The 114,964-nt window shown below is 38.3% G+C and overlaps 3 protein-coding genes across 4 annotated transcripts; 2 read left to right on the forward strand and 1 right to left on the reverse strand.

The window, feature by feature from the left end:
* Nucleotides 1–3,579: 3,579 nt before the first annotated feature.
* On the reverse strand, nucleotides 3,580–87,968 carry UBAC2 (UBA domain containing 2). The gene is made up of 9 exons (XM_005516463.2): nucleotides 87,854–87,968; nucleotides 79,093–79,220; nucleotides 76,470–76,589; nucleotides 75,933–76,039; nucleotides 31,987–32,110; nucleotides 30,044–30,091; nucleotides 19,739–19,984; nucleotides 7,414–7,536; nucleotides 3,580–4,209 (listed from the first exon to the last, which is right to left on the reverse strand). Exons 1-9 carry the CDS (start codon nucleotides 87,882–87,884, stop codon nucleotides 4,102–4,104), a joined length of 1,035 nt encoding a protein of 344 aa, XP_005516520.1. The 5' UTR covers nucleotides 87,885–87,968; the 3' UTR covers nucleotides 3,580–4,101.
* LOC102106348 (G protein-coupled receptor 183) lies at nucleotides 39,137–50,093 on the forward strand. Of its 2 annotated transcripts, XM_088051505.1 has the most exons (3): nucleotides 39,137–39,232; nucleotides 47,003–48,065; nucleotides 48,326–50,093. In XM_088051505.1, coding segments are annotated over exons 1-3 (1,299 nt in total). In that variant the 5' UTR covers nucleotides 39,137–39,230; the 3' UTR covers nucleotides 48,560–50,093. The 2 variants fall into 2 exon arrangements, with proteins under 2 accessions (XP_087907631.1, XP_087907632.1); XM_088051506.1 differs by lacking the exon at nucleotides 39,137–39,232 and having other exon boundaries at nucleotides 47,003–48,458.
* Nucleotides 70,215–74,655, forward strand: GPR18 (G protein-coupled receptor 18). Its single transcript, XM_005516462.3, has 2 exons — nucleotides 70,215–70,307; nucleotides 73,337–74,655. The coding sequence occupies exon 2, from the start codon at nucleotides 73,381–73,383 to the stop codon at nucleotides 74,344–74,346; it is 966 nt and encodes a 321-aa protein (XP_005516519.2). The 5' UTR covers nucleotides 70,215–70,307; nucleotides 73,337–73,380; the 3' UTR covers nucleotides 74,347–74,655.
* Nucleotides 87,969–114,964: the final 26,996 nt, after the last annotated feature.

Genomic DNA, 114,964 nt, shown 5'->3' on the forward strand with positions numbered 1-114,964 from the left:
CTCTTTCCTCTTAAAACTCTCCTTTGGAAAACAAATGATGACAGCTGCACTACCAATGTGTTCAGATTCTCAACAGTCACACCCATTTGTCTGGTTGTAACATTCCTTTGCTCCCACCACTGGTGTCTCACCTCATATTTGCACCAAACACTGTTGGAAGCACGCACCCTCTTCGAGTTTCAGAGTGGACTTTCTGTGGTGAAAGAATCCCTTTATATATGCAAACAGAAGGAATGTAGTCCTACTAAAAATTAAACTAGTATTTTTTAAGTAAATGCACACACATTTTAAATATATATATATATATAAATATAAATAAATATGCCTGCATGTGTGTATATATATATAAACACGTATAGTGTGTGTGCGTTCATGTGACTCTAGTCTCTAGTAAAACATTTGTTCAAAACATGCTCATTTATATAAAATACTGATTATTGTGGCCACACAGTAAAAGAAAGCTAATCTCATGTAGGTTTTTCTTGTGGAGGAATACACAGGAATTTAATTGCACTTTTGTATCAAATCCCTCTATTAGTTCAAATGAATGCTGTACATTTATTTATCCTCAAACAGATGTGGTTCCCTCATAGCATGGGAGTTGTAGTTCAGAGTGTTTCTAAAGCTTGGTGCCTTTGTAACTGCACAGATACTCCAAATACACACGTTTGACAGAGGGAGGAGGTCTTTCAATACAGATTTTTAATTTTTTTTTAGCAAACTCTTAGCTCCACTTAAATTCATTGAACTAATACATAAATATTCTCACTCACTCTCTGTATATATACACATGCATATACATATATATGCATATATATAATCATATATATATACATACAAACAGGAGAGCCAGAAATGTTGCCCTTTGCCCAGTACCTTGCAATAAGTTTTTCTGGCTCGTTCTTCTGTTCCAGACAGAAATAACAAGACCTTTTCTCCACCACATTATTCCAAAAGGCACTGCTAAGTGCTAGACAGCACAGGCTGGTGCATAAACCAGCTGCGACAGTCCCTGCGCTCACTCAGTAACAGGCAGCCTTTAATGCTTGTTTTGAGGGAGGAAAATGGTTTTGGTAGGTCTTGAGAGCAATCAGTCTCCATCTTGGCAAAATGTTAAGGCTTGAGAACCTGAGCCTTGTGGCTTATCAGGTTGATTTACACAAATATCAACCTCACCGTGGGTGTATTTCAAAGTGTCACATAACTGTCTAGGAAAGTCCCCCAAAAAGTTACTCGAGTGCTGTCTCATGAGATGACATTCCCAGTCTAGCAGGGAAATTTTAACAGCAGCAACTACTTTTATTTCAATATATCAAATCTTGGCTTTACTAGAACTAGAGTGAATTTTCTAGGGACTTGAAATCCAATACGTAGAAATGTATTCTGCTTGCTTCCTGCTGCCCAAAAAATGTCTTGTGTCACACACAGATTAGAAACTGTGCGATGAGACATTCAAAACTCTATCAGACAAACCCAGCGTAGGCTGTGAAGAACACGCTCCTCACATTCCCAGAAATAGTTCATGAAAATTTCACCATCAAGTGGAAACTGAGTTGTTTTCCAGCTCTAACATGTGAATCTTCTACGGTTCTTGCATGAAACAGGAATTGTTTTCAATGGCCTCTCAGACCTCTTCTTTTACCATTGTTTTTTGTTTGTTGGTTTGTTTTGTTGGGTTTTTTTTAATTGGAAATCACAACCCTGGCAGCATTTTGAACACAGACTTTTCTCACAATCAAGTGGAGTTTTCAACTGACATCACCAAGACCTGCATTTTACCCCTTAGGTTTAACCATGTTTTGCAGAATGCCCAGCAAAATGGGATTTTCCACGCACCCAAGACATTTGAATACCCCCTGTACAGGCAACAGTAAGAAAGGATTTAGACTCGGAGACACTTACATATCCCATATGGAACTTAACATGTTTTAAAATTCCAAGGAATAAAATAGTCTTTGTTCTTGTCGCTACAGCAGGGTAATGTCTGAAAAGGGCACATTTATTTACTCTGGGCTAGGCAGACTTTTATTTCCTACAGACAAAATTTGATTTCTGAAGTATTTTACCAGTCTTTATTGCTACTTTTGGATAAAATATTTGTGAAGGAAGAATCAGTATGTTTCAAAATTAAAACCTGTACCTGTTTCAAAAGAAATAAGTATGCATGTACAAATTAAGGTTGGACTTCTTTTTCTTACACGTATCCTTTGCTTTCCAAGACAGCAGGTTCCCAGAGTTCCCTAGGTAAATAAGTGTCTGTGGTCTACACACACACACACACACATAGCTTTAGCTTCACACAAACAAAACCTTTCCATTAAAAAGCAGACCCTCCCTAAATAATATGATCATAAAACAAGCCAAACCCAGAAGGTCAAAGCCTAAGAAAACGCATTGTCATTCCAAAACCCCCTTACTTTACCCACTGCAAAATACAAAAGAAATACATACAGAACATTGACTTAATTAAACATTGTCATTTGCTGAATTTGATGCAATTTGGAGATAAGGACTTGTATGCCCAAAAGACTTTTCAGTTTTATCAGTCAATTAAAAAAGTAAAAGAGAAGTATCTCTCTCCCCTAAATCTTGTCCTGTAATTTCCTGGTACATTTTCCAGGCTAAGTGAGACTGCAAAGATCTGTGCTGTGGTACACAGTGTTCATCTGGATTTCTAAAACATCCCCTACGCACCTGTTATTGCCTCTGCTACAGTTCTTGTGACCTATACCTTATTCTAAATGTATGTATGTGAAATATGCCAGTGTATATATAAACAGACACACATGCACACGCTGTACACACACAAGTACATACAGAAACATACATGAAATGTGTAAGATATGTGTGTAGATTGGTTTCATGGAGCTGCCCTATGGAATCTTGTATTCCTTCAGAGATGTTACCCTTTCTGTACCCAGCCTCCTGCAACTCCTAAGGTGATAATACTGAACACTTCTGAGAGGCAAGCCAAGCAAACTGATTCAGGAATCAGTCCAAACTTCAAACCCAACATGGCACAAACTTGGCACTTCTGTCCTTTTGCCTCCTGTGCCAGCCTGGATCATCCCTAATGTTCACGTTTCAGCCTGTGGTCAACACTAAGTTGCTTCAGACAGTGAGAATCCAGGGCCATTCTCATCTCTGACACTAGAAACCTAGAATTAAATGTAGAAAAGCTATCTTTTTGTCATTTCCTTTTAAGACAGTAGGTAGCCAGCTGAAAAAAAAAAATGAAAGCAGCACATAGGACACTGCATACATCCATTGTTACAGAAGTCATCTCTGAGTTAGCCATGGAAGTCATTCACATCATTCCAGTTCTGATCTTATTGCATCATTCAATTCACCTTTATTGCTTCCAGTGAGTATCTTCATGACCCGTATTTGAACAGCAATTCGCTCGGTTTGTAAAAATTCAACTTTACAGCGGTCACTTGCTGTAGCTCACTATACATACATACATTAATTTTCTCTCATCCTATCTGTCTAGTATGTGCTGAATGACAACTTTTATTCAAAAAGAAATTTGAGAAATAAAATATTACAGGCATTAATAAAACTTTGCAAAGAATGACATAATAGTCCCATAACCTTTTATTGAGTTGTAAATTAAGCGATCTTCAAACCTCTTATTACTGTAATAAAAAATCAAGTACTGTAAAATAACATTTAAGCTAGAGAAATTAGACTTATAAATGAAGAAAATATAATTTTTCTTGACAGGTAAATCTAGCTGTTGTAGTTGTTGGAGATTTTTTTTTCCTAGTCATTAAAGTCTGATAACGTCTAACAAGGATTTACAAGAAAAAGCCCACCTATTTTATTTAAAAATAAACTTAGGTGATATCCAGTAACAAGTAGAAACTAAAGTTACTTTGAGAAGGATAACCAGACTAGAAACCACCAAGTGATCCGAAGGCTTGGGAACAGTTCACATAATTTCTTAGCATCACTCTGAGTCATCCGTCACGTGGAGCTTTTTCTCTCTTCTGATGCTCTTGTGGGGCTGACCTTGGTGAGTCTGGCCAGCAGGTGGCTTGGATCCTCTCCCAGGCATGTACAAACCCGTGGGGTGAAGTTCCTTCACGCAGAAAACCATCAGTGCTGCAGTAGAAAATTAGTGGCTACATTTAAGTCATTATTTGAAGCCCTCAGAGCTTCTAAAGCATCTCCTCTGGAAAACCCCATTTCCATTAGTCGTGCAACCTGGAAAAGAAATGAAGAAATCGCTTTTCCACTGATCAAAGATCTATCTAGGACAGCGTGCTTCAAAATGTTGCCACAGAGATGACCGCCACTTAATTCAAAGCCAATTGCAGAAAATGCCACACCTGTATTTTCCTGGCTGGTCCAGTTTTGAAAGAAGAGTAAAATCCAAAGTCTGGTACCACACATGACAACTACAGTCTGACCTGGGGCTTGCTGCTCTCAACAAGAGCATCTCAAGAAACCAACACTGACCAAAACACAGAATTATAGAGCAGATGAGAAAACCTATCCAGAATGAATCTTCAGCTCTTTTTCTTGAAAATATCTACATTATTCCAGAGGGCATAAAAAACCCTCAAAACTATTCATTCCAGGTATTGGAGGTTTTTTAAATAAACCTTAAAGTTAGTCCTAAAGTAGAGGCAGTACAATACTTAAATTGGTTTAGTAAAATTTTTGGGGGGCTTCTACATATACTCAAAAAAGCAGCTTTTTTGCCAAAAACTTCTGCAAAGCAAAAATCAATGACATCTGATGGAAAAATTACATGAAAAAGGACACATTAAGATAGTGATTTTGTTAAATCAATAACCATTTGACCAGCCCTCTCTATAATATCATGTACTTAACACCTAACCTTTGTGCTCTGTGTTAACAGATATTCAAAGCACCATCTGTAAAAAGGCAATGCATGCATAACCAAATTTAATTTATGGGTAAATACCAATTTAAAGTACATTTAAAATCTACAATCTCACTTTGTTATGACCACAAGTCACAATATAACTCATTCACTTTTATAATTAATCTTCCAGAAGTGGAAAAACAAGATGTGGGAGGGCAGAGAATGGGATGTAAAAGTAACTGCAGCCACTGGCAGCATAAAGAATTTCTCATCCTGCTTCAAAGGGCCTTATGACCAGACACCACAACTCCTGATCCAGGATGTCCTGGGCTACAGAAGCTGCCAGAGAGCTACTGCAGGGAGCCTGCAGCAGCAGAGTGAAGCAGGAATGCAGAAGAGGCTGTACACATCTCAAGAAGAATCTTCCCAGAGTGCAAAACCAATGTGCAGCACTAGCACTGAAAGTATTTTTAAAAGAAAGTTGCCACCAAAAGCAGCTTTTCTTTCCTCTAAGACACCTCCAGAACTTTCAATATTTTTAGTCATCTCTGCTTTGGTGACTTACTGAGAAGTGTATAACTGCCAAGTTTTCCCAGAGGCTCAGATCCTCCTTTTCTTAATATAAATACACCCCCACAACACATTTGAGAACAGCTACCTTGGTTGTCAGAATATCAACCTTACAACCCAGTGCCACATTTTTTCACCTTCTTGTACGGAGAGAAATGAATTGTTACTTTCGACACTTCTGCAACAATAGTTTAAGTCCAAACTCAATTTCATAACCTGAAACTCTTATTTTTCATCTAAGATTGCGTTTTTTTATGAGAAAAAGGGCAGGGAGTGGTATAAAAGCTAACCACAGAAACACTACAGAAGTAAAGTTTTTACTGCAGCTCCCATGAATTCTAACTTTAAGAAATGGTGGCTGGAATTGCAACGTTCCTATTTACAGAAAAATTCATTGAGCATCACAGGGAATAGTAACAAGAAAAACCTCTTTTCATCTGAGAGTATTTTTACCACAGGAAATGAATCCAGCTCCAGGAAACAGAGTGTATAACTGGCAACAGTAACTAAAGGTGCTAAAACCTCACAAGAAATGCAGAGATTTTTGTACCAAAAGGATTGAAAATGCTCACAAATTTTAATGTGATGAACAGATGAAACCCTTGCATTTCTGCCATTTTGAGACAACTTGTGTCATTATTAGTAGTCTTGAAAAACCAGCCAAAGGTGCTTTATTGACTTCTTTGCAGGGTTACCAGAGAGTCAAGCCCTACATCCTCAATGCATCAGGAAATGTAAGTGCATTTGCTTTTATAAATCTGGGCTTAAAGGCCTTGGGTAAGAATCCAGCATAAGTCAGACTAGAACTATTTCATTAGTTTTGGCCCAAAAATAGAAGTCCCCACAAGCAGAATTTGTCAATAAGTAAGCCAACCCAGCAGGGAAATCTTGTGGTCCATGCCATACTGGCGCTGAGTAGGCTTTCAGGACAGCCAAAACTAAGTTTCTGGTCTTTGTCTCAGAAGGTGCATTTTAGTGTGGGGTTTTTATTTTTATTTTCTTTTTGTTCGTTAGTTGGGGTTTTGTTGTTTTGGGGTTTTTTTGTTTGCTTGCTTTTGGTTTGTTTTTTTGTTCAGTTTGGATTTTTTTCCTTTCTAGATGTAGCACAGGAGGTTTGTAGTCAAAAGAGCAGTTAAAAGTTTTGAACATTTTGAACATAATCTAACATCCAGTCAAAGCTATAAATCAGTCAAAGCATAAATGAGCTCAGTTTAAACTGAAAATGACAGTGCTGCTACCAAGTCTTGACTTATCTCCTTATAAAAAAGGAAAAAAGGAAAGAAACCTACTCTTGTTCAAGGGTAGCAGAGACCTTAAACTATAAAATGGCTAATACAGCTAACTGCAGGTAGGCTACAACCTGGAGAAATTGACTGCATGCAATAAATCCTGAATGCAGGAATAAGACTATTCTTAAATTTCTGAGTAAATAATCATCTCTTCTGAGAATAAAACTATCAACAAAAGTCCAGAAGTCTAAATCTATACTTGATAGAAAGGACATAAACTTCTCTGTAGCATCAATATAAGGAATCAGGTGACCACATTACTTAGGGAAATATCCAAGTGTTAGCCCAAATGTGTTTTGCAGTCCACAGTTGGCATAACTTTCTTATTTAAAAGAAACCCAAATGATGGAATTGGAAACTTAAGCTGTGGACTTCAGCAAACATGATTTCTACAAGACAAATAATGACATTTATTTATCATTCTTGTTTCTTTGAAACATTTATTTTATCAGATTTGAATAGTTTCCACTACTGAAACCATCAGCACCTGTAAGTACAAAATACAAGCAGTAACACATGAAAGTAGAAACTCACAAGTAGCTCTGTAACTCTGGTTTGGATGGTAATGACAGTAGTGTCTCTGTATTACAACCATTAGCTTATATTCTAATTTTTGCTGTTATAGAAACCATTAAACTGTGTAAACAGATGATAAAAAATTAGTAGAGATTAATTCCTAACAATTTTTAATGCAATTTTAAAATAGAAAGTGTTTACCTGCTCTTCAGAAACCTCAGTAGGTGGAGGTATGCCTTGTTCAGACGGGTGATGATCTTGATAATTCGCATTATGTCTATGACGTAAAGGAGGAAACAGTCTATTCCAGTTAATCATCCCACCCTGAAAGCAGACACCGCTGTCAGTCTTTGCAAAAAGAACTACAAATATTTTAAACAAAAAGATCATCCATATCACATAATATGAAAGCAGATGTTTAAATACTTTATTTGAAGCAACAAAAACTGCTGTAGTCTCCTATGAAGCAAAAATTGGTAATTGCTTACTGCTTCACTAGTTAATTGAAGTAATCACTGCAAACTATGGAAAACTGCTAACAGAAGGAGGAAAGGATGTTTCAGATCCATTGGGATATATCTGTTTTAGTACAGTGCTAGGTTTCTGAGACTGAAAGATAGCTATCTTTACTAAGAGGGGTTTGCCTGGCAAGAGATGCAACAGCAGGTCCTGCAAGTACTTTACAAAATTGCTGCTGAAGCTAACGGGGGAAAAAAGAGTACAAGAAATAAGTGAGGGGAAAAAGCAAAAGGGACTTTTCAGCACATCAGTAAAATCACATCAGGAAAACCAGAATAAACCTTCAGGACACCTGGGACTTGCAGACCCACCACATTTACCTAACTTTAGTGTATTAAATATTGTTGCAAAACATGGACATGTTCCAGTGCCAAAACATCTTGTATCTGCAATAATAATGCAAATGCACAGCAGTAACATAGATAAGGTGCAAATCACAGAACTGAAACTTCCTCTTAGCAACCAAGCTTCAATTCTTGTAATAATAAAACATTTGAAAGAAATAAAGAAATAAGAAATTTGGAACATAAAGAAGAAATACTAAAATACAAACTTTATAATTATCCAGAAATAATGAATTCTTATTTCAGTAGCTTAAACAGACATTTTGGAAAGGGTTTTGTATCACACAAAGCCCATCGATCCTGTGAGCAGGTACGAGCAAACCTCAATCTCTCTTTTCTATAGTTTGTTGAAACTTCTTTTGCCATCTATGCTGTCCTTTCCCTCCTCCCCTGCTCTTCCTGTTACTACGGAGAAGATCCCCCTCCCTTTCTGTATATATAGGACATGGCCTTCCTTCCTCTAGTTGCTCTATTTTAGTTCTATAACGTTGTTTCTCAGAAGGCCTTCCTCTTACAAGTTTTTTCTTTTCTTCTCTCAGAGTGCTCTTCCTGCCTTTATGTACCCTTAGAGCATTAAATCCCCTCTGCTCAATCAGATCAGCAACAGCTACATGTGCTCCTAGACCACAAAAAAAATATTTAGCATTCCTGCCCTTTCCTTTGTTTCAGAGGAGACCCAACCAGCCCAGACACCATAGGGGGCAGTAAAATGGCACACTTAAAAAAGCATTTGAAGAGTCATGAGACTTGAAACATCAGCTTGAGAAATATTCTAGTCCCTTCTATACTACAGTACATTTTTCCCTGTAAGGATGTGAAATAGCCAGAAGCCACGACCTGTTTTCAAGACATAGATTCCACTGTTAGTGAATTTGAATTAAAAAAAAAAGTGTCTACATTTCCATACATACTGTATGAAATATTTGCTTAACATTCATGAGGTTTTGACCAAAGGATTCTGCGTAAGTCTCATGTTAGTCAAACAGCACAGCGTAGTAAAAAAAACCGAACTGGTTTGGAGCATAAGCCTAAGGAGAAAGAGGGATCTCAGATCTTCTACTGACACCACTGCACTTACTTTGTGGTCTTGGGAAATCACGTCCTGTACTTCCCCACCTATAATTTCCCATAACTCAGAATTACGTTGAGTTTTAAATTGTGAACTTCGAATTTCTCACGGTCTACTAAGCTCTACAGTTCAGTGAGAGCACTGCACTAATGCTGCTTTACATGTTTTTATTATTTAGAGACAACTTGAGGAGGAGAAAGTAACTCTGCACAAGTCATTCACACTGAACTGGTAAAAATACTAACAGGACTATGACACATTCCTTTGAAACACTGTCATACATAATAATGTATATAAAATATAAAATCTACAATATACATTAATTTACCTTTATTTCAGTGTATCTGGGGAGCAAAATAAATTCCAGAAATACCCTGAGCTTCAATACTGAGCTGCCTATTCCAGTTTGGTTTTGCATCCTCCCTGTCCTGTGCTCTCTCACCTAACACTACAGACAGACTTGTCTACTGCCTAAGCGAACAATACAGTTTGCATTAAGATACACAGAATTCATTATTTTCAATAAGAACTGCAGTTTTCTTGCAAATACAACTATTTAGTTTTGAAGGTTTACAGCAGATAACAACTACAGATGTGGACTGAAGCATTCAGAAGAGTTTCACGTGAAGACCCCTTCCCAGAGAAAACAGACTACACAAATTAGATCAAAATAGAATATTTCAATTACCTTTGGAAACTGTAATAAACATAATTTATCAGTTCTTAACTATATTAATGAGAGGAAAATATCCAGCATTTGATGGTAGGTGAACACTGATGGTTAGGACTAGGTAAGGAGGATGCCTTAAACCTCTTACATCCAGAGCTAGGTTCCACAACTGACAGACTTGAGATATCTTGCACTGAGATTACCTCAGGCAATATTTTTCTTGGTCCTGATCTTTGGTGTTGGTAAGCAGCCAGTGCAGGTGTACTGCTGGAGAATGAGAAGCACTGAAAAATTCTAGACTATGATTCATAAAAATGCTGTGCACAATTTGGTGCCTGAGCCCTTTTCTCTGTTTACAGCTTGGTCTTTGACATCAGGAAAAAGATTTGACAAAAACACTGCTTCATTAATTATTTGACTAGAAGGGTGACAAGATAAACCTAAGAAAGGCCTATAATCCTCACTTTAATCCTATGCTGTGATTTTTTAGAAAGAGTTAGAAATTTCCTTTGGTTTAGCAGCACTGACTGGGTGAATCAGTTGATGTTAAGTTCTTTGTTACAGCCTGACAGGAGACAAACATACCAAGGAAGTAATTTTACTGGTCTCTAATAAATCACTGTTGCAAATGGATTAGGAGAACACTGGTAATGTTGGAACTCCTGTTACAGGAAGACAACAAACTCGTCACAAGTTTAGATGACCAAAGAATGAGATTTAAGAATGGATCTAAAGAAATGGAAAAATAGCAGCTCTTCATTACAGAAAAGGTTTTAAGGAAATGCCATATTGATGATTTACTCCTGGATAGCTGCCAAGGCTTTACGTACAGAACCTGCGCCTTCTGAGGTCACATCCTTGACTTTTTATTTGAGTTGCTGTTTTTTTCTTATAGTGGGGCCTGGGACAAGGCCTGTTCTGTTTACAAGAAAGAAGTATCCTCCTTTCCTACAGAATAAGGAAGAAATATCTAGAGCTAGAAAAGAGGCTGTCTCTGTACAGACTACTAAAACCCTAGTTATGTGATTCCTTTTCAGATAATCTCCTTCTTCTCTGTTTTGAAAAACAGCTCAACCTGTTTCCCACATACACAGCTGCCATGGCATATTTTGTAAAAGCACTTCTTATCCAAAGCTTGACAAATGAAAGTGGTGTATTATGGACAACTAAAGAATATCCAGTTATTTAGCTTTCAGATATGCACGTATTTTAATTAGATTAATTTCAAAAGAAGCGAAAGAAAGGCTTTATTAAAATCCTCTTTGTGATGCATGTGGTTAAGATATTTTGATAATGTTATCTCCTGTAGATGGTTAATGCCAACTTGTCATCTGCTTGCACAAACAGGAAGCACCTCCTGATGTGTCCACCATTTCTAACATAATAACCACAGCAAAAAAAAAAAAAAAAAGGAAAGAAAAAGGAAATTGCTTTGCATTTCACCTTTTAAAGTTACGTTTGTAAAATATTCCACTCTGTATAGAAGCCTTTACTTGATAAAGACATAAATATTGTCTTACTTTTTTTCATATAAAGCTTCATAAAAGAAATTACTGACAACAAGAAACACTGACTTGCTTTTCTGGCATAAATTTTTCAACAATGTGTTGACTCCAAAGTCCACATACTGATGAAATAAAAAAAACAAAAAAAAAAAGCACAGCCTTGGATGACATGACATCTGCTGCCCTAAACATTGCATGAGAGAAAAATGTGGAATTTCCAGTACACTTACTCAAAATCTAGCCTGCCTCTTTTTGTGAAGATAAAATTCTTTCAGTTTATTTGGTTGTTTGGGGAAACTTTTTTTTGTGTTTTGTTTTCCTCTTATTTTAGTAACTTCCCTCTTTTAAAAGGGGGTAGAAACATAATAGTATTAATTTTGTAAGCATTGTTCTTAATGACAGAAAGAATTTTTCACCAAGTGAAGCACTCCAGCAATTTTTAACGATATTCTAATTTCCTGGAAATTTATCCTACAGACAAGTCTATTCAGCCAAAAGGCTCTGTCTCCAGCTCTTAGTTTCTGCATCCTGAACTTTGATGCCCGCATTGTCCCTGAGGAGCCCATGTGTCACATAAGTTCAGAAATCCACATGTGGTCTTTTCTGAAGCCTGATCAGCTATTTCCTTTGAAATCTAGAAGGAACACCTTAATCTGGCTTCTGAAGCCTGAGAGACAATGGAAGGGATTTCGGCACTGGCATGACACTGGGGGTGTCCAGTGTTCCAAATGAAGGCAGGTCCACCAGCATGAGCATGGAGTCTGTACTTGAGGAAATAACTTCAGCTCTTTTTTAGACATTTTGCACAAAACAGTGTCAGTTTTAATCCTTACCCCATGGCTCTTTGGATGTGGACTGGTGATGTTGAACTGGCATTAAAACATGATGATTAGACAGATAATTCTTCACTCACCTCATATGCAAAAACCTTTTCAAAGAGTAATAAGGAATAAGTAAAGACTGGAACCAAAGTGAGAAATCAGAGTTTTAAAATTGTTTTGATTTGACTAGCTGAGATAATAAACTCTTGGCACAAAGAAAACTCAAACCAAAATCCTCTAAAATACAACAAAAGCACATTCCCTAGTATATAAAAGGCTAGTGTGTGATGACATAGGGAAAAAAATAGATCAGCATCCCATTCTGGGATGTGAAGATTCAAGTTCTTTCTTAGGCTGTAAATAGGATTAGTTTCCATGTATTAACATCTCAAAGTCAATATACAAGGTGTCATATGCAACACCTTGCACCTGTAACACCTCTTAAGATATCAGTCCTGATTTCAGCTGGGATAGAGTTCATTTCTTCTCAGTAGCTGGTAGTGCTGTGTTTTGGATTCAGTATAATGTTGGTAACACACTGATATTTTGGGGTTTGCTAAGCTGTATTTATTTTAAGTCAAGTACTATTTTTAGTGTGTCTCATGCTCTGCCAGTGAGGAGGTACACAAAAAAAGGCTGGAAGGTTGCACAGCTGGGACAGGTGAAGTGAACTGGACAAAAGGACATTCCACACCGAAGAACACCATGCCCAGTATATAAACAGTGTGAGTTAACCAAAAGGAGGGCTGATCCAGGTTGGGAATGGGGTCTGGCCTTTGTCAGCCAGTGGTAAGCAATTGTATTGTGCATCCCATGTTTGTGGGTTTTAAAAATTCATTATTATTATTATTATTACTACTACTACTACTACTACTACCACCACCTTTTACTTTGTTTCAATTGTTACACTGTTCTTCTTTCAACCTAGTTTTGATTCTCCTCACCACTCCACCAGGGTGGAAGGGGGAGGTGAAAGTGGCTGTGTGGTTCTTAGTTGCTGGCTGGGCTTAAAGCCACCACAGCAGCACATTAAGGAACAAGGGGTGGAACCAGCTCGCAGTTGTTATGTGCAAGTATCAGCGTTCAAACCAGAAAACCTGAATATTAAGGAGGACCATGTACCACCTGAACCACTTTTTTACTACATACTATGAAAAATGGCGCTCTAAAAGAAGAAATGGCCTGTCAAGAGTCTCTCAGTGCAAATTGTAAGGGCGACAGAAGCAGACCTGGAATCGAATAACTGACTGCCCCCAAAACAGATGCCTTATTTGCCCCATATTCATTAGAAATGAAGGGACAGGTACACCTAAAAAATCCCTGCCTTCTGTAAACAGGACTTGATCCAACAATAGTGAATTAAATACTCTGGGGTAATTTGTTATCGTTCTTCATAAGCTTTTTTATAAGAAATTACCTCTAGTTAAATTGCCAGAGGGAGGGAATATAGACCAATCACATAGGAGAAGAAAAATATTCTATTTCCCAAAAAATTTATTTGTTTTGAAATAAAACATTGTTTTGCTTTAGAAAGTTGTCCAACCACTTCTTCTCTAGGGAAAATAATTACAACTATTAAACCAAATTCAAAGGCTATAGCTCAAAAGCTGAGTCAAAACAAAAGAGAGTTTCATAATTCCAGTCCAAGTGAACAAAGGATTGTTCAATATATGAGGAGGGTGCTACCACTGAGTAGGAGATAGAGAAAGTCAATCTTGTGATTGTGACAGCTGGCTGCTAATGAACAAACACACTCAAGCTTATTCCAGTTGTACTACTGTCTGTTGGCTCTAGTTTCTGTCAGCTTGTGGAATTGCCAACTTCCATAAAAAAGACAGAAATCTGAAGTTTCTGTGGTAGTTTGTAGAGGAAATAGTCATAAATTGTTCATATAATGATTCATATATTGTTCATATAATGCTCATAATTGTACCTGGATCAGTACTCTGGAAATTTAACATTTTTAATTTCACACCTAGAATCCATGAAAGAAGTTATATGGCAAAATAATCCATAATGTCTGAATAGCGGTGGGTTATCAGTTGCTGCAAATACATTATTGAAATGAAACAGTTAAAAACCAGAGTTCAAGCATGCCAACATCAGTAACATATGCAGTTTTTACACCCAATAAACTCTTGAAATAAATCCAAGTTTATTTTCAACACAGAGAAAATAGTATTAAACAATTACAGAGAACAATAAAGGCTTGAAAATGCCAGAAGAGTGGAAAAAATCTAAGGATGAGTTCAAGACACACAGGTCTGAAGGAAAAAACAGTTTTCTCTACAATAATGGAAGCTGTTATTTCAAAATGTGTCCACACATGTACATTGGCATGAAGAGGAAGGGAAGAGTGATGGAATACTGAGTCTAAATTTAGCCACAGTGATTACTGCTGCAGCATATCATGGGCTGAAATGAATCTGTAAATCACTCACTAGCTAACACAACTCTTTAAAAATATGAAGTCAAATCCTGTGCACACATATCCCATGAGTCTAGGCACAAAATCTTTTTTATCCTATTGGTAACCTACATATCACTGTCTTTGGAGTTTATGGAAGTATTGCTAAAGGCAACACTATTCAAATATGTCACAAAACCCCAAAGAAGCCCTAGTAACACAGACTGATTGGAATAGAAACCTAATTACAGAAAAGACTTGGTGTGACACTTGGTTGAAAGTCTCATCCATTTATTCAGGTAAAGCAGTCTGGTAGTTTCCTTTCTGACAATGATACATACATTCGTGGAACAAAACAGACAAGCTGCTTCCATCCGAAGTCCTGGCTGTGAGAGCAAGGGGTTTTTGTGGACTTAGCAATGTATAAAGGTTGCAGAAGGTCTTCATGGTTCAAAATATCTGTTTGAAGGACTTCTTGTTGGTACTCAAACTTGTGAAGTTATTCAAGAAGCCTTCATTGAAGTGACACCTCAGTACTAGTAGGAGAGCTAAAAAATATGCCTGGATCTAGTTCTTCACTTTGAAAAAGCAGAATTGGACTGTCTAGGAGTCTATTCACTGGGCGATTTCTTTTCTACCATCACAAATGAAGATAACATTCCTGAGGAAGAATTCCTGAGCCAGGAAAATCTTTGTTCCATTAATCTATTTTTTTCAAGGTCAGGAGTTTATTGCTTAGATATAACCAGAAGGTAAATTACCAATCTAGTCTCACAGTCCTTAGCTGACAAAATATGAAACTTGCAAATTGCTCAGGATATGAGGCTCCCCATAATAATAAAGACACTCAGTGTGCCTACCCACAGAACATCTCTCCTGTGTCTCAGGAGAAAGACTTCTAATGAATGAACAATTAGAGGAAGTCCCTTTGTTACAGAAGTCTGGTCTTTGCAAGCAGCAGAATCTCATATATGATGAAGATGAGATATACATATGGAGATACCATGTGGTATGAATGTAAGGAGAGTCTGGCCTCAGTGAAAATTAATGGCAGCTGGAAGAGAAGAACAAAAAGACAGGAGGGGAAAAGACAACATAAACTTGAAGTGGCCAACAGAGTAGAAAGAGAGGCAGTGAAATGAAGACTTTCATATATGGCTGTAGGCGTGTTACAGTCTGGAGCAACCTGGTGAAGCTCTTCCCTGATTCAAGACACTTATGAGAAGCCAAGAAGAAAGCAATATGATGTCTTTAACATGCTCAGCAAAAATGCTCTGCAGAAATAAAATCCATTTTTTTAAGATGAAGGGACTGAGGCTGATACAGCATCCGTCATGAATGGGCACAGGGAGGAGTGCAACAACAAGTTGTATTTAGTGCCAACACAAGGTGCTTCCCACCTTCATGCAACATTCCACTACCTTCTACATAATAGTCTGTAGTGAGATCAGAGTAGCCAATACCACCTACGCACAGAATCTTCCCTATCTATTCACAGTTTGGTTCTCTGCCAGCCTCCTTCCACAATTCTCAATGGGAAGTGAAAGTCAAGTGGACTCCCTGATACCCACACTGGTGCACAGATGCAGCAGTTGCTTCCTTTTTCCCACTAGGGTTTTATTTGGGTTACAGAAAGATAAACTTTAGAAAAATGCTGAAAAATAAGAGATCTAGAAATAGAAACATCAGGAGAGGAGAACCAAAATTTTTATCAATATTACATTATCAAAAGGATAAAATAGCAAATGATTACTGGGGGTCAGACATGATGGGAGAGAACTTCCCCCGAAGTGAAGGGTATTCCCACAAAGTATTTGCTCCATTTTATTTAGGAGCAAATACAAAGTACGGGGAAACAAGAGAGATGAAGGCAAAGAGGTGACGAAAATGTGGGAAGAAAATGGCACAGTGGGGAATGAAAACGTGACAGTGATATGAAGGGGAACAGAAGATCAGATAATGGGAAAAAAAGAAAACCAGGACAAACTATTTACAAAATAGGATAGACAAAAGAATATGAAAGGAAAGAACTAAGAAAGTCAAGTTTTAAAAGCAGTAACAAATGGCAAGCTGCTATTTTTAGGGAATTAATACACATATCACACATTTTATTCTACTGCCTTTAAAGGTGAATGTAGGCGATGCCAAGCAATTCATTTGGGACAAGATCATAATTTCTCAGCAATATCCACAGGAAGAAATAAAGAACACAGTTAAGATCTAGAAAGTTTTCTAGATGAACACTACCATGTGTTTAAGGGCTGTATCCACAGCAACTAGAAACCAACACAAAACCAGTCACCATTTAACCACATTCCCCTGAGAAACTATCAACATTAACAGTTTCTAGCAACATACTCGTACACAGTGCTCACTGAATATTTAAGAGCTAAAATGAGGTACATCAAGTAATGAACTTGGTGGGTTTATTTTCAAATTCTACCACACATTCCATCTGCTCATTGAAGTAATGGGTATTTGACAACCCAGCACTCACACACGCAGTTCTGTGCTTCAGGTTCCTCCAGACCAGAAGATTTCAGCTAGAAAAAGACTTGGAAAGGTAAAGCTCAAAGAATTGCCAGCAGAGGAATTCTAGGGTGATCATTTATTGCTTTTTATTTTTTGTAGAAAGCATCCAAAGTGAATTCTGCTTTGGATAAAAGGGCTTAGGGAACAGCAGAGGAAAAAAAAATATTTTCATCTCAGTATCATAGACATACACTATAAACAACTTTTGAGAAAGGCTTTTCCCCCAGTTTCTTTCCCCTCTCTTTTTTTTTAATTTTAAATTTTAACTTTTTTATGTTGGTTTGCATAACCTGTCAGGCTCACATTCTTCAGAATTTCTTGTGCAGACTCAAAGAATAAACTTACTACAAAAAGTATCTATTTTAGAGAGGAGCCTCACTTATGTGAGTCTGCCAACATTGCCCATACAATTGAGCCCCATTAAGAGCACTGATCTTCTATAATGCTACCAACATGCAAGGAAATGGCATTGTCTCATTTCTCAAACAGACGAACTGAAGAGTAAAGGAGTGGGAGGAATAAGCTGAACAAAATTATTTCACTATGGCATAGAGAAGAAAGTTAAAGTTCACTTCCCTCACCAAGCAAAGCGGAAAGTGTTGAAAGCAAAAATAGAGAAAATGTTAATTTATCTCACCTATGGCACACTACCTACAGACAGCATATTGGGACTTCAGAAATCCACACAACATTTACCCAGAATATAATTTAAATCCCTATCTGATGACTGACATGCACTTCACAGCTTTTATTATTTTCAATTTCACAAAAAACTGTCTAAGAAATTGATCTGCATTCTTTATAGCTTCACTCCCATAGGTAAAATTATAATCTAAATTCCTTTCATCTGTAGCATGATCTGTTCCACTCCACTGTCTGCAAATTACACCTTGCCAAATTTCAAAAGGCAAAAGAAATGCCCAAGTACAGCAATCTAGAAAAATGTTTTCAACTTTTTAAATATTATTTTGATATTGAAAATAGTCTGTTTATCATTTTTACCATTACAAAGCAACATTTGTGAGTGATGCTTTTTCTGATTTAGCTGATGACCAGTAAATTCTGTGAGTGAATCATTAAAAAACACCAGGTGGGTCAAAAGCTTTCATGACACACCTTTTCTGAAGAGTCTCTATGAAACATTCATACATTGATCCTATTGCCTTCTGATCACTGGTTTCACAGATTAGCACTAACAGTTAAATAAATGCTGCACTCAAATTAAAGGCTAAACATGAAGGTAACTTGAAAGTGTTTCAGCAACTTGTAAAGGGAAGCATCTTACTGATGTTCAAACAGTGCTCCTGCATTTTAGTCAAGCCCCTCCACCTTTTTAAAGAATTCTATTTGAAGTCAAACATGAAAAAGACATTTTTCCACTTTCATTGTTCATAGCCTAGGGAAAGGACAAGATGAGAAGAAAATGTTATCAACAGTTCTTTTATCATTTACCATTCTGAACTTATTTACCACTTTTTGTAATTAAAGATATATTAGAAAGACTGTCCTTCATAACTGGAAATGGCTTCTTCCTCATATCTGAAGAAACCTGGCTGCACTCTTCCCAGCTGCTTGTAGCCCAATTCATTTTGTATTACAATTACAATATTCAAGAACTGAGTAATTTCTAGTTCAGTTCTTATGTTAAAACTGATCAGTGTTTTAGATAGGAATAGAGATAAGTAGATTAGAAGTTTCTGCTTGAGGAATAATTTCATCATATTGAAATGTTAAGGAAACAAGAAAAACAGAATGATGTTATCAGGGACTAGAAACAAAGAGTCATATTCCAGTTGCAGGCCAAAGCTTTATGCCATCACACCTCTAATTCTGGGAATGCTTTAAGGGTAACACAGCTATACCTATTTGCACTACACTACCCCAAACACAAGAAGAACTTGTGTGTCAGCACAGAGCTGTGTTTCAGGCAAAGAAAACTCAATGAAGACAATGAACACATCTAAGATAGAGGAATTGAGACATCACCTGCCTTGTTTTGCTGCCCTACAACACCAAGTCTGAGAATATCTGGATTTGCTGGTTTGTATAAAACAGAGAAAGTAAAAAGACTCTGCTACTCTGCTCATTAAGGAAATAAACCAAGAGGATTAAACATGGCAAACAGAAAGTTACTTGTGGTTTACCTCTGTAAGTTAGAGAACTTAATTTCTCACCTTAAGAAACAACCTATACATCTACAAGTGTGTAAAAATTCATAAATATATATAAATACAAATTCCTTTCTATGGAAAGTAATTCCATAGAAAATTTTCAACCTCCCTGAAAAGGCTGCTAACCAGACAGATACTCAGAAGAGTGAGGAACATTTTGACTTCCTAACTTCACACAATGGCTTTCATTAAAGACCACCAAGAAGCAATCACTTTACCTTTCAGCCTCATTTTTTGTGACAGAATGCCAGGAGTACTGATATCCCCACAAGACTGACATTCTGTTCCCATCCTGTGAAGCAGTTTTAACATATAAAGCTATATATATCATTTAAATGGCTATCAGTAGTACAACAGTGTATGAAAGATTGATGGAGAAAAATTAAAAAAATACATTACTTTTAAGAAATGGGAAGAACGCAAGATCTAGGAACAGAAATAATATATTTCTTATAACAATATAATCCTTAAAGAATGTATAGCAATACCTGCTGCTGCCTTTGCCGCCTCATTTGGGCAACCTGAGACATCATGATTTGACGATCCAGTAACTCCATTCTCTGCTGCCTCTGGATGTCAACTGTTGCTCCCATTCCCACTCGAACTTCATTCGTTGGTTCCGCAGATGAGAAGACTGGTTCAAGAGTCCAAGAAAATATCTTTGCTACCCATCTGGGTACACAAAGAATTCGATGAACTTTCAAGATACTGCTACTGTAGCAAATCCCAGAAATCTAAAATCAAAACCAAAATGTTAAAAAACCCCTGAAAATCAAAAAACTTAAATGCACCACATTTACTTTAAGCGGTAGGTAACAGTTGGCCCTTCTGATTTTTAAAGCACTTTTACTGTATTTACTCACAGTTCTCAGTCAAGAATCAGAGAACGAACAGGGGATTTCTTTACTTCCCTACAACTACAAATTATTGTTTTTTTAAATCTGTGTGGTGTATTGCCTGTGACTCATAAAGTTGCTTGAGGTTTTTTGTTTGTTTCAGAATTTGAGCCCAAGTGAAGTGACCCTTTCTAAAACTAGTCAAAATTAAAATAAAATTTTAATTTCTAGTAAAAGAACTGGTCAGGGTATGCTGCATGCTGACCTGAGAAGATTAAGACTGCTCTTGGGGATGCTGAGGCACTCTAAACACTCCTTCAAAAAAACCCAAACTCCCTTAAGGCTTCTGTCACCACCACCTCTAGTGTCTAGTGTCCCCACCATCTCTTCTGTCCCCACTCTCTAGTAAAATTAAAAGCAAACCAGCAGAACTGAAGTTAAATCTAAGACTATGCACACACTCATTCCAAAAGAAGTCCATCTACCCTACAGAACGGAAAAAAACATTTAAAAACCAATTCATTAAAAACTGTGATACTGAAAAAGCCAGTTTTTGTGAAGCCCTTCTCCTGTGTATAAGAAGAATCCACATTCCCTGTGTTTGTGCTTGCCTTGGGGCTTGATTTCATTTCAGATTCCGCAGGAGAAAGAGAAATCCGTCTGCCACATAAATTGATTTACAGTCACCACTCAGCCTTTTATTTGTATGCCATTGTGAAGCTGCAGCACTTGAGCCCAAAGTGGTCCCATCTGCATTCTGCTTTATGCCACATTTCAGCATTTATGATTTTACCGTCTGTTTGCCACAAGAATTATGCTGTCACAGCACAGTGAAATGAACAGGAAAAGATCTGAACCTCAAAAAATCTGTAAACATACCCCAGAAATGAAATTATGCTAAAAGCAATGTAGAAACCATGCATATGAAGTATTTATTTATTTGGGGCTATTTGCTGTGTCTCACTGACATTTGTGTAAAGATACTAAACGCATTGCTGAGTATACCAAGGGAGACAGTATAGGAAAAAGGAACATTCTTTAGGAGGGGGCATATTTTTCAGATAATCAACAAGGTTATTGTTAAATATCCAATGAGGTAGTGAGACTTAGCAAAAACACATTCTACTTTTGGAAACAATGATTTTTGTTTTATTCTACTTTCATTTTATGACTCAGGGTTGGATGTAACACCAAGCACGGGCTGTCATTCTAAAATGAGAAAGAACAGTTTTAAACCACTCTTAACCTCTTCAGTCTTTCAGTCATGCTATGAGAAAGGAGGTAAATGCTATAAAGGCCATAATCACATCAGAGTGAAGGCTGCCTTTAATAAAAATTTTCTTCTTCAAAGGAAGGTCTTAACTAACTGGACAGGGCATTGTAACACAAGCTTTCTCATGACCTCAGATATTCTTTCCTTAGCTCTAGTGAAACTGTTCCAGATGATTGTAAACTCATGACTAAAACCTGTGCACATCAACTGGAAACTAAGATACAGCTATAATCGCCAAAGAGTAAGAGGAAGAAAATTCACATCACTTCTGCAATTCACCTGGTTTTGGTATGTATTACTTGAGGTGTCTGCCTAGCCAGAAGGTCCCTCAGAAGCTAACACCCTGGTCCTGAGGGATAGGCCCCAGATAGGCCCTTCACTCAAGAAAACCTAGACTGCATAGTAACTGAGAAAGCAATTTTTGGGGAGTGTGAATTACTGAACTAGACTGCAAATATTACGTACACATTTAATCTGATGTTTTCTTCAATGTAAAATGCACAAGCAGCACCAGAACCCACAAATTATCTTCCTTCCTCCCAACTTGTTAGGTGTAGGTGTAGGTAGTACCACTAGGCTACAGAGCCAAGACCCCTCTTTTGTTCCAGGGATTCTGCACACCTGATTGTGTTAACTAAGCAGGGAAAGAAGTCCCACTCAAAACACTTTGTCCAATGTCACACCAGCATTCCCTCACTTCTTTCAAATGTCCCTCCTAGATACTGATAGATCTCTGCTCTTTCTTACAACCTTTGAAAAGGTCTAATGTTTTCAAAAATCTTGAACGGGTACAGAAAGTCACAAGAACAAAGCACAGCAAGTGGCGATAGGAAAATCTACATCTCCCTGAATGTATGAGAAATCTTGACACATGTCTAAACATATTAACCACAAACAGAATCATTATTTATCAAGTCAAGATAGAAAATAGAGTAATGAGATAATAGCAGCCTATCTTTGATGTCAGTACTTTGGAACTTGTTTGTCTCAGAAGGGAAGGCGTACTGCAAGCACCAATTAGCAGCTGCATCAGTAAAAGTATTCTTGTATTTTTCTTAGCAGAGATGGGTGGGCATAGAATCATTTAGGTTGGAAAAGACCTTTAAGATCATCAAGTCTAATTGTTAACCCAGTACTGCCAAGTCCACCACATCCTTAAGTGCCACATCTACATGTCTTTTAAACACCTATAGAGATGGTGACTCAACCTCTTTCTGCCCTCAGCAGCTTGTTCCAATACTTGGTGAACCTTTTGGTGAGTAATTTTTCCTGATATTCAATCTAAACCTTCCCTGGCACAACTCAAAGGATATTTCCATTTATCTTACTTGGAAAAAGAGATTGACCCTCACCTCATCACAATCTCCTTTTAGGTAGTGGAGAGAGCAAGTCATTCCAGAGCATTCAATCAGAAGAAAAGGCTTTTATAATGCTAAAATGAAGAGCTATTATACACAAGTATAAGAAACTTCAAAACACTGTGGTCAGTTATAAAAAAATTTCAGCAAATTTCAACTAGTGAGGCTGAGATAACTATTTCCATATTTTCAATAAAGCCAGAATGAAGACACTCGTAGTTAAAAAAGGTCATGTGATTCAGCCTGGCTCAGTGTCATACTCTCATCTTAATGTCAAGTATTTCCAAAGAACTTCCTCTATAGCTGGTTCATATGCAGAACTTGATAGATATAATTTTAAAAAACATAAGCTTTGACAAAGTATAAAGCAACTTTTTACACTGTTTTTGTTACTGACATTGAGTGAATCTCTAGTGTTTAAGAACGCAAAGCAACATTGTTTATTCAATGAAGATAAGATGATCTCATTATATTCCAACTTCAGCACTGTACATCAGATTAAAGGGCTACTTCCCCCAAACAGAGAAGCCACTGCATTTCAGCCTCCAAAAGTCACCACAAAAAGATGTTGTGGTTATGTTCACACTGTTAAAATGGAGAATTTGTGGCTGGAAACATAAGGTGCATATTAATTTCTGTAAGTCACAGCATCATCCACCATATTGTATTTGGCACAACACTAAGAAGAGGAAATGGAGGATGCTGGAAACTCTCTGGCACACTGCAAAATAAAAGTGTGCTTATATATTTTCAGTTTCTTAACACTGTGGCTTACTACTGGTTCTACACATGAAGTTTCCCGACCTCCTCCTGCCCCATATAAAGCTTAACTCCCCCTCCCCTTCCCTCATGTCCTTCCAAAACTGTACATTTTTAAGAAAGACGAAGTAGCTGTAGTTTCTCTGCACATTAGGTAATCCAAAGATGGAAACTCTCCAGTATCTTACATTGCAAAGACACATATGCTCATCAAGTAGCTGGAGTAGTATTTAAGTTATATATTTAAATTCACTGTACTTGATTAACACCAAAAAAGGAAATCAAACAGAAAAAAAGCAGACAGACTGGTGTAGAAAATGAAGTTGCAAATTATTTTAACTAACAGAACTTGACATCAAATACTCAATTATTTTGTTCTGAAAAAATGTAAATATATTCACCACATGTACTCAAGATGTGGCTATTTTCAGATAGCAACAAATGAAAAGCAAGTAATTTTCTTAAGGTGAAATGATGTTTTTATACCTATTTTATCTGCTTGATCTTTAGTATGTTCTGAATTCTATACAACTAGAATCAAAACATTGGTTGAAGTTTGTGTCAGGATTCTGTATTTATCTTCATTAGAGAAAGCATTTATCAAACCAAGAGGGATTGTGTGAAAACCACATAAGAAAAAAAACTACTCAACAAATAAACCCACTACACATATATTTTCAACTTCTGTTACAATTCTAACAGATTATTCTGTTTGGGTTTCCTTTTTGGAAATTGTTGCAAATACTATAAACAGCCTTTTGCAAAACTTGAGAGAAAAATAAGATTACAGTGATACTAAAATATTTCTTTTCAATTTTGTTTCCACTTGATTGGGCTCATAAATTTTTCAGATACCCTGAAACTTTTTTCTTCAGAGTTCATCAGTGCTTCATTGGTCAGACAGAATCATTAGCAGCTAAAAAACATTGTATATGTGCTGTACTGTATGTATTGTATGACTGTACTGCCATTTCAGCACAGTACAGCTATTCTTAACTTGAACTTGTGTCCTAAGCATAGGCTTCCTTGGTCTCTGCCAGTGTTCTGATGATAATGATGATGACCAACATGATTATCATGTTGTTAATCCAATCTCTTTAATTCAAAGATCAGGATTTGATTAATCTGATCCGACATAAATATCTGCAATTTAAACGCCTACTTATGAGCTGGTTGTTTAAAGTTAATGTCAAAGTCACTGGAGAGAAATGGGCACTCTTAGGATGTAACTCATCCTTTGGCTCCATTAGTCTCATGGATTCTCCCTCTGAAAAAGGGTAACATTGCTGCCAAAAAAGGAATGTTGATAGAACAATGAACTATTTGGCATAGTTGACCAGACAGACCATATTCTGGACACAGAAACTCTTCCTCAGATCTAAGAGAGAAATTTAGAAATTAAATACAAACTGAAAACCATTTTTCTACAGAAGCCACAGATATATAAAGTACCTTACCTTCTTTTTAATACAGACCTTATCATTAAGACCTTTTCCTGTCCTCTCTCACTACTTTCTCCGTCTTCTAGAGTTGGAAACATCTGCATTTCCCTCCTTCCCAGACAATTATACTTCCAAACCAACATCCCCTGTATTCCAGATGAACTAAATCCTTTTTTTCTTAGCTGTATTAACTGATGCAGGAGTAAGTGCTAGTAGCTTAGGCAGTTGTCATGCATTCATATCTTGACATGGGCAAGGTGTCAAAGCTCCCACCACAGGGGACATTAGGTCAATAAATTCAGTAGAATGTAGTGACACTCAGATCAAGTAATTTACAGTCACTTAGCTGAGCTCTGAGCACTGTCCACACAGAAATACTGCGTGTTAGTTTTGGGCAGGATTCAGCACATGGGTTAATGTACATGGACCTGCTGAAGCAAGTCCAGTGCAGGACCACAGAGATGATCAAAGGACTGGGAACATCTTTCCCATGAGGAGAGGCTGAGAGAAGTTTGGCCTGTAGAAGAGAAGGCCCAGGGGGATTTTGTCGAAGTAAATGTCTGAAGGGAAATGAAGAGGACAAAACCAGGCTTTTCCCATTGGTTCCCAGCAACAGGAACAGAGGCAATGGGCACAAACTGGAACATGGGAGGCTCCCTCTGAGGATCAGGAAACACTTTTTCACTGTGACGTTGATTGAACACTAGCACAGGTTGCCCAGGGTGGAGGAAGAGTCTCCATTCTCAGAGATACTCAAAAGAATATGGTCCTGGGGCAAGCTGCTCTGGGTTGCCCTGCCTGAGTGGGGAGGCTGGACCAGATGTTACCTTCAGCGATCCTGTGAACTGAGTATTTGCTCTTTGGTAGGTAGTTCTATCAGGAAAGGGGAATCACATCAGTTACCCACAAAACACACAGTTTAACTTAGGTAAGTACTTAAGCATAGGCAGAATGTTTAATAAGTGAGTAGTCTTACTGATATTAGCAATACTATTGATATTTATACTGTAACATCAATGTCAAATATTCAGAAATTAACTAGATCCAACATTTAACTAACATTTACCTGATCCACTAACAATCACAGTTACAAAGAGTTAAAAAAATCTCACACTTTGACTAAAGCCCTACATGAGACTGAACATGGATGACTGAAAGATATCCAGACTAACTGGAACATGAAGGACAATGCACATCAGGACATGAATGTACATTAATGACTCTGACCAAAGATTCCCTTTGAGAAAGCACATATTTAATAACAATTTTAATTATATAGAAGGGATGATATTTTCAATGTGAACACTATATTGTGGAGCAATACAAATGCTTCTGCACTCCCTCCAAAACATTTTTTAAAACAACAAAGAATTCAGCATGAATTGTTCAAAATCACTTAAGAAAAATGTGAAAGAGGAAGAAAAACAACAAGAAAATCAATTATTCCTAGGTCTGATCAGATATTAACTACATAATGCTATTTTTAAGACAAGAATTAAAACAATTAAAGTCTGGTTTAATTATTTTTCTCCCCAGATGAATCACATTTTATCCTATAAATGTCAATTCCAAAGGACATTAATTCACTATACAATAACACCTGAACTGAATGAGTAACTAACAGAAAGAATGGATAAAGTTCTTAACAAATAGAACTCAAAGGTACAATCCAAGTACACTTGGGAGCATTTAACAACAGATACCAGTAGTCTACGTAACACTAAGTTAGCCACTTCAAAATTATGAGTAATAAGTAATGTACTCAAAAAAAACCAGAACTGAAATTAAACATGCACTCAACACTGTCTGACCTTTCTTTCTTAACCTTAAGCTGTTAAAGTACAAGCTCTAAATGATTGATTCTCTACATTTTCCAATATCTAGATATAAAATGCACAACTTTTCATACATTCTGAGAAAAGTAAATTTAAGTGTAGCACAGTAACAATGTAGAAAACTTGCATATGGCTTAGTGAAATCTCCAAGCCAAGCAAGGTTTTAGAAACTTCTCAGTTTCAGTTTCCTAAAGTTTGAACTGAACTCTACACAAATTCAAGGCAGCTCCCAGGAGACTTGGTGGGTTCCAAATTTTGAACTTTATGCTGTGCAGGTCATCTTGCAAACAAAAAAACAACACAAGGTAAGAAGCAGGGTTACAACACTAAAATCACAGAAAGGGCCTGAAAGATAGCTTCTCCCTATGAAATATAGCCCTAAGCTACTCAGAAAACCCCATGGCATGTGATCTGTCTGATGGCAACATTATCCTAGAAAGTGGAGGGAACTGCATGTCTTTGTGGGACATGTCTTCTGCTGGTCAACAAATGAGCTTACTTCTTTAAGCAGGCGGCCTCTAGCTATGACTGAGCCTTGACACACCTCTCAAATTTCAATCCTTCAAGAGTATAGCGAGGAAAATTATTAACTGGGAATCCAAGAGATTTTATAGGGGTGGCAAAGAAAAAAAGGGAGAGAAGATGTATACATCCAATGAAACATGAATACCACTTCCTAAGGCATTTTGACTACTTGAAAGAAAAAAACAGTGAAGAAACAGTTCACTAAACTGAGTGATACGCACTACATGGAAGCACTTCATATTCCAGTAAAAAACATGAGCTGTAATTTCTGCCCTGAGAAAAATTCACCATCAAAACTACAAACTGTCAAAAATTCCCTATCACCAGGCACATTACATCAATGCCTACCTGCACACATAGAGTCATACACACATTTCTGTAATGATGGCATCACTCAAAGCCACTGAAAACAAGAACTTAAGTTCCTAGTACCTGTTTCCCCTGCCTAGAATTCACAAGAAAGTCTAATGATACTTGCAAGGATGTAACTGAAAAGTCAGATCCTATTTAGTCATGTTCAAATATAGGCTGTGAGAATTTAACTAAATCTGAACCAGGAACAGAGCAAAGACAAAGTACAAACTGACAACAACTCAGAAATTGTGCCAGCACCATCCATTTCAATATTCTACCATCCAATTTAGTATTAATATAAGCAGATGTGCAATAAAAGCTAAATTACAGAACAGCTTCATATGAGTGCCCAAGTGATCTTCAGTGCTAAAAACACAGTGAAATGTCTAACAGGCATGTCTAACTAGTGACTAAATATCACATCTATCTGACTTGGTGTTCCTGCATTTACTCATCCTTTTTGTACAATTTTGAAAATTTGAGTCCACAAAGACTAAGCTAATAAGCTAGAAAAATGTCAAGAGTAATAAGAATTACATAACATAGGTTGTTACAATGATTTAACATTAATTTGACTTTCTATTAATTCTGTCATTGTACATAGACATATGTTATCAACCAACTACACTTGAAGTGCGAAAAGGCAGCTTTATAGTGTTGCATATCCTTCTTCATATTATTTAATTTACTGTGAAATTTTATTCCTTTATCAAAAAGATACCAAATTATAATTTCTAACTGAGGAGAAAAAGAGACTTCTTAATCACAGAAGTGTGGGAGACATGCTATGCAAAAAAAAATGGCTGAAAATCCTAACATAAATTTCTTTTCAAATTGTAGCACCACTCCAAAGTGGTGGAGTGCAGATCTCTGCTTACTGCAAAAAAAAATTGAGACTGAAAACACATCATAATTGATGATGACTTAATTTATGCTGACTGAAGCAATATGAAAACTTGAAATTATTTTTTAGCCATCCTTTGACACAAAGGTAACTCAATTTAATCCTATGGATTTACACCCAAGTGAAACATACTGTTAACCTGAAATTTTAAAAAAGCTAATTTATAAAAAATATTACTAAGACAGTTGAGCACGTTTTACTATATAGAAGAATAAAACTTTATATTAAGAGGGAATTAAAAGAAGAACTGCAAAATGTATTATGAAAAAAAAATTGAGCTACCCTTTATATATCTGTATAATCAAGTATACATAGAGCTTCTGTCATCAGGAAAGAGTGAGTTAAAATGCCTTTCCATTTCTTTCCTTTCCTTCCCTCTCTAACGAACACCTGTTCGAAAGGAAGGGCTATTAAAAGAGCCAGTGGAGTAACAGGAAGGGTAGTGCATTTGGAGGAAGTCACAGATCCTTCAGTGGGCACAGAGGCTTGGGCTGATTTCCAGGGAAGATAGATTCTGGTTTGTTAGTTGCACTGCTTTCATCGATATTTATAGCAAGATCAAATCATGAACAGACGTCACTATTTGCTGCTCCATCACTCCTGTTATTAGTTATCCTAGAAACTCAAAGAATATTTTGCAACAGTCAATGCAAATGGTAAGAGACCAAACAACTGAGTTGCAGCAGCATTTCCCTCTGAGCTCAACCCAAATTTGAATTAGTAGGTTCTACACAGCAAGGGCATAATTTGAGTTCTCGAGATTCCATCAACTTAATAATGAGCTCCCTTGGAAGTCGTGGCACTCACACTGTTGAAAAATTTACAGCCTTTTGGGCCAAGAAATCAGTCTGACCTCCTAATTTCTAAGTTTGTAAAGTTTTAAAAGAAGCTTATCAGTATGTAACAATCTGAAAGATTTAGCACAATCTGTTTCAGCACTAAGTGCCTGAGTACCAAGAACAGAGTCAGAAAGGAAGACGACAGATCACACCTCCTTTATCTGACTGATGTAACTAACGTGATTTTGTTCCCTTATTGCCGTTGTGATTGTGAGAAACAGCTGTACTACAGATCTCCTAGGAGAGTGGCCAAGCATGAAAAACCCTTACAGCAAAGTTATTAAAGCCTGAGTTTTGGAATCAAAGTTTGAGGCTTGCTAAAAACTGAAAAAACAAACCCCAACCCAGGGTACACATTTCTACCATTTCCTCAGTAATCTCATTTATAGTTGTGAGTGTGTACAGCTATATCCATGGCAACAAAATCAATTTTATGCAGGGAGCAGTGGCACCCTGGAAATATTAACCACCAATTTTGTCATCTTGTCAGTTTATCACCAGCTAGTCATTGCTTTACATATTTTGAAGTTGAAGAGGAAAATTTTCTACTTACCAACACAAAATGTTATGTAGTAATTTCTGTTCTTTTTGAGTCCAAATATACTGTGCTGATCACATACATAACAGTGTTTTAATCAACACATGATTTTTATAATAGTAAGACTTACCAATCCACTTAAGGCTAAAATCCAGATGTAGGAACCAGAGGTTAAGAGCTAGAAGACAAGAGTAAGGATTTAATTTTTTTTTTTTTACGAAGTTGTTGCTATATGAACCCCTAAGTTGCAATACAATATAGGTTATGCACTCGTCATGACAATGGGAGACATCAGACTTTTACCTCTGTTAAAATTCAGTTTAGCATTAAAAAAAAAAAGTATTCCAGAAGCAGCAAGTGGAAAAAACACAGGGATCCAACAATTGTTCTCCTTCTACAGAACAATACATTTTATTTTCATATAGCTTACTAAGTATAACAGGATGTCAGTTATAGGCTGCACAGAAAAACAGGTCTGAAAGACAGACTGAAGCAAAGGAAATGACTCAGCAGCAACAGAAGAGTTCCAAGCAGGCGGGGACTCCAAGTGAAGCTGTCAGACAAAGTCACAGACAGACTAAGCACCAGCATCAAAATTAAAGAAATAAAGTTCTTATGCAGTGACATATTTGCTGACATGAATTCACAGAAATCAGCCAGAGCAAATTGTTTAAAAAATCCTGATAAGCCAACGTGGCAGCCCATTGTTTCTAGCAAAGTATGTGAGTAATCACCTGAAGGAGGTTATTACCAACTGGAAAAATGGACTGAAAATGGTTACTAAAATGTCTCTATATGATGCTGACTGAATCATGAGTACACCTTCCCTCTAGAGTTCCTACTATGGAGTGACTGGAGATAAGGACAGGGTTTACAAATGAGGAGAAGGCAAATGAGTCTTCCCTCAGCCTTTGTGTGACGGCAGCAACTGTTCTGTGCACAGCAGGGAGAGATCCCACAGAGATACGGGGGTCAGTGACAGCACCAATCCGCACTGGAGCTGCTGTGTGTACGAAAGCAAAAGGTGAAAGCCATAATGGAAAACAGGCCACACAGTATCATGGTTTTCCCAAAGACTGTAATAATAGTGGAATTGATGGGTTCACAAGAGAGGAAACAAGATTTCTGAAAGATAAAGAAAATAAGGTGCTGGAGCAGAAAGTGAAGGAAACCAAAGGCTGAGCAGGAAAGAGGATGAATGAAATGCTGTACTGAGCACAAGTCAATATACTGAAACTGACTGCTTATTCTAAAATACTCTCTACCACATTTCATGTAACTATATTTTTTTCCCCATTGCTAGTGCCAGAGCTACTATTGAATCCCTAGAATATATAGAAGAGAGCCTACTTTCTCATAAATTTGCACATCTCCTATTTCATCATTCAGGTTGTGACACAAGTGTCCGTTCATTTCTAGGCTGATGGGTTTTTGGGGTTTTTTTTTTAGTTGTTTTTTGAATAATTACTGGCTTTCTATACCTAGTAACCGTATTTTTCCAGACATATTTCACAGACTACTACATGACGTTGCTGTGCTCTATGTTACACTACTCTAAATTACCGATCACATGGTAATGCATGATATACAAATAAGTTATATAAAAGTGAAATTCAGCCAAAACCTTGATTATTTACTAATAGTCTTACCATAAAAAATACTGTATTCTACAGCTTTGTTTGAACTCTAAATGACAAGGGAAAAATAAGCAAATTCAAGAATATTAGCAAACTAGACAGGTGAAAGATAAAATTGCTTTAGGATCAGGTTCCATTTTAATATCTTTTTGTCCAATTCATTTTAACAACCCAAAGAAAAAAACAACAACTGAACTGTCTATTATATTTTCCCATGTAGGACAAGGTAAGAACCAATCACTTGCTTACCACTACAGCACACTAGAAACACATGTTTCTCCATGTTTTAGCTGATGGGACAGTTACTAGCTAAATTTATGCTGAATCATGCATAAATTTATTCATCAAAATTAAGCATCAAAATTCAGACAAACAGAAACACTAACTACTATATTATTAGTTTATTAAAAGATGAACAAGCAAGTACATACCATACCTGTAAACCCAGTATGTAGACCAGAGATTTGTTTGTGATAGAAAAGTGACCCAATACTTGTGTCACCTGCACTCTTGGAATGGAGGAATAAAATGGAACAAACAGCGCAAACGTAGGACCCAAGCTGCAAAAAGAAAGATACATATGGTTATAAGAATGATACTAGCAACACTAGTGTCAAACAATCAAAAGGAGTTAATTTTAATATTACACCACCTTGCAAATAAAGGTGTTCCTTGGCAACCAACATGAGATAACTTGTGGTATTCTAGGTAATAGATTCATTAGCAGATAAGAACAACTGACAAGAAGTATTTTATTTCCAAATGTTTAGGACTGGAGGCAGAAGAGAGGGCAACATATTTTATCGAATAGCAGATTCCTTCCATAAAGCACAACACACAACAAGAACAGCAGTAATCTCCTGCAGTGGAACAAAATATGATTCAAAGGAAAAATTATAAGGATTTTACCTTTCCCAAAAGGTTAAGGAAATCACTTCACTTATGAAGCTAAGCTCCTGGTATTTACCCAGACTTAATGTGTTAGAGGATTGCCAAAGGAGTACAGTACCTAAGACTGGAATACTGACAGTTTGATTTAACTTCCCTTTGCCAATGACTTACATGGCCCTACAAATAAAACTTCCTTTAAGGTCCTCATCTTAATCACAACACAAGATATTTTTTAAGTTTTTAAACCATCACTGGAAGGAGTTTCATAGAATCTAAGACTAAGACTTCAAGCACTTTTTACAATGACCAGATGCCTAGACTGATCTTGTGAACATGAACTAGTGCTTTTCATTCAGACACTAAATTTTGCATATACTCCTTTTTACACAAACAAAATACACCTGTATAAACACACACAACACATTCTTGAAATAAACTGAAATTATTTAAGTTGTAAGAGTCAAAATGCTATAAGAAAGCAACATACAGAACTTATTATTCATCTGAAGTTACTCCATTGTAGACAATATTCACTGAATAAATCAGGTTTTATAAGTGAAGACAGAAAAAAAAAACAAAGAAAAAATATATTTTCTCTTCTTAGAGAAGTAATTTTAAACTATTTCTTTCTACTTTGACAAAATTGACTGATAGAATACTACAATTGTGGCATGCTTTTCAGGTTTTATTGATCCTGTGATAAACAGTGACTCAGACACAGAGACTTCACATGCAAGAATGCACTCAATCATAAGATGGGAAAGTACAAAAAGGAATTTCCCAAGACTGCAAGTGCATTTCATAAACAGATTAGAGAATGCTAAAAAGTTCCCTAAATGTTAGTATTCACCATTTATGTCAACAGAAACCACAGAAAGCACCATCCCAGTCCAGATTAGTGATCAGCTTAATTCAAAGTCCAGTGTCTGAAACTGCTCAGTACCCAACAACCTGGAGGAAACTTAGTGTTTTCTCCTAAAACACTAAGTTCATAGGCACCACAGAGATATGCTCCTAAAGGCATCAGTATTTGTTTTTTAGACAGAGCTCACATCTAAATATAAATAGGTATTACCCAAATACCCATTCAGGTATCTTTTTCTCAATGTCAAAACTGGTACCCTTCAAAATGCTGTGTGAAAATCATTTGTACAGGCAACTCCACAATGTGAAAATTCATTCCAATTATTTTAAACTTTCACTGTCAACTTTCTTTTTATAATGCTGTTCTTTGAAAATTTCCCTTAATATTTTCTGTTGCCTTCAGTATTTTCAATAGTTTACTTATACCTTTTTTTACAATATCTATATGGGAATGATGCTTATCTACAGCTGGTCTGTCAGAAAAGTTATCCACATAATAGTACTAGAATATGGCTTACACAGTAAAGTACAACAAGAGCATGGTTAAGGAAAATGTGGACGCAGTGGTGAAAAAAGGAACCCAAGTGACAAAAGACAAGAAAAAAGCCAGGGCACTCAGTATCTTTTTTTGGGTAAATTTTCACTGGTTAGTTTTGCCCCAGGCCTTGTAAGTCCTGCACCTCCTGTGGGACTGGAACTATAAAGAAAGACATTTTGGAGGCTCTTGAGCCGAGCTGATCATACAGGAGGCAAGAGGACCAGATAGGCTGTACCCCAGGGTTCTGTGTGGGAGGTGGTCAGTGCTATGAACTAACCATCCTGGTGATTAGGGCAGGTTCCTGATGACTGGGTATTGCAAATGTCACACCCATCTTCAAGGAGGGCAAGAAGAGGATCCAGGGAGCTACAAGCCTCACCTCTATCCTTGGGAAAGTTATAGAGCAAAGCTCCTAGAAGCCATTGCCCACTACGGGATGGACAAGGCAGCTGCCAATATCCCATACGGATTTACCAAGAGGGATTCTGGTGCTGTGGATATGGAAGGGGAAGATGGCAAATATTGTACACTCTGATTTTAGGATGGCCTTAGACTTGGTTTCCTCTTCAGCACTTAAAGAAAAACAGGGAAGATAGGCACTGTATATGCAGATTGGAGGGAATCTGGCTGCACTGCTAGACTCAAAGGATTCTGATCTGCAGCACCAACTTTAATGGCAATCACTTACTAGCAGCTTCCCCCACGGATCGATCCATACTGGGATGAACACTATTTATTGTCTTTATAAAATACCCTGGATGACAGGACAGAGTGCATCCCCAACAAGCTAGTGAGTGAAATCAAATTGGAGGGAGCAGTTAATACTTTGGAGAGCAGGTCCACATTCAGCTCTTCCTTATGGACTTGAGAAATGGGCTGACATTAGGAATGCTAGGGAGTTCAACAGAAGTAACTGTGGAGTCTTTCATCTGGCTTGGAACAACCTTGTGCAGTGGCACAGACTAGCTAGAAAACAGATTTGCAGACAAGGAGCTGGAGAATCCTTGGAGTGTTAGTTAGCCTTTGAGTGTCCCTTTATCCTCGCAGGAAAGGTCAATCACATACAGGGCAGCATTATCAATGTGCTATCATCAGGACAAGAGAAGTAATTGCTCAGCACTTCTGAGCTTGAACCTAAATCATTGTGTCCACTCTTGGGCTGCATTCTTCAAGGAAGGTATTAATCTAACGGAGCAGAATTTTACCAGGCTGCCCAGAGCTACAATCTCCATTCTCAGAGATACAGCCTGGACACCCTACCCAAAATAACCCCTTCTTGTTGGAAATGTTTTGAATCCAGGGTTGAACAAGATGACTGCCAGAGATCCTGTCAACCCTAAGCTACCCTATTGTTCCATGAATAATCAAAGCCTTATTCCTGAAGCTCATGAGCACTGGAGGAATTTCTGTTCCTGTATTTCACTGCACAGGTACAAACACCCATCCACATACAGTAAACAAAAAGACTGGCTCTTAACTCTTTTAGTTATGTTAATTAGTTGTTTGGTAGCATATATCAGATTCAATATCTACAAGTGAAAAACAAATTCATATTGAGGGACTACTTCAGTCTTTTCTTTCACTTCTTTCTTATCCTCTTGTTTTTGCTTTCCCTCTCATCTCTTTCTGTCTCCTTTCATGTGCTTTCTCTCCTTTTGCAGAGACCTTTGCCCCAGCCCTTTGTTTATTATACTATAAGAATATCAGGAACATCCTTTCATGCGCCATGATTAACTTCTACTAGAAATCTGTGATGTCTGTGTGCAAAGGGCTATAGACACAAGCATATTCTGACTCTGAACAGAGTTTTTGCCCACTTCGTATTTAGGAAGTTAATTTTAGTGTCATGTGGGTTAGAAAATGAAATTTTCAAACAAACCAGAAAACTCTAAAACCTGAAAACTGGATTCTAGAGTTTGAAAATTCCACATGAATACCATGTCCATCCCAAAGATGCATTGTAGTAGCTGTCTCTACAATAATTATATCCTCATTTTGAAGAGCATGTTAAATTTCAACATTTGCAGTGAAACAAACACAGACCAGATGGGAACATTCTACATCATATGAATTTATGAGATTAATTTTGTACACAAAAAAAAAAAAACCTTGAAAAAAATAGATCAGAGATGTAAACATTACTGTCAGAGAAGAAAAAATCAGGGGCAGGTAAGAGTATCTTATAAGAGAAATGCACTGTTTAAAGTCTAAAATGGTGACTATTAAATGCAGATTAAAATAAAACATTAGCACTAGCAAATATATGCACAAAACAGGAAAATTGTTCTAAAGTGCATGAACAAAGGGTTAGAAAGCTAAATAAATATAGCTTCTGCAAAAATACATGCTGTTGTCAATAGAAGTTCTGTGGTATTAAGTTTGCAGAAACAACCTATTTTATTCAGAATGACTCACTACACTTACTAACTGTGGTGCTGTGTTTTTCTTCATTCAAGTTCTTCAAAAAGCCATTAAACTGACAAATTCACAACCACGTATATTTTGGGTGACTAAAAATATCACTTCTAAAAAACAGCTGCAGATAATACAGGCACGCAAACAGTGCACTTGTAATTCAAGTTAGTAAGTCATTTCAGTGACCTGTGTTCCTACAGTCAGTCCAAACACTGCCATATTACATGTAAGGTGCCAGCCTTTATTCTGAGTGTGCTAAATATTCACAATAACATTCCTTAAAATTAAACTCTGTGGAATGTGACCACCCTTGATGGTAGCATTCCTCCACCTGCTGGAGCCCTGGACTCAAAGGACCAAGCTACTGCACCCAACCCTTTCACTACATATGAGCAGGACACCCCATTGCCTGAGGTCTCTCAACAGCAGCAAAAGCATTAGGCTTTGTTACCCAATGCTCACTAGCTGCTGTCAATAGTTCACAGGAAAGCAGTAAGAATGCAGAGAAAAATTAAAAATCTGCATCTGGAGCTGAAAATAAAGGTTCCTCCTGTAGTTGGATATCTGCACAGAATCCCTGCAACTTGGATTTCATTAAAATTTGAGACCAAACATTTAAGAAACAATTTACAATCGCCTCGTGAAGGCAGAAGTCAGACACCTGTCCTAAAGTAAGCTTTAGTTTTTAGTGCTAAGACTATCCAACAATATATTTTGTAACCTGGGTTCCATGTTACTCACCTTGCCTGCCAAAAGCAAAGCAGTAAGTGTCTGCACATATATGGTAAACACAACACCTCCTGATATGCAACGATTTTGTAATTTACATGTTCAAATCTTGGAATAGTCAAACAGATATTGGACCAACAGCAGCTGCATCAGAACAGAAAACAAACAACTAGAAGGATAAACAGTCAGTGAAAGAATGCAACCTATACTTTTTAGCTCAAGCAATTAGCATCATGCCATGCTAGGCTGGATTGGTAGCTAATACACCAGTGTGACTCAAAGGGTACAATCTAGTACTGTATCTTAATCAAAGGAAGGCAATGTTTTATCAGATCAAAGCAGGGAACATATATTGGCTTTGTTTTATAATGGTAACACAATTCTGAAACAAGCATTTCCTTTAATAAAGAAGCTGGGGTGCTAATGTCAGCCCTTGAGCAAAGACATGTCTACATATCTCAAAATTTCCCATTTCTATAGCATATTTTAGGTGTTGGACAGGGAACCACACTGTGGTATTACTTTGTGTACATATGAAGCAAGTTCCCTATGCAATTTCCCTTTAAACAGTCCTGAATTCTCATTACTTCATATAAAGCAATTTTACTCTCTGATGAAGCTGAATAATTAAAAAAATATTCAAAAACAAGTAAGGAAAAAATCTAGAATAAGACTGGTAAATTCTCCTAAACACTTTCTGAATGTGATATTAGAAGACGAGTGCTCCATTAAGACTGATGAGCTAAAAGCCCTTGACAGAACCCTTCAGCTCTTAGGCATCTAAGGGGAATCAAGCCATGTGTGTACATTGGGAGTTCAATACCAGAAAAATCAGTGTACAGTGTCAACCAAGTGTTCCAAGTAGGTACAAAAGGAGCTCATAAAGCTGTCTGTTCTGCTATAGGAAAAACATTTCCTATAATACAAAGTAACTTTGCCATTAGATCTGTATTTACTTTGGGTCTTCTGATGAGACAGATGTGCAAGAGATCCTATCTCGACATACCTTCACCGCTACAATGTCAGCCAACTCCTGTGCTGTGAACACAGCCCTAACATAAGAGGCATCCTCCACTCTGCATGTGTTGGATCTGCCAAAAATAGCCTTATTGTGCTTTGTTGGTTGTTTAAAATCAGGCCACTAAATGAGGTCATGAAATAGTCCTCCACAGTCATGAATGATCAGTATCAGTTTTTGGGGAAAATCCCAGGTAACTCTCAACCACAGCCTCTAGCAAACAAAAGGATTTTCCATCTATCTCTGATCTCCAAAGCCCTCTTAACAAACATACAATTTAACTCTTACATTAAAAGTTCTTCATCCACAAACAAGGTTATTTCAGGTACAAATGAGTTAACCCACAATTTGATATCCCATTCCTTTCCTACTCCTTAGCCACTCATTATTGTCAATATTATTTTAGGGGAATCAGATTTGTGCTTTAGAAGCTTTTTATCTTTCATAAGATACATTTACATTTTTCATTATTTTTCATAATAGTTATTATTATTTTTATTAGTATCACTAATAATTATTATTATTGTTATTATTATTATCACTGCTTAAAATGTAATAAAAAGCTTACAAAGGCAGATATTCTTACTAATCTCTCAAAGCCCCAGAGTTCTTTAACTGCCTCATATATTTTTGAAAGGCATTTCTGTAAATCCCCATCATTACAATACTAAAACCATGCTGGGAATGTCCACAGGCGTTTGAGTCGTCTGCTTTAACACCACATCTGGGTATATCTCAGTTTTGAGGTTTCCTCCTTCATCAGTAAGAAGTTTTAAAGCATGTACTAATCACATGGCTTTTTGCTGTAAATTAGGGTATTTTTGAATGCAGATGGCATATAAACAAAGTTTTTCACATATGAGAGGGATTTTAGTTGGTCAACAATTAGTCAAGTAAACCTCAGGGTAAAAGTCCCTCCTGCGAAAGTCAGTAATGCGTAACTTCAGGGGGGAGGTGGAAGCGTTGTTTCTAATTACTCTCTTTGAGCAGACTAATTGTAAAAGGATCAAAAATAGATGCTTTCACATCCCATAAAACAGTAGGCAGCAAATCAAGACCAGCACACAAACAGGGTTGGTTTTTTTTAAGCGCTTGAAAAAACCCTACCCCTCCCACAAAAGACTAACGTAATCACTCTTGAGAACAATGTGCAAGAGTAAACCTTTGCACTTAAGCCATTCTGGTAATGCCCTGAACTGCTTAGAGGATCCAAGAAGCTACAGAGATGTAAGTACAGAAAAGAACTAACTTTTTACTTTCTACCTTTGCCACTCAGCAACAGCAAACAATTCCAGAAATATTTCCTTTTTTGCATTATACTGGATATTTTCATGTGGTAGTAAGGATAAATGATCTTTGTATGGGAAAAGTTCATGGAAGAAATTCTCTGATATTTTATAATGCCATATTAATATGCTGCTAGTTAGTTTCCACTTAAAGGATCTGTTTATCTACAGCATCAACAAGTTATTCCAACCCCTTTCTTATAATACAGCTTTCTGACAATCACAGGGAAACATTTCATACTGCCTTAACTTAGACAATTTTTTAGCAACACTAATTTAAATTATACTAATGCAGAAATAACTACTGTAGAGGGAAGCACTGAAGCTCTAAAGACACTGAACCTCACAGAATAATAGTAAGGGAGAGCCTTAAAACAAATCCATACTGCAGTTGTGAATGCATAGCTTGTTCTTATCTCCTTGTCTATTAAAACAGTCTTTACTATCAGCTTAAAAACTGCTCGCTCTTCTCATGTCTAAACATTGCAACAGAGCATCTCAAGAATTCAAAGCTTTATGAGCTAATTCCTCTTTTTCCTCTTTTAACTTCTAGAACTTAATTTCTTTCATGGTTTTTAGAAGGCATTCTTCTTCTGAATAGCAATGACCAAACATCTTTCTCTTTATTACTGAACTTTGTGTCACAAACCTGAAGAAATATTACTAGTGGTATGATTTTTATACACCCTCCCAGTTTAAAAGGATACATTTTTCCTATTATACTGGCAAAACAAGACAGACTGTTTAACAACTATCATTTATATTAGAAAAATAAGAGTACATGCCTTTGAGCACAGAATACAAGAGATGCGTCTAACATTTTCATGGCTGCTCTTGAAGAGATAAGGGGATTGAAAATTTACTTGAAAATTACTCTTTAATAGCTCAAATCTCATTCCTTTCTGGTCAAAAGATTCAGGAGCATGTATACAGAATAAAAAACTTAATATAGAAGCTGTAATCTGAAGCTGTAAACCCTAAAATTAAGTATTATACCTGCATGGGTTTCATACAACTCAGAAAAAAAACCCAAACTCAAAGAGGTGTGCATGTTTTCTAGTACTAAAGTAAAAATCCTTATATGACCACTATTTTCTTCTGCTAGAAAAAATGTAATTTTCAGTGGCTAACACTTATTTTGCTTATTTGCTCTAGTTTTAGGCTCTCTCTTTTTTACATTTAGTATACTTAAGCAAGTATAAACTGAAGGGAAGTTAATCATCTTAACATCAGCACAGGTCTTCATGTTAGTATGTGGTTTTGGCCAAGATTATTTATGTTAGATAGTGCTCACACATTCTGTAGAACAGATCACCCTTGTAAAAGAGAGATCCAACAGATAAAAGCAGGATATACCCTTCAAATTACTTCCACTTTTTCTTTAATTAGTTATGCAGCACTTCAACTCAACTGCTTTTATTTCCATCTCATTTACTGTATTTTCTATTATTTTTAGCACCAAATATAACTGTCATACAACAGTCATGTAAAATCTATAGTAATAGACAAAAGCAGGGCCATAAAGATCCCACTGTCTTGTGCACTTGCATATTCTGTTAAGCAGCTAAATAATATTATAATTCTTTATAGCCACTGTTAAAACAAGTTAATAATGAAATACATATTTGGGATTCTCTGAAAAATCTCAAAAACGCAAATTTGTGCGTTACAAATTTGGGTTTACTATACCAAAAAATTTGGATCTACACCAAAGAGGGATAAATGCACTAGCCTGGAAATTCTCTCATCAAATTTAGCTGTGGGTTGTGACCTGAGGACTCAATCTTCAGGTCATTAGGCTGAATCACCAGTCTCTAGAACACAAAACTCAACAGCTTTTAAAAAAAAAAAAAAATAACATAAAACACTTGAAGCATATGAGTGTTAAAGTGTTAGAAAGAAAGAGGAAGCTTTAGGACATGCCTGTCTCTTGCCTCAGCTTTTACTAAACTACGTGCAATCCCCAGCTGCCAGTCCACGCACCTTATTATGTACCTTAGGTATATGTTCTTTCTATTTTAACAAAGCATTCTACTATGCAACTTAGCACACAAACTTTTTAATATACAGAACTTAATTGAATCAAGCCTTTTTCTCAAACAGAGGAAACACTCTACAATAAAGATCACCTGTAAGATAAAATAGAAATACAAACAAAAAACACAAAAAAATACAAAAAAATAATTTTGAGATTGAGGAAAAAATTAAACCTACAAAAATGCAACACTGCATATTTCCCACCTTCTACTGTTTTAAAACAACGTAAAACCAACACAGATTATAACTATAGAGGACTGCAAGATCAGCGAATCTTGCATGGAAGACTCTTTCCTGACTATTCCTTTAAAAAAAAATTCTACTCTTTATGCTTAAAAAAACCAATATTATCCCCCAACATGATTTGTTAAAGAAATATTGTCCATCTCACAGGGATTAAACCATACTATGCATAGAGAGTCAGGAGAGATCTTTCTAATGAACTGCTATGCTTTTCCAAGAATATAATTAGTATCCTTAAATTAGCAACTGGACCAGGGACAAATGGGCCAGGGATTAATCCTCAAAGAATGAAAATTATGAAGAGACACAGAGAAATCACACATTAGATTACAATACACAGTAACAGCCTTCTACATGTCCCCTGTTATGCTGAAAAGACAGATGGTGCTCCTAACAAAAGCAGGAGATGAGAACAAGAAGAAATTTCATTTAGCATACAGAGATAGCTTTGTACCACTGCTTGCACACAATCCGAACCCACGTAATCTGAAGTGTAACACTGCAATTGCTGGCTCACAGCAATTAAGTGTATCCTTCTTAACAGTTAAATGTATGTAATATTATGATACTACATATAAAGGCCATGATACATTAACATGTCTATGAAGCAGAGCTTTGGATTACACAGTACTTCCAAACTGGAGTCACCATCCTGTTAATCAAACACCTTTTGCTTTGGGGATTAAACACAAAACAAATGTATAAACATAAAACAAATGACTAATGCCAGTCAAATGTTTTCACACAACATAAATCTCCTAGACAAGCTATTTTTCCTTCTTTGATGAGATTACAATATTGGTTTAGAAAGGCACCTGCACAGATTTCAGACATGCTAGACTTTGCAAGCAGCTTGCCATTGTGCTGCAAATTTTTTCCCCAGATTGATGCTACTGCTGTGAAACATCAAGAAGCACAGAGAATAGACTAGCAGGTGCCTAGCTAACAAATCTCGTAGGGTAATTGACTAAAGAAATTTGCTGGTCAGAACGTAAACATAGTGCTAAGTCTTAAAAACAGCAAGGGAAAGAACAATATAGAACAACCTGCACTGGTTGCAAGCCTGGGCATAGTATTTAACAGCAAAATTAAACTCTCTCAGGCATAAGGTCTTCCCAAGTCAAAGCAGAGAGCAGTGGGCATGTCCTTACAATGGAGATATCTTAGGAGAGAGTGAATCAGAGAAATATTCCTGGATCACAGTAAGTTAACTTCACAAACTCCCAGTGCAATGCTACACAACTCCATCCTGCATACATAATCCACTGAGCAGAAAAAGCAAGGATGTAGTGGTGAGTTTGCCTCCAGGCACACTAATAACATGAGGAATCTGGAACCCCAAGTCCTGCGTGGGACACAGCTGGGGTTAGAACAGACATCACAGGATCACTTCACCTTGTGGTGAAATATTTGAGAAGCTTACCTTGAACTGCCCAAACCATGAGATTGTGTAAATGTAAAGAGACTCAATGAAAACAGCAACCGCAAATTAATTTTAGAGACATTTAAGTAAGAGACACACACATTTTTTAACAGGGAGGTTGACTGACCAAAGACGAGAGTACAAATTGGTAATTTGCCTTCTCTTCAGTTCTCCAAGACAAACAGCATGTTAGAAAGTATGCTTTAAATGAAGTTACCAGAATCTATACACAATCACTAAAATAATATAATCTGAACAGAAGATTACTTTAAGTGACTAAGTGGTCTGTGTCACTGAGTGTTTATAGACTCAAAAAATGTGAAAATCTGAACAACCCTCTTTACAATTCAGATATACAGACAGGAATTTTCAATACTTTATACCATAACATTTTGGCAGGCAACTCTAAGCCAAAAACCTCTGGTGCTGTTTTCTAAAATTATTTAATTGATAAGGAAAATTATTATCTTTCTTCAAAGTACATATTTCAAAGCAGTATCAATAATAAACCTGTAACACCACTGGAAGGGTCTTTAATCCAACAATCTAGAAGACCAAAAGTTTTAGTAGTGATTCTAGAGGGTAAATTAATTGATGCATCTGGATTTGGGACAGTAAATGGCCATGGTCTCGTGAGTTATTCAGGCACACAGCTCATAAAAACAGTCATGTCCAGCTAGTCTGAGGTTGGCAGCAGTAAGGATGTAACAGTCTCCATTTATTCTCCAAGAACGCAAAACTCACAAAAATATAATCAAAATGTTCTTCTTTTAAATACATTCTGTAGAGGATGTCATATGCTGTATGTATAATAAGTGGATCATCCAGGATTGCTGCCAAGAAATAAACAGCAACATGACACAAGGAATAGGTTTTTTAAAAAAATATTTTATCTTACTTAATAATCCAGACACCTTTCAGGAAGAAAATATTATTTTTAATGAAGCCCTCTCCAAGATTGCCAAGGAAATGTGAAATAGCTGCTGAGGTGAATGGAGTTCATCCAACAACAATTAGAGTTCAGAAGTACAAATAAGTTATCACGGTTTGGGTGATGCACATTATGGTGGATGGTATCAACTTTATCCTCTGTTTGGGCCACAAACAAGCTAAAATGTCTCTCTCTCTTTCTTTTGGGTTTTTTGTTGTTTGTTTTGGGGTTTTGTTTGTTTGTTTGTTTTTAATAAACATATTCAGGTACTGTAGCACCTAAACGCATTGATGACTCTCAAAAATGCCCGTACATACCTACAGATAGAGAAAACACTAATACTCATCTACAGCATTGTAAAATGTGTTCCCTATATTAACAGTCAAAATATTTTGGGGATAACAGAGGATCAAAAAGAATACTTTTTGCCCCTAGGGCTGACTCCCACAGCATGCAGAAGAGCCTGCCAAGGAGCACAGCTTAGCTGACTGCACAGTGCCCTGGAAGATCCATGAGCTGTGCTTGTCCAGCTTTCTCCTCATCCCTCTGTGGCCAGTTTGTCTTGCCAAGGAACTGCTCCCAATATATATCCATGCTAGCACCATGGATAGACATAAACACTGTCTCAGCTAGCACTCCTTCTCAATATAACCAGTTATATGTGGGGATGAACATCCTATTTTGAACAGTAAGTTCTAGATTAATTTATTATATTAAAGATCCAACTTCATAGCACAAAATTAGGGAACATGCAATTTATGAAATTCTACTCTTGATGTAAAAAACCAATATATTTTACTGAATATATAGGTTTCTTCGTAAACTATAGTTCAATGTTTTTGTATAATAGTCTACATTTTACAAATGTTTATAGAAAGACATATGAATGAATGTGCATTGTTTTTGAACCAAAACTATTACAACTTTAAAGCAAAAATAAAATTATGCACTTAATATGCTATAGCTAGTTACTGAAATTGAACTGTTTATCACAAATCTTAGATTATCCTTTCCTAAATATGTTGACAAAATTATTTTACTTAAATTTCAAGTAAGAGATTAATAGAAGATAGATGTGATGCTGGGAGTGTGAACAAGAATTAGAAGCATTTAAATATGAGAAACAAAACAATATACCTCACTGACTGATACACAGGTGCCTACACAAACCCACACCATTTTATGCAAAAAGCAGCCTGTTACACTTCAGTTAAACAAAAGCCATCCTAAACACTTCTGTAAGGGAAAAGATGTGAGGAAATCACACCAGCACTATCCTCAGGGTAATAACTACTGCATTAATCAATCACCAAACACACTAACACCAAGACAGCGACAACAATGCAGAAGTAACTAATATAAAATTGTTGGCATTCTTAAATCTGCACTGCAGCTGGAGTTATTTACCAGATTAGCTCCTTTATTCGAGGCACAGAACTCCCACTTCAGATTTGACATAGAGCCCTGAATGCAGTATTTCCACCTCTTGACAGACAGTACTTACTTCACAAATATCTGAGAATCAGAACATTGTACATCTATCAGTCAGAAATCACTCATCTGTCTTCCCTCCTGTCTACAGAATGCAGCAAACACAGACTTAATGTGCTACCTGGAAGTCAAATTTCTTCCTTGAACAGTAATGTAATGTAACTAATTTACATATTTTTATACACATCATCCACTACCTAAAGGTTTACCATTTACAGGGAACCATTAATTATGAACTCCCTGAAATAAGCAATCTTATTGCTTATCTCCTCAAATCATGAAAGAACATACTAACCTTTTAATGATTTCACAAGTTAATAAAAGGATAATGAATGCTTTCTAAAATGTGTGGTTTAAATCCCTTAAAACTGAGAGGCATTTCCCAGAAAGACTTTTTGAAAGCACAACAGGCAACAGTTGCTTGTAAATATTATGTGTTGAATAACAGATCCTCAGAAATAACATAGACATGTTAATTAAAGGTTCAAGTCAGACTTAGAATTCCAGTTGCAACAGCTTTTATCTTCAGGTAGTATTCTTTGTTAATCTTGTTTTACTTGCTGTTTAAATTCATACATGGTGCCTCTAAGAGGCACCTTTTTGTAGAACAGCTGCCCAAGGAGTAACATGAGATGCCTTATCCTTTCTGAGTTTCATGCTTACACTATACAATTGTCAGGTGACAGCAAACCTAGGAAATGTTTGCACTGCAACCAGTATCAACAGGATGGGGTTCTTTCCATTTCTGAGATTCTGCTGGACCATTTTAAAATATTTTTAAGTCCCCCAAACCACTGCCACTTTGCAACTCTTCTATGCTACTTATGACTGTACAGATGAAACAATTTCTGAAGTCTATTAAATTGACAAAGTGTAAAATAGTTCACCTGCACTATCTCTCTAGAGCAGGGTCACTAAAGAGTGATTAAAGTAGTAGTCTTAAGAATTTATGTCCGTAACAACATTTGAATTAGATTCCAAAAGTCAGCTCTTAAAAATAGAATTAAACAAGTTATTATGGTTGGAATCTATGATCTTAAAGGTTTTCTCCAACCTAAATGAATCTATGATTCTCTTATAATGTCAATATAAAAATGCTGAGAAAAAACAAGTTTCTCTAAACAAGTTAAAGAATCACAATGTGAATTGTTAAGAACAAAAATTCCCTTAAAATTAACTAAAACTCATTTAAAACATTTTGTCTGCTTGTCAGATCCTTAGGGACTTCATTTGATGCTCTATCATGTGGCTTCTTCAGACCCCTTTTTCCCCTCAGGTTTCTTTAAACAGCCTCCCACCTCCTGAGCATCTACAGACTTCACTTTCCAATTATATTACATCCCTGGCTTATTACAATGCCCCCTGTCTGATTTTTTTTATTAGAGAAGAAATTGGGGTCAACAAACAGAAAGGAGGCATTTGTTTTCAAATAGTCTTGAAAAGTATTTCACAGCAATGAAGTTTCATTTCATTTTTTTGGTCTTATTTTGCAACAGAGGCTATCCATGTAGGTATGTTATGTAGAAGTAGTTTATCTACATTTCTTACAAAACATTCCCTTTTGTTGTTTTTTTTCCTCATGTTAGGTCTACTGAGCCTCCTGCAACAACAGTGGTTGCAGAAATGGACCCTTTCACGACCTTTGAGACCAACAGTTCCACCTGTGACTTATATGAGCACAAAGACACAGCACGGATATTACTGTCTGTCTTCTATGGCTCCATCTTGATTCTTGGGGTGCTTGGAAACACCATTGCTCTTACTGTCATTTTTAAAAACAGAAAAAAGATCAACTCTACTACCCTCTATTCAACAAATCTCGTCTTCTCCGATCTGCTGTTCTGCATTGCCTTGCCAACCAGGATAGCCTACTATGCCCTGGGATTTCACTGGCCGTTTGGAGAAGCGCTGTGTCGAATCACCGCACTCTTGTTCTACATCAACACCTACGCAGGCGTAAACTTCATGACATGCCTGAGTATTGACAGGTTCTTTGCTGTCGTCCACCCCTTCCGATACAAGATCAGAAGGATTAAATATGCAAAGGGCATTTGTGTCTTTGTCTGGTTTCTTGTATTCAGTCAAACTTTCCCATTACTTATACAATCCATGTCACAGGAAGAAAATGAAAGGACTACATGTATGGAATATCCAAACTTTGAGAAAATAGAACATCTACCATTTATACTTCTTGCTGCCTGTTTAATAGGGTACCTTATTCCCCTGGGGATTATTCTATTTTGCTACTCTCAAATCAGCTGCAAACTTTTTCAAACAGCTAAGGAAAATCCACTGACTGAAAAATCAGGGATAAACAAAAAAGCCATCAATACAATCATATTTGTAATTATAGTGTTCGTCATCTGCTTTACACCTTATCATGTTGCAATCATACAACACATGATTAAGAAACTTCAGCAAGAACCCCTGTGCACTGAAAAGAAAATTTTCCAGAAGTCACTCCATTATACTGTATTTCTGATGAATTTTAACTGCTGCCTAGATCCTTTCATCTATTTCTTTGCATGCAAAGGATACAAGAGAACTGTACTGAAAATACTGAGACGACAAGTGAGCGTATCAATTTCAAGTGCTGCCAGGTCACATCATGAAGAAAGCTCACGTGACGCAGGAGAAACGCAAATGACGGTACTTGCTAAATCTTCCAATGGAAAGCTACCTGAAAAATAAAGCCTGTAGTACACCACAGTGGACCAAGACTAAAAATCCAGGGTCCATAGCAAAAACTCTTAGTGCTGCCTTACAGCAGCTTAAGTAAAATTCTGTTTCTCGGAATGTCAGGGAATCAAGGAGTGATGGACTGAAAATATTTGTCACAGGACAGCAGGAAAACTCAGCATTATAATCTTCTTGCTGTATCCTTTTGATGGATCTCTTATTTTTTCCAGGAAATATGCACCATTGTGAATGTTCAGATTCCATGCTGCACATACATATGCCTGGATGTTACTAACTCAAGCAAAATCAAATTGCAGTTTGGATTGAGCAAAAATATAGCTTACAATTCAAACCAGCTACAACCAGAACATCTGAAAATGTCAAGACCTCTAGCTGAGCTCCAATTACAGCAGTGGTTTTGCTGGTCAAGTCACCTAAACAGAGGAAATAAAACTTTGAGATAAAATGGACAACTTTGCTCATTTGACTATGACAAATACTTAGTTTATAGCTCTTTGGAGGTGAAACTGCATTTTACAACATTTGGAGAACAAATACCTTATTGAACAATTCACACAGAAAACATTGTCAAATATAACACATGAAAAACTGATGAACTGTTTAGTTCTCCCCAACACTGAACATCTCTTGCATGTTAAATCACTCATCTTCACAAGGTGTATTACTGCTTTACTCCTTTTCCTAAAGGAAAACTTTCCTTTCTAGTGTGTATTATAAAAAGTCTCTCTCTACTCCTGTTGTATATAGATTATTTATAAACACAAATTGAATTGTAATATTAAAACTGCACCATTTCAGTTAAAAGAACAGTGATACAGTGTTCTTCAGAACTTTTGCTGAAGTCAGACATGGACACAAGACAAAAGCTGTAGAAACCTGAATAAATGTTCATAGTTGAGACCACCAAAAAGTAAATTAATGGATTAATTCTGGTGGTATAAGATGGCTACCTCTCTTTAAGCACTGTTTACCTGAGTGATCAATAAATGCTAACAGAGAATTGGCTGGGAAAGAACAAGTTTTCTCATCATGCTTTCATACAGCGTAACTGGGATCTCTTCAGGCATGCTGAAATTGGCTCAGGAAATAGACCAAATGACTTAAACACATCCTGCTGGAATCAGCTCAATACCAGCTGAGAATCCAGGATGTAAGCACTGGGTTCCTGCTGATGTGCCCTTCCGTCACGTCTCAGTTTCCTTCCCTACTTTATTCCTGGCCCCTCTATCTTTTCTTTAGTGTTCTATCTTATATTAATATGCCTTTACTGGCCAACACAAATTGGTAACTCAACCAGGAGGTTGTGATGGAAAATTAAGGAGTGCCTGATAATCATCAGAAAAAGTTACGCCAGGTGTCAGAACACGTGTTATTTATTTCAGCTGTATCTCTCTAACACTGAGGTTGTACTGGAAGTCAAGCAAATATATTGCATTCGTCATCTTTGCAATTTCTTCCTTCCTCAAATGTTGACCTTTGCCTACCTGCAAACACAGAAGGGTCATATCGGAAGAGCAGTACAGAAACATTAAATTAACAATTACTTTTTTATGGCAAATAAACCCACAAACCCCCCTATATTTCATACTTCTTAGACTCCCAAAATTGAGTTTCTAATTCTAAAATACCAATTCTCTCTTTTCTAATTCTAGAAGACACTATGCAGCTTTAGAAAAGCAGTGTAAGAATAACTTTTATCAGGAGAAGTGCTACTTAATTCTGTATGATCTACCGGTTCTGTTCTTGTCAGCTTTTTTAATAAACTACTTTAAAATATTATTTATGAATGTGTTCCTATTGAATTAAGCTAGTGGTAACCAGATAAAATCACAGACAGACCACTCATGAATAACTAGAAGTGGTAGAAATAAAATATATGTAATGTTAACATCTTACTAACACAAGCTTATTTTATTCTACTAATGTCTAGGGGTTTTGAGTTTTTAGTATGCATTTCATCTAACTGTGATTATAAAATCTTAAATACAATAAGCCTTTTTTTATATTTGTCTGTAGAATATAACTTAAATGTATATTAAAACACCAGATAGTGCAGGTAACTACACTTTTCTAAGTGGATATGAAGATTTCTACTGAACATCTTTCTCTATCCCCATTTTCTTACATTAGCAATTCTGTTATTATCAGTATTGGATTTTGTCTCTAAATCACATCAGCATTCCCAAACAGCTAACTTTACATCAAAATGCTGCTCTAGCATGAGTCCAGTTAGATACAGGTTTGAGAAAAGCTGTTTTTTTCTCATTGTTTAAATGTTTCTCAAATGCTGAAAAAAACCAATAAAATAAAAGCCTTTAAAAGCTAAGATAAGCTCAGTTTCCTGACAAAGTCCTACAAGCACTGACATACAGATGGACAATGACAATTTGTATCTGTGGCAGTAATGTCACTGCTTCTCACTCCTTGTCAGGATGCACTCACAGCTCAAGCACACTTGTGTCAATGAGGAGACTCTTTTCTGTCATCTGCCAAAAGTAGCAGTGGGGGATTCACTTGGCTTGGGACACTGCACTGCAGCAAAACATTTAGAGAGCATTTGTCCTGTTCCTTGTACAAGCTGAGGCATGAGGCTGGCAGCCATCACCAGAGAGATGGTAACAACCTGCTGCATGGGGCCAAAGGAGAACAGCAAGAGTGAAAAGTTACAGCTGTTCTCAAACAACTGTTTTCCTTCATGATGCCCTTACCCAACTTGCAGCTTGAAGTAGTATGAGCTTTGCAAGAAAAAATAAGCTTTTTCTTTGGGGAAGGCTTTTTATACATTCTAAACAATGTTCCTTTCTGCGTGAAAGGCTGGTAAATGGTCACATAGACCTGTGACTCTTTCATGCTTTTCATATACAAATAAAGCAGCTGACAAGTAGCAGTAGGTTCAAATGGCTTGCTCATTGTGAGGATCTGACTGAACTTCTCAGAAAAACTGGGTCTCTATTTGGTAGGTCAAGTCTTGAAACACATGTTCTTGAAAAAGCAACAAATATCTTTTAACTCTACACTTTGGAGTGTCAGGCTAGGCATCTGCTAAGAGGACTCCAACTAAATGGAGTACCAGTTCTTGTACTAACACTGCATGTCTACTGCTGACATCTCTCAAATCTTACCTGACAGGGAAGGTGACAGAGCATATAGGAAGTAAAAAATTATGATGGTGGCCAAATGCTACCTTTTGGCTGTCTCTGTCCAAGTCCAGAAAAGAAGGCTGGATAGACATCTATTGTCAAACACATGATCAAGTAAAGGTGCACCATGTGAAAAATCCCAAAACACACACCCTTCCAGCAGAAGAACATCTAGTTCCTTCATCTTTTCTTTTACTGAGAACACAAAACTAAGCAGTAATAGTGCAAGTACCCTCAGCTGCCTTTGACACTAAGGTATTGAAGACTAACCAAAACTGTGGAGATAAGGAAGGCAGTCTCCTGTGGCTTACAGTCCCAGCAGAAGAGGACAAGGGGATTGCTGTCTGACTGCTGGTCTGGGGCTCTGAAAGCTGTATAGATGAGGAACATGTAAGCAGCATGGTCATTTAGCAAAAGACAGTGACAGCAACTGTCTGAAGCTGTAAACATGTTACCACAAATAACACAGCTCTTGAAAGCGGTTAGTGACTCCTCTTAAATCAGCAAACGCATCAGTGTAAAAAAGAGGAAGGTTTTGAGCTCTTTTAAATAGATATTCAATTTAAGACTAACACTGCTCTGAAACTTAAAAGCTTTTAGGTAAGCAAGGAATGAAGAGACTCCAGTAAAGCAATGAGACAACCTACAATGTAGGAAAAATAAACAGCATGCAGCTGAAGAGAAAGAGAAAAAAAGCCTTGCCTTATATGACCACTTCTGGAGGAACTGAAAAGCAGTGACATAGTCTGTTCTATCACCATGTTTGTGGTACAGAGCAGGGGAACAACTGAAGAAGATAAACTAAGGTTTGTATTCAGCAGTGTCCCACTGTGCTGGCTCAATACACAGCCAGTGTGTCAACAGACACACAAATTACTAGAAAAACAACAAATTCATCTGAGTGCAATATTTCCTAATATAGTCTTGGCTAATCTGCAGCCTGCAGATTAAGACTGTGGTACAAAATAAATACAACTCTGCCAATCTGCAACCCTTCCCTGAAGAAAAATGGGAATTACTGTTTGTGTAGTAAATGCTAAGATATATTTCCTCAATTTTTTTCCCCTCAGAATACTCCCTTGGCTTCCTGCAGTGTCTAACTTTGGACTTCCTGAGGCAGATGTCTCATCTTTGCACATGACAGCCCTCAATCAATGTTTTCTTCCATCAGACTGTCTGGTCCCTTTTGGAACTCAAATAAAATGTCTGTGACTGCAGAGTTTTGAAGCAAGAAGCTGCTCAGAATAACTACTCATGGTGTCTGGAGCCATTTTTGTTCACTTGTGACACCTGTTAGTTTCATCTGAAGTCCCTTGCTTCTTGTACCAGAAATCAGTGAACTTGTACCAGAACTGGTGACTCCCTATTTACCCTGCCCACAGCACTTGTGATTTTACAGACCTGCATCAAATCCCCTTCCTTCAAATCATCTTGTCTCTCCTCCTGTGAACAGTCAGATAAAAGCTGTTCACCACTTAATTCAAACTCTAAAGGAAGGAAAGAAGGCAAGTGTAAATAAAGAATGGGAATCCAGCTGTGTTTGAGCTGTGTGGCAGAAGAGAACAGGGTTATCTCTATATACATGAGATCAACAGCATACTGATCTACTTTTCCTACCATATCAGCATAAAGGTTCTCTAAACTAGGATCTTGCCACATGACTGACAAATTTGGATAACCTTGCTCCAAGGCACTAAATAAGGAAGAACTGGACCTCAATGGGTTGGAAAAATGGACTCACGTGAACATCATGAAGCTCAGCAAGCCAAATGCAGAACCAAGCTAGAATAACTCCACATAATAGTGGAGGCTGGGCATGAACTGGTTAGAAAGCAGACTGTCAAAAAAGTCTGGGCTCCTGGTGGACAAGTTAAAGAGGAGTTAATAGTGTGACCTCCTAGCCAAACATGCATGGGACTGTGTTCAAAAAGTATCTTTCCTTTCCATTTAGTACTTGTGAGATCATGCCTGGAATTCTGTACCAAGTTTTGCTGGGTTTCACAGTACAAGAAAGATACTTGGCATACTGGAACAGGTTCAGCAGACCACTACCAAAATGGATTGCACTACCAAGAAGGGGCTTGCAGCACATTACCAGAGGAGAGGCAGAGGGGAACTGAGATGGCTCAGAATGAGAGATGTTATTGTTATCTGCAACTGCCTAATGGGGAGTGATACAGAAAAGATGGTAACAGCCAGTAATAGGTGTAAGTTGCACTAAGGAACAATTAAACATTAAGAAGCATTTTTTCATCATGAGGTTAGTCAGACATTAGAAAAGGTTGCACTGAAAGCCTTTTAAATATCTGTCCTTAGAGATACTTCAAACTTGATTTGACACAGCCCTGATGAAATTGGTACTTCCAGGGCTGGGCAACATAATCCCCAGTGGCTCCTTTCAACCTGCATTCTTTAATGACTAGCAACTTGGTCCAAGTTAGGCAGGAAAACAACATGAAATTCAATGGCCTTGCAGTAAAACTAGCAAATTACATAACTTTAAAATCTTCTGGTCTTGTCCTCTACTTATGCCCTTATCAAAATGCTGTCATTAGCATCCTCCTAAAATAAACGAAAGGTCAAGCCATGTCATAGATTTCTTTTCACAAAACTGCATTCATTTTTCCTCACTGCAAAAGTATTAATTTCTCTTCTTCCTCTTTTGTTTTCCTCAGTTGTGACAGATGTCGTGCAAAGGGCTAAACTAAAAAAAGAAAGTTTTGCACCTGTTGGAAGGCAGCAACATTGTGGTTATCCTATCCCCTCCAGAAAAGTATGCATTGTCTTATACCATGCAAAAGGAGAGCTGTGTTCCTCCCTCTGATCAGCTAAGCTTAGCAGTTTCATCCTTCCTGTGGCATGTAACTTTCGAGGGAAGTTGTGGTCAGTTTAACTACAAGGCAGCCTACTTTAAATATAGAGATGCTGAAGAGTGATTATTCTCAACTCACTGGCCTGAAGAAGAGTCATATAGTTTTTCATTGGCAGCTACTGATACTAAGGGACTAAGTACTGGACACCTCAGTATCACAACTCTGAAATATGGAAAGTTACAGCAACTCCATCTAGAAGTAACAATGACAGGTCATTGTCCCCAGTGGAACAGGGAGAGATGAAGTTCCCCAGCCAGCTGCATTTTTGATAAAAAGGGACAGCTGAAGATTCCTCACAAGTTACCAGACTATAAAGACAACTCTGGGTCAATTATTTTTTTTTTGTCTTTTAAAAAATCAATACTGTGTATTCTCTATGCCAGCTATTCAAAATAGCCTGAACACCCACTAGAACCTTACTTCATTCACTCAGATGGGGGCAAACCAACTATTTTAAATGTGCAAGGAGGATAATCAAGTTATCTGAAATTACTGACATAATAGTATTACATTGTATTAGTTTCATTAAGCAAAGGTCTTTTGCACTTTAACTCCTTTTAAACCAAAAGCTAGAACAGAAGCTCTAAAACCAACATATTTAGATGCCAACACCAAAACTTATGGCCACAAGCACCAGGGATGACTGCAAGACAAGCAGCTCACAACTCAAGGTACAGCCAGGGCACCTCTGCCCCTCCTTGCTGTTCTCCTGCACCATTTCAGCTGTTCAGCTAGCACCCACATCCCAGGCCCTTGGCCATACCCAAGCACACAGGGAGAGATGCCCACAGCTGGCAAACCTAGAGGCCAAACTCATGGCTGAGAGCAGCCAGCTGAGGACCACTGCAGATGGAGAGCCCAGGGTCAGGGAAATGCCTCCTCATGTCTGAACTGGTCATACTGCCTCCACCAAAGGTCTCTCTATATTTCCTCCACTGCATGAGGAAAGCTGAACTTGGAAAAATTAATTCCCCTGGCTACAGCCCTGCCTTCCTAATACTGTGACTGCTGGTGGTGTGGAGACACTTAACTGTACAGCTCAGTGTCTCTATTCGAGCAATCAAGCACAACTGCTATCACAACCCCCTTGGAGCGTTTGCTGTGGTACAGCTTGCAAATTCCTGCTGAACTTCAGTGATTAACGATCAGATTTTGTAAGATTTTTGGAACAGACATCAATAAAGTGTACCATAACGTATTTTAACTACAGATGGAGTCTCATTTTCATACGGTCCAGATAAGGTCTTCACAATACGAAGAAAAAGGAAAAAAAAATTCTCAGAAATCTGATTCTGATGCTCTTTCACAAAGTGCCGCTTTCTAGTCCCAAACAAAAACAGGAAACAAGCGTGCCTCACTGGTCGCAGACCCACGGGTAGAAAAAGGTTTTGCTACCCTCTTTTCAGAGGTTACTCAACTTTGTAAACGTGTCAAGAAAAGGTCTAAGCGACTAAGAACCATGACTTATACTCCATTTCATCTGATGATACAACACAACTGCTCACAGCAGGATTTCTTCACACACACAATGCTTATAGCACTGGCTTGGGAATAATGTCAGGGTGTACCAGCAAGACACACCAAGAACTACAGAGCACCTCAGAACTCTAAAGAAAATTTTATTTTAGTTAAGTGACCTTTGCTTAGAAGAGCAGTATTTCTTCAATTGATAAGAAAACATAAAATCAGCTGTATTTTGAACCAAAATGTTGGCAGTTGAAGAAACAACCTTATAAATAATAATTTACCTCCTGTAGCAGACAGCAGTGGACAAATGTTTTGTGAAGAGGCAGTGACCCACATAACTACTAGCTGAGGTGCAGGCCTCTGCATCATGCATACTACATGATCTCTACTTAAGATGCACCTGATCAACAGTGTAATCAATCACTATATGCACAGTCAATACATAATTACCCATTGTGTAAATGCACATTTAAAATTAAGTATATGTGTATAATATAATGTCTCATTCATATGAATTATTATATGCAACAGTTTTGTAACTGGAGCTTTAGTAGTAAGAGTATATATTGCTCAAGGGAGTCTTGAAAGCTATGTCCTTACTCCCTGCTGGCTTCTGTCAGCGACTGATCAATCTGTACTGTGAGAAGACCCTGGGTGAATACAAGTGATGTCAGAGCTGGTGAACCTCACCACAGATGGGACCTGCACTTGACCTGAGGTCCAGCTGTAACATCTCGTCGTTCCCAGCATTGGAAAAGATGTAGAATTTCATAACTTGCTATCAGCTTTTCTAGGCTATTAATGAAGTCATCTGCCTTGCAAGTGTTTGCGCCTTTCTTACAGGGATACAGTCCTTTCCTTGGTGCAAAAGACCTCGATATTTTATTTATCATCTTTCCAACTGTGAAAACCAGAAGGATAAGGTATGAGTTGTAATTATTTTTCTTCAAGAAGTATTCTACCAAATTAAAAAGACAAAAGCCACTAAGTTAAAAAACTTAAATAAATTAAGTTTTTTTACAAGCAAAATGAAAAAACAAACTAATGATAATGCTTTGTAGGGAATAAAAAAGGAATAAAAACATAAGCAAATTACTAGTCATGGAAAACCAAACAGTGAGTGATCTTAAAATCTGTGAAAGAGAATCAAGCAGAGCTCTCTCTGAGAAAAACTGTAATCAAGCAGTGGTTGCAAGAAAACAAGGAATTATAATAAGAATTTGAAAAAATTGCCACCTTTTATGGTGTAGGGATGGTAAAAAACACACAAAAATGAAACCACAAATTAATGCTATGTGACCTGGGGAAAAAGATAGCTAAAATTTTTAGCAATTCCTGTGCTTCACACATAAGAGCTTAAATATTGGTGTCAAAAAATTCACAAACACCTCAGAGGCTAAATAAACCTATTTTTTATTTGTTCAAAACAAACTGGTGAAAAAAATCTCCCTAAATATAAAAAATTAGATTTGACTACTCTTACCTGTGCTTCCCAAAAAACTCCCATTTACTGGTCTTTGATAACAACACCAAGCAAATGAAATACTGTGGGCAACATCACAATTTGCTCTACCCACTTGGTTTCAGTTTTAAGCTTTTAATAATTTTCAATAAGCAAAGATTGCCAGCAGAGTGGTTAAAATTCTCATAAAATTAATGTTTTCCACTCTTAATATACACCTCCCTCTTACAAAAACTTTATGGAGAAACAATTTCTGACTAAAATTTCAGGGTTTTTTTAAGTATATTATTGAAAAAAAATCCACCAATGTCTGCTTTTATTTTTAAAAGTTTTGTTGAAATCCAAAAGATAGCAATTTATCTTTCCCCTTCTTTCAATTTTTTTTTTTTTTAAATTAAGTTCACAATGTTGGGACATTGTGCAACTCACGGTAGCAGCACTTTCCCCCTCTGGCCGACTCAAACCCAAACTTTTCTGTTTGCTCACACATAACAAGAAAAAATTGAAACTGCCACACCAAAGCATATTTCTAATCTGCTAACCTGATTTTAACAGACAAATACTAAATCACTCAGAGAGATGCAATATCTCATCATAATATGCCTATTGTGAAGTTTCTTCATAACAACTACTGTTTCTAACAGCCCTTGTTTAAAATTACTCAGTGCAGAAATCCAATTACAGCCAATTCATCTTCAAAGAGAGTTAAGACAGCTGGCATTATTTAGCCAGGTTGGCAGAAACGCATGTAATGTTTACCTCCATAAACTGCTTACAGAATACTGAGCACAGAGATTAATCCTTCTGAAGGGGAGACCAGTTTCCAATCAGAATAATTAGTTCTCAGATATCTAACCATGCTTGGTACTTTCCACTTAAATGGTAAAAGTGTGAAAGTGATGAGTGCCGGCAATTACTAATGCCACTCAACACTCTAAATTTTAAAAGCACAACTCATTCTCAGGGGAGCCCTTCAAAGATGTGTCATCTTGCTTCTAGACATATTCAATCATCGGTAAAATTTTTTGACTTTTTGTCAGATCGCCCCCCATTGTTTTCATCCTCTAAATACTGCTACTGAACATGAATGTGCCTATCTGAGGGGTGCAATTGCAGATAGACTCCACATCCCAACTGCAAGGCAGAGGTAAGTATCCTAATTAATGTGAAAATGGAGCATTGCCACATTTCAAGATCACCCTCAAAATCTTCATCAAATCTTGACACCACTTAAAAAACACCTGATTATGCATTTATTATATCTGATATCTTGAATGGCACAAGTTTGTACAGGGCAGAGCTTTTGGGTGATGACTCCTCCTACACTTACTAAAATCAGGAACTCCAGGTCAGAGGTTATGGTCTTCTACCCCCTCTACCCTCATCCTATGTAAGGGGTTACCAACTCTGCAGCAATGCATACCTTAACCTCAGGCACCCGAAGCTGGGCTGATGCAATCAGCTGTGAATCTTGTGGTACAGAGCAATGGAAAGAGAAAGTCCCATCCTACCTTCCAGCTACATGTTTTCATCACTTTCCTCGCTCTGGTGTTGATATGCATCAACCCCAGAAGTGAGCAAGTTTAAAAATTTAAGCTGGTGGGAACTGATCCCTGAAAAAACGTGCGTGTATATATGTTTTATTTTCAAACATTATCTCCTGATAACTACTGCTGGTGGAAGAAGTCAGATGACTTGTGCTGCAAGAAGTAGATAGGAAAGTACAGCTGAAAGCCAATTGGTTGCTCTGTAAGCAGCAGCCTACACTTGAACCAGCTCAGCCTTGCTACAAAACTGCACCTTCAGCAGGTAAAACCAAGCGACATGTGCTTGTTCTTGCTGTCTCCTGTGCAAGGCATTGTGCAGAGGAGTGGAGAACATGGCTGGGAGCCACAGTTATGGTTTCAATGAGTACCACTCTTTCCATCAGTTGAACGTGAGTCAGAACCCTCAGTCCAGGTGCCTGAGACTCCCTTACACTGACCATTTGTCACTTTGCATTTGATATGGATATGTTTTATCTACCATTGTTCTGTCTCTTCTGCCTCACATGTTAAGATCTTCCTATTTCCATCAAGAGTCTAAATGCATTCAGTCTTATTTTCTGATCCTGTCCCCCTACTTTTTCAGCTCTTTTCACAATCACTCCTATATTAAGCAGAAATTACTTGAAATGAGTCCCTGCAATAAATATTTGGTGCAAGACTTATTTTTTTTTTTTGGATGGGATAAATCAGTCACAGTCTGGAAGTGCATTACTTAAGCATTTAAGGACAAAGACATTCCGACTTAATGCCAAAAAGGTGGACTCCTGACTGTCTACTCCCCTTGTTGGTTGAACATAGTGTGGAAGGAGTGAAACACACCCTATATTTGCTTATCTCAAATTTCTGACACACAGAAAGGAGAAAATGTAGAAGTAGATGTGAAGATTGAGATATGCATACAGATAATACATCCCTGTCTCCAATTATAAGCAAGAAGTCCTTTTTTTCCTTTGAATGAATATTTGCAGGAACATGCATTGGGATTACTGCAAACACTCACTTCTTTTAGCCACAGCCCAAAAAAAAGTTACTTGAAGAAGGAATATAGTGATTCCACCGTGGGGCCCCAGCCTTGTGTTTGCCTGGAGCTCCCTTGTCCCCTCACAGTCTGCTGTTTACTACAACAGTCTGTAGAAAGACAGTTATTGCACTGAAGACGCAAGAAACACTCTTGAACAACCTTTAGAAATATAAAAAGAAAAAAGTGCTTGATGTCCAGGAGGTACAGAAAGGCCCCAATTCTAAAAAAAGAAGGGTTTAAATGAAACATCAGCAGGTTGATTTTCTGACAAGTGGTACAGGAATGTGGGATGAATTGAGGAGACTCTTAAAAAAGAAAAGAGGAAGGGCACAGGATGTTCTACTGTTTCAGCCACACAGGCTTCTAACTTCTTTCAAACTTGTGGCAGAGCACACAATGACCAAAACATTATCAAAAGGTGAAAAAAGCTAGTGACCACAGGCTCAAAGAGCTGTAGTGTGAGGAAAGACTGCATCAAACAAATATCTCACAAAGAAAAAGGATCATTAAGTGAAGGCAAAACAAACAAAATCACCTCTCATGAAGCCCTTGCTAAAACCGCTGGTGACAAAAAATAGAAAAGTTCTCCACCGAAAAACAGAGATTACTGTTGAGAATCCCTTTATGGAACTGCTTTTATTTTCTTAAGTACACAAGACACAGAAATAAAAAGAACTGAACAAAAGTTTTAAAATTGAGAAACTTGTATTGTCTCATACCAATGGGAAATCAGCTCATTAACTAAGGGACTAAGTGCTTCCTCTTGACTGTTTCTCACTTAAGAATTTAGTGGACATGCTTTACCAAGCCCAAAAGCTATCTCCAGGCCAGAAAAAAATAACAAAAAGCAAAGTAGATGTGGTGTGACTGCATTCTTAGCTGAGACAGTCCTGAACAAAAGCTCCCTCTCAGATGGAATGCTGTCATCACAACTAACTCATCTACATCCTGACCAACCTCTCTGTATTGTCAGAAATCTGGAGAAGGTGTTTGCATGGATGACTGGCTCCAGAACAGAGGAAAACATTTTTAAAACAACTCTGAGAAAGTGTCTCAGATTTCCTGCTCATGCCACATCCAACTTAATCCCACTCAATAATTTATAGTACATAAAGTCAGTTCCACCAAATGACCGATATCCCTAACCCAAGCAGAGGGTAATGCATCACCCTTCACGCCTGTGTAATACACCATGGTACTGTCAGCTTTGAGTAAGCAGAACCTGGATGGACAAAGGGACCACACAGCCCAAAAATGCTGCATAGCTGATATACAGACACGGAAAGTAAAGACACGAGGCTGCTGTTCCTTGAAAGATGTCAGAGGAGGTTCCTGATTTAGGCCGTGGAGATCTGGGACTACATACCTGGTAACAATGACAATAGGCTATAATCCCATGGGCACTGGTTTTACCCCCACTGTACACTCTGTCTCCCAAGCTATGCCCCCGTGCAAGACAAGCAATGAGCAAAGCACCATGTATGGACACACTGCCAAGGGGCTCACTGAAGGTACTCACATACAGATGGACCCCAGCCTGAGTGAAGTGCCTGCCCTCCAGGCCTGGACAGGGATAGCCTGGAAGCAAACTCATACTTCTATGGGAGACAGCCAAGCCTTTTATAATCTTTCTGTAATTTATAATCTAATCTAAAGAGAGCTGTCTAGCAGATCTTAGGGATCTTGACACTTGCTCTGGTAAAGTGCCATTTGTGAGGCACTCTACTGAATCAAGAAGAGCGGACAACTTCATTTAAGATAAGCACCTACTTCAAGAGGCCCTTCAGATACATATAACCTCAAAAGTGGAACCTTATACTGAGAATAATCCAACTTGTACTGGAAATTAGCTTTTAACTCTGAATCTAATATATATATATTTATTCTTCTTGCCTTAGAGAAAACACATTTGATAAGCAGTGATCCAAGACCCTGGCATGTTACACACCTGAATTTCAAGGGTTATGATTTCACTGACTTGTTTTTCAACATTATTAGTTTCATATCTGTTCTTACTTCACCTGAGAAATATTTTCAAAATGTGCAGATGCCACCTGAACTTACAGCTCCCATAACTTCATCTGTTTAATATTTCTCGAGTAAAGGAAGTGCAGAGAAGCACCTGGGTAGAATCAGTCCTCCAGAATCTTTTGCGTGGACACGTCTGCCTATATGACAACTGCCTGTGCTGGGGAGGGAGAGGGGGGCACCACTCATGAATGAGAGCTGTGGCCTTTCCTACCATCTCCTGATATCTGATCGTCCACTGCACTATGAGCTCCAATATTTCAGCAAAGAAACTGCTTCTCTCCACCCTACTGATCTCACAAATGGCCCAGATCACCCAGTCCACACCTCAGTATGTGATGGGATGAAGAGGGTCTTCACTCCCAGCTCCCATCTTATACAAGCATTAAATGATCTTCTCAGGATCTATATTTAGCATAATGCTTGGCCCGAGTGGAACCAAAGGATGGCAGTTAACGTCAACCTACGTGGCAAAACACACAAGCTATTTTTGCCTCATTTATTATGACCTATTTTCATGGCAGAGACAGTAAGTTGGAGCTAAATACAGAATGTGACTCATATATCCCCTATTCTAGATTTTAAGTGTAATTCTGCAGAACAGTTGAGTTATTGGCTATTCCTCAGCCCTCTTCTACAGTAAATATTATTGGTAAATGATGTGCTGTTTTTTGGCCAAGCCATTTTTTAAACTACTTTTGTATTCTTGGTAAAAATATCAAATTTCTTCTAACCACATTATGGTGACAATATTGTAACAGACATCATAACATATCCTCAAAGGCTGAAGACAAGTAAAGGGAGGTTTTAATATTTATCTTATTCACACAGTTTGGCTTACTTCACAATACTTGAACATTAAAATGCTTCCCACCATTTTAGGGCTTTTTGGTCAGGAGACCATTCACACCTCCTTGTGATTCATGGCTGTAGTTGACTTTTCCAATGAGTAAGTATTGTAAGGCACAAACTGCTGGCAGGAAACTCTTTAGCTTGCTCATGATAAAACAAAAACAAAATAGAAAAGCTTTAGCAGAGAAGTGATTTTTTCAAAACAAACTTCCCTATTAAGACCACCATATAACCCTCTTTCTCAACTACAGACCAAGGTATTTGAAGCAAAGTGATGACTAAACAAAAGGAGAGTATTCAGTAAGCATAAAATAAAAACAAAGAGGAAATTTTAGAAGATTTTTAAAAGAAAGCCTTCAGCTCATTTAACTCTGAAAAATAAACATTTTTATTTCTAAATTCTTTAGTGAAACAACTGCAGTACTTTTTTTACTAATTGCACACGCTGTCTTCTGTTTCATGCACATTTGTTTTTTAAAGTTTCAGTCATATAACTGTACCTTCTGAAATACCACTGAACTTACTGAATCAATTTCTGTTCATTACTTTTGTAAATCAAGGGGGTTTCTTTAAAGCATCAGTCACTGCAAGACCTCCTTTGTGAAGTTACTTCTTTACCTTCCTCATCTGTCCTAGGAAGCAATCATACCACCACTCTATTTTGCAAAAGGCTACAACAGGCAGAGTATCTTCTCACACTAACAATGTCTCCAGCCACCCTGAAGAAACATTCATTCATTTTCTTCCTTCATCCTCCATTGCAATCAAATAATTAACTGCCCTACAAATACAAGGCAAGGGAAGAGATACACAGAATATCACTGGAATGAAAGTAGTTCATTCTGTGATGAAGGACTGTCATGAGGATATCATTTATATGAAAGGATATCAGATGCTTAAAACAAAAATGTAGCAATCTATGCTCACAGCAGAACTTCTACAGATAAGAGACAACTTATGTTCCTAGGATGCAATGACTCCTTTAAGCTTGCTTCCCTTCAGATCAATGACAGAGGGCACTGCAGTGAGCCAATTTGCAAACAATAGTTGAAATGATAACTTATACAGAATTGTTTGGCACAGACATCTACAATTAGATGCAGGATTTCCTTTTAAATTCCAAAGGGACTTCCACATCCCTGTCTTTCTTTACTATGGCTGAACATGAGGAACAAACAAGGTGTTCCTAACTCCGGAAAGAGGAAGAGAAGAGGGGGGAGAAAACCCCAAGCTGCCAGTAAAGACAGAAAGAAAACTTGATCATGCCCATGTGGACTGAAAATAACAAGGGTCAACTGCTAAGCTAAAAAAGAGGCCCCTATTCCCACATAGGAAAGAAGGTGTTGTTTATTTTCATTAAATAATTTAATCACAAAACTTTCAAAACATTCCTTCTGAAAAATGGAATGCTGTGCAAAGAAAGTAATTGCTATTGTATCTTATTTTGATAAAGACATATCAAACAAATAACAAAATCATGAAGAGAGTAGCTTAAGAAACACAGAGTTGCTTAATTTCTGCTATTAGTTTTTTATCCTTGTGCTATATAACAAAGCCAAAAGAAGAAAGGTAAATGTTGTTTCCAGTCTTTCTTCTCTTCCTCCACTAGGTGTCTTCTAATTCACCACTTTTTCAGGGTAAATTCAGACTAAGCACAGTAAGAAAGTCTTCACTTACAACTCATTCTCAGAGCTGTATCTTAATGTACACAAACAGAAATGCAAAGGGAAGACCTGTATGAAACATAACTATTTGAACAATAGCAGAATTTGCAGTTACTTGCCTACAGGAGCTTCCGTGTCATGTGATATGTCCCTTCCATAGGAGAGCCAAAGTGGCTTTCACTCTTTATAATCAGTTTTCCTGAAAAACTGGCTAAGTAGTGCAGGTATATAAAGAAATTAACCCATCAGTCATTTCTGTTGTTCCAAAGATAAGTTGCTATGCTTGCTAAAGATCCGCAGATGGCAGCATTGATGCAGTAATTAGTCCTCACCACAGCGGAGGTCAAAACCATTTCACCCAGTTGTTTCTTAGTTGAGGCTAAGCCCCATTGCCCAGAATCAGAGATCTTAGCACCAGTCAGTACAAGCACTGGGCCAGGAACTGTCAGGCAGTAAAGAGAAGCCAGATGCAGGATAACAAGACACTGTCAATCACTCGCTCAATAACTGTGACAGGTTAGGCCCCATTACCTTGGAATAAACTACATCATCTAGACAGTAATGAGCGCTTTGAACCATGGGCTGCTGGTACAGCTCTTATGGTTGACTCCATATGCTGCCAAATTTGAAAGAAGGAATACAGAGATGTCCAACATCCTGCTACCTTTACTGCCCTTTCTCGTCTCACTGCTCCTTGTTCCAAACAAGCTTTGTACTCCCTCTCATTTCTGCTATTTGGGTTATATGAATTTGGCGGCCCAAATCATCACATAGCACATGGCTCAGTTACAAGCAAATGAAGGCAATGTCCCAGATGTTCTAAGACTAAAATAAAAAAGCACTGACAGGCAGTATGATTTGGAGGCAAAAGATGAAAGTGGCAGAGAATACAGAATACACAAGTGACAGTTCAGTCTCTACTGCTCCATCCTATCTTAAAGCCACCTTTACCAATACAATGTCTACATAAGGAAAACAGCTGACTGAACTATTGAACTTCAGATTTATGCCCTGACTTACTCTTCTAGGCTCTTGTTCATGGTAAAGTTCAGGATTTTCAGCTCCTTCCCTTTAATGTGCATACATGCATGTGTGTGTGTGTGTGCGTGTAAAATAGATATAATTTTTGTAGTTGAACAGTTGGTTGGGAAATACAGAGTCCTCTAACTGGACCCAACTCCACACCTGAGAAGACAATGACTCTGAAATCACCTGCTTGCAGCCAGCTCTGCTGTCCACTGTAGCCAGCTTAGAGCACAAGCTGACCTTGTCCTGGTGCTCTGGCGTCCTGAGCACACTCACACTCAGCTGCTCTTCCATTTCCCTCCAAGGACAATGCTGAGCCTACAGACCAAGCAAACCTGCCCAGCAGAGCTCCTAAGCAACCAGATTCACTGATGTGCAGCAGGCACTGGGCTGCTTTGTCCTGGTCTGGATTATGCCAGCCCCTTTATCATCCTGATGCTCCCTCTTGAGTCACCTCAACTCCAGCACAGCAAACCAAGCCTCACAACCCCAAGACACTGCTGCTTGTTCAACTGTGCCAGGGACAGGTGGCACAGGCAGAACAGCTTTAGAAGACTGTCACTTCCACAAAGCAAGCTATGTGCCAGGGCTGGGCAACACACTGTAAGGCACCCTTGAATTTGAAGTCCTTATTCTAATTCACACAGCTTACTCTCACTTCAGGAACTTTAGATTAAACCCTTCACTGGTCTGCTAAAGCCTGTGTAGAAATTTTTAATTGTTTAATTTCTGATAACATATACTTGGGCTGGTTACTGACAGAGCTAGTTCAAACTCCTGAACTCTGAAGGAGTCAGAACCACTCTCCCTATCCCTGCACTTGACTTCATCAAAGGAATCTGAGTACAGCTCCAAATAAAGACATTTCTTTTGAAACACTAACACTATTCCAGGGAGGCATATCAAGTTTTATTTATGTACCTGAGACCTTTAAGAGCAGTTTAATAGTAAAAACATCACATACCACATACTTAGTAAGGAAAGAGTATTGGAAAAAACATCTCCTAGACACTTCCAAACTGAAACAACTAACTAGTTCATGACAATGCAGATTTAAAAAAAAGAAAATAAAAAAGTTAAGCATTCATGCAGGTTTTTAAAAACTATGAAATATCTTCCATGAGAAATGTGTACTTTTCAAATTAAAAATGCTGCTTCCCAACAAAACAGAACACAGGAAGGCAGAGTAGACCCAACGGTTTAAGAAATTTGCCAAAGGCAAAGGGTTCATCAACAAGCATGGAGCTGTGTTTGTATTTGCCATGTGTTAGTATTTGCCACTAATATTAGACTATGGACACTCTGAGATTGCTGGTGTATAAAAGACAACTGTCTCTAGTCCCCTACCCCACTGTCATAGACATCTCAGAGATGCAACTTTCATTTTAATTTAGGTTTGAAGTATTGTCTCCTTCAAAGGCTGACAGTGATAAACAGATGAACTACAGGCCAGATACACTGTATATTTTTAGGCTATTTAGTGACACAGGGTGTGTCCTGGCTGTATTAGAAATTGTATGGGGGGTGGGGGGAAGGGAGAAGAGGTAGTAAAAATACCTAAATGAACCCAGGAGAAACACAGAATGTTGATTTTGTTTTTTAAAGGGAAAAAAACAAGAGCTCCTTCCTCAAACCATACCATGTACTAGCAAAACAGGGAAGAGAAAGCAAAATCTGACAGTAAATAAGACATCAGGTACAGCTAACTAGGCTGCAGCTCTCTTAAGCTGCTCCCTTTTCCATTCCTTCAGCTCTGCTGCACACTGCATATATACCCCCTCAGCCAGACGAGTGGGAAGGGAGGGACAGCTATGCCATGACACAGCCTCTAAATAACACACATGGCTAAACTGGAAACAACTGCAATAACTTGATGCATTCAGTGCCATGACAACTTTTAACCAGCAGTTTATTCTTAAGTATTCACTATGGTGAACACAGTATGGGAATAAAAAATGAAGCCAGTTTTCATCACGGTTGAGAACAGTAACCCAAAACTGCATGTGAACTCACCCACAACAGCAAGCCAGTAAGTTAACAAACTGACATGGGAGAGTTATTTCCTGCACCACTGGTGCATTGAACCATGCAAGACGCCTCAGTTCTTTCTTTTCAACAGATCCAAAAGGTGGAAAGTTTGAAAGGAGAAGAAGAACATGAGCTCAAGCCAGGTCCCTATCAAACTGAGGCAGAGGGTAATCCTGTCCCACTGTGTGCAGAACTTCTCTATATCAGCTGGACAAAGCTAACATTACACAGTAAGTGAAAAGGTAAAACAGACTTTTCTGTACCATGACTAAACCCATGAAAGACCCAGCAATACATTAATTCTGCAAAAGCAACATCATGAAGACAATTTCTTCGGTGCTGCACTTCGAGATTGTTGCAAGTGACCAAACTCATTTCTTCTGAGGCTTACTGCCAGTTAGTGAAGGCACCGTAACAGACCACATGCCCTCTTGCCTTATCCTCAAACAGGAAGTACATTGGCTTAGCTTTTAACTACTTAAAGCCATCTTTAGCACAACATAATGCAACTATAATTACCTTGTCTACTCTCAAACTTCAGAATAGCAAAAGAAGACCCCAGATGGAACTGAGCATTTAATTCAGTAGAAGCTGGAGCAGATGAAGTACTCATCCATCTGAAGGTAACCAATGCCTTGCATTCACTTCTAGCTGATAAAACAGCAAAGGAAATAAAAATAGAGCCAGGTGCTTCCTACAGCAGAAACCAAAGTAATAGGAGAATGCAGCACTGCAGAGCAGCCCAATGCCTCTGGCAAACCACAAGCAGTGCTACTTTTGACTTGGGTGTTCACCTCCAAATGCTTATCACCCTGCAGCTACAGCCAGCTGAGCAGCTAGAGAAACAGTATGCAACTGCTGGTACTGCAAACACCTCTTTTCAGCCTACTGCTGCCAAACAGAACTACCCCTCCATGCCTTGGGGAAAGGCCTGTCAGCCTACAAGCAGCAGAGGCAGTCTTGCTGCTTCTTCTCCACCAGAAAGGCTGTGAAAAGCCTGAGTGAAAGCAGAACACAGACTGACATGCTGCAGCAAACCAGATGGATGGCTAAGCTGCCAGCAAACTCAACTGGGCTGCTGTTAGCCACCTGTGTAAACTGTGGGATTTGATTCCAGCTGCTCTCACAAGGCGTGACCTCCCATGCAGGGTCAGAACATCAGCCACCCTCCAGACAAAACGAGGCAGATATAAGTGGTACACTTCCCACCCTCCCTCAAGGAGACAACAAGCCAAGGGACAACTCACAGCATATAGGTTCTCTGATCCCAAACTCAACACCTGCCTACTTTCCATTAAACCCAGAATCACATTTGTACTTCCTCTTTTGCTAAGGGAAACACTGCCTGTCCACTTGCCTGTTTTGGCATATTCACAGTGCAGTTCAGCTTGGAAGGTGCATCCACACTTCTGTATTTTTTTCCCTAAAATAAAGTACTCTTGCTTAGGAGAGTTCAAAAGTCCAGTTCTTCTCTTCCAGAAGATACACATATGACATTGAATTTCACCAATCTTTCACTTAACAGTTGAAAACAGTGCTTTGTTCTGCTGAAGCATGCTCTGGAGTGGCTCTACTAATGATAAAGCCAATAAAGAGTTTTCAGCACTGGTTAGTCCTGTTAAGATACTCCTTAGTCCTAAAACATTAACCACTTTTAAATAGATTTATATTTCTCTAGGGTGATCTGGGTAGGATTTGCAGCTCACTGCATTTAAAAGGCCTTTGGAATGATCACAAAAAAACAAGTTTTATATTAGTTCACCTAAACAGGAAAAAACTAAGTACTTAAAGGTAACCTACACACAAAAAATCAAATCCAGGTCCCTCCCTCTAATTATTTTAACCATCACACTGACTTATATAGACATCTACATGCTAACACAAACCCATTTAGCTGAGATAAATTACATGACTCCAGTAGAGACGGGCTTCTTTTCCCAGAAGTTACCTTGAGCACTAAGTGAGGATCACCTACCTACATTACTTTTACAGTCAGTGAAGAAAGATGTTCCCACAAACAAACCTGATTCTGGCTATTTCTGAACTGCAGGACTTTGCTGCTTCTGGCACCAAGTGAACATCCTGGCAAATTCTTGATGACATGTCAGGTGGAGACAAAAACATTATTGCTCCTCTACTCAACACAGAGCTCTTTGCTACCACCTCCCAAAGACAGCCAGAGACCTGAAGCAACAAGTACTCTACCGAGAATATGGAACGAGCTCCTTCTCTGAATGGCTTTTCTAAACGGTAGATCTTTTTTCCAAGTTGACAAAGAGGAAACATAGGAAGTTAGTCTTCTTTACATATAATCCTTTGTGAATACTCCCATCTCACCTAAGATGTCTGTAGCAGTGACACAGCTGAGAGATTTTACTCCATCTTTACACAGACTAAAACCTCTTTTCATACAGCGTTTTTTGGCAAAGCTCTCTAATAAGCACGTTATTAATTTAGACAGCAAATAAAATATAGAAGTATTGCTGCTGTGTTGATGAAATGTTCTAAGTACAGGCAAATACAAAGTTGTGTATTCAAGTGAATCAAACTTCTCATTTCAAATGCAGTGACCTTCTGTCACTTTCAAACTGACTGCTATCTAAGGCAATATAAATAAAATGGGGATTTCCACACAAAATCTACCAGACTATGCTCTACTGAAAATACATTTACATTGTGCTTATTAGAAACTTATGCACAACCAAGATGCGTATTCTTGCAGATACCTTTTTATGGAAACTTTAACATAAAATATGCTTTCATTATACCACAAACATTTAAAAGTTGAAAAGATACGTAGTACAACAACCCAGTCTGACCACACTGGAAATATTATAAAAGGTTGACTGTTGAAAGGTAATAGAAATACCAGCTCACAGACATCAGACCTATGTGAAATAGTAACTTTTAAGTATGACCAATAAAAGATCTCAAAAGTAGCGAGATTACATCATTGTTTCCTGCTTGAGAAGAAGAGCTATTTTAGCTAAGTGAAGCTGAGCAAAGAAGAGGAAGTCTAAACTTTCTACATATTTGGGGCCATGAAAGAAGCATCTCTGAAGAAATTTTGTAGAGCACAAAAGGTGAGTAATGACTCCTTATGCCATGCTAACTAAGTAACTTGGATATTCATAGGTGTTGCTAAGAGATTTCTTTGGTCAGAAGCTGAACATGGGTATTAATTCTAGAACTAATGAAAAGCCTTTTAATTTTTTACTGCACTTTCAAAATAGCAGCAGCATTCTATAAATAACATTTAAAGAAAAATTACTGCATTTGTAAAAACATAGTACCATAAATACTGTTGTTCAGGATTTTAACATAAATTTTAAAAGTATGCAATAAATAAAATCATTGGTAAGTACATCTACCACTAAAAGAAAAATGTTTCCATGAAACTAAAACCAGGAGATCATGATACTTGGTGTCTCTGCTTCACTGAAAGCCATGTTCCCCTTGGGGCAATGCAAGCAAATATAAGGGACAAAATAAAAAGGGGGATTGGGAAGACAGATGCACAGATGGTCCTTTAAGTGGAACCAATGTCACCTAACTCACATTAAGAATCTGGAGGAAAAGATTTAATTGTGATTTTGCTGTGAACATCTTGTTCTCATACAAGGCACCTAGCTGGCCTTCACAATTCACATTAGACATTCAGAATGTCAGTTATCATTAAAAAATTAAAAGCTTGATAAAACATCCAGACAAACAACAGAGGAATCATTCAGAATTAACACAGACAAGTCTTCCAGAAACCAGTGACTCCAGGGGCTCTTCAGCAAGTGCTTTAATCAATACCAATAGGTAAATGTTCCCATTATGAAAAATGGCAATTAGGACAAAACCATCCACCCAGAGGCACCTGAAGATCTGCCTGGGCCAACCTGGGAGATATCAACCTGAACTCCATGCAGACAAGTAACGATGAAAAAGCAAAATATCTCCAATTGTGTATCAATGCAGACAGAACTCATACTTTTTAAAAATCCCAATATTTCTTACCTACATAAACATTACATTTTAGGTTCTTAAAAATTAACTTTAAACTCACAAAGTTTGGAAACAGTGTCTCCAACAACCAAGTAAAAAAAAACACTAAAAAACAAAACCCAACAAACCCTTTTTGTTACAGCAGGTCTGCACTTTGATATATCTCAAAACTCAATTCACCTGCCAAACCACTCAGAATATTGAGCTTGGTAGTTCTGCACTGTCACACACAATTGCTAGCACTTACAATGTGCAAGGGCAGGGGGGGTGAAATGTATTAAGCAACATTTGGACAAGTTTGAGCAACAGTATTGGAAGTAGAATAGTGTGCCAGATAGTATCTTAACTATGCTGCCAGCACATGCACAACGTTTTTTAGCATATGCCACCTAACCTTCAATAAGGTTTGCTAGCATTCTTTAATTCTTTTATTTTTCTTATTTTTAGAGTTATTCACACAATGAGGAATTTGAGAGGCATTCATACAGATGAAAACCTGTTTTTTGCACTACATACATAGCTTTTTCCCATACAAAACATAAATTCTGTTGGATGTTCTAATGTGCTCATCTGAGCAGAAAACACACCTTTTTTGTTTTGTACAGCTGAAAAAAAGACCTTGAAGTTAAGGGTTAGTATTTCCATGCATAACTTTTTTTTATATCTGTAAACTGGAGAATTTTAAGAAAATCAGAAGCTCAAATTTCAAGGCAGAAAGTAACCTATATAAATATTTATCAGGTCATATTTAAGTTAGTTACTCCATGGGTACTCTTCTCAAAAGCAGCTGGTATTTACCAGTGTCAAACCAGGATGCCAGATTAATAAACACTGGTTCAATCCCCTATGCATTCACGTAGAACTGAGAAAGTATTTGGCAACATTACAGAGAAAGCATTAACTAGATGGGCAGTAACAATAAACCTGTTTTTTAATGCTTTCTTCACTTCTGGAGATAAAACACACAGGAACTGTGCATTGTTCTGCTCTTGAGAACGGTTCTGGTGCCTAACAGATACTGTAGAACTTCCTTGGCTGTTTGTCACAAGTGGGAAGATGAGAAACAACTAACTTGTTCCTCCTCCTCTTCACAAAGTTGCCACAGGACTGGGTAAAAGGCCAGACGAAAGGAACCCTCCCACATAAACCCATGAAACTGCGACCACAGCAAGAGCCAGGAAAGGGCTGGGGGTGAGGGTTAAACAAAGCACTCATGCAAACACCAGGTTAAGGTCTGCCATCCACATGGACTCCAGAGCAAACCAGGGATCCTCTTCTTCACCTCTCATCACCTCAGCCTACACAGTAACATTTCAGATGTCCAGCTCCTATTACCAAGCTGGATGAAGGAACATAACTGCCCTCAGGAGTAGCTGGCTACCAGACAGCAACTCTTCCCCCCAAACAAATACTGTTCCCATATGGCCTGGCTGGAGACTGTGCTGCTTCCTTTCTTTTTACTTTTTTAACCAGGAAGTCTATTAATGTATTCATTTTATTCATATGTTGGGTGGGTGGTTCTAATGCCCTGGGATTAAACACTGTATTAAAAGCTACATAGATACTCAAATAGTTTTTAGTGTCTTTTATGAGCAACAACCTGTTCTTTTGGGAGTTAAGTAGGTCCTACACAGATAAAAGGCGAAGTCAATACTCTTTGCATATCCAAATGTCACTACATGCCATGCTGTCTTGTTTCTATTCGTAACTAGTTTTAGTCAAGAATTTTTTAACAAAGACAGCTTGGAGAACTATTTTCTTTAGAAATTAGCTCTCATAGCTGAAATACAACTATTTCAATCTAATTATCAGCTACTGATGCATACCTGAAACGTCAATCTTGACTTTTTAATTCCTTATACTAAAAGGCCCCTTAACTAATTAAAATATTCTATTAAAACACGCTTATGAATACCATTTTCACAAGTCTGACAATACATATATTTCCCTCAGAGGATGATAATGTATTTGCAGTCAGAAAAAGCAACAAAGCTAGCACATTTCAAAGCTAAACAATAGCTTCATCACTAAACACCATCCTAAAACAATCTTCCTGTTTGTTTTTAAAGATAAATTTTATTTGACTGAGAACAACTCCCCATATTTTATCTAATTTTAGGGTATTTATGGTGTGCAACAACTATTCCTCAGCTCAATTAAGCTATGATGCCAGAAAATCCCCACCCAGAAGAATACAAGATTGCATCACTGGTCTTCTACAGCTTTGTGTTCACAGTGGGATTGTTGGTGAATGCCACTGCACTATGGGTGTTCAGCTGCACTACCAAGAAGAGAACAACTATAACTGTGTATATGATGAATGTCGCATTACTTGACCTACTTTTTATATTTTCCTTGCCTTTTCGGATAATCTACCACGGGAAAGAAACATGGCCTTTTGGAGATACATTCTGCCGGATCATGGGGGCTTTCACTGTGTTTTATCCAGCCATTGCTCTGTGGCTGCTCGCTTTTATCAGCGTAGACAGATTTATGGCTATTGTCCAGCCCAAACATGTCAAAGAACTAAAAAATACAAAAAAAGCTGTGCTGGCTTGCACTGGAATCTGGATAATGACCCTCTCAACAACATCTCCACTGGTGTTTTTACGATCTGATCCAGACCAAGCCTCAAATTTCACCACCTGCATGAAAATGCTTGATATCATCCATTTAAAGGAAGTAAATACATTGAATTTTTGTCGCTTGATTTTTTTCTTTTTGATTCCCTTGCTTATCATGCTGGGGTGTTACCTAGTCATTATTTATCATTTTATTCATGGCAAGACTTCCAAACTGAAGCCTAAGGCCAAGGAGAGATCCATAAGAATTATAGTTACTCTGATTGCTCAGGTACTCATCTGCTTTGTACCCTTCCACATTTGCTTTGCCTTCCTGATGCTGCAAGATGAAAATACAATTTACAATCCCTGGGCAGCCTTTACCACCTTTCTCATGAATCTCAGTACATGCCTGGATGTTATACTGTACTACATTGTTTCCAAACAATTCCAGGCAAGAGTCATCAGTGTAATTCTGTATCGCAATTACCTTCGAAGCATGCGCAGAAAAAGTTTTCGAACTGGAAGTGTAAGATCACTCAATAATATGAACAGTGAAATTATATAAAAAGAGAAAAAAATGTCAGGGGACTTTTACAATGTAAAAAGTGATTATTTTTCCAAATTCTAGCACTTGGCCACACAGAAGAATGTTCTCTAACCAAAGGTAACAGATACATTTGTTGCATTGTAAAAATGATAGAATCAGAATAATAATTGCATGTTTTTTTATTTGCTCAGCATCTTTTGCTGTTTCACCTGAAATGAACTAAAACCTAGCATGAGTGCTAAACTTTCCAATGCTTTTATTGCCTCAAATGACTGTGAATACTGTCAGATGTTTAAAGTGACTATTAATATAATAAAGTATACAACATTGAAGAATTATGATGCAATGGAGACATTAATTTTTTATATTTGTACAATCAAATGCTCTTGAAACTACTGTCTATCCCACACTTATAAAATTAACTTCATTCTCTCAAGATCAAATTTATTATGACTTAATGAGAAGGCATATGTAGGCAAAATTTATATTTTACTTAATTAAAAACTTTTTTGATTCAGATTTCTTTGTAACTGACTACATTCTGCAGTCATAAAAATACCATCAAAAGGTACAATGGTCAAACTGTTCATTACCTACTTGTGGGTATCATGTGCACACTTATGATACTTTTGCACAAAGTATCTTTTTACACATAGGAAAACATTAATTTCTCCAGACACATTAGCAGCCTATGTCCCAGCAACAAACTCTAGGTAACAAATATGAGTAACTGCAGTAGCTACTCAAGCTTTCAAAATCTTTTGGATACTCACACACTACAAAAAATATATCTTTATAATATCAAACACATGCTTTTTGTCCCTTATAAATCAGTCTTTAGATACTTTCAACAGATGCTCTGGAAAAGTAGAAATTAAAAAAAAAAAGTCTAGTATAGTGTTTAATATTAAAAATCTAACTCCAAGAGCTTTTATTACTACCTCAGAGTGTACAGCAATGGAAACTCAAGTCTCTGTGATCTCACCTGCCAGAAGCTTAACCACAAAGGGTTGCAAGCTCTGTGGTTTTACTGTAATACACCCATCTTATATTAAGTGCAGAAATCTCAAACATAGGGTAAGCAAAATTGAACCCCTGAACACCTTAAAGCTGCAAGCATGAAATGGAGTAAACAAGCTTTGGCACTCAATTTTTGAAAAACATAGAAAATAACAATATGAAATGCATATGCATTTAAAAGTGAACATAAAGCACATGACTTACAGTTCTGTTGCCTTTCTGATTTAAGTCAGAAATTAGCACATCCTGATTCTAGTTTTTACAAATTGAATGGATCCAAACAATTTAGACTGAACAAATACAGCATTAATTTGTGAGCTGCAATCATGTTGCAATCATGTTAACAGAGGAAATGAGACTGATTGGAAACTAATCATTGTATGGATAAATTATAAATTAAAAACAAATCATAGCTAAGAAATAAATGTTTGAAATTACAATAGTCGTGCCAAAAACCTTTACACTTCGGTTCAAAAGAAGATTAAATCAATTTGAAGTGTTACATGAAGAAAGGTTTTTAAACCTTCAGAAAACAATTCCCTGAAACAATATATAAAATAATCAATTCATTAGAAGCTACTTACAAACCAGAAGGCAAGCTGTTGATGGTGATGCCAAATACATACTGAGTGATTTCTACAATGAGAAGATCGAACAAAGCTGAGAGCATCCAAGCGCCCAGTAAAAAAGACTGGAAAGAAAAAGATTAATCTGAATCAATTCAACAGTTTCAAAATAAGGTTTAAATATACCCCTAAATATAAAAAAAAATAAGAAAACCTCTATCCTAGTTCAACTAAGACAAATTCAATCTTTAACACAACGTAATTCCAGGTCTACTTGTCTAGATACTGAAGAATCAAGAGTAAGAATGTTTCCAAAATTAAATTTGATTGGTCTGATATCTTACAACTGATACAGCTGCAAACAGAAATTACAACAATCCACTGACCACAAGATATTATCAATATAAATTTATTAAAACCAAATTATCTTTAAAACTCTTTAACACATACTTCTATACAACATGCTAGAAATATAACTGCAGTATTCATCCAGGAGTACAAGACTAAATTGTATAGAAAAGTTTTTATTAAAAAACTCCCGAAACTGGAACTTACTGAAAATTTTCTGCTGCCATATCTTCTTTCAAATATTCTAAAGTTGTAAATGAGCAGACTGCTGCAGAATGTGTCTTTCAAATCAAGACATATTGTTCTTCCACATACAAGTCTCCAAATCTGTAAGGTTAATGATCGTCATGTTAAGCCACTCTTCCTTCAAGGAAATTCTTTACAGAATTTGTGCTCAGAGAGAATGCAATGCTGGAGTCAGGTAACAGAAATGCAGCACAGTTAAGGAGGCAAATATAGCGAGTAGAATGTTATGGAGAGTTCAAGAAGTCTCTTTAAAATATTTTCAAGGCAGATGTCTAACTGTTAAAATAAACAAACAACTGAAATTAACTCAAATACACTTTCAGGTTCCTAGTTTACACTTACAAATAAAAGTGTGACTTCCAACTGGTCAGCCCACAGCCTGTACTGGTGCATGGTGTTACTCCTCTCTGATGCAGGAGCTTGCATTTGCCTTTGCTGAACTAAGGTTCCTATCGAGCCTTTTCTCCTCCTCTGAAGGGCTGCAGAATTAACAGGTGTAACAACTACAAATCCAAGTTTTACATCACCCACAGGCTTGCTGAGAGTGCTCTGTCTACTGCCCAAGTTATAAATGAAGATACTAAAGAGTACTGGCCCAATCCATTTCACTCACCATTCTCACTATTCCATGTCAGCATGCCCAATTTTAAATCCTAGCCTGAGTACCACCCCTCCTGAAGTCGAGGCTGGCAGGGCTATGACATTGCAGTTGAATATTTCATGTCATGCACTAACTGAGCCGCCCTGACACAGACTATGAAAGGCTTCTAGCCTTACTGCTCTTTGCTTTACCTAGCTTAAAAAATACATAGATATGATGTAATGAAGATCTTTTACACACAGCATCTTCACTGCTCTTGAGGGTCCTCTGTATGGAAACAAGGAACAGTTTTTGGACAGTAAATATTTTGCCTTCCAAATCAAAAGCACTCTTCTTCAACTGTTCATTTTAATTTGTGCGCTCTCTACCAGCTTTAAGAAGTGTTAAAATCCAACATCCAAAATGTTTGTTCAGCCCCTGAAAAAAATTCTTTCCATTAAACACATTCTTGCAGGTGAATTTATTCTAAACCAATTTTCTTTTAGGAGTTATATTAGCACCAGACGGGAGTTAAACAATCTGCTCTCTCTCATCTCAGAGGTACTCAGTGATACAGTATATAGCTTGCTCCCAAAGCTGTGGCAATAAGTGAAACAATCTCATGAAATAAAAAATCCAAACTCACAAATTCCCCAAAGCACCACAATAAAAGTGTCATAGCTTTTACAGATATTTGCAAGAGTTTATGGTTAAGATACAGCAGAGATGTTTTCTTTGAATAAAATGCAGCTATTACTGTTTTTCAGCAGATCAAGCAAATGGAAAGAGAGGATTCCTCTGAAGACAAATCACAAAACAAACAAATAAACAAATCCCCAAACCCACAAAATTTCATTTAAAACTTGAATAGTTTCTCAGATTTTTTCATTCCCATCCCCAAACACTTGGCTGTAACATTTTTAAAAGGCACACATTATTTATGTATTTTCACTGCACAGCATCAGCAACACACTTGAAAAATATGAGTAGTACTCTCACGGAGTTGTCATTTATTATTACAATGAAGCCCTTGTTCTTGACAAGAAAGGCTACAGAGAGTCCAGTAGCACAGAGCAGCACTAGCTAGGTCTAATAATCTTTTAAAGCTTACAGGCTAGGCATCCTCAAAGACATTAATTTGACTATATACCTTTTGTTTGATGCAATTATGAAATCTGTGGGGCAAGATAAACAGAGGCATTTGCTGACCCTTCTCTACTGAGCAGTAGTTTGCCACTTCCAAAATTAAAAACAACCCAAAACAAATACCCACAGAACTTCTCTAACCAATTTTAAGTGCATTATTTCAACATTTAGAGCTGATACTACAGGATCCTTAATTAAATTTAAAACAAAACTTTACAAGATACAAAACCTAAAAGATAGAGTATCTTAGTTTGAAACAGGAATGAGTAAGAAATTAACCAAGTCAGACGATTACTGAGGAGCACGACAAACTCCCCCATGGAAGAGTTTGGAAATCGAAAACCTGGAATTTTCAATTTAGAAGCGGCAGTTCTATTCATTTGGCAAAGTTTAGTTTTCTGCAACTAACTACAACAGTTAGACAGAGAATGAAAGTTACGGCCTCTGTTGCTAAAATAAATAATTTAAATCAGCATGCCTAATCAAAATAGCCCTCCTCAACCTCAACAATTAGGCACAATAAGATAATGACATTCATATCACAATATTATTAAACAGGTTAAGTCACACTTCATTCACAGCAAGTTTCCAAATGCCAATGACTGAAAGGAAAAATTACATAAACCAAGTAATTTCCCAGACAAGAAAAAGAAGTGAAAAGCTATGTTGATTGTTTCAGATCAGTTTTTCTCATGTTTTCCAAAAAATAGCATACTGGGGTTATACAAAAATAGGTAAGAACAAGCTGGTCTACAGCAGTGAACAAAGGGGAAGAACCAGAGCACGGACTGTGGGGACAAATTGCATGGAAGACCACAGTTTGCAGTCTCTTTTCATACAAAGTGAACAGACTCTTACCTGAAAATCCTCTTTTACAGCTTGTAGGTTATACACAAAGAACTTCTGATAATGTTGGAAGAGCAGAGTCAGTAGAATCGAGATGGCACTTGGGACTAGTAACAAACTCTTTGACAAAGGCGCTTTATCTTAAAGACAAAACAAATAAACAATCAAACTATTTTAGAGAAAAGTCTTCCCCTTTCAAAAAGTGACATATTTAAACAGGTGACTGGAAGACATAATAGCAGTGACACCACCTTGACTTTTTAGCTCAACAACTTCCCAAGTTCTCAAAAACTTGTGAATAGATAGGAAGAACACACTAATCAAAGGAAATGTTTAGAGATATTAATGACAGTTAAATATTGATGAGACATTTTGTTTCCAACATTGTCTCATGAAATCGGCTACAATTAAACGTAAGTTATTTGCACCTATAGAGGTCATGTCCTCCTATACTGCCCTCCTAAGGCCCAATTGCATTTCAGGAAATAGAACAATCACTCTTTTTTCTAGCAAAATATATGTGAACATCTAGTTAAACACTTCTGTTTCCTTTGCATTAGGGATTAAGATTAGTTTTTTTTTAGAGGCTATGAAGCAGGAACCATCAGAATAAATGGACTTTCTCACCACTGCCCTTAGATCCACCATTCAAGGAAACATACCTAAGTCAATTTACATAATATTCATCTTTCTTCCATTCAATCATTAAAATTATTTGTAAAGAAATTACTAGATCAGGATATTTGTGAAATCAGAACTTCTTTCCCTCTAGGGGCATGACTTTCAGAAAGGACACTCAGGAGAAAGCTAGCAAAGAACAGCGAAATCTGCAATACACATTTCACATTTACTAAAATATGCCAAATAGAATATCCAGCAGGAACACAGCCAGCAATTCACCCTAACCCATTGCAGTTGATGCTATAAAACACAAACTCTTGCCCAACAACTCAAGAGACTCTGAAATATTATTTATTCTATAACTTTCTCCTTTCCACATATGCAACATGAATCACATTTACTTCCTTTCCAAACACCTCAGCTTTGGCACAGAATCCATTCATTTTCAGACAACTGTTTTTGCAGGATACTGCAAAATCCATAGCTCTGTTATCATTCTTCTTAATATAATAAAAGGACCAATGAGATTACTTTAAAAGTACTAATGGGGAGTAAAGAGCAGGAGCACAGGAGGAACAAAACTGCATGAAACAGTGTAATACAATAAACATTTACTACCTGTCCATATTAAAGTGAATACCATGAACAATTTTTTCAACATCTGCTGTGCACTAGAAGAATGAACTGCTAGAAAAAGCAGATGGCAATAGGCACCAAAGAGAAGATTTTAATTATGACACAATCCCACTGCCATTGAAAATATGGCTCTTGCTACATAGTTTAGGCATGATCCTCATCCAAGTATTAACTGATGACATCAAGAACGACTTTGATGGGCACTGTTAGCTGTTCACCACCTTGAAGTCTGCAGTCTTCTGATGTTCCCCATGTGAAAGAAACACATATATGTGTATCATAATGAAAACTTGTACTTAAAACTATTAATTCAGTCCACACCCATAGCTTTTGAGTTCATTATTTAAACATGTAGTTTCCATTTAAGCAAGTATGGCTTTGAAGAAACATCCTTTTATAGAAATTAGGCAGTGACTTGGATTGACACAGGTTGATGCTATTATGCTAAATATAAGATCTACTTTTATGATTGTATGAGACACCGGGGCAGAAAGTCTGGCTGATTCTTCTTTTTAATGCATGAAAATTATCTACATTTCAATCTAGTATCTTTCTTTGGTTTTTTTTTGTTTTTTTTTCTCTCCAGAAATAAAGTCTATATTCTTTAGACATCCATTTTTTTTTAATTATTCATTCCTCTGGTTCAGTTGGGCTTTTCAACACCATCAGAGTACTGTACAACTCCAGGGAGAAAAAAAGAAGCTGGAGCTTCCTGAAAGCTACTATGCAGACAATGCATACACATATTCATTTGAAACCTCAAGCAATACTCCCTCAGTTAACTTAGTTAAATTAACATCTCTTAACATGAAAAGGTCAGTTTTATAATCAGGATACAATTTTTTCATACATGGAAGTACAGCCTAATTCGTAAGAATTGTAATAGTCAAAACAGCAAACATTTCTGAAACAAAGTTTGATTAAAATTGTTATCTTACTATCAAATGCATTTACATTATTTCATTAATTTTAAGACATTTTCACAATAACTTATTAATCCTACAAAACTTTTTACCTAAGGATCACATTACACAGACACACATGACAGACAACAAAGTCCCTAGATATCCCATCATGACTGCATTTTTCTATATAGGTTTAATATATAGATTTTACTGCAATTTTTTTATTGTTAGATCACTTTTACATTACAGGTAATATACACTTGAAATACTTTATCCTATCAAGTTAATTCCTAATTTGAATGCTTTTAAAAATAACCAACAGAACTTTATCTGTTTTCTCCAGAAGTGTGAACACACATTTTTATTTAGAGCCTCCTTTTAGCTTTCAACTTAGACACTTTAAACCCTGATACAGAGGAAAAGCACTTATTATTAGACATGTCATCAAGTGAAAAACCACAGAAGCAACTAAACCATGAATCTGACTGTCACCCAGAGGGAACATTGTGTGAGTGATGGAAACTTCTACTCTCCAGCTTCTCATAACGTCATCATGGTTGAGAAGTTTACTCTTGTCTGGTGAACTCGAAAAATATAATAATACATCCTCTGAAATTCTCTTTCCAAGTGCACAGTGCAGCAGTTTGCTCTGTCCCTCAGCAGCATATAGATCCTTCTCAAGGACGGCTGTGAGGTCACTGGGAAGGAGCAACCTTCCCAATGCTGTGGAATGCCTCAACCACGTCAGACCAAAAATCACAAACAGTGCCAGATTTTGCACAATTGGGCATTCTGACTTCCAAGTCAAATTGCTTACTTACAATGCAAAGGTAAAATTTAGAAAGTAGAATTCTAATCCAATGAATGTGTGACCATGCATGAGATGGAAATAGTTACCACAAACCTACCAGGGCACCAGTCTGCTGGCAGCATCCATGCAAATGTGCACAACAAGGAGAAAACACATTTCATACCACATAGAGAAAGAAGAAGGAGAGGATAAACACTCATTTTGACCTTGAAAGTTAAAATATATCAAATACTGTCTTCAAAGATCTTGGAATATATTTGCAATCCCAAAGTACTCCTTAAGTGGCATTTCTTTCAAACAACAGGTAGTTACACCTGTTACTGCTTACTGGTGCTGGAACACATCTACTGAGCATCCAACTAAGTACACAGAGAAATCTTGTTAATAACCAGCAGAATATGCCCACGCTACGACAAAGAGCAAGGAATTAGCCTCCATTACAGATCTTTGCTTCTGCCTGGTGCAATGGAGAAGTTCTCCCCCAAAACTGCCCTCATCATCTCATGGGCAAGTGTCCCAGCCTTCACGCTACCAAGTATGCAATGCAAAGTTGATCCTAAAATGTCACATAAGCAACAAAACCACTTCTAAGCCTCCACATTCCACCCCTGCACTTTTTACAAAGCCCACAGATCCTCTTCTTCCACAACCTACTATGCTGCTGGCTGCCAATGCCTCTTTTAAAGTACAGAGAGTAAAGGATACAAGTGTCCATCTGTCACAAACAGAGGGGGAGGTTTATGGCACAGCTGCCAGAGTTACAGCTTCAGCAATCACCACTGCACTAATGGCAAGAATGAGAAGCTACAGCAGCTACAGTTTTTGTCCCTGCCTGTTCACTACTCACTGGTGAAGAGACAGCAGATGGGCATAGCAAAACAGGCAGCCAGACCAAGCTACTGTTGCAGAAGAGCCCTTGCAGGAACAACTTCACCCCTGGGACTGCTATTCCAGGCTCAAGATTCAAGTGTTGACTTGGGAGAGGATCTCACTGCCAGCTGATGTGAAGTGATGAGCCAGCTGATGAGCAGTGGCTGCAGAAGCTCAAATTAGCTCAGGGCAATTTCTGTGGGGATCCCTACTGAGCTTACACCACAGCTGCAGACAAAACATGCTGCGTAACAACTCTTTTTTTCCACTATCGTCCGCAACTTTCCCAAACCCAGCTGGTGTAAGGCAGGCACATCACTTTCAAACAGACAGTTAACTGCTGGGGGCTACTATAATGGCACAAAATACCCACAAACCAGTTTTTAAATGCTTATACACAAGATCTGTGAATTAAACCGTAACTGATATGCATCTGAATGCACAGTACTTTCCAAATGCACTTACAGAATCTGCATTTTGGGAGGTTGTTTTTCCTGCACTAAAGCATCACGCAGATAATAATCTATTGTATTCCAAGACCTGTCCAATAACCTGCAGCAGGCTCACCAGCCATCAGAGATGTTTGTTTGCAAGTGAAAACAGAGTATCACTGCAGGAACAGTTTTTCACCATATGTTTCTAAATTCAATCCAGAAGCTGAGAGGTGAATAATACTAGCATTAACAAAGTTAATAGAGAAACCTGTGATCATGCTTTTAATCTGTTTTCTAAAGGCACAGATAAGACTTTAATCAAACCACTTGCCTATACACTTACTGCTTAGAAAACTGCTAGGTGGAGCTTAGGTCAAAAACTATTTAAAAAAAAAAAAAGAAGATGCAAAAAGAAAAAAAAAATAAAACCTTTGTTTATAAAAGCAACATTTGAAACAGAAATTGAATCAAGTTGAAAGTAACAAAAATATTCACTCCATTCAGCAGACTTTTCTTCCTTCCAACCAGAGAGCCATGTTACCATACTACTTTTAGTGTACACTGTCAGAAATATCAGGTATGGCTACAAAAGACTGACCATGTGGACACCCCCACACAAGCTTGAAATGAAATGAACTAGCTGTGCAGAAGCAGAATAGCCAGAGTTTTGTGGTCTTCAATGCTATGCTGCTCCCAGGGCTCAAGCTAACCAGGCTACACTGTGGCATGCTGATGTACAAGCTAATTTGCTTTCCCATATAGAACTGTACTGCATAATACTGTAATGCATAAAAGTCTTATGTATTCAGTACATGCTTCATTTTTCCTTCACTCATACCACAAAACATTAATTTACATAGCTTTATTATTTTCCTGACGCCTCTGCACAACAGAGTTCAGTCCTGCCAGTTATGCAAGCAGAGGAGCACAGAGATCCCTTCTTGCCTTGGTGATTTTTAACAATTTGCTAGCACTGCACTACAAGGTTCACAGAGGTAAAAGCCTAAGTTGCACTAGGGAGTTCAAAGGGTTCTCCTTGCTCCTACTACAAGAAATAGCTTGTGTGCAGCAGTCAAAGTAGTCAAATATTTTCCAGATGTAACAAGTGTATATGCTTTAAAAGAATGACTCAAATTTTACCCTAATAATGACTAACTCTTAATAGGCTTTCCTACTAGACTCCTGTGCAGTACATAAACAGCACGAAGAATATTGGGAGGGAATATTACAATATCTGCAGAAAGATTTCATGTTGGTCTAACTGGTTTAAACTGTTGGTAAAGGCTGTTGTGTCTTATAATGGAAAGCCTTCCTGTGTATTATACTTTGCTCCTGGGATGCAGCCTCTTGGCAAACCAAGCAGCACTAGAGTAAAGCAAACAGCCAGGCCATTCACACACTCATGTGAGCCTTTGCAGAACAGCTCAAGTGTTTCAGCAGCATTGTTCACAGGACAGAACCTGCCAGCAGACTGCAACAGAAGCAACCAGCCTGGGTCTGGCACCACAGCCACCTCTCAAGCACACCTAAAGCCAGGTGCTGCCAGGATGGCCACTGAACACACTGCAATGCTCTTTGACAAGCCAGCTCAACTGAGTTAGTGCTCTGATAAGCCATTAGCATATGTCTGTGCTGTGTCTCCTGCTAGTATCCAGAGCCACTGGCTCTTTTTTCCAGAGCATACCAGCTCCTCCAGTATTCCAGATAACAGAAATAGTTTCCACAGCAAGGGCAAACTGTCTTTGTCCTTTTAAAAGGTGGTGTCCTTTGTTCCCTGGCTTTCCTATCTCACAGTTGTACCATGTACCAGGTATGTTTATTTTTACATTTACATCTCCTTGTCCCAACATTACAGACGTCAATCAGTCTGTCAGAGATGGCACAGCAGGCTGCAGGAGCCGTCAGTGTGACCTAGTATGATCATTGTTATTGCTGCCGAACCAGGTGTCCACTTATTTTATTCAGGGTCACTGATACAGTTCCCATTATCCACCAACACTGCCTTCTGCCAGAGGTTACCAAGCCCCAGAGGCAGAACACACACGTACAGTTCCCTGGTGCAACATCAGCCAACAATTCATTAATTACCTGAACCATCAGATTCTGTGCATCAGTGACAGAATCCCACCCACCTGCTGCTACTGCAGCAACTTTTGCTACACACACAGAAACAAGTCTGAGGGCACAGGGACACCTGCAACTGCCATAGTCATGCCCTAGGTGAGCATACGTCACTGCACCTAAATCCATGCCTCCACTGGAGTTTGTCAGTGCACCTGTACCAGCCAATTCTTATTGTAAAAAAAAGACACTTTAGGTCAACAGGTAAGTTCAGTAAGAACTGAAAGATTAGCTTTTGAGAAGGAAAAATAAAAGTACAACACTGAGCTGTGTCAGGAAAGGTTTAGGTTAGAAAGACTCTTTACTTAGAGAGTGACCAGGCACTGGAACAGGCTCCCCAGTGAAGTGGTCACAGCACCAGCCTGACACAGTTCAAGAAGCATTTGGACAATGCTCTCAGGCACATGGTGTGTGATTCTTGTGCTGTCCTGTGCAGGGCTAGAAGTTGGACTTTAGATAATCCTTTTCCAGATCAGGCTATTCTATGATTTTCTTTCTGCAGAATAACATATTGTCTAAGTTTCTTCCCTACCACAAATATGTTTCTTATGACAACCATTTCCCACTCATCCTTCTGATGGACAAAACCTGGAAAAACTTGTAAATACTGACCATGACTTTCCACCCATTCAGTCTAAAAAGGATACTCTTCCTCCTACATTCTTTCTCATAGAATTATACACAGACACATGCCATTGAAAAGCCACTCTACAGTATCTACTGGGGGGCACAGGGAGGGATGAAAAATCAGGAGCTGCAAATCAAGGTAGAGTATTATCAGATCCAACTGAAAAAACACTCTTACCTTCTTTGGATTCCTCATACAAAATGTATTGCTACAACTAATACCCCTTCTTAAATGCCAGAATTATTTCCCCTAGTCAGAGGGTGCTTTCACACTCAAACGTATTTCACAGAATCAATTAAGTTGGAAAAGACCTCTGAGATCATCAAGTCCAACCTGTGACCAAACACCATCTTGTTAACAAGACCATGGCACTGAGTTCTACATTCCAGACTTTTCTTAAACACCTCCAGGGACAGTGATTCTACCACCTCCTTGGGCAGCCCATTCCAGTATCTAATTATCCTTTCTGTACAGAAATTCCTCCCAATATCCAACCTGAGCCTCCCCTTGTACAGCTTGATGCTAAGTCCTCTCATCTTGTCCTGTCACTGGTTACCTGGGAGAAGAGGCCAACCCCCACTTTGCTTCCTTTCAGGTATTTGTAAAGATTGACAAGATCTTCCCTGAACCTCCCTTTCTCTAGGCAAAATAACCCTAGCTCCCTCACCCACTCCTCATAGGACATGCATTCCAGAGGCTTCATCAGCTTCACTGCCCTTCTCTGGACATGTGACAGCACCCCTATGTCTTTCCTAAACTGAGGGGCACAGAACTGGACAGTGTCCAAGGTGTGTCTTCACCAGTGCTGAGTACTGAAGGACAATCACTGCCCTTGTTCTGCTGGCCACACTATTGCTGATATAGACCAGGATGACACTGGCCTTCTTGGCCACCTGGGCACAGTGACTCATGATCAGCTGGCTGTCAACCAGCACCAAGCCGTTTTCCTCCAGGCAGTTTTCCAGCCACTCTTCTCCAGATCTGTAGCACTGTTTGGGGCGGCTGCAGCCCAAGTGCAGGACCCCGTACTTGACCTTTCTGAACTTCATAGTGCTGGGTCTCGGCCCATTGATCCAGCCTCTTCAGATATCCCTGTAGAGCCTTCCTGCCCTTCAGCAGACGGACACTCCCTCCCATTTCGTATGAAGCACACAGTTAGTCAGCAAAGCTTTGACTTATCATTTGTCCTCGCCTGCTCTTAGGACTGTGGTGCCCAAGTCCACACCGCAGCCAGACCAGCTCCTCACCGCTGCTTCCAGACGCTGCAGATTCTCTGTCCTGTAAACCAGCTCAGAGCCAGCCCTAGATACCTGTGAAATCAGTTCAGGTAGCACCGGGACATGAAACTATTTACATGCGCTGTACGTAAAAATAAAGCTAAGCAGAGCAAGGGGTACGTTAGTCCTTACGTCTGCCTTATCAAGAAACTGGTCTTCACAACCAAGTTTCATTTCACATTAAGGAAAGAGGGTTTTTTGCTTTTTCTGATACGTATCTTGGCATAGAGGTCTATATCGATGTATGCAAATGCATATAAACACACAGAGAGACACATCCACAGGCAGACACACACACACAGACACATCCACAGACACACCCGCGGCTCCTCCCGCCGCCACGTAGTTTAAAAGTCCAGCCAAGAAAGGACCGAAGCCAGAGGCTCCCCCGGGGCCGCCGGCGGCAGTGCCGCCCGCGCTCCCACCCCTGGCCGCCGCCCTCCCCGGACCGCGGCGGGGCCGGTACTCACAGAACCCGTTGGAGCCGGTGCTGGTGAACATGGCAGCGGCCCGGCCCGGCCCGGCCGGCGGGCGCGGCTGGCGGAGCCCCCGAGGTCGGGCAGCCCCTGAGGAGCCGCGGCGGGCCGGGGCCGGGGCTGGGAGGGCTAAGGCGGCCGCGATGGGCCAAACGCCGCCAGGCGACCGGGCGGCGCCCCCTGCCGGGCCCGCCGGGCGGGCGGGGGGGGCGCGGGCGGCGCTTCGGTGTGAGTGTGCTATCTGTAATTACTCCTGTCTTCAGAAAGGGAAAACTTTTTCCCACTGAGGGTGGCAGAGCACTGGGACAGGCTGCCCAGGGAGGGCGTGAGGTCTCCCTCTCTGGACACTTTCAAAACCCATCTGGGCACATCCCTGTGTCACCTGCTCGGGGTGACCTTGCCTTGGCTGGGGCGTTGGACTAAGCGATCTCCAGAGGCCGCTTCCAGCCCTAACTATTCTGTGATTTCGTGATTCAACACGACTTAAATTTTAAATTTGGAGGTGACTTGACTCCTTACACTTTGGAAAACTCCGGCCCTCGAGGCCCACCCTAATTTGGGGTGTCCAGCAGGTAAATGTCTCGTTAGGAGCCGTGGGTAAGCTGTCATTGCAGCTAACGGAGACAGAGTCAATACAGACGGAGTCTGGAGAGCTTCTCAGGTGGCCAAATGAAGGTGTCTGCTTTAGGATCTAATTATTTGCTCCCCAGGCGCCACCAAGGGACCGCAGTGAACAGATCACCACAAGTTCTAATGGCACATCAGACACCAGCTCTCTAACAGCATGGTAGGCACCCAATATGAGGTGAGCCAAATTCCCGGTTTCATAGGAGATGTGGTATCATAAGGGTGAAACTATTAGGGCACCAAATTTCACTGACATTTTCAATGCAAATATAGAAATCAGACTTTACTGAAATAAGTCGTGTTAGGCATTTAAAAAGGTGTGTGCGTTTTGTGTTCATGTGGTGACAGAACTGTGGGCCTCAAAGTCACATTTACCTTACTGCAGTACAACACTAAAAACAAGTGCCACTCTGGAACTGAAAAATGTGACTTGTCAGCTATGTAACAATTTTTAAGTGGGCAACCAACAGTAAAAAATTTTAGATAAGTCATACTTTTCTTATATTCCAAAAATTTTGTTATATATATAACATAAAAATGCATTTTAATATTTGCATTCAAATGCAACTATTAGCTAGCACTCAGAAATGCTGAGTTCCTGAATCTTTGTAAACATAATCTCTTAAACACTGCCAAGGGGACATAAAAAGAGTTTATGCTTTGGTCCACAAAGACTTCAGCTAAGATCAGCATATCAGCATGTATTTTTTAAATGGCCAATTTCCAGCACTAACTTCATATTTCTGTTGCTCACTGGTCCTCTCTGTACAAGGCCTGCATCAGGCAGGTGGGATTTGGACTCACAATCCTCTCACAGAGCAGGAGGTATGTCTAAATCAGCCAGGAGGAAGAGACAAAGAGATAGCACATTGGAAATCCCGATTTATCCCAAGCTGATGTTCTTTCTTACTAAGAGAATCCAAATTGGATTCACAGTATGAAACCTATCGTGTACTTTGTGTCTTTGGCCACAGACAACCAGCTTATTCTCTGCTGTTAAAGCACAGCTGGAAGAAATTATTTGCTACAGAAATTTTCTTTCTTTCTTTCAAATGCAAATGACTCTGGCTGCTGTATGCTACATATGCAAACTCTGTCTTGCCAGAGCACTGCTGAATGCCTGAAACCACACAGAAGTGACAGGCAACCCCCATTTCTAAGGAATGGAAGGTAAATAAGGTGGTGCAAAGCTTGTAATAGTTCTAGCATGAAACCACTTTGGGAAAAGCTTGGGTGCCTCCTGAAGCTTTAGGGATCTAATGAGGTTCTCATGGTTTAATTAATTACCATTTTGAACTTTTTTGACTAACCTCCACTTAAAGTAATTAAGCCTTTTTGTGGATCTGCCTTTACTATAGGTGAGGATAAAACCTGAAAACTTTTCCAGTATTACCTGTGTAATAGGCTTAGGAATGTTCAGTGCTGAAGATAAAGCTTGCTTTTATTTCTTTTCAGTCTCACATAACTGACTGACAAAGCAATCATTAGTTAGAAGTTCACAGTCCTTAGAGCCAAGACCTAGTGTTTTTCTGTTTCATAGGCTCTGTTTTGAGGATTTCCCTAGATTGATGTCCTGCAAGGTAATCATATTAGAGGGATTCTCCTCTGCAACGTCAGGCACTGGAATTGGATTCAAGTCATAATCACTGAACATACTAGAGACTTAGGCATGTATTCCACTGAATGAGGATGCATTTGGGAAATGTTTAAGGGCCATTTTGAAAGCAGCTCTGTGGACTTGTTATCATTGACAGATACAACAAAGCTGAATGGGCAGCAATAGTTGGCAAGCTTCTCCCAACAGCAAACCAAAACCCTTGCAGATTTGTTAATACTGCTGGAATACAGTGAGCTGTCTCTCAATCTATTTGCTGCTATCTTATAAATGTCTACAAATATATTACAGAGTCTGTGAACCCCCAATGCTATCCCTTGTTTGTTTTTTTCTAAAAAATAAATCAGTATTTCTGGTATCAGATGAGATCCACGATATATTTTTGAGAAAACTGCACACCCCTCACTAATAATTGTAGTTTCGCTTACTGATTGAATAGTAGAGGAAATGTAGTTTTTGTTCTCAGATACAGTTCCAAGCAGAGAAGTATTTTTATCACAGCACTGTCACTGTCAACTGATAGCATAAGAATTAAGCAAATTATTTGCATTGTTGGAGTATACAGTGTTGACTACTTTGGAGTTAAATGAAATCATCAGTTCTCATGCTTGCCTTGGAACATATCCCAGAATAGGAAGGCTAGCACTTATCTACTAATCTACTCAGAACAAGCTTAGAAGGCTTTGACACTGCTCAAATGTCAGCTTGAATATCTCCCATTTGTTTATTACATCTAGTTAGTGGGGTCAATGTGGTATGGTCAAAAGAAAGTTATTTAAATTTCCTGCTCAAAAGAAAATCCCAGGAGACTGGAATTTAGATTTCTATTTTCTACCATGATTAGGTTGCTTTCTTCTCTGAACTTGTGATGTTTCTGAAGTAACTCTTAATTACTAATTAATCTCCAGCAGTCAGATGCTCCTCTGGCATACAGAATGAAGGACAGAAGCTGAGTAACGCAGGGTGGAAATGTAACACCTAAATTACGTATTTTCTGACTAAACTTAGTGCAGGTTAATGATTCTGCAGGTTAATTGCAAGTGTTCTCTGTCTCTTTGAAGTCTTGGGTTTCCCTGGCATTCATAGCTGCTCTTGCAGTTATTACAATTACCTGAAATGTTAACAGATGCATAAAGAGAGGTTAATTTAAGGATTTAAGGATTTCAGTAATGTCTCCCTACAGTTTCTAACCTTTGTGTTCAGTTACAGAAGATGTTAAGGAAAACAGCTGTGCAACACACAGACCCTGCAGAGGAAAATTCAGCAGCAGTGCAGCTTGCTGATAGCAGTTTGCATAGGAACAGGAGGAAGAACAGAAGGCAGAGACTCACTGGGCTGCAGTCAGACCGATCTGACCTGTACCTGTCCAAAATCAGTGAATTTCTTTCATTCTTTCAGAAGTGAACAAAACTATACTGCAGCAGATCTGCTGTCCTCTTAAACTCTAGTGTGATCATTTTATGACATAGTTTTGGGGTTTTTTTACTGCAGCTAGAAGATACTGAACATTTTCTATCTTAGTTCTTTCCATGTAGAGCTGGTAGGCTCAGTTAATAAGGAGCAATGGAGTGCCTGAAGGAGCATTGGGCTTTGTCGGTTATTTTTGCAATTGATTTTGCACCACACTATTATAAAAAAAATATAGAATACTCAAACATGTTCCATTAGTTAAGGTTCTAGCCATGAGATTTTTTGCAAAACTTAAAATGCGATGTTTAGCCTGAACACCATGTCAATGTCTGGTAACATGAATGTGGGCAACTATTGCTTCAGTAACTCAAACACATCACTGTCTTGTTTTTCACCTGGACACCCTGAATGGCAGGCAATGATAGTGCAGTGCCAGATTAAGGTACTGGCTTATCTGGAGCTGAACCACAGACACTTTTACACTGCAGGTCTTAACCATCACTTCCCTTTTAACCATCGGTCATGTGATCCTAAGCACTGGCACCAAATGCACCCAGATGTTGGCATCTCTGTGTTCAAGGCGCAGCATCAAGCACTTGATCAGCAGCTTGGTCTCTAAGTACTTGTAAAACACTGCCTAAAGATGCTTAAATTCCGTGTCACGTTTATTTTCAGTAAATTTATTTCAATAAAGGTTGAGATCCTGTGAAAAACAAGAACATATGGTAGGCATAACCAGGAACCAGATCCTAATATAAACATATTGGGAAAGCAAGGTTAAGATAGAAAATTAAAAACTCAGATTAAAATCAGCAATTATGGCCCATCAGAATCAATCTGCCTATGTTCACATTTTATTTCACTTAGATGAGACTTCTTGTGAGAATTAAAAATACACTGGCCTGGCTGCCCTTGTTTGAACAGCTGTTGTTGCATTTTAGATCCCTCATTTGAGGGCCATTAATTTACTGCAAGGTAAATTGTGAAATGTAGTAAGCATTAGCAAAATGATAATGTTTAAGGATAGTGCTCAGAAGACCCAATTAAGGAATCCATTAGGAGGGCAAATAATTATGTATAGCATTGCATAACACAATGTATTTTGCATATCTGTGTTCTCTGATGCATACAAGAGATCAAGCACTAGTCATCTATTTCAGACTGAATTTATGTCAGAGAGTACTTTTGAGATCTGGAGCATATGCTAAATTACCCAAGATGACTATCAGTGATAGCAGAAACACTTGAGCCTTTAAGACGCAGAAAATTATGTGCATTGTTCCACACAGGTACAACTGTGCTGACATTGGCTATTCTGAAAATTAGATGTTAGATGATATTCATAAGGTTTTTAAAGTCCTTCTTTCTCCCTGATACCTACCCATATTTCTCAGATACCCTCATCCTGTTGCTTCACATCCATATTGTAATGCTATCTGTGTATCTCCACACAGTGCAAAGATTATTAATCACCTGTGTTTATACTTGGAGGCAAATCCGTATTTAAGGGAATACCTGATGAGCCACATGATGATGTTACCAGACCTGTAGCATAACACTGCTAAAAGATTAAAAAACCCAATAAAGATTTAAGCAGTTCTCATTATCTCATTTGTATTTGAGCTAAATTTTAACATGAAGGAATAGTCTTGTCTTTTTTTTACCTAATTACTGAAATCAGAAGAAGTTTGTGTTCATATATTTTTATTGAAATACAATGATCTCTCAGAAGAACTTGCAAAATTTAAAGGATGTTCACCCCAGAAATGTACTTGCAAAATATCTGCAACAGAAATATGCACACCTACCTACTGGATATAAGCATTCCCAGGTTTTCTTTTCTCCTCCATAAATGTTGGTAATGACGAAGTTAGGTATCAAAAACTTTTAACATACAAAAGTGTAAAATTTTGCCCAGCTGTGTGCTTTAGATTGCCATCAGAAAACCAAATTGATTTTCATTATCAGAAAGAGAAACTACTATAAAAACAATCAGCGTATTCATAAATAACATTTAAGTACAGTAGGGCTATTAAAATCACAAAAATATGGTTTATTACAATTATTCTTGATTCTATGCTATACTCTTTCCAGCAGGGACCATTATCTGCTGCTACAGACATTGTAATGGTAGGTAGATTTCTAAAACTGAAGATTGGATTGTCAGAGACTGAAATCAAGAACTAATTAAATGCAAAAGTTGGCATTCTTACTGTTCCTTTAGCTGCCTTCTCTGCACATAGGAAGTATTTCTTGGTTTACTTGCTGAACACAATTTAATATACTTAATATATTTTTTAAATACTTAGATTGCTTTACAAATTGGGATACTACAAAAATCTGTGGTTATGGGGCTAGTTGTAGTAGAAATCACCTCCAGTGGCAAAGAAATCTTTCCTGGCATGATGACTCACTCAGCTGCCATTTTGGGCTCCTCCTCACCTCACCCAGGAGGTGGGACAGTGTCACTTTCTGGTCAGCTGGCACCACAGAGAGAGCAGTTGCCACTGAGCTCCCCAGACAGACTTGACTGCGGTGTTAAACCAGAGAAACAAGCGGCAATATTTCGTGTCACCACAATTTTCGAAGTAAACCCCAAAATGCCTGGGTGATCAAGCTTCCAGGGGAGCTTCCCACATGGCATTCAGTCTGGACAGACCAGCCTGAGCTGCAGGCCTCGCTGCTCTTAGGTGGCTCCTCTGAAGCAAATGCAGCTGCACTGAGGAAAAATGAGACAGGAATTGGGAATTCATTGCAAGAAGAGGAACTGGAAGGCCCTATTTGAAGAGGTGTGTCAAATACACCGTTAATCTCTTCTATTTTACATGTGCTGGAGCTCTTGCCACAGTCTCCCCTGGGAACACACGAAGGCAGTGTTGGGTAGCTGGGTAGCTGGAGCCCAGAGATGTCCTCCTGGCTCATATATTGATCTGTCAGTTGTGCTAAAGGTTCTGTTGAGGCCATTTTTGGCCCTTAAGAAATAGTTACGAAATACTAAATCTGCTCATACTAAAGCTCAAGTTTATTGCTTAGTTCCTACTGTAACCTAAGTTATCAAATTTTTCAAGTGGGAGAAAAATAAACCAGCAAAGTCAATACACTCCTTTATACCTACCAGACATGCATTTACTGCAGCATTTGTTCCCTAAGTATGTATTTGCTCTCTGAGTCTTTATACTATTAACTATGTATTTTCCACATAATCATGTTACACGGGTGACAAGACAGGGTTAGTACACGTACTTCATGAGTACTGGACAGGACACTGCTGTTGATTAATTTTGTATATGAATGTATATTGTGAAGAACACTTTCTCAGCCATTCTCCTATGGTTTTGATTCCAGATTTCATGGCAGTTAGTCATTCCACAACAGCATGGTTGAGGTCTCAAAATTATTTGAACTTATTGTGCAGTCAATAGGAACTTTGATGTGCTTGTGTATACAGGGGAAGCAGCTTTTCAGCTGAATTAAGCATCAGTGATTTTTGCTGGAGACATGTACATTTGGGGGCAAAAATTAATCCTAGGCCGTCGCATACAAATCCCAGAAATTTTGCTTGCTTGTGAGTTAACTGCTTTCTGCTGAAGGTCATTGTGTAGCTAGACACCATGCCCAGGAGAAGCACCAATTTGGGGATTAAGCATCTGCATTTGATGCAACACTTGAAAGATGTCAGTACATTTTGCTGTAAAACAGGAAAGAAAAAAAAAAAAGCAACAAAAAAAGAGCATGTCAGCCCCAGGTGATTTATGGCCTGATTCACAGTGCCCTGAATTCATCAGCCAGAAGCCTGCTATGTTTTCAGCAGACTTTGGCTCAGATGGGTGCACTTTAAACTTCCAAACCGCAGACAGTGCAGCAGCAAGCTGGGGCAGATGGAAAGTGGCCGTCACAGCCGGGATGATTCAGGCAGCAGATGGGCTCTGCCGCACTCCGGCTTTGTTTAGAGAGGGGAGCGGGAGGACACAGAGCTGACATCCAGTGGGAGGCCGCCTTTGCTCTACATGGATGGCGATGGCATGAATGGAGATACTAAGGCGAGAACAAAAAGAGACAGGAAGGGAGTGGTCCGAGAGGAAGGCTGGGTGGAATGTGCGGAATTAGCACAGGGTGGAGCAAGAGACAGGAGAAAAAAACAGAGGCACATTTGGGGTTATGCAATTTGGCAGGTCTTAACCCCTGATACAGGCGGAGGAGGAATCCATAAAAAGCTCTGAGGAGGAGAAGTGGTAAGGGGGATGGACAGGAAAGGTAACACCAATAGCATGGAACCCAGGTGGACTGTGCAGGGTGGTATGATGACTTAAAAAAAGAGAAAGAAAAGATGAAAACCAAAATGAAATAAAGAAAAATACTAAAAGAAGCGTTACTGAATTACCATGAAGAATTCTGGTTGCTTTGTATATGGTATCCACTGTGTCTCTTCCTTTTCTGTGAGTTCATGCAACAAAAGGGTTTTCTTAGCTGCACTAACTAGGGTGCCCTGTATTCTGAATAACTTCATATTCCACACGGGGTACAAAAGAAGTGCAAAAAGTGTCTTTCCTGAGTAAAACGCAATTATAGGACCATCTGAGTGTGGGTGTAGACAACACACAGCAAAACCCTCCAAATAATGTGCGGGTAACTTTTCTTGGAGAGTGCTTGCTAATAAATGTTTCATGTATGTGCACACACAGAACCACAATCCACACAATCCATAATCTGCGAGCTAAACTAAAGAGGTGCTGGGAGGCTGCTAAAGAGATCAGGGTACTGCTCCAGCAAAAAAACCCCACAGTTTATAAAGTAATTTTGTCTACTATTGGTACTTCTGTCATAGAAAGCGCTTATTGGAAACCTGGGCTGATCGGTGACTATGTCATAGTAAGTGCACATGCTAAAAATCCCTATCAGCAGCTCCAGTCTATGAAAATGAACCCTTCCCTGATATGAGCAGAAAACGGGAAGAGATCTCATTGTGCTATGTTAGAAACAAAATCCTAATATAATTTAAAACTCAATTGTATAGACTTTGAACTGAAATTTGATGACTCACTGGTGTTTGGGTGATTACTACAAGCACTCTTAAGGAAGTTTCCAAGTTCTTTGCAACAGGCTAATACTTTCTAAATCTAGGGAGCATGAAACTTGGCTTCTCCCTTCTCTGAAAGAAACACAAGGAAGAAAATCAGTACGTGGATCACTTAATTCAAGTGACATTGTGCAACCAGCTATGGCAAGAATGTGGGGTGGGGCCTGAGAAACACTATTGACATGAAAAATTATAAAAGGTGTGTGTGTTTCATCACGTATTAGATTTCTTCATTTTGTCTTGCTGATATAGTAACAACAAAGATGATCTTCTCAGACATAGCCATAATTAAAAAGACACTGGCCTGGATTCAAGATAAAAATGTTTTAGACTTTGAGAACAGAACTGAGATCCAAAGGGGTAGTAGATTAGTCACTGCAGAATTAAGAACTTCAAGGATTTAATTAAGAGAGTGGAGAAAAAAAAAATCATATAGACTTTCACAGTGGGTAGAGGCAAAGGTGGAGTATTTTCTTTTTCCTGGGTTATCACATCTAAGAGGTAAGCTAAATTCATGAGAAAAAACCAGACATCGTTGCCAAAATCCAGGTGCTAATATTGTCTTGGTGAATCCTCAGCAATTGTTGTCCCTCTGTCAGCACCCTGGCTGGCTTTCCCACAGATCTGAGGAATGAAAGAGATTTGAATAGATTTACAAATAATAATTTAGCCAAAGAAAAAAAAAAAAAGTATGTTTAAAAGGAACTCTAGATTTTGGCCTATTTGAGAATATAATTAAACAACAGATGTTCCTGTCTTCTACAAAGCTTTATTGACCAATAACCCTGCCCCCTTAAATTACAGTGTACAAATGAGTGTCTTGGTTTTAGTTCACAGTATGATAACAAAATGGGGTAGCCTGACTGATAAATCACTTTTAGGCCTAGGAATCTTAGCCAACAGTTTTCATAATCAAACTGTCTTCAAACCCAACAGGATTATTTAATCTCTTTCTTGCTGTGACAGTGCTCATAATTTGACTAATTGGTTCCACATATTCCCACTGCCCAAAAAATGAGAAAGGGGGCTGCTATTATGGCTCTGTCACAGTTTCTTTGCACAGATACCTGGTCTTTCAATCAGCCATGCTGCTTTAGGGCAATAGGGAACCCTGATTAAATTGTGTGGGCCCAAAAGAATGAAAATGGAGGTGTGACCGCAGACGCTTATACCATTTAGACACACATTAAGTTTATGAGGCCGGATGGGATCCACCCAAGGGCACTGAGGGATTTGGCAGAACTTGTCACCGAGTCATTTTCCATCATTTTCTAGCAGCCCTGGCTCAGTGGGGAGGTCCTGGTTGGCTGGAAGTCAGCAAATGGGATGCCCTAATTACAAATGTAACACCCATCTACAAGAAGGGCTGGAAGGTGGATCTGGAGAACTACAGGCCTGTTAGCCTGACCTCAGTGCTGGGGAAGGTCATGGAACAGTTCATCCTGAGTTCTGTCATGGGCTATTACATAATTAATATTACTCTTCTCCCTTGCTCCCCTGCAGCAGGTTGTTACAATCTCTCCAGTGATGGCTGCCAGCACCTCAGCACAGCTGGTAGAAGAAACATGTATTTTGGCTATTAGGAACATTTTCTCCACAGAAGGGGCTGTCAGCCATTGGACATAGAGCTTTTCTTTAAGTTGAACCATTCTATAATTCTATGATTCTATGATTCTATGATTCTATGATTCTATGATTCTATGCTCTATGACTTAAATGCCAGGGGCCAAATGCCTCATCCGCTCTCCTCCCTACGCCAAGAGCCTTTTTTGAAGGCTTCCTGTGTGGAAACTCTTGTGCAATAGCTATGAGACATAATTAGAGTTTAATAATTATTTAATTATTTAATATCGGCCCTCTGCATAGACTTTACTATTTTACAAGAAAAACTGTCTTGAGGTTTAGCATAATCTAACACAGAATAACATTTGCACACAAAACACCAGCAAGAGACTCTATACTATCACTTGGTGCACGGCATCTTTCTAGCACTTGTTGTTTCAGGCTTTTCCTTCAGGTAAACACATTTGACAGAATTTTTCATAACTTATGCTCACCAACCAAAAAGATGCTGTGAACAAGAGTAAAGAGACTGCTCTCCAGCCAACATTTACAAGTGGAAGTCAAGTGTGAGGCTAAAATGTTGACTCACCCAGTCTACCATGACCTCCATCAATACTACCTCCAAGAGAAGCGTCACCTTGCACAGGAGTCAAACACTGTGGTGCTGTCCTGCCCAGCTATTTTATGTCTTACACCACATGACCCATGAATATAGCACTCAGATGATTTCTGCATTTTGGTTCAACAGCTTGGATCGTTATACAAGAATTTCTCCTTGTCTGTTAGCCCCATGACTAGGTTATGTGCTGATTGTATTCACTTCCTTTTCAGTTTTGGCTGTCCCTTATGTAGACAAGTATTCAAAAATTATGCAAAGGTAAAAGTTTGATTCTCTTCTCGTGTTAATGTGATTTTAGATTTGTTCTTATACATGTATTTATATATATATATATATATATATATATATGCACATGCATATATTTTGCTCATCACAACTTACAGCCCTGAAGCATAGAAATATTTATTTGGAGAACATGTATGAACAAGCTGGTAGCAGTATATGTTTCAGTACCTGCCTTTGCCATTCTACCTTAGTACTGCAGGCACTGCAAAATAGAAAAGTATCCCAGGTATATTACACCATCCTGTAACTTTATTATGAGATTTAGTACCTTCTGTGATCTTCTTTTATGTGAAATCCAGATACTTTCAGAGAACTCCTGCTTTTATGTTTCCAAAGGAAAGGCTTTGAGACCATGACATTGCAAAGAAAGATTTGAAAAATGTGATGTAAGTTTGGTTTAGAGATTCAGAAAGAAAACACCGAAGTTAATAAGAGGCACTTTATTATCTGTGGAGGCTTACTCATGTGTCTTGGGAAATGCAATTAGGAGTATTTTGTAGGGTCACTTCCACCCAACTACACCTAGGCAAACAATTGTACCAAAAATAATAATTATAAAGCTCTACTCATATTTTGTAAAAGTAGCATTGCTCTCTCATTCATACCAGCTGTGCAAAGGATAGAGCAATGATTCTGTTTTGTTCTCTTGAGAATCCTGGGCAAAGTTATAGTGATGTTAAAACATCAGTTTTAACACAGTTCTTCTCTGAGGATATCAGAAGTAGTCAGAAGCAGCAGATCAGAAAATTATTAATTTTAAGAAATTAACTGTGGCTGTGTACATTCAAAATAGGCTAAAGTATGCAGAAAATCTGTGCTCAGACTTTATGTTCACTTCTCTAGATAATCTGGGCAATATCATCTAGCCATTGTCTTGGTGTGCATAGCTGACATCCTGCTTTCATGTGCCCCTTCTTAAATGGAGACAGAGAGGCAAGGTTTCTTCAGAAACAATGAAGATGCCCATAGGGGCCATTCACTTAAGAGCTGAACTCAAGGATCCTTCTGGATCATTTCCAAGTCAAAATATTCTATAATTCTTTCTGTGATTCTGTAAAGCAATTAAGTTTGGATAAAATGTCAGAAGGATGAGGTACTTTTAAAACAAAATCCACCAGCCACACAGGATAAAATACTGCATGACTGAAACAGAGAGTAAACTTGTTCAGTGACATGGAAAATAAAACAACACAACCAATCTAATGAAATTAGCCAACTCTTTCTTTAATGTATAAGCAAGATTGCTTTCAAAAGAGCCATTCTCTCCCCACCTGTCAAAATTAATTTCAGAGTTGAAAGTCTCATATATTTGATGTAGATCATTAGATGGATTAAAAAATTCTAGCTCCATCCGTTTATTCCTTTGAAAAAAAATCATTTTACTTTAGTAAAGTGATCTTATTTTAGTTGAGGATTTTCCCTCTTCCTCCTTCAAAACCGAGAAAAGATATAGCTTAGTCTTATCACTTTATACAAAAATCATCTCACTTACAAGATGTGTAATTTTTTTAAACTGTGTTAAAGTCCATTTTGTTTAGGCATGCAAATCTCTTTCCTGAACACAAACAATATGTGCAACTATAATTTTCCTTGCAACTAATTCACCCTCAGAGTTGTGGGTGATTAAATGTCTTTACCACATTTGATTGGCAGAGAAATAAGCACTTTTAAATATATTGAAATTGAGCTTTGGATTTTTGGTTTTTTTTTTTGTCTAGCCTTGTTAAAAGCTTAGTTACCTTTCTTGGTGCTGACTTCATGAACACACTAACTAAATACTTCTCGAGGTTGTTTTGTTAAGCACAGCTAATTAATGCAGTGAAGAACAAGTGAGTTAAGTAGGAGAATCACAGCTCATAAATAAAGATAAGAAAATTATAAGAGGTATGACTGATGTGCATGTAATTACCTGCTTGGGAGGCAGCCTGATCTGGAAGAACCTGAAGAGATTTGGTAGGCAGGAAATCCTGTCTCATAATCCTCATTCCACCCATGGCTTGTGCTGCCACAGGCAAGTTGCTCTGCCTCTCCTTCCCCAAAAGGTGACAGTGACAGTCACGTAAGGATTTATTAATAGAAGAGACAAAGCAGCTGAAACCCTTGAAGTGTAGTTTTGGTATTTGTGAATACTAGAATCATAGAATAGTTTGGGTTGGGAGTGACCTTAAGGATCATCAAGTTCCAATCACTTGGCAAGATCAGGGACATCTTTTGCTAGACCAGGTTGCTCGGAGTCCCATCCAGTCTGACCTTGAATACTCCCAGGAATGGGGCATCCACAGTGTCTCTGGGCAACCTGTTCCAGTGCCTCACCAGCCTCAGAAAGAAGAGTTTCATTCTCAAACCTAATCTAAATCTACCCTCCTGTTTAAAGCCATTCACCTTTGTCCTTTAACTACAGACCCTTGTAAAAAGTCCCTCTCCAGCTCTCTTGTACCCCCTTTTAGGTACTGGAAGGCCACTACATGGTCTCTCTGGAGCCTTTTGTCCTCTAGGCTGAACAGCCCCAACTCTCTTGGCCTGTCTTCCTAGGAGAGATGCTCCAGCCATCTGATCACATTTGTAGTACTCCTCTGTACTTGCTCCAACACCCTTCTTCCCTTGGGGACCCAGAATGCTGGATGCAGCATTCCAGCTGGGATCTGACCAGCTGGAGTCAGAGCAGAGGTGCAGAATCAGCTCCCTTGACCTGCTGGCCATGCTGCTTTCGATGTAGCCCAGGATAAGGTTGGCCGCCTGGGCTACAAGCACACATTGCCCATGTTGAGATCAGCACCCCCAAGTCCTTCTCTAAGCTGCTCCATATTAAAGAAGCTGCTCCAAGTTTTCCTGCACCATTCTCCATATCTCATCCAGAAGTGAGACAGAAACTCATAATTTCACCAGCAGTTACTCCTTGAATGTTAAACAATTCTGACTTTTGTTACTCTAAAGTAATGGATTATGAAGCAGATTGCAAGAAAGGAATATTGATGGTAAGGTGAACAGTCCTGAAGAGAGTGTTGCCAAAGAGCTGTCAATAGCACAGAATCAAGATTCTATATGTTTTTAAACCATGAACAAGATATCAGTGTCAATCTTAAAAAAAAAAAATAAAAAAATGTCATGCCTCAGTTAATGCCAATTATTATAAGTTTTATAACTCTACATTAATCCAGAATTTTACTCAAAAGCAATGTTTATAAAAGGACCTCAATGCCTGTTTTGTAACATTTCACTCCTACAATAGACAGAGGAAACAAAATCTGAAGTGGGGAAATCCGAGAGGAAGTAAACTGGAGGTTGAGTCAACACTGTAATCTTGCAGTCAAAGGGTAGATGTAAAACCCTGAAATGCACACATGCGCTTCAATGAGCTTTGTGGATCCCCATCCACATGCATTTCGGCAGATGAGGGAGATTCCAGCCATTTCTACAGCGTGCCTCAATATTCAGATCTTGCTGTGTGTGAGGTGTCTTACAAACACAGCTGGAACATCTGTGTTTTCCCATGTTACAAAGCAACTGCCAAGTTGTAATATGGTTTATATTGCCTCATTTAGTAACACTTTAAGTCTGAAAACATCACCTTTCTAACGTATTAGGATTTAGTCGTGAGAGAATTCCTGTGTGAGCTCCTTCAAGGAGTCAGTGCACAGGTTTTAGGGCATAAGAGGAGAAGAGAAACCTTTTCAGGTTCCTCACAGCACAGTCAGTAAATGCTTTCTCTTTTCAGTGTATTTAATTCAGGGAAGATTTTTACTTCCACTCAATTAATTTAATTTATTTAGGCCAAGTCACCTTGTATACATGCCAGGCCATGGCTTCTCTTGCCTCTATTACTCTGTAACATTCATTTGCAAAGTCTTAAATTTCCTGCTGGGGTGGATAACTGCACCTTTAGAAGGCTGGGAAACAAATAGGTTGACCTCTTTCATAGTTTTCTGTTCTGAGTCATCACTGAGCAAACAAACACTGTAGTGAAGAGAAGAAACCAAGAAAATATCTAAGCAGGACAGAGAAGCTGTATATTGGTCCCTAAAGGATGAAAATGTCCTGAAATGTGGAGGATAAGCAGGAAAATTTTTTACCTTCATCTGTGAGGAGAAATCAGAGAGGTATCTGTAAAAAGTCAGGCTAATGAAAGGTATTTTGCCTTTCTTGTTACAAAATTTATCTCACCCAGGTACTTGAAAGATAATGACTGTAACAATATTACAGCTGCAGTAAAATGGAAACGAGCCAGGTCCTGGCTTTGTTTCTGGCAAGGAGCTGAAGCACTTTGTACCTTTGATACTGTTCCATGAAACCAGGGGGATGAATCATGAAAGGGTATTACAGAATGTGAAAATGCAGGAGTTAAGCATTAAAAAAAAAACTTTTCATCAGGAGGTAGGTAAAGAGGGCAAAAGACAGGAGAAGGTTGACTGATCTCAGGCGGACTGTTTGAACAGTTGGCTCAGATGAAGCAAGGCTATTTGGATCAGGAATGTAAGACTGGAAAGCTGGAAGACTTGGGCTAAATGCTAACAAAACAACTAGAATTTGTGAAAGAGAGGAAATTACCTAGCCTGGCTGGAACACACAAGAGGAAGGACAAGACCCTTCCACAGATGCCAGATGTGGAGATTTCAGAGCTCTCCAACAGAAAAACCAAGAACCAGAAGGACAAGCATGGATCAAATTTCAAATCCTTTGGAGGGGGGAAAAATTAAGGAGCCATACACATTGTAACAAACAACACAAGCCAACACAATATCTGGCATCAGGATGGTGGCGTAAGATCTGTCCAGGATTACATCACTCTGCAAGAGCTTGCCAGCAGTAGCAGGTTGCTCTCAGCAAGCTCTGAGGGATGACAGCAGCCCTGCTGGCTCACAGGAATGCTTTGTGCTGTACAGCATGCCAGGGGAATGAATGAGTGAGCAAAGCAAGGGAGGAAAGAAGGAAGCATTGTTCAGAGAACAAATGGGATATTTGCACTCAGGTGTGTGAGCCAGTGTGATGCAAAAGGCCACTGGTAATCGGGAACATCTCCAGAGTAAAAGGCTGGCAAGGGAAAAAAATCTGTTCCCACTCTGGCTAGCTGGTCATCAGTAAGAGGGATGCACTACCTTGAGGAGAGTGGACTGGCAGAGACTCAGCCAGCACCATAGGATGGTTGGAGCAAATCCAAGTCCCTCTCCTTGCAACAAGGACTGCAACACTGAAAGGCTTTAAGCAGGAGACTAGTGGTGTGTCTATTCATTTTTGCTGTTCACTCTCTCTCTAGATGAACTGGGAGCCAGGCTAGTTGAACTAGAAATGTTCAGTAACCTTGGTAAGACTGACCACAGATTCCTGGAGGGAATTTACCCACTTGCTGCTGATGGCTTTGCAACCATCTGCAGAGCTGCGGGTGGGCAAGAGGGCTGGCATCCAGGGACTGAATCCAAAATTGGAAAACTGCAGGATTACCTCTAGCAAGAGGGAAATGCATGAAATACCTGCCGTGAGAAAGGTGTTTTTATCAAGGTTGATGCAACTACAGTAACAGTGGTGGGTCCAAGCCCCCAGTGATACTAATCAGCCAGGGCTAGGATTGCTGCAGACTTCACAGGATCTCTGGCATTGCTCTGTGCAAGGTGCAGCATTTCCTGTACTTCATAACAGCTGGCACCTCTTGGGGACTGTCAGTAAGCGGCTTCTGCACCTAAGTGGATAAAGTGCACGAGCCATACCTGCAGTTCAGCCAACCATGTGTTGTGCACTGTGCATCTGACCTGTGCAGGCCCTGGAGCCCTGGAGCCACCCAGACTGGCTCTCCATCCCAAGGCATTCAGTTGGCCAGGCTCAGTCTTCATTCATGTTGTGTAGACAATCCACACATCCTACTAAGGCAGAATTAATAAACATGGCCTTCGTGAGTCACTGTGCATCCCAAGAACGGAATCTGTGGAGAGCTTTTCAAAGACCCACAGTTATTGCAAGAAAAGCAAAATAACTCTTCTGGATTTTTTTTTCTGACCTCATCTGGATGTGGATGTGACCAGCCCTGGCTTCTGTCCAATGTTGCCTGAAACAAAACTATTTGTCCCATGAAGCCCTGTCTAAGCTCATGCTATCACAAGTATGACAGCAAACATTTTAAGCCACACTTACATTCATTTCTTTGACATATCCTTGGACTCTGTTGTATCAACTGCTGACAGAGTCAAGGACCTGACACCTGTCTGGAGGTAGCCTTTCTTACTTTTTTTCTCTTCTCTATTTTTACTATTTTAGTCACCTACTAATATCAGAGCTGCTAACCAAAGCAGATGTGATTGTCTCAGCTGTCACTGGGAAGGAAGTGGCATTGTAAATAACAGGATCCAGACCACATAGCACTTTAAAGATCCAATTGCAACGCCAATATACAAGTAGTGACAAATGGGAAGCCATTGCAGCCTTTCAAGTATCAAAGCAGAGCTTTCACAAGGACTATCACCATTGTCAGCTATTTAATTCATACCTCTGAGTACCATCTTACATAGAGTGTGCTGCAACAGCTCCTTCTCAAAGCTGCATGTTCAGCTTTAATGAGAAAAGGAAATAGTAGGCAGAAATAAAGTAATTGAACTGCCACAGTTATGGCAACCCTAAGAGGAGCTGAATCAATGAGAAGGGAAGAGAGTGTATTGAGGGTAATGAAGACCTTCAAAAGGAAGAATGTCATTGAGAAGGGCAAGGTTAGAAAAACATCATTAAAGCTAGATATAAGGGTATAAGCTTGGTCAGCCTGAAAGAAATTATCTTCACAGAATTAAGCATATATTTAATTTGACCTCTAAACCATCTTACACTTAACCAGTTTTCCAGTAGCTGTTCTTATCACAGCACATATCCCCTGAAATGTTGTGTCAGTGTCCACTGTATGTCAACCACCCTGTCTATGCAAAACAGTTCTTTTAACAAAGAACTAGTTCTGTTAATTTCAATGCCACCTTGAGTAACCTTCCCACCTTTTTTTCCTTCCCCCTTCCTTTTCAAAAGTTCATGAAATCCTGATCTAAGGACTCCCAAAGACTACATGGCAAGGGTGTGTTGTTCATGTGTATTTCTGAGTATAAAACAGAAGAAAGTTTATTCCATTGTGCATCTCCAAATGAAAAGTACAGAAAAAACCAATTTGATGTGCCAAAGGAAATTACTACACAGGAGGAGTTCAGATCACAAACCTATGTTTGTTTTGTTAGGAGCACGGGTCACATGCACTGTCCTGACTTCATTGACACAACTTTATCAAGAAGAGGAGCTACGCTGTGATTTTAAAATTCTTTTTGATTGTATGGTGCGGGCATGACCTATCAGTAACCCTGCCAAGGTTTCAGTTTCACACTTTTGTCCTCTTCAGGCTACAGCTTGGGAGGGAATCTCACATAGGAGAGTGGAGGGAAGTCAGATATCTAAAAGTTGGATGTCCGTATCTATACCAGTTGCATTTGGCTTCCTTCAGCACTGATAGTCAGAAAGGGACACCTGCAGAGAGCAGTTCATCTCACTCTAGGGCAGACAGCTGAAATAGATCCAACAAAGTGCCCTCTGGAGATACTTGTTGCTGTCCTTTGTCTACATGGTGGGGTTTAGGCAACTATTTAGGTGGTGAATAGCATGTATCCCAACTTCAATGTCTACGTTGTTTTGAAAACATAACCAAGCCATCCAATCTGCTTAGGTTTTCACACCGTGGAAGTCACATGCAAAGCCTCTGGTGGGATCCCACGGTTATTGGAAATTTGCAGCTTTCTCAAGACTGCAGAAGTAGCTCTCCAGGACTCAGCATAAACCCAAACAAGCTCACACCCTTTCTAGGGCTCAATACTCCTGGCTATTGCTACAGCAAAGATGGTTCTGACTGTGCTGCTCTCACAGTTCTCTAATGGGACATGACAAGGGCATTCTGCCAACCCTTTCCCACTTGAAAAATAGTTTAGTCATTATAAAAGTCACAGGTTTAACAGGCTTTGTTACCCAGTATCTGAAGTTCAGATTTTTCAGTATCCAACCATCACAGTAGTTTCTCCTTTACATTTTTCAGCAATACACCACGTCTGGCACAACCCAGTGCCTCTTCTATGGGGTGCTGCAGACCTAACTGACTTTTCCACGCTGGAGTTTACACTGGCATTGCCACACCTGGAGATGACACAAGGTATGGCTTAAGGAAAGCTCAGCCTGTGGAAAGGCCACTGGAATGACACGCTGTGGTGGCAGCTGGGGCCCTGTATTGCCGGGGGGAAGGATGTTGTGGGGCTGCCCTGGAACCATGCTCACATCCGTGCTCGGGGAGCTGGCCACTAAGGTTTCATTAGCTCCTCTGGCTGCTGGAACAAAATATTCTCCTGTGTGGAAAGGCACAGCCTTTTTTCTGGGACATTCATTCTGCTCTTTAAATCAAAGTTATTCACTCTTTCCAGTCTAAACCAATCAAGAGTTGTGGACAGGGGAAATGTTAATTTTCAAAGCAGAGGTGACACAGGGCAGTAGTACGATAACCATTTACCTTGATTCACTGGAGCATTGTGATGTGGTACTATAAAAAATGGAGTAAATTTGGATTTCAAGTTCATTTTAACAAGTTAAATGTTTGGCTTGCAAAACTTGCCTTTCTTTAGGCTGAATGTGCTTCCGTGCTAGCAGCTTCCAGGAAACTCTTAGGTTACAATTACAAGAAGTTAAAACTGCAGCAGCAGGATTGTTAACTGGAAGTCAGAATTTCCTTTACACCATTCCTCTTATGCTTAGTCCTAAAGCAAGCTTAAATACTTTGTTTCTTTTACTTTTCTGTTACACTGTTTTGGTATATTTGCGACTTGGGTTTGTTTCTTTTTTTTTTTTTCTTTTTTTCTATCTGATCCTAATCTCTAACTGTACTTTGGTCTGTTTCTTCAACTTTACACTGGATTATCTACCTACAGCAGCATTTTCCAACAATCCTTTTGGGTTATTGGCACCTGCTCCTTTAAATTTGTTACGAACCTGTCCAAATCTTGAAACAGGTAAAAATATATTTTGTATTCCTTTCCGGGTTTCCTAATTACATGGCCAGTAATACAAATAAAGAATGTAAGCAGGAAAGATGGTGATAAGAACAATCAAAATAGCATTTGTTCTAGGGAATGAAACTGAAATACATTTTATAAACTAAAGGAAGAGAAGAAAAGAAGACAGTGTAGGGATTCACAGGGATTTTTTTTTTTAAATGATATTTTAGACAATTAAAAATTATGGGTGAAGATAACTAGAACATAATAGAAAATCTAAAGAAAGTGAGGCATGATTTAATAAGTCTCAGTAAACAAGGAATCTAGGGATGATGCTTCAGGACAGATGGTATTCCAAACTGATCTGTGCTCTGCAAACTTACATGACCTCTTTTCTTTAAATTAAGATGCAAGAAGATGACCCTGAGAAAGTGAGAAAGTGGGAAAGTGAAAAAGGACAGGGCTGGAATGCTGAGTGAATGAGCCACAGGGACAGAGGACAGTTTGTTTGATCCTCTCTGTCTGTTATTTGAACATAGATCTGAAAGACGATAGGGGCTGAAGACACTACCCAACACATTAGGGTTTTTTCTGAAAATAAATGCAAAGCTTGTTGAAAGCAGGAGCATATTTATTTAGTGGTATTTTACTCACTGTTATAGGATTGAGCAACAATGCTGAAAAATGGAAACAAAATTTGTGTCAGAAGAAATGACAAACACAAGGCTTTATGTTTGCTTACTTATTATATTTGTAAAATATAAAAACAGCATACTTTTGATATGGTTCCTTGCATCACAAATGTGAGTTTTACAGACAATTTATCACTGTTGCAGCCCCTGGAATGTGCCAGTAAATCTGTGGCCCTGTGTCTCCTTACAACTGCTTTTGTATTTGGAATATAAGCCATGTTAACTCCTAAAGGATTTATCAGTTTAGAGGACAGCTGCAAAGTGTTTAGGAGAGAACCTAAGGACAACATGACTCCAAAATAAATCTGGGTTTGGCTGCTCCATCTTCTGACACGTGAGACTTTTCTACAGAGAGAAAGACTTCTGATGGAGGGGACAGAGCCTTCCAGGGACCTCCAACAATGACTTCCCCAATCTACACTACAGGTTTTAAAGGCTTCTTTCTGTGAATTTCTCTTGTCTAACAGAAGAAAAAAACATAGTATATTGGTGGATGAATGGATGGAATATGTATTATTAAAAAGCAGCCAAAACATTCCAGCAGACGCACATTTTTCCATGAGTAAAAAAAAAACACCAAAAAAACAAACCCAAACAAAAATGTATTACTCACATTGCTTAATAGGCTTCTGGAAGGCTCTTAGGTTTTATGGTTGCTACAGATACTACTACACATTATAAGACAGCTGTAGCTTTCAAACAGACAGTAACCCAATGATTTTGTTGACAAATAATTTTGATCACAAATGCAATTAAAATTAAATGCAAGACCTGTTTTGGTAGTTTTTGGGGGACAGAGGAGAAACATCCAAGTGATGTAAATCCTATATAGCAAGGAAGATCAGTTTTAAATGTAAATTTATTTTCTATTTGTTTATTTGTTTGCTTTTTTAAACAACATAAATACATACAAAACAGTACATCAGGAAAATCTAGGAAATCAAACCTGAAATTACCTTTTTCCTTTGTCCTTGTAAAGGAAGGCTGCCAATTGCTCATGAGCTTCCATTCATCATGTTTCATAGGAAAATAGGAGACAGTGGAATCTGCCTGTTTCACCCACAGAGATCCTCCTCCAAGACCAATGTGCTTAACAACTAAACAAATTTCAACTGTCCTTCTAAGAAATCTGATTTTTATCCTAAGTCACATAGATCACTGGTCACATTTGAAAGGTTCCAAATAAGGATTTGAATTATTATCTTGATTAGGAGATGTTGCTCTTAGGTAGTATTGCACCAGGTTATAAATTCAGTCTGTCATATATTCCAGGATTGATTATGAAGTATTTATATTTCTTAGAAAGATGTCTCACTTTCCCCCTTCTGTTCTGTACTAGTCATGATAATCCCAGCATTCCATTTTACAATTTTCTTATTTACACCACATCCACAAATCCATTCCTGCAGCTGTTCCTCATGTGATTATTTCTAGTAGTGTCATTGTGGTTCCCCATGTGAATGAGGGTTATTGTTGTGGTATACCATCATAGGCTACAAGTATGCAAAAATTATAAAGGGACAGGAAACTTTCAAACCCTTTAAATATTTTCTTTTGGTTTTGGATATGTACTGTTTTTCAAGTTTGCTTGGCTTCTTTGTTTTGTTTAGTTTTGTTTTAGGATTGCTCTAAAGCTATTTAAAAGTTGCTTTAAAAAGTTCAAAAACTGCTTCCACCAAGTAACTTTACCCAACCACAGCAAGCAGTTAGCCAGCAGTTTCAAAATCTGCCAAACCAAACCCTTAGCCAGTAGAAATTAGCAATTGTGTAGTTATTTTTAATAGCTGTACATTGTATTAAGATATAAATCTTTGTAATATTCTATAATATATTTTTTATGATAGTATATTGCATTTATTTGTGACAGTGTTGTTGTGACTATGTTTATTACAAATGACAGCTAGAAGAATTGGCAAGGAAGAAGGCACAGGAACCAAAGCCTAGCATTCTAGAGCATATATTTATACCAGAGAAACAAGCTTCTAAATACACTGTTTGAGCAGATACTGGACAAGTATGCAATATAAAAAAAAAATGTTTTCCTTTTCTTGTGAACAACATATGGTGAAAACTGCTCCCTGGTGCCAGCAAGGATCTCTGCTGCATCAGTTCCTCTGCCATGGAGGTAAGAACTGTGAGCTTTAGGACTCACCTACAGCGTAAACAATCACTGCTCAGTCATTTTGCTGAATACAGATGATGTTCTCTTATTTATTTTTCAGATCATGTCTTAGAACTGCATCTAAACTGACCTTGAAACAAGGAACACTTATCCAAATTCTTTGAGTAGGAAGAGGTTACCTACTCAGAATGGAAGAAATGTGAGCTATGTCAAACCAAGGGAATGAGCAGGAAAGTCAATAATGGAGGATTTGTGTTCACACAGACTACTTTGAATTACATTGTCTGCAGGAGACCTTGTCAGTACTTTTATATGTTAAGAGGTTATCAGCCATCTCCTCTAAACTATGCTGCTCTTAGTTTAAAGTGGGTGGGGAATCACAAACATTAACATTGCAAGAAATGTATTGCTGATTTGTGTGTAAGGGATGTAGTCTCATAATAATAAATACTGCACATGAACATTGATGAAGTACCAGAATTATTCTGCAGTTTTAATGGAAACATCTTTGACAACATCAAAGAAAGACTGATTACAGATAAGAAATCCGGGAATCAGCATATGGTCTGGCTTAGCTGGAAATCTCCATCCCTACTGAGAAGATAAATCCTCTTCTAAAGGTTTCAACAATCGTTATGCTGATCACAAAAGAAAGATGTATCCCATGATAGGCTCTTAAGCAGCTGCTGGTGGTCACGGCATGACATGAAACATCTCTTAAAAATACACAGCAATCCTAAACAGCAGTTCATGGAAAGCTGTGAAGGTAAATAAACATTTTAAATTGTAAAAATTAAACTCTAAACAATTAAAAATATGAGTTTATTCGTACAAATCATAATGCAACTATTCTTACTTTTGTTAAGTGTAGGCTTTATTAACTTGGTCCAACAAAAACTATCTAAACTGAGTTTAGACAAACCAAAATAAACTAAAACAAAATCAGAGCAGCGACTCAGAAGTTCTGCATTAATTTTCTATCAGGTTTAAAATCACACAGTTGTCATCCTCCATTGGATATAGAAGAAAATTATGTGGAACTCAGTTCATATTGCATGACTAATTCTCCAAAAGATGTTAGTAATACTCATGGGGTGATTCCTACAACCAATGCTGAAGAAGGAATACTATGCCAGAAGCCTGAATGAAACTGATTGACTAATAAACTGAAAGAAGTGTCATAATTGTCTTAGGAGTCAGTAGAAAAGGCAGAAAGTGAATTATTTTGTATCCTGGTGAACTTGCATAGGAATTTATTTACATAGAACTATAGTTACCCTGGTTGGAGTTCAGCCAGGTCATGGGAGGTAACATCTCCTCTGCTTTTAAGAAAAGAAGAAGCTACATTTATGCCATGCATGAGCACAGAGAAAGACTTAATTTGCTTATATTAATTATGTAATACCTCTGCTGAACCTGAGAAATAAAATTAGAAAAATGAGCTTTTAAAATTGCACATGAATGGGTAGAAAGATCATGGAATATTTACTGGTCCTTCCTTAAGTTTCTATTGGCAGGGTTACAAAAATGAAGACTAAAACACAGAGTTACACTGAAATTAATTACATCATTCTGCAAAGCAGGGAATGGAGTAGTTTTATGAACAGTAACATGCTGGAAATTATGGAGAAACTTCCACTAAATACTCCTTCCTTTCACCTCATGATATAACCAGATTTCCAGGTAAGGAATAAACCTAAATAATTTCTGTATTTCTATTTATGAACAGCAGAAACATGTATGTGCTCTTTTTACTAATATAATCAAAGGAAACAACCTCAAAGTAATTTATGATACATCTCCTCAGCAGAAATACATATTCTACCTTACACTAACCAGCTGTTTTCAGGTATTTGCATTTAGGATGAACTTTGTAGACCTGGGCAAACCATCTGATTAAAAAAAAAAAATGATGTTATCTTAAAAAGGCATATTATGGACTTCATGGGGGAGAAGAGATCAGTGTTGAATAATCAAAGTAATTTTTAAAAGCTTGTACCTTTCTGTACATAAACTTTGGCACACTCTTATGTTCCACTGGGGGCAGTGGAGAAGAACTAAATGCTTCCATTCAGAAATATCTGTGTGGACTGCTTGTATAATATTTGCAAGGGTAGATTAGCTGTATCTGGGACAAAGACAATCTTAGCCAGCTGCAGCAAAAACACTCCATTATTCTTTTCAGGCTTCAGAAGACTTTTAAAAAGGAGCTCAAATGAACCTTCTCCAGCACATCATTGAATGGGTTAGGATGTTTGAAGGTGCTAAAAAATCTACCTGTCACTAGTATTGTTTTAACTTTTACAAGTACACAAAACTAGTGACTAATTTAAAATTACTGATAAAATGCTATCGATACGTAGCTTTTTATGCTTCTGCCTTTTAAACCACCAAAAAAACCCACCCAGAAAACCCCCTACATCTACTCTGGATTTTAACATCCATTCTTAAGTTGTTTATTATTTGTAAAACCTCTGCTTAGCTAATATTTAGTGGGTACACCCTTGCTTCCTCTGATCTTTTAGCACCTATTCTGGCCATATCATAGAATATTCTGAGTTGGAAGGGACTCAAAAGCATCCTCAAGTCTAAGCTTTGGCCCTGCACAGGGCATCCCCAAGAGTTATACCATGTGCCTGAGAGCATTATCCAAACACTTGTTGAACTCTGTCAGGCTGATGCTGTGACTATTGTCCTCAGGAGCCTGTTCCAGTGCCCAGCCACCCTCTGGGTGAAAAACCTTTTCCCTGATACCCAGCCTAAACCTCCCCTGACTCAGCTTCATGCTGTTTCCTCAAGTCCTGTCACTGGTCACAAGAGTGAAGAGATTGGTACTTTCAGTGACCTTTAGCTCAACAGCTGTTCCCAGCTGAAAGGATTTTCAGGCCAGAAAGGTTATGATCAATTTGACCTCCACAGCAACAAAAGCTAAGAAATTTTATAATGTGAGCTTTGCTTTCAGTCCATAACTTGAGGGATGACTTAGATCACAGTATTTAGAAAAGCTATTGAATCTGAATTTAGAAATTAGGATCTAGAGCTTAGTGGGTCCTCAGGGATAATACCAAATGACTCCTCTTGTGACTAAAAGAGAAGGATGCTACTCTACACAAGTATAATTTCACCTGCCATTTATTGGTTCTTACTGTCATTTTAGCTGACAGATTAAAGAGACTTTTAATATTTGAAATTCTCTTGCAAATCCTAGTGCATTATGATCAAGGTTTTGTATAAGCTAGACAGATGCTTCTTCATTCTCTCACTGCAAGGCAGATTTTCCTGGCTTTTCCAGTTTGTCAATAATTTGTGTAAAGGTGTAATATCACTATTTCAGTAAAAGTTTGATGGATGCCATAAATAACATCATCATCATTACTACTTCTTAATATTCCTTGACTTTTAAATCCAAAGTTTGTACCATAAGCATGAATCTTTTTATGTTGTTCAAAACCACACTATAACACCTCTATAATTTGACTTTAAAATATTCTTTGTACTTAGATGCCTTTCTTTCCTATAAATATTTATATCTGCATCTATTTTTTTTGTTCCAATAAAGCTATGTTGCAAGTTTTGCATAAAAATATTTTTGAATAGAATATTAGCATTCAACAGAATATACCATAGTGCCATCATAGAAATTCATAATTATACAGTGACCTTTGCCAGGAAAAATACTAATCCCATTAAGCAACAGGCCTAAATTTCAGTAAATCATGTTGGTATTAGAAACTCAATAATTCTTTAAATCCTTACTTTTGACTTTCATGATTTTGCCAAAGGTTCTTGTCATGTTATTTTAGCTCCAAACCCCCTTTGCTTTACACTCCTAATGGACACCAAATCAGTTTCTCTTCTTCATCTCTGGAAAAAATACAGGTCAATTATTACTGTGAATGATATAGAATCCCATAAAATTCTGTGCCATGACTTAGTTGGTCTTGAAAGTTTAAATGTTTTAACCTTTACTGGTTGCTATTTACCGTCCTTACTAAGTACTGACTGAATAAAACATTTGCAATTACATTCATGAAGTATTACTGCATTATCCAGGTTTCTATTAAAAATAAATGCTTTTATGCATTGGCATTGCTACTGAAAGTTGGGTATT

The sequence above is a fragment of the Pseudopodoces humilis genome, chromosome 2 (assembly GCF_049639895.1).
Source record: "Pseudopodoces humilis isolate 2021_Gansu_Grassland_sample_001 chromosome 2, ASM4963989v1, whole genome shotgun sequence".
In the NCBI taxonomy this organism is placed as follows: domain Eukaryota; kingdom Metazoa; phylum Chordata; class Aves; order Passeriformes; family Paridae; genus Pseudopodoces; species Pseudopodoces humilis.

Excerpts from the sequence above, each read along its gene's own strand:
- LOC102106348 (XM_088051505.1), top strand. Across the intron at positions 48,066-48,325 it reads CAGGAGAAACGCAAATGACG|GAAATATGCACCATTGTGAA; the intron begins GTACTTGCTAAA and ends TATTTTTTCCAG.
- GPR18 (XM_005516462.3), top strand. The coding sequence starts at position 73,381 with ATGATGCCAGAAAATCCCCACCCAGAAGAATACAAGATTGCATCACTG.
- UBAC2 (XM_005516463.2), bottom strand. The coding sequence starts at position 87,884 with ATGTTCACCAGCACCGGCTCCAACGGGTTCT. Across the intron at positions 32,111-75,932 it reads AACAGCTTGCCTTCTGGTTT|CTTGGGTCCTACGTTTGCGC; the intron begins GTAAGTAGCTTC and ends TTCTTTTTGCAG. Across the intron at positions 30,092-31,986 it reads TCTACATACTGGGTTTACAG|CTCTTAACCTCTGGTTCCTA; the intron begins GTATGGTATGTA and ends CTTGTCTTCTAG.